Source organism: Mugil cephalus, chromosome 1 (assembly GCF_022458985.1).
Source record: "Mugil cephalus isolate CIBA_MC_2020 chromosome 1, CIBA_Mcephalus_1.1, whole genome shotgun sequence".
Taxonomy (NCBI): Eukaryota; Metazoa; Chordata; class Actinopteri; order Mugiliformes; family Mugilidae; genus Mugil; species Mugil cephalus.
Window position 1 is genome coordinate 1429149 of NC_061770.1, and position 142977 is coordinate 1572125.

General features: G+C 40.3%; 3 protein-coding genes across 19 annotated transcripts; all 3 read right to left on the reverse strand.

Moving 5' to 3' along the window:
• Nucleotides 1-3175: 3175 nt before the first annotated feature.
• Nucleotides 3176-39863, reverse strand: LOC124997354 (potassium voltage-gated channel subfamily KQT member 2-like). Of its 5 annotated transcripts, XM_047571010.1 has the most exons (18): nt 39396-39863; nt 26416-26506; nt 26202-26328; nt 25773-25948; nt 22960-23085; nt 22551-22661; nt 21242-21337; nt 21054-21148; nt 20405-20464; nt 12173-12202; nt 11430-11483; nt 10382-10587; nt 9186-9233; nt 8898-8915; nt 7997-8102; nt 7285-7416; nt 5774-5867; nt 3176-5636 (listed from the first exon to the last, which is right to left on the reverse strand). In XM_047571010.1, exons 1-18 carry the CDS (start codon nt 39692-39694, stop codon nt 4779-4781), a joined length of 2727 nt encoding a protein of 908 aa, XP_047426966.1. In that variant the 5' UTR covers nt 39695-39863; the 3' UTR covers nt 3176-4778. The 5 variants fall into 5 exon arrangements, with proteins under 5 accessions (XP_047426966.1, XP_047426981.1, XP_047426974.1 ...); XM_047571025.1 differs by lacking the exon at nt 11430-11483; XM_047571018.1 differs by lacking the exon at nt 9186-9233.
• An 879-nt stretch (nt 39864-40742) lies between these two features.
• On the reverse strand, nt 40743-116346 carry prex1 (phosphatidylinositol-3,4,5-trisphosphate-dependent Rac exchange factor 1). 2 transcript variants are annotated; one of them, XM_047584988.1, is made up of 41 exons: nt 115940-116346; nt 99247-99312; nt 98734-98856; nt 91802-91906; nt 88670-88771; nt 88323-88484; nt 84936-85069; nt 84280-84395; nt 82327-82476; nt 79146-79293; nt 75225-75325; nt 73311-73414; nt 72861-72910; nt 70846-70921; nt 70331-70403; nt 67905-68050; nt 65580-65672; nt 63587-63735; nt 63408-63493; nt 61940-62079; nt 60020-60161; nt 59070-59245; nt 58584-58745; nt 57811-58021; nt 56198-56471; nt 55261-55479; nt 52066-52154; nt 51476-51558; nt 50735-50825; nt 50501-50629; nt 50372-50413; nt 49462-49679; nt 49145-49247; nt 46603-46746; nt 45751-45865; nt 44809-44875; nt 44600-44644; nt 43724-43899; nt 43404-43506; nt 42944-43011; nt 40743-42820 (listed from the first exon to the last, which is right to left on the reverse strand). In XM_047584988.1, the coding sequence occupies exons 1-41, from the start codon at nt 116081-116083 to the stop codon at nt 42778-42780; spliced, it is 4968 nt and encodes a 1655-aa protein (XP_047440944.1). In that variant the 5' UTR covers nt 116084-116346; the 3' UTR covers nt 40743-42777. The 2 variants fall into 2 exon arrangements, with proteins under 2 accessions (XP_047440944.1, XP_047440951.1); XM_047584995.1 differs by lacking the exon at nt 44600-44644.
• A 2245-nt stretch (nt 116347-118591) lies between these two features.
• On the reverse strand, nt 118592-141991 carry LOC125011965 (ral GTPase-activating protein subunit beta-like). Of its 12 annotated transcripts, none has more exons than XM_047591548.1 (32): nt 141831-141991; nt 140748-140968; nt 137095-137306; nt 136768-136934; nt 136477-136663; nt 136192-136323; nt 135764-135942; nt 134904-134972; nt 134266-134417; nt 133753-133987; nt 133147-133182; nt 132104-132305; nt 131539-131706; nt 131259-131373; nt 130839-130986; nt 130605-130669; nt 130365-130509; nt 129398-129519; nt 128311-128493; nt 128081-128229; nt 126052-126239; nt 125869-125972; nt 125543-125695; nt 124675-124884; nt 124334-124492; nt 123961-124129; nt 123525-123647; nt 123296-123432; nt 123101-123209; nt 122830-122908; nt 121681-121829; nt 118592-120764 (listed from the first exon to the last, which is right to left on the reverse strand). In XM_047591548.1, exons 2-32 carry the CDS (start codon nt 140922-140924, stop codon nt 120571-120573), a joined length of 4617 nt encoding a protein of 1538 aa, XP_047447504.1. In that variant the 5' UTR covers nt 140925-140968; nt 141831-141991; the 3' UTR covers nt 118592-120570. The 12 variants fall into 12 exon arrangements, with proteins under 12 accessions (XP_047447504.1, XP_047447495.1, XP_047447487.1 ...); XM_047591539.1 differs by having other exon boundaries at nt 125543-125698; XM_047591531.1 differs by having other exon boundaries at nt 129398-129528.
• Between the last annotated feature and the right edge of the window lie 986 nt (nt 141992-142977).

Sequence of the window (142977 nt, forward strand, 5' to 3'; positions counted from 1 at the left end):
AAGCTTCTACAATGATACAGTCTGTCAGGCCTCTAGTCAGAATGTAACAGGTAGATATACAGCATCAGAGAGAAACACCCGGGTCGACCCGGTCCAACCAATGACGGCTCGCAGCTTTTCCTCCACATTCGGCACTGCTGCCGCTTACCTCTGCTAGTTTGGTGCGGGTGTGATTTGTGTACTGAAACTGAACACTGCCTGAGATTGGCTTATCGTGAAAGCCTACTGCACCTTAGCCAATCACCATCACCTATGCGGTTGTTTCGCCCCTCCCTCCTCTCCTCGCCAAAAAAAAAGAAGCTTCGTGGCTCCCGTGGCTGAGAACCAAGTAACGCGTAATTTTCAGTAACGGAAATGGCATTATAATGATGGAAACAGTACTTTGTTAGATTACCCCGTTACTGAAAAAAGTAACGCCGTTAGTAATGCCGTTTATTTTAACGCCGTTATTCCCATCACTGATTATTAATCATATTGTTTACTATTCACTATTCACCATTGTAAATAAACCACATATTTCACTTAAGTCATTGTCAGAAGGTCCTTGTGAGCTAGAAAAAGATGATCCCTGTACTGAGAGCTGACACATCAGGTATGATGAGATTGATTATTTACTAATTATTAACATTGATCCAATATTAATTGATTTATTCTCACAGTGTATTCTAAATGTGTGGGTGGTGCCCCCTTTCGACGAGTGAAGTTATTACACTTAATTGTGTACAATTACACATGTATGTTGCATGAAAACACCATCTGTGTTAATTCAGTTATTGCCTTGAATAAATTTGAGAAGTTGAACATTTTCTTACATTTGGGTCTTGTCATTAAGGCATCCCGCCTTAATGACAAGACCCAAATGTATGGGTCCCGCAGCCAGACTGAGAACCACTGAAGTAGAGCACTACAAAAGTATGTATACTTGGAATTGATGTAACTATGTGTATTGTAGATGATGTTTCTTTTGCTGCTGTGTTAACTGTTAAATCGCTTTCATGCATTTGTTAGCCCACCCACCAAATTTCACCACCAGCTGCCACTGGTTTCAATTCATGATCACCTGCTCCACAGCAATATTGTTTCTATTTCACATGCAAGTAAAGTGACAAACACTTGTGACTTTGTAGTCCAAAGTAGTCCATCAGGCTAATTAGTCAATTGATATATATATATATATATATATCAATAAAATTGCCATATCCTTCCATAATGTTTATCACTGATGAATGGAGGACTAGCTTTAGGAAAATGTCTCAAGGGAATTAAGATCAATTCAATCAGTTAATATTCTCATGATTAATGATACGCACTATGCACTCAATTAGGTTAAGCCCAAGTTATTATTCAACTGTAGGAACCATTATCTGGATTTCTTCATTTTTTTTAATAAAGATAATGAAATAGAATATCATTTTAAAAGAACCTGTCTCAGTTTACACACTGGACCTCAACACTTGATAATTACACACATGACTTATCTCACATGTACAGTATACATTTACCTTGGTTATGAATCTTTCAATATTACACGTGTGTCTGATATGTTCTTCACATAGATGCATTTATACTTTAGTAACACATTTTTAGCTTGATGTAAGAACCATGTTCATGATAATTTGAATGACTATCCACTGCATTCATGAAGCACTAAAGCAATACAGATTGCCTTTTACAGAGTCTTTGTCTGAAATGCAGCCACTGTGCAAGGATTGTAAATTGTGACATATGTTGGCCAATATTATTTACACAACTAGTAATCCCCTCCCCCATGGTTGTTATGGCCCCACATCTCTTTCTGTGTGTTAATGTGTGTTACACAGAGAGAAAGGAAGGTCACCTGTGTCTGCCCTTGGTGGACATCTATGGCATATGGCTGATGTTACTGAACCTTATACATAAATGAAATGTTTACATGGAGACCGCCAGGCCTGACATGTACACAAACACAGTCAAGGAGTCAAGGACACCTGGCAAATGAATGCATTATATTTGATCTGGGCCCATATGTGAATCAATTCTGAGGGTATGAGTGTCATTTGTTTTCATGAAGACTGTTAAAGGAAATGGTTAAAGTATACAAGGCTACTGTAAGAGCTACATTTGCATCACTCTGCTGTGGCTGCACTCAGTGGGGAGACATGTCAGCACACATACTATTACCAAAATGCATATAGCTCATCTGTTTTTGGCCCCTCATAGGACGGGACTCTCATAAGAGTAGGATCACTAATGGTTTCATTGATTGTTGGTTCTTATCATCCATCACCAAAGGGTCAATGTCCCACCTCTGTCTAATGACACTTTGAATCGTTGAATGAATGTTCTGCATGGATAGGATCCAGCAAACTAAATAGAAAAAACTTAAATCATGTTTTCCATTTCTGTGATTCACACTAAATCTTTGGGTTTCTTCTTGTTGCATTGTTGTGCCAAACCTGCATTTTCCATTCCAGTCATTGAAATTAATGGTAATGTGCACTGCAAGATAGATACAATTTCAAATGCTTGTGGCTGCTTGTTGTTTGTCCTTTGGTTTGCGCTTTAGGTGGTCAACCCGCCTGCAAATCCCAAGATGCTGCTGAGAGTAAATAAGCCTTCGGTGCTGCTTAGGCATTTTGTGACTTTTATTAATGGAGCAATCAATTCCTATTTGTATCACCCTTTCAACAAATATCCTGGCCTCACAACACTTAACAAATTGGCTGACCTAGGGTTAAGCTGGATGCATGGTAATGCCCCTTTACGTTTTCACTGACAAGAGACATTGGCTGTTAAATAGGTTGTTAAATAAAATCTGTCAGGCAATAGCAATAAATAAATCTGCAGAGTCATGAGTTGAGAGGTGCGTGGTTAAAGCTGTACTATTAAACCAAAGGCACGTAGATGTGTCCATTTAGCTTGCTTTTTTTTTTTTTAGTTCATTGCATTTTATGCAGTTTAGTTGTGATTTTGTTTCTGAGGTCATTCTTGTGTTTATATCATTACCATTATTTTTACTATCTATCTATCTATCTATCTATCTATCTATCTATCTATCTATCTATCTATCTATCTATCTATCTATCTATCTATCTATGTACAAAGGTCTTGGCTGCCATCTAGTGACACATTCCTTCTATTACACAACCCTGCTCACTATCACTTCATTGACACAGAACCACCAAAGAGATCATTTTCAACTGATGTACAAAGTTTTATTATGGAAGAAGGCGAAGGTGCAGTTACACAATGGTGTTGAACTACAATCTACTGTATCATGTAAAACCCTACAGGTCCTTTCAGTGGGTTGTACAAAACATGCCAGCAGTTTTTTTCTTCTTTTCTGAAAAATATGAATAGTGAGTGAACAGTTTCTTTTTCTCTCTAATATCATTTCCTTGGTTATCATGTCAGTATTAATGATAAAATGTGGAGTTGGTATGATACCAGGTTAGCTTTATTAAGAACTCTTCATGCCTTGAATGTTAGCATTATCAATGGCACTATGTACTTATAAAATGGCTTTTGGTGTGAAAATAAGGCAATGTTTGTAAAGGATGGTTCTTGTACGCCTTGCTTCTTTTTTTATTTTTTTGCATTTCTTCATTTAGTGCAGAGCTGACGGAATGATCACAAACTCTAAATGAATGTTCAATGCATTTCAGGCTAAATACCATCTGAGAATGTCTGAGTGCTCCAAATCTAATTTTATTCAGTCAAACTTCAACTCTGCATGTTGTCTGATAATTGTTCATTTCAGCCCATGTCATCTACTCTTATATTTGATGTGTACATATTTGCTCCAGAGAAGAAGAGCATTTAAAACTAGCAAGCTCAGGCCGCATTTACATGATTGGAATTCAAGCAAAGCCCCTTAGAAAAATGTATATGTAGCTTGAAACCAGTCATGCATGTGCGATATTATGTTTTATTCACCACTCCCATTGTCTGTATAGAAGAAAAACATAATTTTACAGCTGACTTTTTGCAGCTGTGTGCCTGCTTAACACAGTCCTTAAATCAACCATTTAACATGCCATGCAGGAGGTTCATTGGTTTATTGACGGGCAATTATCTGTATTACTTTGAGGGGAGTTTTTCTGTAGTATTCAATAAACACTGGGCTAAATTAATAATATGGAAAGCAAGCGTTTTCTTTTATAACTCTACAAGAATCTAACTGATTATCATAGCTAAGGTTTTGGCATCATAACACCTCAAGTCATTCAAAGGTATAGAAGTTATCAAGACACTATGTTAACCTTGTGATAAGATTTAAACAATCTTGCATTACAAACTCCAATTATCATTTTATCTCACGTTAAAGTGGTCAGTGATTAACAGATTAAGTGCTCAAATGCACCCATACAAATGACTGAAAACAAAATTACATTCTCTTATTTGTTTGATACAAATACTGCCAAGTAGAGTATATGTTTAGTGCAAAAGTACTGCACATTTCATATCAAATAAATACAAATAAATATCTCCAGTTGAGTTAAAGAAATGTTCCAGAACGTCTATTTTTTGTATTAATCAAGATATTCATGGAGGTGCAACTGTTACTAAGCATTGGTTGTTAAGTGTTAGATCGCAAACATAAAAAGTAATAAAGTATGACCCCTTTGTTTTTATGAGGACATATTTCTACCATCATTAGCAATGAACAGTTACTTATAACTACCCAACTAATGTAAATTTGTCTGTAACAGCATTAACAGTGAGTCAGCTGGCTACAAAGACAAATGAAGGGTCACATATTTCTGTCTGAAACATGAACTGGAGCAGGTCTCCCTCACCTACTTCATCCCTGGCCACCCCTTCTCTCCACATGAGACCTCTCCAGTGAAGGACAGAGGTGAGGGGGCATAGAGGTCAGAGTCTGTGTCTGATTCTCCCTCTGCTATGAAGGGTCTAACCCTGGCACAGAGTGCAGTTTGTCCAGCTGCAGCTTCAGTCCCTGCTCCACCTCCGCATGCTGAGCCTGTAAAGAATGAAGGCCCAAAGAAGTCCTCCTTGGCCTGGGAGATGCTGAAGCCACTGAAGGAGCGCTCCAGCTCTTCATGATCAACCGATGGGATAGAAAGAGAGGTGTCGCTCTCTACGGCAGTGGCATCCTGCTGACATTGATGCCTCCTGTGGCGCCTCCTGCTTTGGGAGCCTCTCTCTCTGCCACTGCCCTGACAGGAGGAAGACCGATCATGAACTGGAGCAGGGGGAGGTGGAAGGCGGAACAAGGAGGGTGAATGGTCTCCGTTGCCACCGACTGGTGAAGGGGTGTTAGCCACACTGCTGTTCCAGGCAGGCTGGCTGAGGGGGTGCTGCAGCTGGTGCTGCCAGGAGGTAGAGGGACGGCTGTTGCTGCCAGAGGGTGTACCTGCTGATCTAGCCACCGACAGACCGAGTAAAGGATCTTTCCTTTCCAAGGATCCATCAGAGCATGGAATATCTGCCGGTGAGCATGTCTTCACCTCTTTTTCCTCCTTCACCTTCTCTTCCCCCTGTTTCTCCTCCTTGCTCTCCTCTGGGCTGTGGTAAGGCGGGGCTGGATACGGCTCTTTGGAATTAAAAAAGGCCTCTGTTTCAGAACGAGGGATGCCCATGCGCTGAACATACACGTTGACCAGGAAATCAAGTTTCCTGTCCATACAGACCACCTGCAAAGATGAAATTGTGTTCCATCACAAATGCTAAAAATATGTAAAGCATTAGAAAATCACAAGTCATGGTTGTGACCTCAGTGGATAAGGCCTACTGCATATGGCTTGTGAAGACCTGGGTGAAACATTCTTACCTGTTTTTCCACTTTGACCAGACGTCCCATCATGCTCTGATCATCTGCTGCCTCTCCATCAGCTTTAGGACTTTTACCAACTATCTGGTCAACTCTAGTATTTGAGAAAGGTAATATCTTATATTAAAAAAAAAAGACTTAACTTCTACCACAGGGTTTCAACTCAGTTTTTTATGATGCCAAAACATGGATTGTTTGTACATTAAAGAAAGAAAAAATTCATGTTGATTATTTTTGTGAAGCTACAAATTCATTTGAATTAATAAATGATGGACGAATAAATAAGTGATGGCCTCACACTTACAGACAAGAAAGCAACCATATCCTGAGAAGGTACTGATTTTAAGTGGATGGTGTGGCTACATGCATTATGAGATGAAGCATATCTTTAACAACTCAGAGTTTGAAATGAAGGTCATGTTCTGTCGGGCCAAGATGCATCACTCAGCATGCTTTTGTGGTGCTTCATGCTTCATTTCCATTGCATCCTTACTGGGGGAGCTCCCCCTCTCTCTCTCCACCAAGAGAGCAAGCATATAGCACTTTGAGCCCCTGTTGAGTGAGGCCATGTGATGTGGCTCATTGGCATTTAAGAGCGAAATAAGGGAAGGTCTTTTTGTTGCCATCCCTTGACAGCATCTGACATAAAATTTGACATAAGAACTAATGAACTGTTCTGCATAAAGCAATTCATCATATTATTTTCTTGATGCTATAATACGTCTTTATCTCTGCTTTAGTGTATTACGATTTTTAAATAAGGAGACATGTCAAGCGGCCTGAACTCAAAAGGGGTTCCGTTAGTGAGACTATCAAGGAAGCATCTATCTGCTTCAATATCTGGACTGTGATATAAAGAGAATAATGCTGATAAAATGGTCATTCTAAAGGTGCAGTCTATTAACCTAACCTAGGACCTTCAGTGGACTTCTTATGGCGAGGTGTTGTTGGGGGAGGAGGCCCCACAATCATATCTATCCTGGCAAGGCACACAGAGACGATATGAGTGCAATGCAAAATGAAGCAACGAGGGAATCACATCAGCTATGGATAACAACTTTCAATATATTCCATACACACAAGGCATACAGTGAGTCTGACTTGCTTCGTGGATGATAAGTGAATGTATTTCACAGTTGGAATATATTTCTTCTACATGTTAGACCTACAGGAAATCAAATGTGAGGAGCTTTTTTGCAATAGGGAAAACAATATGAATTATACATCAATGTTAAACCTTAAATGAATATGTGGCACATTCAGATCTCGAGGAGTGAACCTTTCTACATAAAAGTTACTGATATAAAACAGAACTGAATACAACACATGTAATTTGGACAAATGAAACAGGCAAATTAATGACTTGTGTATCACATGTGTGTATCCAGTGACACCAAAAACATTAACTGTGTTAGTGGAGGACATCTCTACTGAACCCTACTGAACTAAAACTAACATTTCCCTAAAAAGATTTTCTTCAAGGCTGGCTCAAACAGTGAAGGTGTACTTGCCTGGACTGCAGGTTCTTAATACGAGACAGCATGTCCAGGTGACCTGCAGAGTACTGTTCGATCACATCCATGACATCATAGGGCCGCAAGCTCTCTTTGAATCTCCTCTTTGACACGAGAAACTTCATGATGCTGATGGGGAGGACACAGCATTATGGCTTTATTTATTGCACAGGTGCTCTGTGACATTTCAAGGCCTATGACCACAAGTTGGCATACTGTAGATGTAAAAAAGAGTAATTCGTTAAAATTGTGTTGTTGTTGTCCTTTGTGTAAATAGGCTCAACTCAAGGTCCACTTCATAGCTTTTTCCATTCTATCATATGTCAGGCTCTTTGTTAACAGACAACAGTTGTTATCACAGAGTTGCTCTCACACATGCGCTAGGAAGTTTGGTCAGCAGCTCAGAAAAAAAATAGCAGTTCATTTCCCCATGAAATAAATTTGTTGTACTACATTGTCGTATCATGGATCATTTTTTGTACCACTACTGTTTCCTTATTTTTGCCATTCTGGTTATCATTTCAGTTCCAATTCAGTTTCAGTTCACTATAACATTTCAGACAGTCATTAGACCAAAGCACTTTGTTTGAAGGTAAAACTGAAAAACATGTGCTCCTAAAACTTGAATGAGAAGTCTGAAAAGTGTGGTAGATTGCAGCACATAGACGGTGCAAAATTAAAAAAATAAAGAAATTAAAATGCTCCTTACCAGATGGCTCGTATAGTAACCTTCAATCCTGGCGGTAGTTCCTGGGTGAGAAAGTCACAGTGGCAGCTCTTATCATCACCAATTTCCTCTCCTGGGAGGCTAGCCTCTGGAATGCAAAGACAAGGACACCCATAAGGAATATTTCATCTGCTTCTGCACAATGAGTGTCAAAAGCAGAAGCAAGGGAGAGCTGTTGTTTTTAGCTTTAAAAGGTGCAAAAATTTGGTTATCAAGTTGGTTTCAAGCCAGGTAGCCAGTTTGTGAACGTGGTGAGCGAGCTTTGTGTAACAACAGAAAAAGGACTTGGTGCAGAATTGAAGGATAGTGCTCATGTGCTTTATTAAAACCTTTAATGACAAGTACTCTCTTCCCACCACCAATTACAAATAAGCATTGTAGCTAGCATGTTTAGATTAGCCAGACGGCTGGTCTATGGATTTTGTAGCATTTTGCAAATAGGCCTAATTACAGTTGATCAGGAATGGTATGACAATCTGGTAGGGAAAGTGAGGTCTCTTCATGCAACGTAAAGCAGGATTTGAGGACATTATGTCGCTGGGTCAGTTTTGTATTACATGGGCCCCACTTGACTTGAACCCAGGGTTAGCTTAGCCGACTGCTAGTCAAATAATACTGAAGGCATCATCTCTGTGTTAAGATTCCTAATGAATAAAAATAAATTGAATGGCTCCATGCTTGTTCTCTGCTCATGCTTTAGAGCATTCAGTCATGACAAGGAGAAAAAAATAATGTCATTTGAGAAAAAACAGAAGGGGTTCATGTCAAGTGAACATATCTCAGCAGTTTTCAGCATGCAGGTTTTTCAGACCGGTTAAAGCTGACTCGTCTTTTGATAATTTCCACTATAGAAGCCAACCAACAAAACATCCCAATGTCTTACTTATTAAACCTTCAATTGCTGCAAAAGAGAGAGAGGAGAGACATGGATAAAGATTTGTTATGGATTCTAGAATGATGACAATGGCAGACAAATCACTTCCAAACATGGACACTTGGGAGTCCGCTGAATGGTTTCTGGTTCATGTTTGAAAGGCCTGGTCTCTCTTCTCTTACATTTATACTTTCCAACTGAATATACTATACAGTTTCATATAACATACGTATTCGCTTAACTAAACATGGCATATCATATTAGAATCTAAAGTGAAGTCATGATTACTTGTCTAACCTGGAGAACTCTTCAGTCCAAAGTCTTCGTCTTGCATTTCAATCAGCACTTTAACATGCCATGAAGTGAAAGAAGAAAAACAGCTAATGAGAATTGGTTCATATTGTTTAACTAAAAGGCAAAGAAATGGTGAAGGAGAGAAATATAATTGTTGATAGTGACACAGTGGCCAGGATGACATATGGATGCAGTTAGGCTGTCTAATAATAAATGATGACTGGACACCACAACACCCAAACCAACACTCCTCTGTCTCCTCAGGTCAGTGTTGAAATACTGGCTTGAGTTTGTCAGCAGCATGTTCCTGTTTTCCTCTTCAGTCGGACTGCATGCAGGAGACACTACATGCATGACCATCACCGTAGAGTCTGCGCAATGACTGCATTGTGTCTGATTGCAATTAATTTAATCCACACTTTCCCTCTAAAAACACGTCGAGCCCTATAGTATGTTCTACCGCATCAGCCAAATTCATGACTATTAACCATTGAACCTCAAATTAATTTAATTCAGATTCATGAAAACCGGATTAGGAAACTCTGCTAGTAATTACTTTACTTCTATGGTGTCATGAAACCAATACAGCAGGGTAAAATACTGCTTCTTACTTATAGTTACATTAAACTGACTGATTTATTCTTCTTTTGAGACATAATATTCTCCAGTTTCCCATCATACTTGCATTATTCCTGAGAGATAGAGGTAAAAGCTTGTTGTTTATTCTTGTTTCAAAGTTCTATTATAAACCAGTCGGTTGAAACACACACGCGTTTTTCACATTATGGGAATCGGAAAAAGTGTATATGTTCCCCAGCTCTGTAGTCACTTCATATGACATGAGCTATTGTGGAAAGGTTTGTTCGTCTCTCTCACATTGTTGGACAGTTCTCAATATAACAGATCTACACTTGAGGGAAGTTTCTCAAATGGTTGGAGTTGCGGAATCATCAAATGACATTAAGAGACAAATTCACAAATTGAGTCTAGTGTCCATAGTGTACATGTTTTTGAAACCACTTTTTAATGTGTGCAAACAAAATATTGAACTGGATTACAGTGGAACCTGGGAACAGAGATACACTCTCAGAGAGACTTTCTGCTACAATCATGGAGCTGGTTTTAATATTAATAACTTTTTTTTTTTTAATCTTATCTACAATATGTTATCCTACTGTGTGCAATGACTGTTTCCTTACCCTCTGAGTTTTGACGTGAGGTGCTACCCCGGACTTTGAAGGCGCTCTTTGGTCCTCGGTTCTTCTCTGTGAAGCTCCAGCTCTTGTTGACCTTGCTGGGGCTCGCCTCAGCCCCATCCTCTGCCCCTGGTGACTGGGTCTTCCCCTTTGCCACTGGAGCCTTGGAAGGACTGGGAAACACCTTGTCCTTCAGACTGGCCTTCCGACTACATAGAGTAACCACAAGAAGTTGAAACTGAACAGCTTTATTTTAACTGTATGATTAAATTACATATCTATGATCAGTGACTAAATATCTTTATCTTGATGGCACTACATGTTTGATGCTTTACGTGTAATCCTAGGAATTTGTAAAATTCAGCACTGACTTGATGACAAATCTTACCTTAGCAGAAACTCAAAATTCGCAATGTCCTACAGCAGAAGGAGCCATGTCCACATACGAACATAGTGGAACATTCAGTGGTCAGGCAAGAAGCAGGAAGCTACAAGCAAGCATGCATGGGAAGCAAAGTGACACTGCATTTCTCAAAAGGAACCGCTGTGGTCTCACTCTTGAAAAAAAAAAAAAAAAAAAGAAAAAAATAATGATAATAGAAGTGAACAAATCATGCAAAATCACCATCATACCACCTCATACATAGGAATTGTTAGGTGCTCTGGAATGCAGTTTGCCTGCTGAACACATTTTATTAGGGCTGATTTGGCAAAAAAAGGCAGCAAGCAAATCAACTGCATAAAGACATCACTAAACAGAAACCATAAATTAGCTGTGACAGGGCAGTAAACAAGGATGTATAAGCGTCTTCTCTGAGTAAACAATAAAATGTCTGGTTCATTTTAAGCGTAAAGCTTTTTATTTAGAAAGCACTGACAGAGCTGCAGTATACTATATTCAGTTGTCAGACGTTATAGTTCACCGAGTGAAATATTACCTAAAAATGTCCTCTACCTTTGTGATTAAAGAGGGGAAGAAACAGAGGTAGAGGAATGGAAGGAGACACACAGACTTGCAGTGCAGTAGTTAGTATCTGTGCAGCAACTATACCTAATAGTTCTTGGACAGCACCCGCAAAGTCTGTCTTTGTGTGCATTTTCATTACTGGAGTGGTGGGCAGTAGAGGAGACACAAAAAGATAAAATAGCTGTGGAGACAGTCACATAAACAGCAGTGTGTGCCAAACTGTGACGTGAGTAACACTTTATTTAACTATAATTTATAGTCGATTTACAATTTATTTGTCAGCCATACTTAAATATTGTTCTTTTTTTTATTCAATTTCAAAGCAACGCTGTGTATGTTTAATTGATCAGTGTTAAACATAAATACATAAATGGATTATAAAATACTCAGTCATTATAAAGTGTTACTGATTAGTCAACAATTCCACTTGTTTTCTTTGTCAAAAACAGTGTGAGAACAATCAAGCAAGGCTGTTCTAGTGTACAAAATCCTTGTCAAAAGCTAGAGTATCAAAGAACAGCTTATTGGTGAACTTTTGACAAAGCTGCCAGTTGGTATTGAGCCAAAGTGAGCTGATCTTTGAGCACCGTGTGAGCAAACGCAGCATGACCGTTCTTGAAGGAGGCACTTGACACACAGTCACGTCCATGTCTCTCTCTCTCTCACACACACACACACACACACACACACACACACACACACACACACACACAAATGCACTGTATACACACTCCCCCAAGAAGAGTGCATCAGCAGCAGCTGAGAACAGAATTGAACAGAAGCCAAAAGAAGGTGAAGAGAGATAAAAAACTAATTAGATCACAGACCTGGGAGAGGTTTCTGTCTGAGATTCCTTCCTGTGAGCAGAAAAGATGCAAACTATTACTTAATACACTCATTCATTCGTTTTCTGTAAACGCTTGTCCTCCAAAGGGTCGTGGGGGGTCTGGAGCATATACCAGCTGTCACTGCGTGGAGGCAGGCTACAGTCTATCACAGGGCTAACACAGAGAGACAGACAATCATTCACACTCACACCTATAGCCAATTTAGAATCACATATGTCCATATCACAAGATATGGCCATGTAATAGCAGCAATAGCAGTATATGTAAATTAGCACTTGGGGCAGCAGAAACAAGTTCAAAATTTACTCCTGAGCAACATTCATTTAAAGGTTGCTTTGCATGTCTAATGAATGTCCAATATTCTCTCTTAACTTTTGTGGTCTCTGCTAGGAAATAGCAAAATGTTCTTAATGTAAACATGTTTGAACACAGACACATTTTTTTGTAATTCAAAACAAACGGAAGTTACAGTTGTGAATGTAAGTGCAGAGTTCAATTTGGCATTACATTAACTTATATACACATTTTTTTATTAGCTCAAATGTAACTAAGCATATTGAACTTCCCATTAATAAAATGTTTCATTTATTATTATTTTAGTATTTTTCATACTTTGTCCAGAGACAATGACTGCCTGAGGTTTGAAACTCATTGCAGAAGAATAGATTTCCTCCTTTGTGCTGCTTTGCCAGACTGTCTTCAGTTATTGTTTCATGAAGTTATTGATCGTGGATCCAAGTGCCTTTAGTTTTGAATAAATGCATGTTGTCAAGTGTTATGACCCAGGGTCATTGTGTAATATTTGTTTTTGGATGTATGACTTGTCTGTGCTGTTTTTTTTTTTTTTTCCCTTTTCCATGTGCTGTTCCTCCCTGCCTGAGGGTGGTGCCACCTCTGTTGGTCTCCAGGTGCTGGCTGGCAATTGGTGAATGGGCGGGAGGAAACCCTATAAAATGGCCGTCGTTTTGGAGTTCTTCCTCTCCTCTTGACCCTCCTCCCAACTGAACCAGGCATTTGTGTGTGATTTGGCAATTTGTATTTGTTAGCAGACCAGGTAGTGGTAAGGGTGAGTAGCTCTTTTTGTTGGGACCTTTTTCTCCTGTTTATTTTTATAGGGAGTCAGGTTAGAAACCTGTATTTTGATTTCCTTTATTTTTGATTAGGTAAGTCAGCTTGGGGGCACAGTGTTTTTTTGTTTGTTGTTTTGGGCCATGCTCACCCTGAAGCCTATCACTACCATTGTTGATTAAATAAATAATTATTTGTTGGTCTGCAGCTCTGTTGTATGGTCTTCCTTGGGAGTGGGAGAGAGAGGGGGCATCCTTTCCATGTTACATTCGGTTCCCCTAGGTCGGACGTAACATGAATGGGGGCTCGTCGTTCTTTCTCTGTTTCGTTGTGTAAAGTGAATTGACCTTCTCTCTCTCGTGGTCTCTGCTTGTCTGTTTGGCAGTTTTCTTTTGTGGTGGGGGCAGATGTGTAAGTGGAATGGAGTTCAAATTGGAGGAGTTTGTGGCTAATCCAACCGCAGAGGTTTTAAGAAGGTGTAAAAAGGCTGATTTGGGCCTTATTGCCAGTTCGTTTGAGGTGCATGTGCCAACTGGTGCAAAGAAAGAGGAGATACATGATCTACTCTATGTGAAGCTGAGTGAGAGGGGATTAATCGGCGGGCCAGCTCCCATGGTCGGAGCTGAGCCAGGTGATCTTGCAGGTGTTTCTGCCCCACTCCCAACCGCCCAGGCCCAAGCTGGCATGAATGCAGAGGAGCTGAGGCTCACCCTGCGTATAAAGGAGGTTGAGTTGAGACAGCGGGAGCTGGAGGTGGAGACTATGCACCTGAGAGTAAGGGCTCTGGAGTTAGAGCGGGGAACTGCTGTAACTGCCAGCCCTGTACCCACGCAGACAACCACGCCTAGTCCCCATGACAGCTTTGATGTGAGCAGGCACATTGCACTAGTTCCTCCATTCAGGGAATCTGAAGTCGATTCATATTTTAGTGCATTTGAACGCATCGCTGCTACACTACATTGGCCAAAGAGTGTGTGGCCTCTGCTACTTCAGTGTAAGCTAGTTGGGAAAGCACAGGAAGTGTGCAACTCCTTGTCTATTGAAGACAGCCTCAATTATGACTCAGTGAAAGCCACTGTCCTTAGAGCCTATGAATTGGTACCAGAGGCATATAGACAAAAATTCAGGAACTGTGGAAAAACTGCCAACCAGACACATGTTGAGTTTGCGAGGGAGAAGAGTGCTCTGTTCGACAAGTGGTGTCAGGCCAGTAAGGTAAATACTTTTGATCATTTGAGGGAGCTCATTTTGCTGGAGGAATTTAAAAACCGGTTACCTGAGAAAATTGTCATTTATCTGAATGAGCAAAAAGTCACCTCACTCACTGATGCTGCTGTGCTTGCTGATGAATTTTTGTTAACACACAAAAGTGTTTTTTCTCCCCCAGTGCGCCGTGAACCAGTCCCCAGTGGCCGGAGCCCTAGACCACTCAAAAACTCCCGTCGTAACTCCACTGCTGCTTCTGGTGACACTGAGAGCCGAGAGTGTTTCTACTGCCATGAGCAGGGTCACCTCATTGCGGTCTGTCCCACTCTTCGAAGAAAAGACCAATCTAAGAATGTCAAATCACCATCCCCTATCAGTTTCATACACACCAAGCCACATCACCAGCAACAATTGGATGTAGTAGATGGAATTGATGAGGATTTCAAACCATTTGTAACTCAAGGGTCTGTTTCTCTTGAGGGAGTAGATAAACCAGTTCCTATCACTATCCTTCGGGACACCGGTGCAAAACAGTCCCTTATGTGTGAAGGCATTCTTCCCTTTTCAGCTCAGTCATACTGTGGTTCTGACATCATAGCATGGGGGGTTAAGCTAAGTGCTGTGCGGGCCCCATTGCATTTCATTCAGCTCACCTCCAAGATTGTGTCAGGCAAATTCAAAGTCGCTGTGAGACCCCAGCTGCCAATAGTTGGTATTGATCTGATCCTTGGCAATGATTTGGCAGGTGGTAAGGTTTTTCCATCCCCAGAGGTAACTGAAAACCCAGTAACAGATTTGAGCGTTTCCAGCTCTGCTGCACCCGGTTCACCTCCTTTATTTCCTGTGTGTGCTGTAACCCGTGCTCAGGCCCGGAAACTTGGAGACTTGGTGGATCTCAGTGACTCTTTTATGTCCTCTGACCCCACAGATTCTCTCTCAGATGCTAAAGAGAATGTTGTTGTTGAGCTCCAGCCAGATGTTGAAACCCTCACACTTTCAATAGACAGAGAACAACTAATCAAAGCACAGAAAACTGATCCCACTTTGTCTCCATGTTTCTCTCCTGCAACAGATCCAAAATGTGATAAGTCTGGGTCCTACCTGATAGCTGATGGAGTTCTGATGCGCCGCTGGTCCCCTCATCCTGGTCCAGCATATGAGTCTGTGACTCAGGTTGTAGTGCCACAGCAGTTTCGTTCCCAGGTGCTAGGTTTGGCTCATGACCATAGCATGTCCGGTCATTTAGGTATCAGAAAAACCTACAACCGTATCCTCCGTTATTTCTTCTGGCCAGGGCTTAAGTCAGATGTTGCGAAGTTTTGCCGTTCATGCCACACATGTCAGGTCTCAGGAAAACCCAATCAAGTAATCCCTGTAGCTCCATTAAAGCCAATCCCTATTGTTGGAGAGCCATTCGAACATGTCATCGTGGACTGCGTGGGTCCTCTGCCAAAAACAAAGTCTGGAAATCAGTACATCCTCACTGTGATGTGTGCCGCGACCCGTTACCCTGAGGGTGTCCCGTTGCGCTCCTTAAAAGCGCGCGCCATTGTAAAAGCGCTCGTCAAGTTTTTTTCCACATTCGGCCTTCCAAGGCGCATCCAAAGTGACCAGGGATCGAATTTCATGTCAAAAATTTTCGCCCAGGTCATGTCAGAGCTAAACGTGAAACACCACACTTCCAGCGCCTATCATCCTGAAAGTCAGGGTGCGTTAGAGCGTTTTCATCAAACTCTGAAAGCTATGCTCCGCAAATATTGTACCGAGAACAATCGTGAGTGGGATGAGGGACTGCCCCTGTTGTTGTTCGCTGTGAGGGAAACGTTGCAGGAAGCGTTAGGTTTTAGCCCAGCCGATTTGGTGTTTGGCCACACCGTGCGCGGCCCTCTCCGTCTGTTGCGAGAGAAATTTCTCTCAAATAAAACTAGTTCAAGTGAAAACATCCTTGACTACGTTAGTTCCTTTAGGGAGAGATTGCATCACGCTTGTGATTTGGCCCGTGATTCACTCTCCACTGCTCAGTCCAAAATGAAAACGCGTTTTGACCAAAAGTCTGTTGCGCGGACCTTCGCCCCTGGTGAGCGCGTACTAGTTCTCCTACCTCTTGCTGGTTCTGGTCTACAGGCAAAGTTCTGTGGTCCATATGTGGTTGACCGGAAGCTCAGCGAGACCGATTATGTAATCCACACTCCCGATCGCAGAAAGAAGACTCGCGTGTGTCACATTAACATGCTGAAGTCTTATGTTGACCGTGAGAAGAGTGTTCCACCTCCCATGGTTGCGCCTGTTGTCGCAGTGTCGGTTGCACAGCCTCCATACGATCCCTGTGATGACGGGCTGAGTGACAGACACAGCTCCTTTGCCTGCGCGCGCGCCTGAGAAACTCCGAAATCCTGTCAAATCTAGAGACCCATTTGGCGCACCTGTCTGACTCTGCCAGATCTGATATTGGCAAACTGGTAAAAAGTTACCCAACCCTATTTGGCGACATCCCCACTCAAACTTCGGTGTTATGTCATGATATTGATGTGGGAGATCACCCCCCGATAAAACAGCACGCCTACAGGGTGCCTCCAACAAAACGTGCCATCATGCGACAAGAAGCATCATACCTTGTTGAAAATGGTTTTGCTGTGCCGAGTACTAGTCCATGGAGCTCTCCCTCGCTCCTGGTTCCTAAATCTGACCAGACTCCCCGTTTCTGTAATGATTACCGTAAGGTAAATGCCGTGACTAAACCAGACTCCTTTCCACTTCCTCGCATGGAGGACTGCGTCGATCGGGTGGGTTCAGCTAAATATGTCAGTAAGTTAGATCTTCTAAAAGGATATTGGCGGGTCCCCCTGAGCCCACGCGCCTCTGAGATAAGTGCGTTTGTCACCCCCGACCATTTCTTACAGTACACTGTTATGCCCTTTGGTCTGAGAAACGCCCCAGCCACTTTCCAGAGGCTCATGAGCACAGTTCTTTGCGGGGTGAGAAACTGTGAGGTTTATTTGGATGACATTGTGGCCTATTCATCCAACTGGACTGAACATGTGAAAACCCTTTCGGAGATTTTTGAACGTTTGTGTAAAGCTTCCTTAACTCTCAATCTGGCCAAATGTGAGTTTGGGAAGGCTGTTGTTACCTATCTAGGTAAGATAGTCGGACAAGGACGTGTCTGTCCCGTGACTGCCAAGGTGCAGGCCATCGTAGATTTTCCAGCCCCCCGAACGCGCCGTGAGCTCCGGCGTTTTCTGGGTATGGCTGGATATTACCGTGGGTTTTGTAAAAACTTCTCAGATGTAGTGGCTCCACTGACAAGTTTAGCAAGCCCCAAAGTTCCCTTCCAGTGGTCAGAGGAATGTCAGTTTTCTTTTGAGGCCGCTAAAGCTCTCCTCTGTAGTGCGCCTGTACTTGCCGCCCCAGATTTCGGGCATCCCTTTAAACTGGAGGTGGATGCCAGTGCACTTGGCGTCGGTGCAGTGCTTCTCCAGGAAGATGGGCGTGGCATTGACCATCCCATATCCTACTTTTCCAAAAAGCTCAAAAAGCACCAACTGCACTACAGCACGATCGAAAAAGAGGCTTTAGCCTTACTGTTAGCGTTGCAACACTTTGAAGTGTACCTTGGGTCTAATGCTGAGCCAACCGTTGTTTTCTCTGACCACAATCCGCTCGTGTTCCTGAATAGGATGCAGAATAGCAATCAGCGCCTCATGCGCTGGTCCTTGTTGCTCCAGGACTTTAATGTAAACATTCGGTATAAAAAGGGGTTAGACAATGTCATGGCCGATGCGCTGTCCAGAAGTTAGTGCATCAAACATGTCCTGTGGAGAGGAAATGTTTGTTCTTAGATGGGGGGGTGTTATGACCCAGGGTCATTGTGTAATATTTGTTTTTGGATGTATGACTTGTCTGTGCTGTTTTTTTTTTTTTTTTCCCTTTTCCATGTGCTGTTCCTCCCTGCCTGAGGGTGGTGCCACCTCTGTTGGTCTCCAGGTGCTGGCTGGCAATTGGTGAATGGGCGGGAGGAAACCCTATAAAATGGCCGTCGTTTTGGAGTTCTTCCTCTCCTCTTGACCCTCCTCCCAACTGAACCAGGCATTTGTGTGTGATTTGGCAATTTGTATTTGTTAGCAGACCAGGTAGTGGTAAGGGTGAGTAGCTCTTTTTGTTGGGACCTTTTTCTCCTGTTTATTTTTATAGGGAGTCAGGTTAGAAACCTGTATTTTGATTTCCTTTATTTTTGATTAGGTAAGTCAGCTTGGGGGCACAGTGTTTTTTTGTTTGTTGTTTTGGGCCATGCTCACCCTGAAGCCTATCACTACCATTGTTGATTAAATAAATAATTATTTGTTGGTCTGCAGCTCTGTTGTATGGTCTTCCTTGGGAGTGGGAGAGAGAGGGGGGCATCCTTTCCATGTTACATTCGGTTCCCCTAGGTCGGACGTAACACAAGTGTTTTTAAAATTATTATTCTCTTGTGATCATCCACCACGGTTGTCTTCCATGGATGTCTAAACCTCTTCATGTTTCTCACCAGTGGCTTCTTGTTTTCTCCAAATATATCAAACTGTTGATTTAGTCACTCCCAATGTTCCTGCTACCTTGCTGTGCTTTGCTTTTCCAGGATGCAAGGATGGCCTTGCACTGGGAATTCATTTGAATAATGTAAATAACACAGTTGTAAATAACTCCAGACCTTTTAATTGACCAATTTGTGTAGAAATATTGAAGGGATGTCCCATCTGTCCATGAAAAAGCTTTTTACTCAATTGCCAAATTCCTTATGAGGCCCTGAAAATACATACAATTAATTCAATTAACTTTCATCCACTGCATCAGATCATTATCATGTGAAAGCAAACCAAAACAGTGACAGATTACTTGAGCTGGAACTCCACAAGTTAACATTTTTGATAGAACTTGGTGCCATAAAATTGGTATGGCAGACACAAAAGCATGAATCTGGATGTATAGTTCCTTGCAACTGGGCAAACATTTTTAATGTTTAGTCTATGCATACATGTTTCAGGTTTTTATTTTGTTCATCGCTCAAACAGGTTTACATTTATATCTTAATGGAATGCTTGTCTCAACAATGTGGATCTCATGAAAAGTCTAATTGAAGGCTCTGTTTGTTACTTAAATGAATCGAGTCCAATAATGAGCTAAGTGCATGGCTAGTAATACAAGAAGAAGAGTGAATAAGCCCAACCACGAGGCAGTTATTAGTGTTACAAACAGGCTGAACTCACATGAGTTGAGATAAGGTCAGCATCTTTATCTCCATCAAGGCTTCACTGTATGTCATGGCCCCAAAGTAACTGATATAATCAAAATGCTTGATAATCCAATTATTCTGTCAGCACTTACTCAAAAAGCAGTTATTTACTTAGAGATAATCACTGAAAAGGAACATCAAGTCCCAGGAACTCTCTTCCGGGAACTAAATGGTTCCCTCAAAGATTGTCTGTATTTCCACTGTAATCTAGAGACCAACTAAAGTTAGTCAGCAGTTTATCCCCATCATTTTCATCATAACCTTTTTCACTCCAGTCCAGAAGGTGACGGTGATGCAGAATACTTTACAATAACAGTAACACTAATGTTTGTGTGACACTGCAACAGCGTGGAGGAGATTCAGTGCTGATAAACAGTAGCAGCAAAGCAGATTCAAAATATCAAAATTTTTAAGCTAGGCAAAGTGATTGTATGGTGCAGAGACTGACCATAAAATAAAATCACAGGGACCAAGGTTTGTTACCACAACTGAATCCTTTCACACTGCACAAATTCCTTGTCAAGCTTTATTGATATAAGAATTTTGTTCTTAATATAGATCAAAGATAGATCAAATTTCTCAATCACTCATCCTTGTTATTGTTTCAGCATCTTGACATTATAATCATTCTGAGATTATGCCCCTACATCATCAGCTTTGCCTTATACCTGAATGTCTTGCCCTTCAGATTCCTCAGCAGGTCCAACTGATTCAGAGGAGGAATAAGTCTAGGAAAAGACAAAGAGCATATTGTCAGTCTGTCAAGATGATTTCTACAATTAAGGTTAAAGCTCGCCTTTGGGCCCATTAAAGCTAATTCCATTTACCTTGGCAGTTGTCTATTCTAGAACGAAACTGAACATGAAGTGATCCAAATAGAACAGACAAATACTGATCTTTTACTCCCAGACACATAAAATCCAAAAATCTGTGAAAATTGTGAAAATGAAGCACAGCGCTTTATATGCTGATTCATACAGTTGGACTGCAAAGTAAGTGGTTAAATCTTCAAAGAGGCCACAGAAAGAATTTGTCTTTTCAACAGCATTTTAGGTTCTAGTGTCACTGCCAAAACTACGCCCTCTGTAAAATAGCCCCATTAAAGCAGAATGTGAAATGCCACACCAGCGTCTGATTGTTAATCTGATCCAACAAAGAAGCTTGGAATACAATAAGATGAAGATATTCTGCGGGATCAGTTTTCCACTTTGCTTTCAAGCTTGGCTAAGATGGCAGAATGTGATATGATAAATACCACTGTATCTCCTAAAATTGCTGAATAATATGTCACATTATTCAGCTAATTTGATTATTTACCTGTACATTGGAACAGCTACAGTCTGCTCATAAAAATCCCAAGTGGACAGCAGATCTGTGCGGGAAAGGTTGGTAGCATAAAACCTCCAAGCACCCTGGATAAAGACATACAAAGAAATGTTTTTAATGGAAATTAAGTGAATTTAATAGGTTCATTGGGTTGTTATATCAGTTTCTTAGAGGCATACCTGGATAAGGCCTGCCGCAGGGTTTCGTCTCTTCTCAAAATGTTTCTGCCTGTGCTGCTCTTGGACTTTGAGGGCAAAACCAGAGCCCAGGATACCCTGTAGAGACATGGAAATAAAGTGATCAGTGACCTTTATTGACCCTAAGTAGAGAGGAGAGGGACTGCAACAACATCAGGTGAACTCCTCCAACGCTGTGTAATAACCCAATCACAACACAGCAAACCAGTCCAACAAAAACATCTAGTGAAGACGTCATTTCACAGATCCACATGTCTGCAAAGCCTCAGGGTTCTAGAAATGTCAGAGGAAATGCTGCATGTCAAACGCTGAGGCAAAAAGTGGAGAGTTTTTCCTTTTAACTGAGAGCTGATCCAGCAATCCACATTTTGTATTTGTGACAGACTGAACATGTTAGCTGCTTAAGCAGAGCTTACTGTTCAGTCTGAACAAGCCACTGATGTATCTAACGAGAATTCACGAGAATCACTTTGTATGTTGACATAAGAAGAATGAAAGGCTACATGTATTTTTTTGTCTGTTTTCACATCTTCGCTTTGCCTCCCACATTGCAGACTTTACTTCATTTACTAAGCAGTACAGTGTTTGCCCTAAGTATAAAATGTGTTCACGGAATAACTTTATAACTGAGCCATTTTCATTCTTTACTCATTTATTAAGTACTTTTTTTGTTTAAAGTAGCATCTTTCTTTTCTTTTGCCAGTGCAGAAAACTGTGAACACACCACTGAGTTTCAGGTGATCTGACGAATGCAAGTAAAATATTTATTCTGTTAGTCAGTCCTGTTATTATAGATCCCCTTAGGAGCTCTGTACTTATAGCAGCTCTGTATTTTAGCTTTGTTTGGGGTCTCTAGCATTTCACTCTCTTTATGTTTATCTTTATCATGCCCTCCATCTGGTTGTGCCTACCAGCTGGACCTAGACCTGGATGATGAAAACTGTCAAGATCAATGAGAGCAGCAAGAGTGACCCGAAAAACTGAAACAATGAAAAACATAAACTGAAGTTCTATTACATTAAATATAGCATCAAATAATTAAATTAATTTAAGAGTACTGATTAGGAATGTTTTAATTTAATAAATTCATCCCGTAGCATCTCTAAATATTGTCAAACAAGAGTTAGTAATTCATTAAAAGAAATTAGGAGGTAGAGTGCATAATAGAACAGGATGTATATAAACAATAAAATAAAAAAAAAACACAAATGAGAGCCACAGATCAACTATTTGTATCCTGTCACTAACAACACTGTGATGTTCAAAGCGCTGCTGACATACTTATACTTACAGCAGGAAGTGCAAAAAATGCCACTCCTATCATGCTGAATGTGGCTGCCAGCAAGCGTCCATTCCAGGTCTTGGGAACCTTATCACCATACCCAATAGTAGTGAGAGTGATCTGTTAAAGTATAAAAAGATTAATGTTGCCGTTTGGTTTGATTGCTATTTACATCAAGGAAAACTTAGTATGGGGATTGTGGGATAAATTAAAATTAAATATGTATCTTATCTTATCTTATCTTATCTTATCTTATCTTATCTTATCTTATCTTATCTTATCTTATCCTATCTTAACTTATCTTATCTTATCTTATCTTATCTTATCTTATCTTATCTTATCTTATCTTATCTTATCTTATCTTATCTTGTTATTCCTCAAAATTTTAAACCATATTGTTTTTTCTATTTAGTCTTACCAGTCCCCACCAAAGAGCATCAGCATATGTCTCAAACTCTGCATTTGACTCCTTTTCCACAGAGTAGACCAAGAATGAAGCCAGGATGAGGCACAGGAAGCCAATGTACCACGCTGTGATGAGCTCCTATAGAGAAAACCAATTTAGTGTGCATCAGGGAGTCTACAGCAATAAAGTTTCATCTCAGAAGCCTTACAAAGGTGGCAATGTTACTACTGTCAACTGGTAAAAATATCCATTCCATAACAATATTGGACATGATAAAATGAGTCCCATGTCCTGTGTGACAAACCAAGTATTTCATAAATGTCTTTATTTCCCTCTGCTCCACACAAGCTGCAGACCTGCTGTCTATACTTCTCACATCAACTCAAACATGCACATAGCAGCACATTTCCACGGCTTAGTAGTGTAAGCAAATATTTCACGTCTCACTAAAGTGAAACTGAGAGAAATTTGTTTTCCCACCCATGACAGGAATACTTGAAAGAGACACAGCAAAAAATAACGTTTCACTGAAAAAGCACAAAAGAGAACAAAAGGCTGCTCCAGTTCAATTCAAACTCCAATGGTTCAAATCCCACGTGAGACTGTCATCAACTAGTTTAATAAGCAGTCTTTTATTTACACTTTCAGTTGTAGATTTTACCTCAATTGTAGTTGACATATTAATTAACAAACACCATTGGAATCTATCCAGCATCACCAAAATGAAGAAGCATTACATGATGTGCCTTTGTAGACTCCTACCCACATGAATGCAGTTACCAAACTTCATGAGACTTAAAGCTGAAATAAACATTTCATTTATCTAATATCAGAGTCTGGTTTGCTGAGCTGGTTGTTCAGAACGTTTTCATGAGGCCTCAGTGGCTTACAATTGCATTGATTAACTCCCTAAAAATCTAATCTGTGTTGATAAAAATTACATATTCAAATTATGCTTCATGCTTTCAAAGGACTTAGGCATGACTCTACACCAATGTATATGCAAATTATCTTTCCAGACATCCCTCTGCAGCTTAAGCTCAGCTGATTACCTTCAAAACTGCTCAAACACTGTAAAACAAAGCTACGCGACACAATGGTAAGTTGCTATCTTGGAGTGATTTGGCCACACACAGACCAGAAATTGATACCAACAAGGAGCAAACAGAACAGACAGAAAAAAGAGAATCAAATCAAAGAAGCAGTAAAAGAAGCAGAAAAACAGGAAGGAATGATTTGAAGACCACAAAAAGTCCTGTAGTTCATCATAACCAGTGTTGGGGAGTAATGGAATACATGTGCCTCATTACATATTTAGAATACAAAAAATGAGCAACTGACAGCTGGGATAGGCTCCAGCAACCCCTGCGACTCTAGTGAGGATTAAGTGGTAGTAGAAGATGAGATGAAGATGAAGATGAGATGAGATGAGATGAGATGAGATGAGATGAGATGAGATGAGATGAGATGAGATGAGATGAGATGAGATGAGATGAGATGTTTTCAGTTACATTTACATTTTAAACAGGTGGTAATTAGAATACAGCTAAATTGTTAAAATCAACAGATTACATGACAGTACTTTTATGTTTCACATGTTTATTCACTCTCTAAGTAAATAGGAAACTCCGTGCAATTCCCAGAAACTGTGGTGTATAACTTGCTGCCAAAGGCTCTACCGCGATAATATTCACTTGAGCTAATTACGTGATTAGTCAAGATAATGGAGTAGGAGCAGGAGCCAGCACAACAGAGCCAGCACTTCACTTTAAGGAAAGAGAAGGGAGAAGGCAACATTATTGTGAAGTGCAACCTCTGCTTGCATAACATAACATCCAATATTGCACCTGAAAAAAGCATCTTAAAGTTAGTTCTGTTTTTTAACTAGTAGTAGTCATCTGCAGTTTTACTGGTTGCCTTGATATCTTAACTTGGGTGCGATTGCTGCATTCACGCAGTTGACAGTTCAGTGTGGAAGTAATCCAGGTATTTAAAATAGGTTACTCTGGCTAATATAACAGAATGTCTCAAATGACATTTTAGGGCATGTATTTTGTATTGTGTTATGGTTACATTTCTACATTTTAAAAGTATCCTTCTCTACACTGATCATAACCCAACGTGCAAATTGATGGGATTGTTTCCTTAGATCCTTTTCACTTGTGAAACCCAAGACGTCTGAATCTGTGTTTTTAAAACTGCAACTGTAGCAATACAGTTTCAAAATCGAAATGCATATGGACGTGATATGGTAAACCATCTAAAAGTGTAATAATACCCAGCTCACACAGATGAGCCACAACATGAAAACCACTGACAGGAAAAGTAAATAACATTGACCATTTTGTGACAATACTGTGTTCTGTGGGAAACATCTGGACCTGGCATTCATGTGGATGTTACTTAGACATGTAGCACCCACCTAGACCAGACCAGGCAGCCCCAACCTATAGCCATGACACTCCTTGATGGCAGTAGCCATCCCCAGCAGGATGCAGCCTGACACACATGCACATACAAAAGCGCTTCAGGAACAACTAAAAAAAACAAGATCCCAAGTTGATCAAGTACCTGTGGGATGATCCACTGAGGCCCCGCCCATCAACCCATAAGACCCAAAGGCCCCCACTAACAACATCCTGTTACCAGACACCACAGTACACCCTCAGAAGACCCATGTCCATTCTCTGATGAGTCACAACTGTTTTGGAGGCACAAGGGAGACCTACACAATATTAAGAAGGTGGTCATAATGTTATGCCTGTTCTGCGCATAATAACATATTTAAGTTAACTAAAGACAAAAATAAACAATGCCTAAATCACCTTGCTGTGGGCGTAAACTACTGATCCAAGCAGCTTCCAGGTGCCTCCACGACGGTCCATACGCAGCATGCGCAGGATCTGCAGGAATCTCAGACTCCTGATGGCCGAGGTGGCAAAAACATTGCCCTGAGATCCAGCTGCTAACACCGACACTGAGGCGATCAGCACCATAATGTCTGGAGAGAGAAGCAGAACACACTAACAGTATATATGTGAAAGCAAGGGAAAGCAATATAGAGATTAGATCAGGCTGAGTTAACAACAATTACTATAGTTATAAATTTTTAAGATTTCTCGTTCTTGCTTAGAGATTCCTGCTCTTGTATATGAACAGAAAACACAACATGTTTTGGTGTTGTGTTTCTTCTCAAGGAGGAAGGTGTGGCAACTGACAGTCAGCTAAACACAAGTGACACACTGTTTTCTCACCTATGACACAGAAAGGCTTTCTGGCAAATTTTAGCCTCCCTCTCCATCCTCTGTATCGACAGCAGCAGCCAGCAGCCCATATCCTCACGATGTACTCCACTCCAAATACCACAATAGTAACAATTTCCTGTGTGGCATACCATAAAGGTGGAGTTAACCTTGTGGCACAAATGTGTAAGCAGTGGAGGATTAAAAAAAATTAAATTATACCTACCAAGATGTACAAGGCACTCTCTGAGCTGTTTTTGAACTCTTTAATGGTGGCGAAGACAGAGAGTATGAGACAAGAGAAGACCAAGAGGAAGCTGGAGGAGATAAGAAAGGGAAAAACATTCATTGCTCTTTCATTCTGCTGTGTGTCACTGTAAAACTTCGAATCCTGGTTAGGACACAGATAGTAAGCTCTTGGCGGTAACACTTTCTATGAAGGTTGTATTTATAATGCCCTATGAATGCACTCATAATGTTTTATAAGGTGTCTATAAAGCATTATAATGGTCATTATTACCATCTATACATATTCACAAGTCGTCATAACCAACTTCATGATGCACTATGACAACTGATTATGAATGATTATAATTTTAATCTGAATAGTGTATCATAAATATGTCAATATCTGCCTAGTCATTTGTTATTTTATGATGCATCATAACTACTTTGCTTTGCTAAATGTGTATAGTGATGCATAATGAGTTTTGACTTCGCCTATAGTGCTTTATATTTGTAGTTATAAGTATATGTAATAAAGTTATAATAATGTATACATCTCCCTACAGCACACAGTTATAAACAACTATGCAATATCATAAGTGCTATTTGTCAGCGCTAAGTAAAGTGACAAGAATATGACACTATTATTAACAGATATAAGTTACTATGAGTAATTAAAAGGTGCAATGAACTAAGTCCTGAGTCTGGCATCTTTACCCCATATGCACAGTGTTAATATCATAGATGTTATTTGTCAGCTTTAGGTAAATTAGTGCAAATGAGGTGTTGTGGATATAAGACTATTATAAACAAATATGAAGCACAATGAAATGAGAGCCTGGACAGTAAAGACAAAAGGAATGTATTTATTTCACTTTATTTTCATTTAAACCAACACACATAATCAGAATGATTATCAATGTTCTGAGCACATTAAACAAACACATGAAACAGGCCACAAAAGTGGCACGACGTGGTCCTAGAGATGTGGATCTTAAAAGTGCCTTTGGGTTGGTGAGGTGATTCAGGGTCAGAGGTCAGGAGATGGTTTGACAGCAACTACAAGAAGAACAGAGGGAAATCTTTAGTGCTCTAGCTGGGTTTGTTTTTTATGCAGAAAGGTTTGATTGAAAACACATAAGCAGATCACGTGTTTTTGTTTAAAGCAGCGTAATGAGACATTATATTACCGCATATCATGCAGGCACCGCAGATTACCCGTAGGTGGCTTAAACTAGCTACACGAAAGTTACCAGACACGGCTAGTTTTTAATTCACAAATTAGATCGTTTTCATATTCTTGCGTTTAATGATTGAAACCATTCGAAATCATTGCTTTAATACGTAAACCATGTGCTTCATGTAAGCAAAGTAAGGCATTAGCTCACAAAACACTAGCTGGACAGAGAGACAACACACCTATCCTGGAGAGGACTCAGCGAAGAAAGAGCGGAAAACCCGCAGTCAATGCTTTACGACAGTGGGAGGAGCTGAGGAGGGAGGTGGGTGGGTGGGGTCAGGGGCCATGGACTAAAGAATGACATTTCTACAATAATAGTAATATTAATAAAAATGATATTAAAATAATATCTGACGGCATTCAATAAATGCGGACATTTCAAACGATCCTGTATAGAGAAGCGGTTAAATACCAACCCGGTCTCACAGTGGATGTGAAACTGTCACGAAAATTAATCTATTGTTTGGTGCCTGCCGATTTTTCTCAAATTTTCATGCCGCTCGAAACGGATTTCAAACTGATGTATTTCAATTGGAAGTTATTTCGTACTATGAGGACGACTGTCAATGTGACACTGCGCAATGAAGAGGTTTGATTTAATTTCATTTAGACTAGATTTGTAATGGTCTTATTTCGATTTTTAATGTAACGTCAATTTTGCTGCAGGATTCGGCACTTTGAGATTCGAAAAAAATTAATGGTTATTTGTTATATCGGTCTCTTATACGTCGCTAGATGTAGATCGCTAGAAATGTTCGCATTTATTGAATGCCGTCAGAAATTATTCTAATATCGTTTTTATTTATATTATTATTATTGTAGAAACGTCATTCCTTAGTCCATGACCCCTGACCTCTGACCCCACCCACCTCCGTCCACAGCTCCACCCACTGTCGTAAAGCATTGACTATATGTACTAGTCGTAAAGCGGCTTTTCTTCCCTTTCTTCGCTGAGTCCTCTCCAGGACAGGTATGTTGTCTCTCTGTCCAGCTAGTGTTTTGTGAGCTAATGCCTTACTTTGCTGACATGAAGCACATGGTTTACGTATTAAAGCAATGATTTCAAAGGGTTTCAATCATTAAACGCAAGAATATGAAAACGATCTAATTTGTGAATTAAAACTAGCCGTGTCTGGTAACTTTCGTGTAGCTAGCTTAAGCCACCTACGGGTAATCTGCGGTGTCTGCATGATATGCGGTAATATAATGTCTCATTACGCTGCTTTAAACAAAAAAACGTGATCTGCTTATGTGTTTTCAATCAAAACTTTCTGCATAAAAACAAACCCAGCTAGAGCACTAAAGATTTGCCTCTGTTCTTCTTGTAGCTGCTGTCAAACCATCTCCTGACCTCTGACCCTGAATCACCTCACCAACCCAAAGGCACTTTTAAGATCTTATATATATATATATATATATTTAAGAAAATATAAAGCACTATAGGCGAAGTCAAAACTCATTATGCATCACTATACACATTTAGCAAAGCAAAGTAGTTATGATGCATCATAAAATTAACAAGTGACTAGGCAGATATTGACATATTTATAATGAACTATTCAGATTAAAATTATAATCATTCATAACCAGTTGTCATAGTTCATCATGAAGTTGGTTATTACGACTTGTGAATATGTATAGATGGTAATAATGACCATTATAATGCTTTATAGACATCTTATAAAACATTATGAGTGCATTCATAGGGCATTATAAATACAACCTTCATAGAAAGTGTTACCATCTATAGTATAAGAAACATACAGATATACTAGTAGTATCTGTGATGTGTGTCAAAGGTGACTAAGGGGCTGCACTGCTTAGCCAGTCTGTTCTCCATTCATCAGCTTTCTGCTGAAATCATAAGAAATATTGCTTGTCATTTTTATGAGTTAATGCCATTAATTATGGCAGAAAAAACAGTAAAAATCTTAGGTAAAATGTGATGATCTGATGGGTTTAAGCAGACTGTGTATATGCACTAAAAAGGCACTAAATAGGGTTTGGAAGAAAATCAATTTTGCTCCACACACGCAGAAGATGGGTTGAGAACATCAGCTGAGCACCTCATTGGATGGAGGATAACACGTGATTAGCAGAGGAAGAAGCCTGGAAGGGCCTGACCTCAGGGGCTTTCTTTAGAAAAGATCTTCTGGAAGAAATCCAAAGGAGGGCTAATGGATAGTGCCCAATGAAACCCAATACAGTGGGAATGCAGGGTTTTAAAAGACGCATCATTGATCAAAGTTGAAATACTATGGACTGACTTAAGTTATTTCCTGAGTGCAAGATCATGTATTACAGTTGAAGTTCACAAACAATGATGTAATATACAAATGTATAATAGGAGTTACACTTATAATTTTTGGTATAAAAAAATAATTAAGTAACTGGCATGGTAATTAAGTTAAAATAAATCTCAAAATGTTGCATTTCTTCACACATTCAGGAAATGGCAACTTTTATTTTTTTTTTCTTTTAATAAATGTACACTATGTTCACCTGCTAGTTACTGCATTTCTGTATGCTGGACAGGTATTGTCACACAGTTGTGCTACACAGAGAAGAAACAACAAGATAGAAGGAGAAAAACTAGTCCAGTAGAGCAGAAGGAATTGCAAACTCAAGTGATAATGGCTTTTGGGTGACACCTTGCTTTTATGCTTCATCATTTAATCCATAATTAATGTCAAAATATTGACTTGTGCAGCTTTTAACATGCTGAAGATGGTCATCATGGCAATATTTCAGCAGTGAAGGAAAGCCCTGACATGCAAACTATGTGAAATTCTACAGTCTCAAAACAGATCACTCTCAACAGTAATTAAAACCCCTGAACCACATCTCACACATATTCACTTACCTACTGTGAACATCTTAACACAAAAAGAGGAATTTCAATGACTGCATCTGAACATTTCCTTCAAGTACACTTAACCACACACATCTTCCTGAATTTACTCTGTGAAACATCAATACAATCTGACTGATCTATTTCTGACATGACATGACATGCAAGTTTGTGTTTAATTTCTAGTAGGTTTCATCCAACCTTTGGTCACTTGACATAAAGCATGCTCACCAATCCTTGCTGAATAATGGCATTATAAAAAAAAATAAAAGAATCTATTTGATTAAATTGTCAGGTGTAGCTCCTTTTTGCTGCTGCAGTCTATTATCTCATCACACTCTTTTCAGTAGCGCTGGCTGTCAGCCAATCAGAATGAACCATCAGAGATCAACTTAGCTCAACAACTGTAGTGTCATTGGATAACCTTCTCTTGTTATTCCTAACCAGAGGCGTAAACACAAGGAAATAAAAAAGTAAGCTGAGTCGCAGTATGAAGTGAAGACCAGATAACAGTGGTAAAAAATGTAAAGTTTATTTCAATAAAATTTTAAAAAGCGAAACAGGCAATAAATGAGATGTGGTGAGCTACTGCAGCCAAAGAGCCGTGTCTTCTGAGGCTTCTCTTGCCTTTTATCCGTGTCTTGTCAGACATGACTAGTTATTCCCCCATGCACCTCCCAAAGGTCGGTGGGGGTGCAGAAGGACATACCAATAAGCTTGTAGCACTTTGTCTTCTAGCTGCATCAGTTGACCCTTTGTGGGCCTTCTGACTGATCCGCTGACCTCCAACTATGACTTGTCTGAACTAGCAACACTAACATAGGAAGCTGGCATGGTGCAAAAGGTTGAAGCTCTCTGGTTGGTGGTCAGCAAACCACTCAGGCCAATGCAGGGTCAGTTCTGTTCATTTCACTTTGTGAAGTCAGACTGATATCATACATCTATGGTAAATGTGTGGTTACGGAATCTTATACACCACGGATGACTACATGGGATTCAATGCTTGCTTGGTTTCAATGTTATATATATATTCTGATTCATATTGATAATACTGTATTATTTTTAATTTTCTTGTATTAAATTCCAATCTTGTTATTTGACAGGTTGCACTTGTACTCATGGTTGTTAATGTATATCATCCAGGAATGGTAAAACAAGTTCCTTCCTTTTCACAGTCATTTGATGCCCTGATGATCAGCACCAAAGTGAAGGTGTGAATTATGTGCACACACTTGTCACAGTATTAGATTTCACACTCACTCTCGCTCTCATAGATTTTCCTTGTCTAAGGAAAATATTACCCTCCTTTGAATACCTGCTCCAAGCATATATACAGAAACAGCACTGATGTGTTTTCTGGTTGAATTCACTGCTTTTGTACTATGATTCCGTCAAGGTGTCTGTTATTCTGGTGGTGTAGCCATGAGGCATATTATGATCAGGCACTCAAGATGTCACATATTTACAGAAACTTGACTTGTCACTTTGACCCATTATTTTACCATCTGAAGACCAATGTTTCTTTCTACAGAGGAAATAAGAAAATAATAATACAACATTTGCTGGTCTGCATTCGATTTCAGACAAACATCAAGCACATAAACCAAGGTAAAAGTGCACATCACTGACAGTGAGAGGCAAACAGATTCCTTCTGCTTCCAGCCTGTATGCTAAGCTGAGCCAGCTATCGCATAGCTGTACGCTCATATTTAAAAGGAAAGTAACATCAGTTGTTTCAACAAACGATTCAAAAGAATATTTATTTAATGGCAAACTTTTCCAACTCTCTTTATTGATTTAAATAAAAAACAAACATAAAACTAAACAAGTACATACACCTTTACATTTCAGTTATATTAACTAATGTATCTTAAAACACATGGGGATGGGGATAAAACAATAAAAATAAATACAACAACAATAACAATAATGAAGAAAAAAAGAAAAAGGAGTTCTATTGAGGGTTAAGTGCACTACTAAGACTTGCCATCGGACTATGTGGTGAGGTTAAAACAATCAACAGTTGCCAGATTCTATAAAACTTTCTTTCCATTTTTTTTCTGTAAAAACCTGACTTTCTGCAGCTCTAAATGTCTCATAACATCTGTCATAAGATTTGAATAAGTTGGTGCTGGCTTTTGTTTCCAATTAAGTAGCATCAGTCTTTGTGCAAGTTGGCTGACGAATGAAACCAAACTATGTTCCATGTTATTTTTCATTGTACTTGAATCAATAATTTCTAGAACCGCCACCAATGGATCTGCATTAATAGGTCAGTTAGTAGTTGTAAAATAGACTCTGAACAATATTGTCCCAGTAAATCAATAACTTTGGGCAACTCCAAAATATATGGCCCAGTGTTGCTGGTCCAAGTCCGTATCTGACACATGAAGGATCTACTGAGGGATATATTTTATGGAGATTTGCTTTGACCAATGTATGCGGTGTATTATTTTAAACTGCAGTAGTGCATGTCTGGCACATATTGAAGAATCATGAGTTTGTGCCAGGGCTATCTGCCATTGTTCCTCTGTAATCTCCCTTCCTAGGTTGTCCTGCCAGGCTGACCTCAGATGATCCATAGAAGTTTTACCAGTGAGGCTTGAGAGATTTTCGTATAGTTCGGATATTCCTCCCTTTTTGGAAGGATCTCGCATAAGCATCGATTCCATTGAGGATCGGGTGGGAGACTTTGGATATGATGTATTGTTTTGAAAAACAAAACTTCTTATCTGTAAATATTTATTAAACTCAATATATCACCTTGGAATATTGTATTTTTCCTGAATTTGTTCAAATGTTGGGAATACTTGATCTATAAATATATCCAGGAAGCTATGAATCCCTTTATTGAACTATTCCTTAAACAATGTATTAGTAAATGAAGGTGCGAAGGTGTGGTTTTCGATAAGAGGGCTTTGAAGCGAACAAGACTGCCAACCATAAAATTTGGGGACCAAATCTTGAGTGAATGGGAGACGACTGGATTAGTTAATGAGTCAGGGTCTACAGTGCAACATGGCTGGGAGAGAGGACGGGGGACAACAGTCGTTTTCTATACTTATTTTTTTTTGTAACCAATAGGTCATAATTTTAATGTTACACGCCCAATAATATAAATTTAAATTTGGCAACCCCATACCTCCTACTGATTTTGGTCTCTGTAAGAAGACTGTCCTTAATCTGGGTTTTTTCTTGTTCTACATGAATTCTGAGATTATTTTATCTAAAATTAGATTTTTTTGATGGGAATATACTGATATAAAAAAGAGAAATTTAGGGAGGATGGTCATCTTAATTATGTTGATTCGGCCTGCTTAATGGCAAACTTTTAACTAGTTTGATGAAGCTTGTAAATTGACAACAATATTATTGCACAAAATCAGTTTGACAGGTTATGTTTGTGTCATATTTTCAACAACAGCCCAATCAGAACAGAAATGCTGTAAACAACTCAACCAGGACAGGCTGGCCTGATTAAAGGGGAATTTCAAATGGTTAAGAGGGGTGTTGTAAACCTTTCAAAATCTGCTCTAGGAAAAACAGAGTTTTTCACAGAATTTCTGTTTGGAGGTCCTTTTATGCATCTTTCCTGATTCAACCTTGCCAGGTTCATCATTACCTACTAATGAGGACACTTGCTGATTAAGGAGATGCCAAGAACCTGCTTCCTGAGGCAGTCACCAGCAGTCTCCAGGATACATTTCTTTACCATCAGCAAAGTGAGGCTTTCCTTTATACCTCTGTGTCGTACTGCATGTGGATTTAGACCCATCTCAAAAAGGGAGACATGGTGAAATATATGAGGCCAGGACAGTTCAACTTGTTTTGTTATGGTGCGAACCATCAGAAAATATACACTTGTCACTTGAGGCCAACTCCAAAAGAATGCTGAATTTTTGTACAACTCTTCCATTTAAATTCTACCAAGGGCTAGATTTAAGTCTAATTAAAGACTCCACTCACACTCATCCTCTTTGTTCATGTTTGAACCACCCGAGACTGAGGTGGAGTCAGGCACTGAAAAAAGTCTAGAGCCACTGTAATGAGATTCAAAACTACTCTTCAGGGATTCGACAGATGACATGATGTAGTATTTATCAATTGTTATATACACACTGCAAACCCTCTGAAATCATAACTGGTTGGTTTACACTTCATCTTTATGTGAATTAAACAAACAATATGAAAATGTTTCTGAAAGTGTTCTGAGGCCTTGCCACTAATCAACTGCCAGCTGTAACTTCTTAAATTATTACTATTATTCAAACTGTAAATATATACCACACTGTAAGGAGCCATGAGTAGTCCCTGTTTCAGTATTGGGAAGTATTTGTTTAAGCAAAAACAAAATATTTTTCCTTCGTCTGGCAAAAGGACTGATCCACTGATTTTAATCCATGCCATTAAGACAAAGATGTTTCATTTAGTCACACAATAACTCTCTGAAACTGTATCCTGTGCAGCACATATACACATAACCACACACCCACAAACATATTCTATTATTACAGCCTCTTCTCTGGCACTTAAGTCCTCAGATAAAGAAAACCACGGAGAGTAAAAATCACATTCCACAAACAGCAACAAGCAGCAACACACACTCACACACAGACTTGTTGCCAAAAGTCCAGACGACATCAATAAGAATTTGACTGTCTATCAGTCAAGTTGAGGGGGCTGTTGTTGGAAGCAGAAAGGCCCGCATTTCCTCCTGAGCTGCAGATAAAGAAACATTGATTTGCCCGGCTCAGCATAACATTGCCTACCCAGACATCCTCATCACGCTAAATTTAGACTGCAACCAACCAAAGGAGAGCAAATGAGGAGGAAAGGATTTCTCGCTAAGCAAATAGTGCCTGTGAAGACCATGTGCCAGCACTGCGGTGGCCACTCTGTGGACTCGTCAGGGGATGTTTGAGAGGATTTTCTGTGGCGCTCATGTTGTGTATATCCTGCTACCTGATTTCATTGTATTATATCATGAGATGAAGTTTTCAACATTTGCTGTAAACTTATTTTTTTCTTGTGTTTCCTGTTTTTAGTTTCATCCATGGTGTTTTGTTTATTTCTGTACTTCCTACACGTGTTTTCCCTCCTTTGGGATTATGTGATTAGTTTCTCCTCATCTTCTCCTCCCTCAGTAGTGCCCCCCGGCCTCCTTAGCCTTGGATACAGTTCTGTGTCTGCTTTGTCAGTTCCTCTCTTGCGCCTACCTACATGATATAGTTTGGTTCTTTTCCCGAATGTCTTCTCAAGTTATTCTCTTTTGTCTCCATAGACTTCTGTTGGATAGGATTACTTGTGGTTTGAACTTTGTTTGGATTTTTTTTTTTTTTACAGATTACCCTGCATTATCATCTCTTTCACTTTCTTAAGTGAGCATTTTCCTATTGTTTTTATATGGTAGCAAAATAAGATTTTCTTTTCTTTAAATTAACTGAAAAATAGAAAGAATCTAAAATAAATGTTCCTAGTAGAGTAGAGTAGGTTTTAGAGTTGTTTGCCAACTACATCAGAATAATAATGTGATATGTACAATGTCACTGAAACCAGTCCTTTACAGAGAATGCAAATGTGTTCAACTGTGAAGCAAAATTCTTTTTAGTATTTTTAAATCCTCTGCAGCATGACAGAAACAGTCATTTGGGTAGCTCTGCCGTATGTACTGGATTACTAAGCCATTGACCTTTTGTGCAGTGAATGATTTGGTTTGTACTAACAGCAACGGACTGAAAATTCATGCGTGGTTGCTTTCAACTGAAGAGAGGGCAGTTAGATGGAGACATGAGCACTTACACTGATTAAACTACACAAAAGAAATCTCAAAATGTTAAACTGGACTGAGTGTAGTAATACAAATGATTCAAGTAGCCCTCCATGGTCAATGGTGACTCTAAAATATGGTTTTCTAAAGACAGATTTTCATAATGTGTTGAATTGTTTGTTTTATTGTGGCCTAACATGTTTAAGAACAAGAACAATATTAAATGTAACTTGCTAAACTGTTGGTCTCACTGGCTTCAAGAGTTGCCTAAATCAGTTTTTGATAAATTTCAGATGAATGATGTTACCATTTAAATGGCAAACATTTGTTTACATTGCTTTCCCCATGGTAAACATAAGCCCACAAGTTCCATTTGAAGGCAGGGGTTAACGTCTATATGAATATACTGTATATTAAGAGCTTATTGGGAGTCTATTTCAGAATAACAGGACACATTTCATTGTAAACACCAGCGCAAATCCAGGCCTCAGATTCCTACTTCCTCACAGCAGACTCACTCCTCTGGAAACAGACCACTCCATCACACCCCAGCAGCTTGGCAGCCAGCATCTGTCTGCTAGCGTCCTTGCCTTATTTCTTCCCAGCTTCGTCTTCAGCTGGGCCAGCTCAGCAGCGAATAACTGGACCATGTCCTCGATCTGTCCCATTGAAACCTCTTAACAGAGCACTTATCTTCATTGGCTGATCAACTTCTAAACTCTCCTTCTCTCTCCATTTCCTCCTCTTTTTGCAGTGTTCCTCAGATGCACTCCGATGCAAAACTGACATATTGTGTCATTTCATGGCTCCAGACACTTTTCAATACCCTCACACAGCTGGCGCTTTCTGCAAAGAGGACGCTCAGTAATCAGATTCCTGTTGAAGACAAATTAGGGACAATATCAGAGCTCTGAGTTCTTCATGAGAGCAGGAATGTAGCTTTGTAACGATCAAAGTGGGATGCAGTCTTTTTTTCCAAAAGCTGTCAGAAAGGAACAGGGTTTGCATTAAAGAAGAGGGCGCATTTTACAAGATACTTAAGATTTAGATCTATGGGAACATTCTTGATTTTGGAGCACCATGTCTCCTTTATCTAATATTGGCCCAGCAACAGAACTGAAGGGGGAGGGCGGCCTTGGTCAGTCTCAGGCAGCTACTACATAAACACAGGGAGAAAGGAAGAGAGTACCAAGGCAACAAGACAGAGAGTACTCTGGATATGCAGTAGGTACTCATGTTCCACATATTGATCATTCACATGCATTACAAACGATACCACGGAACAAAACACCTGCCCAACAGATGCAGACAACCCCCCACCAAACAGCCGTTAAGCACATTTTGCAGTGCTGCCTTCCTCAGTTCAAGGCAATAGTTTTACTGCTAAAATCTTCCTCAGGAAAAGAAGAAGAGAGAGATTTTACTGGTATGAACACATGATCCTTTTATATATTAGCAGGCTGGAAGCAAAGGGCTGGGAGATTAAACGAAGAGTGGTGACTATGAATAATGTATAGAAGAGACAAATGGAATACAGGAAAAGCTGCTCTACACAGGATGAACAGAACAGTGTGCACACTGTATGAAGTTATTTGAGTACAAGTGTGTCAGGGTCAATGATCACTCTCACCTTTCTCCTATAACTATCAATATTTTGTGTTAGGACGGAGTTGTACACAAATTTATAACTTCCAGCTTTTAGACAGCACACATGACGCTGTTCTATTCAGGCTGCTTTGTGTAGTTTGTCTCCAAATGCTGTATTATAACTTCTACATGCACTAGATTCCACCGTCCTCTTCAGATTGCAAACCTCCCAAAAAGCAAAAAGGAAAAGGTAAGAAAGGATTTTTAGTTGACTGCTATATGATTCATTTAAGTTATTTCTGTTAATATTTCAAAAGAAGCCAGAGGGCTTGGGTGAGTGTGTGTGGTTTCACTTTAAAGTGCAGGCTTACTTCTGGGCATCGTGCCGTCTCAGGGGAGTCGATATGCTGTGCACAGTGAATTCCTTAACACCGTGGCCATTTCAACTCATCACTACCAACCATGCAGCAACACTGAACCACGTTTCACCGTTTTACAAAATGGAATAAACCCACATTTTGATTTGGAGAACTTGTGCAAAGCAAGGCTGTCTTCTTGATTGGATGAACATAACACAGCAAGTAACATGCAATAAAAGACACCTGCACTCATTTCACACAAACCTTTACAACTAGTGATAAGTACCTTGTGCAAACAGTTGAGTAATTAGTGGTTTCTTAAAGGGAAAGTGTGCATTACAGATGTGGAGTACTGTCATTTAGGATGATTTAAATTAATGGGAAATGTAGGATCAGAACCTGGATATCCTGGACACAAAATATGTTTTTGTGAATACTCATGACTAAATTCCTGCACAATTGCTTTAATATGAAGGCAATATGCAAGCATTTCCCCTATAGGATGGTTGTTATCTTTGGTGGCTGCTCGGTCTTGGTGCTAACCACTCACCAGAGATCACAGATCATCAACCTACATATTTATGATGGCACCACTGGGTGTGACATTAACTCTTTGGCAGGCAATGTTCTGCATTCAACTCAGTGACCTGACATAGAAAGGAAACAAAAGGAAGGCATCATGTTCCAGTTGTATCTTTCTCTCTATCTCTCTCTCTCTCTCTCTCTCACACACACACACACACACACACACACACACACACACACACACACACACACACACACACACACACACACACACAGTGTACTGTATATGCAGCTTGCAGAGCTTGCGACGTTAATCAGAGAAAATACCGGCCCAGCCCGGAGCTGTCCACAGACCACTGTGCTGAAACCTGCCGCAACATGTAAGTTGCAAAAGCCACAAATAAGAGTTACAGCATGACTTATGCATGTGAAGTTGCAGCTCTTTCTGTAATACGGAAAGAAGCTTGCCAGCTTTTAACCATTTAATGCGTCATTTTAACGTAATCATCAGCGCAGAATGTGATACCTGCAAAACTCAATGGCAGCTGTCCTAGACCATGACACAGGAACAGCGGCGTGTTCCCCGAGTAAGAGAAAAGGCAGACAGGCTGACAGAATTAACATGCTCTGCTGAAACCCGACCAGTACTTACACATAAGCGTGGTAGATGAACGCCCATCCCCGAGGTCTTTCCAGAGCATTATAGAGGAAATTCTGTAGTTTCCGATAGCTGGCATTTTTCTTCGACGGTCTGGGTCTCCCGGCAGAGATGCTGGATCTCGGTCTGCAGAGGATGCCGCTCCGTTTGGTGCTTTCCGAGCCCGCAATGAGCAGCGCCCCATCCCTGCTGGATTCGGGAGCCCCAGGGTCCAAACCGACAAACCCGACTTTGTGCTTCTTCTCTCCGGCTTGAGTTGGGTAAACCCCGCCGTTGAGAGATTTCTGCACCATTCTAAAGTCGAGACGACTCTGAGAAGGAGTTGTACGTGCCCTTGCCGCGGGGATGCATCACCGGTGCTGAGGGGTGTGTGCTGGTGGTGGATGCAGTCAGTGTCGGTCCCCACTAGAAAACCAATTGCAAGAACCACGCGAAACTGCACAGTGGATGATTTTTTTCCTTATCCCCTTCCGGCCACCTGACACACACAGCAAGGAGAGCAATGTACATGATTTTCACTCCCTTGTCTAATCTTGTGAGTCATCTGCAATAAGCTGGGGAAGCTATGTGCAATCACCTAATGGTTCGGAATGAAACCAATCACATTAAGTTCAAGAATCTTCCAGTAAACATACATCTGGTTGGACACTGTCGAAAGCAAAAGTTGCAGCGGGAGGAGAGGATCATTACTGTGCTTTAACCTGAGATAACCTTCCATTCTCTCGCTCAACTCCAGCCCAAGAGAGAACGTGCAAGGCCTTCATTGGACGACGCATGTCCTTGCAATATTTATGTGTGCAGTTTTCTCCAGTCAGGGTAATGGAAAACAAAAACTGTGTCAAGCTACACTTTAAAGTTCTCATGAAACACACAGTACCTCTGGCAAGATCTGAAATGGTTTACTGTCAGCATCAGCAAGACGTAAATAAACAAAAGAAAATGAAGAATCTTTTCCATTCTGTTCAGAGTTTAGTTAGCTCCCTCATAAGACAGATTTCACACAATAAAATTGTACACCTTAGGTAAAGTGAATTATGATTAAGTGAAAAAAGAAACCACTTCCAAGTCAGAGGCCCTGTTCATTTCCCACAGCTCTTAGTCACAGTGTGATGGTATGGTGTGTGCAGGAAAACAGATGATGTGCAGTAATCTTCTGTGCTCCCTCCTCTTGAGTCGTAAATTGCAGAAATGTGCAGTAGATCAAATGCAACACACATGGGTAGGACACAATGTGAAGTAGTTAATGAAGAAAGAATAAAGTGCAGATAAGCAAAATGGTTTTCACTGCCAGACACCATGTCCTCCTGTTAGATACCAACAATACCACTTCACTGAAATACATTGACATAATGAGAAGATTTTATTCACTAGCTTGTTAAGATTCCATCCAAAATTATGATTTTAGAAAGATTGAACAAAAAAAACTTTGTACAGTTATTTTCACTTGAAGATCAAATATATACAGCAATAAAACATTAGAATAATGTTAATAAATGTGTAATCAGTTTGTCCAGCTACATGCTGCAGTCATTAGCTGAATTACACTGGTAACACACACACTTAAGACCAGGATGTGGAAACTAATGCTGCATTTGGAGAGGATATTATTTACACTGCTCGTGTTAAGAGCACGTTTGATATGGGAAATCGAGATAATGCAAATAACCATGAGTTCTATGTATGAAGTGAGGGGTGGAACTTTGCAGTGCATGCTACTCAATTTGTCATGGTTGTTCCAACATGTTCATTTGGAACCAGCCTGATTTTAAATAAATAAAAAGGAGAGAGAGGCCTGCTTAATGAATGCAGCATGTCCAGAGACGTTCTTCAAATGCTTGACTGACATTTATAGCAATAAAAAAAATAAAACAAAAAAAAAAATCCCAAATTGTCAGTGAAGTTACACTTAGAAAAGAGAAGCAGCTTCTCTTCAAATGCACGAATACAAAAAGTTTCATATACTATATTATTTCCATAAAAATAATCCAATTTAATTTATAGCATTGCTCTGCTGCCTCGATACATATCCTATCTTTCACTGACATTGTTACAGTCTGTATGTACAAGAAAATAAAATCTTCAGTAACTTAATATCACTGCATTTCAGTCATCGAACAATCCCTTTGTTTACATCAAACTGCTTACAGTACATTGTGCTAACACTGGATGGACCAATCATTGTGCTTCTTTTAATACCTACAGTAAATACAACAGATTAAGACAACATAAAAGCCAATTTAAAAATCAAATGGTGACTTTCGTTAACTGAGGAAACCCTTCCAATACATTTGAATTAATATATTAACAATTTAACAGAGATTCAATATTAAAACCTGTTGACTTGGCTGCTTGTTGACAACCAGCTTTGTGTAGTTTGTTTTCGCATCCTCTGTCCTGATTGTGATTACCTAGCTAGGCTTGCACTCCCTGAACATTAATGTAACACTTCCTGACGGAATGGAATTCCATACACATAAATAAATTGAAATACACACGCAATTATATCTAAAATGGCATGCCATTGGTCCTTTAAATACTGTTCAATACGCAGGCTGGAATGCTTTTAGATTCTGTAATACCTGATAAAGTATAAGTAAGCGCTAAGAACGCTCCTTCTGGACACAATAAATAGCTATCCTTCATATAGTGCAGTAATACAGTACTTACACTAAACCTACAGTAATTGCACAATAAGCACATGCAACAGGCTGAAGAAAAAAACAACCCCTCCCGCAAACCATCTTTTCATCTGTCCCTCAAACCCTACCTTCATCTATCTGTCTATTACTTGACTTTCTGCATCTAGTCTTTCAGCTATCATACATGAACTCTACTTCAACCAACACTGAGCCCTGGGGACCACCAGCCCAGACACAGAAAGAGCCAGGTGTCTGATGTTTGCAGTCCAAGGCAAAATGGATCACATCTGCATTTAGGGTGACAGTCAGCTACAGGTAGTTTGGTTAATCCAGTTAATAATACAAGCCCATTTAAGAGCATAATCACTGCAGACATCATCTTTATGAGGTCTCGTCCCTTTTGCTTATGAACATTTTGCAGCAGTCATTCATGTCAGCTTTGTGAAAGGCAGTCAACACAGCAATGCTTGTATCTAGGTGGTACAGTACATGACTAGTCCTGAGCCTCAGGTTGCATCAGTCTGCATTTTGTCTGTATGTTGCACAAAGAGCTCTTGTGATATCCATGCTGGAATGAGCCCTGTGTGATGGGAGCAGTGGTGAGGGGGTAAGAGTCATTCCATTGGTGTCTCTAGGAATGAGAGACCTATGACTCATTTGTTACTGTCATCTTTCATCATATCTTCCACTTCTGCATTCATGGTCTCTCTAATGAGTCCTCTGAAGTGGCAGTCTTCTTAGAGGTCTCCATCTGTAGGTGGCAAACACAGCCTGAAGAGCCTGTTGGGGAAAAATAATAAAATACTTCGGATGAAGAGAATCCACTTTGTGCGTGTCTATAAATGGTGTAATATACTGTTTGCATTAGTAGAGGCAGCACCTAGACATGGTTTCAAACAGTACCTTGGAGCTGATGGAGGCATCTGGTCCATTACTTTGAGATTTTTTGCAGAGAGTTCAACTCTTGCCCCCTGGTAGAACATAAAGTATACAGCAATGAGCTCAACACAGACCATATAACAAAAGGGCTCAAATGACTTGCATGTTTAAACATACAAAAAACAGCGTTTTTTTAATTTTATTTTTATAATGTTAGTTTTGGTTGTTTTGTTGTGTTTTGTTGATGTTTACATGTTGCAAAAGAAAAAACAACAAAACAATAAAAAGAGAGCAAATAAAAACTGAAACCATTACACAAAACATTTGGTCCAAATAAATCCTTCCACAAAATGTCATATTCCTTTGTGTATCATCATGACACAATTTTGATCCATATTCTCTAATTAATATTGAAATATTTAATGATAATTAACCACCCTGATTCTTTGACTTCAGTCTGAGATCCAGTGCTTTTGAGGTTTACCTGTTTGCGCATGATGTCCATGGTCTGCATGATGCAGCGTGGCATGAGTCCGTGGTTCCTGGCTAAGATCATAGCCTGCTCCAGTGTTACACTGAGGGTACACCTACACAGAACAGAAAGACTTAACTTTATAAAACATAGACACATGTACACACATATTCCCCTGCAGGACACCTTGAAATGAATTCAGACAGTGAGGTTGAGCTGAACCTCTGAGGTTCAGTGGTGTGTGTCATCAACTATGCACGGCGTTAATCTTCATTTTAGTTGACAGTCCAGTGATACTGAACAAGCAGTATATTAATTCTGGTGTGACTGACCTCTGCAGGCCTGTGCCACACATGGTGATGTGGCAGGCTCCCAGGCGGTTACACAGCTCAGAGGACACACACAGCACGCTCACACCTGATGGGTGGCCTTGGGGACTGGGGCGCACGTTGACATAAGACTGCATTAGTCGACAGAGGTCGTCCAATGTGTTGAGCGGTCGCAGCAGCTGTGACAGGGAAAGGTGAAGGACAGAGAGTGTCAGTGACTAAATGAACTCCTAACACGATGATTAAATTCCATCACAAAAGAAGCCATCTTAGCAAGTCACTTAGACTACTACTGAGTGGAGCGCGTGGAGGACAAGTCGCTTTTTAGAAATTGTATACAGTTTTTTTTGATTTCTGGTCATTTCTGGCAAGATAGTCTCAAGAAAGTCAAATCGAGTTGATGAGATGAGACTTGTTTAGTAAGTAAATAAGCAGAACACTCTGAAATAACTATGACATATATAGTCATATAATAAAACCAATTGTAAAATTCAAAATAAAAGTCACATCTATACTTAACATCATTACATAATTCACACCACAGTAGGGTAACTGACTTACATAAGATGGAGAAGCATCAGAAACAGGAAGAAAACCATCAAATATAACACACAGAGGATGAATTCTTTGCTGTCCTTCTACTGAGCACAGGCCAACCTGAGAATAATCCTCTGTAATGACGCTATGATCTATTCAGTTTTAATCACAGGAGTCTATTTCAGCTACAGTCAGTTCGGGTCACTAGAACTGAAATTCAAATGGAAGCAAGAAAAGGTTGCTGTTGAGGTTAGTTGGAGTTAATGGGGAGGGGTGGGGGTCTTGTGGGAGTCTTGATGAGCTAGAGGGGTTTTCCAGTGCAGGGAACTGGCACCATCTTACTTTTGAAATGCTTGGTCGAAGGTCTCTAACTTCAAGGCCCAGTATCTGTGCTTGCATTTATATTCAGTCACAACATTATATAAAAAAATTGTCTTATGTTACAAGAACAAGATATAAGTTACGTGATAAAACACAACTGTGATATACACATTCATTGATTGACAGTAACAACAGTTAATGGTAAATTAATCAGAATAGAGTATATTTACCTGGTCTATCTTCATTGCTGTGGAGTTTGAGTCTGTGGGAAGATTAGACTTCTCCAAATAGAAAGCTCTGTTAGGACAAAAGCATTTCTATTTCAAAAATACTTTATGATTTGGAAATGTACAGATTTGGTTTCTATGACGGACTTTATCTGAAAGCTTAGTCATCTACCATCTAGAGTGCTACAGTACGTGCTTCATCATTTATTGATGTTAGGTTGTTGAGTCATTTTCAGGAAATTCGCACACAAATATCAAAAACTGTCACTATATATAGGAGTAACTGAAAAATACTAAAATGTTACAGGAAGAATTAAAGTCTGGAAAAAACACATGTACACTCATTTGCCATTTCATCAAGTACACTTGTGAAAACTAATGCATTGAAATATAACAGTTCTGAAAATTGAATTGTCCCTATTATTTTGACAATCTTAGCCAGTTTCTTACATTCTTTCAACATAAACCGAACATTAGAAGAGTAATAAAGGGAGATTTAGCCCTGCTTCCTGACCAATGGAAAGCTTATACAAAGAAATAAAGAAATCCACATCCATAGCTATTATATGAAATATTATAAACATTCTTTAAATATTCAGATTCTTTCACAACCTTTTCCGGGAGTTATTTGGTACATCAAATATTCTAATGTATGGGAAACAACAGATCAGAAGGAGTTTTTTTGCTTTACTAAACAAACAAAAATCCTGTTAGTTGATGTGGGATTTCATTGAGGAAATATCTGGATAAATGACGCAGTTCTCACTTTGAAAAATGCAACTTGTGCATAAAAAAAGGAAGGTAAAAAGCAAAGCGTTTTTTTTTTTTTTTTTTTTTTTGCTTACTTATGCAATATCACAGAGTGAACTCTCCCTTTAAGGTGAAACTTATCCTGAGTGTTGGTGAAGCCAATGAAAAGCTGTGATGCTGTGTAGCACAATGTACCTGAGTCTGCGGTAGTAGGCCTTGACCTTCTCTAGTGAGACAGCATTGGTGCGCTGCTGGAAGTCCTCCATTTCGGCGTAGTCCTGCTGGGATACTCCCTCGGGACGCTCCAGAGCTGAAAACAAAAAGGCAGGAGGTATTTAGATCAACACACAATGAAACACAGTTATATAAACTGCTTCAAAACAGATATTTACCCCTTATGTTTACATTTTAAATGAATCCACATCTATTCCATGCCTTAAAATTTATAATCTTTACATTGAAATACTTTAAAAGGATAGGTATTAGACAAAAAGGTTATATATGTATGTATCATTAAAAAAATCCAAATCTGCATTATCATAAAGTGTGTCTACTTTCCCCGAATCTGCAGCCTGACTATTTTCCAGCAGGTGGCGATATTCATCCACAGATTTGCACCACTGAAGTGCTCTGATCACTGGCAATTGCAAAAAATAAATGGCTATGTGGCAGACTGACATGATGCATAATGAACTTGAATCATGCAGGGTGATGGACAACTATAGAATGGCGGTAGAGGGAGAGAGTAAAGCTGAAGTGTTTTAAATGGGCAGTAAAAGCTTTCTGTCTAACATAATAAAGCTATCAGGAAATGTGTGAGACTGAAAGGTTGCATGACGCATTAAGTGATTTTATATGATTCAAGTGTGCATGGCAACGTATATAGATATATGGTTTATTTGATTAAAAAAAAGTTTTGTGGAAGACAATGTTAATACTCTTCTACTTGTAGTCTTAACAACAACCTTCTCTACCTACTGATCTACATCCTGAACATATTCCCCTTCAGGTTCTCCAATTCCGCTGTCACAATCAGCCCAGTCTTACCCCTGGTGAAGAAGACGGTGTGAAGCTTGAGGCTGCCTCCATTTTTCAGCCGACTAGGCAGCTCACTGAAGTGACAGCTGTCCAGGTACAGGGTGACCCTTAGGGCCTGTCGGCTGCCCTCCACCTGGTAAGACACTGGTGTGTCTACAACACACACAGATAGAGGAGAGATTAAAATGAATGTAGCATACTCACTTGGGGCTGTTTGGGCGACTCAACATAGGAAAAAGTGAAAGTTGTAAAAATATATATTAAACTACACTTTTACCATACACCGATCAGGCATAATATTATGACAACTGACAGGAGAAGTAAATAACATTGACCATATCGTGACAATACAATGTTCTGCTGTGAAACCTTTGGGCCTGGATGTTACTTAGACATGTAGCACATGTAGCACAACATTCTGTTGCCAGACACCATAGCCACACCCTGAGAAGACCCATGTCTATTCTTTGATGAGTCACAACTGTTTTAGAGGCACTGTTTCTAAAGCACATAATATTAGGAAGGTGATAATGTTATGCCTGGTTATCTCAAGAGCTCTGTTATCCCTCAGGTCACCACAAGACTGCTCAAAGGTCCCAATAAGTGTTGATTGAATGATCCTTCAATTAATGTGCAGTGTTAATAAAAAAATATAACAGTAGTACTAAACTTATTAAAAAATGTTCAGTACAGTAATGGCTGTGTCCATATATAGCTGCTGTGTCTGTATATAGCAGAGTGATCTTTAATTGAATTGGAATGAAACATTTTTCATTTTGTGAAAATCAATTACGTAGTGTCCAAACCACTGTAGGACAAATGGACAAAGGTTAAGTCCTATTTTCATCATGTGTGGCCATGGCATATAGAATCTTGAATCTTAGTAGCTGTGTTAATGTCTGCAGCAGTAAAAATTCTCATGTGCAACAAAAAATAATTTGTCAGCAGAGCAGCAACATATGTGAAACGTGTTAAACGTGACTGATAATAATTTATTTAAAATGTTTTTCTAACAATGACGCATGCAGTTGAGCGAGTGAAAAAGGTGACCTTTACTGAGCAACCTCTAGGGTCAGCTCCCTTTCCTGGAGAACTCATCAAGCTGTAATCCTGAGGAATTGTCTTTGATGCTTTTGGCTGAACTCTAAGGCCTTAGACTCTGAGGTGCTTACAAGACTGTCCCCTACCTACGGCTCCCAGCTCACTAAAGATTCCATTAGTCAATCAATATAGTCCAATACATTCTTGACGCCACAGTCCATCTACCTCCACTGCAGCAGTCTGAGCTGATTTGCAATTTCAGCACAGAAGTTTGTTTAAAAAAAGAGTCCATCCAAGTGTAGGAGATTGGCCCTGTGCAGTGTATTCTTCTTGTCATATATAATGAAGTCCATTATGAATGAGAAATAGCATTGGGTGTTTGTGCACTAGTTTGTATGTTTGTACACAAAATACTTCCTGCAGCACAGTGCAAATCTAGAAGACCAAATTCCTGCCTCATCCATAGCTTTAAAAATGGGAAGTGCATGCTGTGCTTTTCCTTTGAGCAGCAATCTCTGCTGGCCATATTGAGGTGGCTGAAAAGAGTACTGATTCAGGATGAAGTCATCCTTTGTATTTGTATCTGAGGCACCTGGTAACCCGGAGCACCATCAGCGGATGCAGATAGTGAGGTTATTAAAGGTACAAGTATGCACAGGGCTTAAACTTTGTATATATGCTTATGCAAGGAGGCAAACAATGGTTACCCGAAGAACCTAGGTGCATCCTCATGTAATATAATATTTACTTTGAAAAAAGTGGTCTGACCTTGAGTGGTTTGGCAGGATGGAACAATGCACAAAATCAATTAACAATTTTTGCCATGATACTGGATTTTGATGGTGGAATAGTACACACAAGTATTTAGAAGTACTATCTCTGTATTTCGGGGCGGCTATGGCTCAGTAGGTAGAGCGGATTGTCCATGAACCGAAGGGTTAGCGGTTCGATCCCCCGAGTGTGCCATATGCCGAAGTGTCCTTGAGCAAGACACTGAACCCCCAGTTGCTCCCAGTGCAACTGGCGCTGGTGTGTGAATGTGTGTGTGCTTGTGTGAGTGAATGGGTGGATGTGTCTCTGACTGTAAAAGCGCTTTGAGTACCTTTGAGTAGGTAGAAAAGCGCTATATAAGAGCAAGACCATTTACTGTTTCAACAGTATGTATGTATCCATATGACACAGTGTAGCACTAAGTATATAGTATATATATAGCCTGACAGGAGTGATGATGTTATTCTTTGACAAAGAGGACTTTAAGATACTGCATGCTTAGCTCTTGTTTAAGTTGATTTATAGAACCACTATACTGTTTTTTAGCTCTCTATTTAGAGGCTCTCAACTTAAAGGAAAATGAAATCTGCAACAACAGAATGGCAGATCTCATCCTTAATAGCTACCATACATCCACATAACAGAACTTTGTTCAGGGCTGGTTAAATCATACAGCTGCTCATTAGCCGTAGGGTGGCTTGAATGGACCAAGTCAGTCTTTGTTGATGGAGTCTCTTACTTGCGACTAGACACTCATCCTCCAGTTGCCTGAAGAACACAGTGACTTTGTCCAAGTCCAACAGGGCTGCCTTGGTGTCCTCCAGCATGGTCCGCTCTTCTTTCTGCCAGAGGAGAGAAAGAAAGCTCAGACACCAGGAGGAGAGTTTTGACAGTTCTGGAGACAGCTGCATGGAAATAAAGTCATATACACCGGAGCATTGGATATAACAGAATATATGAGGTCATAACAGAAAAATAACTATTAAATATTCATTGTATGAATCTATACAGTCATTAACAGTTCTTATTTAATGAAAATATAAAATATGTCCTCACTACGTGCGGAGCTAATGTGGACTGGAAGTGCAGCAAAACACCGATGACAGATATTTGCTCCAGCCACTTGCGGCTTGTCTCCTTGCTGTCTTCCTGGTACTCTCCGGCATTGTTGAACCGTGACCGCAACGCCGTCAACAGCTGCTCAGCCAACGTGCACAGAGCACCCGTTGCCGCCTGGCAGAAGATCACATCCCGTCGCAGCTGCAGTGATGTGTCTGGTGTTGCAGAGTGGGAGAGGAAGAAATTATACTGAGAGTGGGATTGATGTAGTTTGGTGGGTCAGTGGGCACGAGAGGGTGAGGCAGCCAAAACTCTCCGTGTAACCTTCTTCAGTGTTCATGACCTGAACTTGCTCCAACCCATATACTGTATTTGATTAGTGTGAAACCTTCGAAAAGGCCCATTAACTAGTGCCATATGCCAGTGGGCACAGTTCAAACAAACTAGAGCATCATGTGTTTAGATGCCAACATTCATTCCAGCACAAACACCCAGAACGACTGGTCTGAATGTGATATTTCTTTGGAAAATGAAATATAAACAATTTGATTATAGTGGGTAGAATGTTCCTGTGCAACAAAGAAGCTGTGGTCAGAAAGAAACAGAAAAGTCATTTTTGAAGTAAATGTCTTTTCATGAGATTTAATATTTTTTAAAGATGTATTGCGGATGTGCAGATGACTTGATGCAATTTCATATGATGGATGATTTATTTGCAGAGTGCTGGAATCCTTTAAAATGAGACCCGTCCCGCTGGTTGAGATCGAGTTCCTCTGAGTGATTGCACATCCTGTCTTGACATCTCTTGTGGTAATTTTACGGAAAATAAGGGCTGGGCTGTTTAGTTTGATTATCTGCCACTACCTTGCTCTGAGTATGAACTGGTTTCAGTATCGTGTTACGCTACCTGTGCACTTGAGTAGAGCCAAGAGAAGCTGGTTCTTTCCATCTGTAGAGGTAGAAGAAAACAAGTCAGAATGACTGGTTGTAACTGTATATGATCACATGACAGAGTGGGTGCACATGTTCAACTAACCGTCCACAAATCTCTGCAGACTCTCCACCAGGGTCTTGATAGAGTTGGGTAGGTTCCAAGGGTCCTCCTGGATGTTCTTGTGAATGACGCAACGACAACGAGCTGTCCAATCTTCTGTTTGACGAAACTCTGTTTACAGAAAAAATGTGAGAATGTGTGCCTGCGGTCTAACAGGAGCACAATGACAAACTCTTCCACCTTTCAAGTAGTAAAAGCATTGAAACAAATGTGTACCTGGCTGGTTGTGGTCAGAGTAAAAGTGCTTTGTCTCCTCACAAGCCTTGGTCATGACCAATCCTTTAAGTAGGTTGTTGATAGAGTCAACCTGTGTGCAGAAATAAAAGCACATTATCAGTAAATCTTTTTTTCTGTACATCACCAATTATATTGTACTTTTCACCCTTTCCACTTCAAAAGACCTCTTTTCTTCCTGTGTCATTTAAATATGCACACATGCTCACACACGACTCCGCAATAATATCTCCTGGCAGACATCTTTAAGCATTGAAACAACATGGCTTGTGTTAGCAGGCCCCCCTGTTTACATGTGCAAAGAACTGCAGCAACTAAAGTCGGCGCACCCCATAGAGAGTCAAGGAACATCAAATGCTGGTAAGAAGAGATGAAAAGATATATGAAAGTCATTGATTTAGCAAAACTTGGCATATGTGAGGAAAATGAGAAAAAGAAGGGGAGAAGATAGAGGAATAAGGTCAAGTAAAAGATGAGAGAATACCAGAATCTAGACCAGAGGACAGAGAGCTGCATGAGGTAACTCAGCCCAGATGTTGACTGATTACTATCACAGCGATCTGTTCCGAATGGTTAATGTTTAAATGTGTGCTTTTTCTTTCTTCTCAGTTTCAATTCTATTTTATTCTATTTTTTATCTAGTTTTTGCTTTGGGAAGACAAATGATCAACATGCCGCCACAATGAATTCAGCTTCTATTCCAAAATGAATGGCAGAACTAACCTGGTTGAAAAGATGCTCGAGGCAGCCATGCAGCTTGTCCTGTTTGTCAGAGGGAATCCTCATGTCGCACGGCAGCTCATCCCCTGGCAGCCAAACAAAATGTTGAGGAGAGGAAAGAACGCACATTTGGATACCAGAGTTCATTTTTATTAGACCATCTGCCAGTCCTAAACACATTTTTGTCCATCTGTTAATGTAAACTCTGATCAAAGCATCAAATTAGAGAGAATGATGGCTAAGAACTCCTTTCTGTACAGGGTTGTTTAAAACTAACTGATGACAAAAACAAAGCAATAAATAGCAGTGGACAGATACTTGGCTCCCTACAAAGAAAATGTGTCTGTGGTGGTTGTGAAATGTTGTCATTAAAATATCTGACCACAGTCACCTCCATGAAAAATCTACAGTATTTCTTGGATTTGATCAACATCGTCACAAAGTTAATACCTATCCCAAGTAAGCTGACAACTAATGATTTGTTGTTGTGCAAGAGTCCATTATTTTTTGTGTCTTTCTTTGAAACTCAACATGATTATTGTTTCTTAAAAACTATTATTACTATTCACAGATGGACAGAAACATAGAATTACCTGATCCCATCTCATCACTGCCCAGGTAAGAGCTGTTACTTCGCACGCTGGTGTAGGACAGGACTGAATCTCTGTTGCTGTTGCATTCACTGCAACACACACAAATGCATCATAAAGCAAACGATTCATTACTCAAACCGCACAAAGGATTTTGTCAGCATCTTGTAATTATGCAGTCAAATAATCCTTCAGATTGTAAATGCCTTCTCTGATTTACAGTATACGAGGCCGCAGCTAATTAAATGTTTCTCACAACAACAACTGCTGCAAGTTTGCAAAGAAGGGCATTCAGTAAACTGTAGCTGCATTAAATTCACAAATATTTAAGCTAATAAACCAATGTGAGCAGTAAGCACTGAAAATTGAGCTCTACATTGACAGGGATTTTATAAACATGCTCTATTCAGTGCCTCAGTTTTTACTGTAATCCGTCATGCCACTGTGTGCAGACAACTTTGCCTCTCTGAGACAGTTTTGTAAAATGACTTTAGCCCGGTATTTATAGTCCTTCATCTACGTGATTCAACATGATTACCGGGAGCATGTGGAAGATTTATGTGGCTCAAATTATACATGGCTTCAAGTGAGCACGCTTGCAATCCCCTCAGAGGAGCTCTGAATGATTCACAAGCAGAATTACCATGACAAATGGCCTGCGAGCAACTACGAGCTGCAAAGCGACAACACTCGCTTTGTCTTCCTTTACTATTATCTGGTTTGGCTGTATGACAAAGTGGAGGAGTCTGGGTTGGATATCACCTGGGTTATTCAGTGGTGTTCAGTGTGTGTATATATGTGTGTTTGTGCTGGGGTGGGTGGGGGTGTTGACCACAGAGCTGCCACAATTACGCGGAGAAAGTTAAAAACTTAGCCCAAATTCTCCACTGGTTTATACTCACACACACTTACATCATACATTTGTAGTAGTGTGTGTGTATGCACAAGTAAATACAGACAAGTTTTTGCTTTTGCATTCCTTTCATATTATTTATCACAATAACTGGAAGCCCCCCCCAATCCACCCCCCCACCCACTCACACACTCGCCGTCTGTCTCTATTTCACACACACACAAACACACAAGAAAGTGACTTCCAAATTTAGCTACACACGTCTTGCCAAAATTGTGCGCACCGCTGTGATAATACTACTGCCTGTAGTATTGGATTTGGTTTGGCAGGTCAGGTGTTCACACTAACAAAAGGATACAAAGAGAGTGATATATTCGCAGCTCTTTAAGTCAGACTGCCTTGTAAATTTACCTATTTGCATACGGTATATTGTGATATGTAGTACTGATAAAAATGTCAGCCCACTGATGAAGACCACCTGTATGTTGAGAGCAGTAATAATAATGCGGTTTGTAGTGAAGTGTATATTTAAACGATTTATTCTAAGGAAAGGTTGGGATTAAATTAATTGTAAGTGGCCTCCTGTCTGATGAAGAAGGTGGATTTCGCATGGTAAATATATTAACACAATCAATCACTTGAGTTACATTTTGACATTGAGCTGCATCTGTCTAAACTGGATCTGGAAACATTCTAGATATGTCTAGATGCAAGACAAAAGGTCTTAACAAGGTCATACACTCACACATGAGAGAGAGTGAGAGAGAGAGAGAGAGAGAGAGAGAGAGAGAGAGAGAGAGAGAGAGAGAGAGAGATTTATGATGGACACAATTTTCCAGAGTTTGGAACAAACACTATTTTCTTCACACACTCTTCATCTGTGTGTGTGCTTGTATTTAAGCTCCACCTTGCACCTCTGAAACACAACCGCACATCTCATCACACCTCAAGTTGGGATGAGTCCTCCCCACTGAGCAGCAGCCTTATGCTTCTACCTTTAAACAAGTATTCTTTCCACAGGTCTCCAGGAACAACTCACTGTCTGTATGCGTGTGTGTCACATAGTACAGCCTACATTTTCCATTACATTTTATTGCAATGAGGTAGTTACATTCACATGGCGTGTCCGGGTCGTAATGACAGAGCGGGTGCGGAGGCCGCACCCCAAACATTTGACTCTATTATACACCAGCCCACCACACCAACAACCAATAACTATATCTTAGTGGGTGGTGGTGGGTGGGGCTCAGTGGAGCTCTGCCCAGTGAACCGTGCACACACATACGCAGACAGACACACACACGCATGCGCGCGCGCGCGCACACACACACACACACACACACACACACACACACACACACACACACACACACACACACACACACACTTACTCACACTATTTCTCTCTCTCTCGCTCTCTCTCTCTCGAGTGTGCGAGAGAGAGAGAGATCTGAATGAACTCTCAACAAGCAAATGACATAACCAGATCTGACCAAAACATTTTGAAGTCATTTTTAGCCTCCAATTTCAGTTAAAATGCCAACATCTGGAAAGAATTGTCATCTCCAAGGAGGGGAAGTGAGGGGCATCATAGTGCTGTGCAGTCAAGCGCTAGTATCACTGTTGTTTATGTCTTACAGAGTCCAGTCAGAAATAAAGCTGTCCTGAGTCTACTTTCTCATGTTTTATGAAGATTTTGCTTCATCAGGTGCGTACTGAGAAAAAACATTTAAACATCATCTCAGGTCACTTCAAAGTAGTCTTTCTGTTTAACTGTGGTCCATGTGTCCTGGCTGATCTGATCGCAAGGGGACAGCTGTAAGTACAGCTGGAAGTGAGAATGCACCCTAGATATTAATCCAATCACTCGGACCACATTTAGCAGAGTACGCAGGAATGGATCCTGGCCCACAACAGCATACTGCATACTCAGTTGACATCCTGTGTATAAAGTTCAACACTTTCTCATCTACTTCAGTGTTGTAATGTCCATACAGTACAACTTTTCTGTGTTAAAATGTAAGAGCAGTGAACAGCTGAAGTTGCTTAAATTAGTCTCACTTGATTGATTACACTGTGCACTCCTATATATGGGGAGATTTTTATTTTAGGCAAAGGTCAGCAAATGTCTTAACTGTTTACTAAAGAAGAAAGTTGTCTAACACAGACACATTTTGTCATCACAGTGTCACAGCGCAGTATTTATTTGCATATGGTGCACAAGCACAAGTGGTTACTCAATATAAATTGTAATGCTATGTGTCATACTGAGAGCTGTGCACCCAGAATGTATGATCACCTCTGGTGAGAACAGGGCCACAGTAACAGAATCTTTAACAACCTACCTGTAGGAATCCCTGTAGCTCATTGTGTCATGGCCAGAGTCCTCCTGGTCCTCCTCGTTCACCTTAAAGCAGACTTTTTTAATGCCACCTTGCTCCACTTTGTCCTGGTCACAGCCATCCTCACAGGGAGCCAGAGAAGGTGGCTGATTTGGCTCATAGACCGGAGGTTCCCTACCCTCCCCTTGAAGCTGTGTGGGCTCAGTGATGGATGACAAGAGGCTAGGAGGGGGAAAAAAAATATGATTATAAAAAATTGTTTTATTAACACAATATGGAAAATTATAACGTAATCATTGAGTGTGTTCATAAATATGGGTATGATGCATATTGGAAGGAAATTCTTAATGTCATGATTTGATTATGCACCTATTTATATTCAAATAAACACACTCCAAATCAAACATACACATCCATTCATTCACAATGTCACACCCCTTCCTCGGCAGACACACAATAAGCGCCTCTTTTTCTCTTGGCGTTATCCTGGCCTCACTCCCTGTTCCTGTACTGGGCCTGGCCCATAAATATTTTGGGACCGAAGAATGTTCCTTTTGTAAATCCTCAGCTTTAAACAAGGCAAAGGGCAGACAGACAAAGAGAGGCTGACGAACAGCCTTGGGAGACTGGCATGGGGATAACAGCTCGTGGCTTTTTACGCGGAGATCTCTAAATGTCACTGTGAAGGCTACCAAAATAGTCACGCATACACAGCAGTGGGTTGACAGTATTTGATAACAGCACCCAGCTGTTGGAGTGGAAAATATTTTCAGAAAGAAAATAAAACATTTTCTTATTATCATCTTGTATCAAATATTTGACAGATACTTGTACTGGGGGATAGATTTGCATAGAATAGACTGAGTGAGCTGAAAGGTAGAACAATAATATTCATAGTTATATTGAATTATGCCAGATCAGTATGCGCTATGACACTTACACATCTATTTGAGCAACATACTGCTTCATTTCCCTCACAGCAAAGTCCAAGCGGTTGTACAAGTAAATGTAGGAGTCCTGTGTCTCTGTGTCTTCCTGTTTGAGCAGGAAACTCAGGCCGCCTTCTCCACTTCGTCGAGTGTCTGTCAAGCCCTCGCCTCCATGCAGAGTCACCTCCCCGTCCACCTCATTCTCGTCCAGACCGGAGCTGCTCCAGGAAGGAGCTCCCATGCTGGTCATGCAGTGCTGAGTGTGGGACATGGGATTCAGTTGTGCTACAAGTGAGGAGGAGAGGAGAGGAGAGGAGAGGAGAGGAGAGGAGAGGAGAGGAGAGGAGAGGAGAGGAGAGGAGAGGAGAGGAGAGGAGAGGAGAGGAGAGGAGAGGAGAGGAGAGGAGAGGAGACAAGCAGTGAGAATAATATTAAGTTGGTGGTGGTTGAATGAAAGGCACTTCACTCTGACAATTTTATCTAACCCAGATGTTGAAAATCTATGAAATAGCCACTGTTGTCTGTTGTTTATTAAGTCTTAATGAAAAACAACTTATTTAAGGGCGCTTTATGCAACTGATATGCACAGAAAACATATGCAAAACTGTTTACTTATGAGAGCCTTAGTCTGGCGTTCAACCAGAAGCATCCAATAACTGCTGACAGATTAAATTCCTTTGACACACGCAGAGTTTACAACACCTAATATTAAACACAGAATCTTTATTTATTTACTGTATATTAAAGAAATGCTTTAAAACTCAGGATATGACATTCTTCTTATCCCCTTCTTATTCTTTTATCCCCTCAAGTAATAAGCTTCAATCTTAACTGTACAACTTAATACTTGTCAACTCCATGGCTATAGTCTGGTTGAACTTGCAGAATACATGCTTCAAAGAAGCAAAGCTGAACATCACACTAAAGCAACTGTTAGGCAGATGTGTGACTGGCAGCTCATGCCGAGAGATGAAATGCGGATGAGGCGTCTTGGAACATTGCAAGTGTCTTGTGTCTAGACAGCTGTATTATATTTTGAGATTGCTGAGAGTAGAGGGAGTGCAGGAGTTAACCCTAAAGAGTCTTAAATCATATCAAGAAGTGCCTTAAGAAATGCACATAGACAGATCACAGGATACAAAACTTGGTCTATTCTATGGCAGCAATACATTCCACTTCAATTTCTCACTCTCATTTGCTTTCCTCTTTGACCTCTGCAGCAGCAGCAGCAGGAGCACTGAGTGAATGGCACACATTCCTACACTGCTTTGAGGCACCATTGTTGCTGACATCAGTCATTCACATCTCAAGTCAATAACTTGAGTGTGGTCCGGGGCTAATGGAGTCTTAATGGCAAACCACTCATCTAATTTACTGTGGGAATCTTTGTTGAGGCCGTATGGCAGCTGAGGGCTTGGTGTTCCTTGTCTGTGCTCCAAAATTTGAATGAGCACAGGGTAATTATTAGTCAAAAATTATCACTGAGCTAGTGTTAAGTAGGTTAAGCCATATTATCAAGAGGGAGACTGATCTCGGAGAACTTTAGTTTAAGCGGTGAATATGACTGAGATATTTAAATCCTCTTGTATAAAGGTGTTTGTGTGTACATGTGCGCTGTAAATACCCTGGTCAGGGTCCAGGCCAAAGAAGGAGTTCTTGCGACCAAAACGGATGCTGAAAGTCCTGCCAGCAGTGGTAGTACTTTTGGGGTAGGAGACCTGCATCACATTGACGTGGCAGTTGGTGGGAACAAAGTCCATGCAGCCCAAAGGGTGAGGGCGGACACCAGCCTGCCTGAAGGAGGGCCACACCTTGTTTCTCAGTTCCAGGGCAAACTGAGAGAAGACACAAAGTACAAGGAAACAACATGAGGACAAGATTGGTGAAAAGCATAAGTGACATGACTGCAAATTGGTGTGTTCATAATAAGAAACTGTCACTGTAGCAGAAAACAGAGTATGATAAAGACACTGGATATGAAGGCAGACATAATAAAGGCTAACAATGGCATGTAATCTTCTTAAGTTTATCACAGACTTACCATACGCCGAAGAGATATGAGTGTGAGTAAAAGTCATGCACGTATGAGGGCAAGTATGAATGTACTGACTGCTTTTTGTTTTGACACAAAGCTCACAAAAAGATAGCGTTCAACACATTGTCACATCCCACCAAAAGGTTTCTCTCAGTTGTTTAAGCATTAAGAGGGAAGAAATAGTAAGAAATACATCGGCAAGAAACAATATAAGTCATCTTATATAGTCTAAATGGGAGCATACAGGTGTGTTGATGTATTTGAAGGAACTGTCACAGGAGAATAGTAACGGTGTCAATGTGAATGAACTGAGGACATTCCTGAGCTCATATCTGTGTTGTAGAGAAGGTATGCCTCAGTACCTGCTGATAACTGCTGATACGCCGTTTGATACTCTCCAGCTTGGTGTCACAGATCTGTCTGAACTCGTACTGTGGCATGGTAACTACTCGGTCGCTCTGGGATATGAGCTGGCTGCAGTTACGAACAAAGAGGCTGTCATCACCAGAAAATGCCTCCAGGATCTGAAAGAGACAAGAATTATTGGTACAGGATGAAGAAACTAATTTAATTATAATATTACACTTTCATTATTAACCTAGACCAGCAGTTAGGCCACAAAATATTTTTTTCCTGAGTTAATCCTATCATAATAATGCAACAGTGTCCCACAAACTGGTGACAATATTAACAACTTAAAGACAACCATAAGTATCCAACATCTGGTAAATCAAAGAAAGACTTGTATTAGCTCCTCTATATTATATCTCAACATAATAATTAGGACGTCAGCAAATGCAAAGGCTTCAGCTAATCAAACTTCACCACATCTTCACGTGACAACCAACCTTAGCAGTGAGGCTGAAGCAGCCTTTGGGCTCCACCATCTTCTCCAGGACATGGCTCTTGATGCCAGCAGTGCTCACGTATTCATAGACAACGCCGTGCTCCAGGTGGACATTATCGACCGTCAGACTTACCAAAGGCAAATCGTCGGAGAGGGAAAGTCTGCCCAGCCTGTAGTCTGTGGATCACAGTTTTCACTTCCAGTATATACTTGGCAACTTTTCAGAAATAAATCTGTTCATTTAAGAAAAGTATTGTCAAAATGTCAAATTAATCAGATCATATTCAAGTATAGATACAGAACTTAAATGTTCTTAGAATTCAATTAACACTAAAGACACACATGTGCATAATAAGTTGTCCTCAGTTTTGGACAAAAATAATATAAATAAAAGGATAAATACCTTTAGTAATGATACATGTAAAGGTACACAGTGTGCTGTACAAGTGCCTAGCATGCTTTACTCTGTCAGCACTGTTTGGTTATCATGTATACACACAATGCTACTAGATAATGTCCTAAAACTGTAGCGTGAGGACGTGTCATTTTCAGAAAGAGAATTTTATATATCGAGAGCAAATTACCTACTGCCGAAACCACTCTTTTTACCAACAGTGACTATGACCCAATTCAGAGGCCATCTGAGAATAGCAATCTAGGTGGAACATAATGTTTTGATGTAATGTTGTTGGCAGTGAGGGATTTGTTTTTAACTTTGAGCCTGCAATCAATCTGGAAATACACACAAAAAAACAACTGCAGTTTACAATACAAAGCCTCACAAATAACACGCCTGACTGATGAGCCCCAAGTAAAGTTGCCATGGATAGGAAAGCTTAAACAGAACTGTGTTTCTTTTTTATATTCAATGTTTACAGTTTCAATGACAAATCTTTATTAGTAAAACTTTGAATTTAAGCAATGATGCTACTACGAAATGTCATAATCTACCTGTTTCGTTGGTGCCGTTCTCCTCGTGGTCAGAGCCGTTCTCCACTGGGTAAGGCTTGAAAGGGCTCTCCTCCTTCTCGCCTGTTCCCCTTTGTCTTTGTAGCTCCTCCACATCCTCAAATGCTCGATACACCCAGTGACACTGTGGCAAAAAGATTAAAGCTCAGGAGTGATACTGAGTATGGTTGTAATGTTCAACATATCTTTATTGGAAGTTAAATGAAACAAGAAATACAGTAAGATGTAAATGTGAGCTAACTAATGGCAATATCAAAAAGAAAGATTGAGGACACAGGCTACATTTAACTATGCAGATGCGAGGGTACAAGTCCTTATAGGTACATCTGGCCACCTGGCAGCCATCTTGGGCAGTTATTTCAAGTTAACAAGACGAAACCCTTATTTAAATAAATGAGTAGAGACCCAAAGCTCCAATTTAAAACAGTCATATAAAACTACATGTATAGAATCTGCTGTTTAGTGACTTTGCCCCAAAATAAAGCTAAGACACTTTTTGCAGGTCTCTCAGCTATACTTATATACAAATTAAGTTTCACAACACTAGCTCATGTCACAACCAAATGAAAGTTCATTGAAGATGATTTGCACCCACGACTAAATCTGTCTTGATTCCATGACGGTGGAATCCTTGTTGTGACATTTTTGAGTGACATCTATGTGCTCCACTACCACCAGCATCTAAAATACTGAGGGCCCTTGTCCCCATCTACTGCCTTCATCTGGGACTGTGTGTCATTACATGCTTTTCCCATAGATTTCTGTTTAAGCTTTTTCCAGTGGGTGGTCTCAGCCTTATAAAGATTCTGGTGCATTTTATACACAGAAAACAAATGAAGGAAGTATGCCCTGTGGAGAGACATCTTTCACCTGACAGGCCAGCCAGGGCACCTTCCTGAGCCTGACATTACAGTCAACCACATCATCTTGGTAATTTAGGCTGTTGTTAAATGATCCAGCGAACATTTACTTAAGTTTGAAATAGGGGGGCTGGGTTTAGGTAAAGGGGATTTGTCAGAAAAATGGGCCAGGCTAAATGAAACTAAACAGAGCAAAACATTGTACTCACACACAGAAAGACACCACACTGTTTCTGCAATCTTGTGAAATACTGCCTGGAGACATGAATTGCTGCTATAGGAATGTCAAAACAACCAGAGAACAGTTTGCAGTTTTTTGTTTTGCATTAGCCCATGTGGTGCCGAGTATATTACTGTACTTGTCTTGACTCCGTTTGGAATAAGAAAACTGAATATGGTAATTCATTAATAATTTAAATCAAGAAACCACAAGAAACCTCCACCTCCACAAGAAAGGAGGAAAATTCAGTGTAAGAAAGTCAAGTTGTTAATTTGGTGCTTACAGCTACATTTTCACTCATTTGTACATTTTCACTCATGTCGTGTATCTCGCTGCAAGTGGCCTGCAACAACTAAGTGACCGCTAGTAATTTATGCTGGAGATCACTAGACAACACACTGATGAAGCCAAGAATGTAGACGAGATGAAGAAACCATTTTGTGTTTCCTCTAGCTCTAAGTCTAACTAATGCTGTTTTATGTACCATCTCAGGAATGTCTGGGTCACCAGGTTTCTCTGGAATGTTTACTGTCAAATGGGAATTTAGTGAGCTATCCCACATTGTTGAATTATCTGGTAAATTAAAGCTAGTACTGATACTAATGAGGCTTTCTTGTGCCATTACTTAGTTTGCTGTATAAATAAGGCACTCAGGCATTCATAGGTCTTCTTCCTTGGTCTTAACACATAACTGTAAAACCTGACTTTACGTCATGTATTGAGCAGGATGAGGATCGATGGAACTGCATTTTATTCTTCTACTTCTTCAGAAAGGTTGCTCTGATTTAGAAAAATGTTAAGTGTTTGCTTGAGTTCTCTCACCGCTTGGGGAGGCTCCAGGTGAGAATGGTGGGCGCTGAAGTGCTCCAGGACCTCTTGGTAGTCACTGCGGTTGACGTTGTTGCCGTTGACCTTCAGGATGACTTGGCCAGGTTGAAGACCTGCCCCTGCCGCCTCCCAGCCTGTAGTGTGTCAAAAGAGGATCATAGGTCAAACATCACAGGGTGGCATAAATACAGTGGAGCTATGCACAACACATTGGGTTCTTCTGAAAACATGAAACTTTGTCAGAGAAAATGAGGAGTTCTTTAATTTTCATCTGCTATAGATTTTTTTTTTTATTCAATTCCCACATATGTGCACAAATTGCTCTTTTGGTCCCAACAGGAAAATAGAAAATTACCAGGCTCAGTGTTGTAACACGCTGTCTTGATCTACTAATGGCTTTACAGCCTGGATGTCCAATCAACACCTCCAACATCTTCCTCTCCGATCTAAAAATACTAGCACGGGCATCACTTCCACCCAGGGTGCCAGCAATTACCTAACTCTGGGACAACTTGACCCATGCATGAAAAGCACCTACAGAGACTGATTTAAGAACACTGAACGTACTGCAATCTAATTCAAAAAGAGATTCCTCCACATAGAGCCAGATGTAATAGGGGACACTGTAAAAGACAGGAATAAAGATGAGAGACCATGGAGTGGGGAGGGGGAGTTGAGAGGGAGAGAAAGTGGAGAGGCAGTAATAAGAAGAGTAAAACCAAGGAATCATATTCCTGGCTTTAGCCAATTGGTGACTCCTTTCTGTGTGTCCTCTCCAACCCTGTCTGGTTTATACACTAGGATCCATCCCTCATTCAAAGTCATAAATTTTTCTATTTTGAGTCACTGTAGGCGGGACAAACATCTGGTCAGAAGGTTGTCAGTACAGGAATGAGAAGGTAGAAGAAAAAATGTTTTTTAGTTACCTAATACACTTTACACTCTGATCACAGAGCTTTGTCTGTTTTCAAAGTGGGGTTTGGTCTGTTAGGGGTTTGAACCCCGACCGCTGGCTTTCTGGCTGACAGGTGGCCATAAAAGCCTAACAGGGGCTCACTAAAAGCAGAATGTAACAGGTGGCTAGAGGCTAGAGTTACCTCATCTTTCCCTTGAATTCCCTAATAATTATTTGTCTTTTTGACACCATAAACACTTTGAACAGATTTTGACTTTGTTATGCCAGCAAGGTTGCTGTTAAAGGCATTCAAAGGCCTCCAGTAAGGGAAATATTTGTCACTTGGAACTTCAAGGAATTTCAAGGAATATTCATTAAACTAAAAACCTAAGAGCTTATTTTACTCTATGTGCCATATCATGTGTAACCATATATGTAAAACCATTCTCTTATCCCACTTATCCCAACTATCTGACTGCTCATAGCTGAGGTGGCAATACTAAATAAATGCAACAACCCTCTTTTAACAAGATCTGGTTCCATAAGACAATTAAATCTGTCACTCACCTTTCCTGACAGCGTGGACATGAGGAGGAGCAGAGCCACAGAGTCTGAAGGAGAGGCTGTCTGGGTAGTCAGGGATCTTCACAATCCTTGAAGGTAAAAAAACTGACCATTCAGACCACTGTGTCCAATGTGTGTCTAATGTATGTATATGTGTTAAGTGTCTGTGATTTTTCCCTCACTCTTTAGCCTTGGTTGCGACTAGCAGTCGGAGCGAGCGTCGTATGCAGAAGGCCTGGCCTATCATGGTTTCAACCTCTGAGAATGGCCGGAGGAACAGCAGGTCCTCATTGATGGTGTAGATCTTCCTGCCCACCTGCAAGCCAGCCATCTGCATGGCCAGACGGACAGACAGGAGGCAGAATGCTGTTATTTATAGTTAGTTTAAGGGGGATTCAAGTTTTCACCTGACTAGTGTGAAATACACAGAATCAAGTGGCTGTTCGGTATGTTGTGCCTCCAAGGAGCACAGCAGAAACAGACAAACAAAAACGTGACAGGAAATCAGTGAGCCCTGCTCAAACCTTTCTCAGCCTGCTCAGTCTTGTCATGCGTTTTGGAGAGAATGAACTGATTTGTTATGGAAGTGCACATCAAGATCAGCTTCTGGATATGACTAAGTTGCCTATTATTTACACCAGAGTCTACCTTCTGCCTCCTTTTGGATTTGCACGCATTTCCAGACTGAAAGTTTACTTTTAGTTTCCAGAGTTAAACAAATCCACCTTTATTTACATTTTTCACTTAATGAGTCAAAGTGATTCTGCCATTGACCTTCGGAGGATCTAGTTATCAGATCTTGCCTTGGTCTTTAACCAAATACAATCTCATCAGTCACAGTGCAGGTTAAGTATGTTGCACTTGCAATTGCACATTTTAACATACTCTACATCAAACATCCTCAGCTTTGCACAGTCAAGTATCAGCATCTAGAAATCCTTTATAAACATCAAATGCATAGCACCACAGCCAGTTGCATGCCATTAAATGCAGTCATCTTTCACATCTTCAGTCACGTTGAGAGAATAATGCCGCCTCTGTGTGTTCACTGTGTGAGTCCAGTGTCCTGGGCAAAGATCCGGAGGGGTGGCCTTGGCTGAGCCAGGCCCAACTCTGGATAACAGCCCAGGATGGATGTAGGAATGACAGGGAGGAACCACAGCCCTTTGAATGTGGAGCGATGTATGCATGTGTGTGTATGTGTATGTGTGTGTGTGATTACACAGCATTGGGTTCTGGTCTACACGTGACTTTCTATAATAGTATCATATAGTGAAAGAGCTCAGTGTGTGTGTCTCTCAGCCCTTTTCAGAGCCCCATGGGAATCAGCTGAGCTTCATTCACTTTCCTGGCACACGGGCTGTGTCACAACTAGCAATCCTGTTATTGTGGGGAATGGAGGACAAGGGGAATGAATAAACGAGAGGGAGAGAGGAATGGAGAGAAAGGAGCGAGATGGAGCAGGGGAGCGAGGGTTTACTGTGTTGGAAGCAGGTAAAGCAGAAAGAGAAAGACTACACCGAGGGTTACTGGGAAGAAGAGGATTGTAGGAAAGAACTGCACATGAGTAAAATAACAGACACGATGAGGAAATCTGAGCCACAGGGACAAGAGAGAAATGAGGGTAAAATGAAATGGCGCAGAGCAAGACAGTTAAACTGAAGATGTGGAGGAAAGGGATTTCCATCTGTGGACCAGGGAAAATTAGGACTCAACAAACAACCAATGTATCACCCTGAATTTTCATGTAGGAAGAGAAGGGAAAGACTATAGAACAACCATTAATGTGTCACAGTGACTTTTTTTTGTCAGGTTGACAAACACATCTGATGACACATGTATGACAAATATCATTTTCTCAAAAAGATAAACATAAAACAGAGCGTTGACATTTAAAATAATTTTTGGAGACATAGCAGCTTTCAAAACACGGGGTGACTGAAGTGGGTGACTTTTTCTGGAGGTGACGTGCGCGTTAAATGGCTCTGCAGCCAATCAGAGCAAAGTCCGTCCAAGGGGAAGAGAGGGAGAGTGACAGCAGCCATCCAAACAACAGACAGCCATTACCTGCTGGAACTAATGCCCTGAGGCAGGAAGAAGCTACAGTGTGTGTGTGTGTGCGTGTGTGTGTGTGTGTGTGTGTGTGTGTGGGTGTGTGTGTGTGTTGACCATTACCTCAGCATGTGAGCCCCGGGTGATAGATTTCACCACAATGGCCTTGTTTTTCTCCTCAATCTCGAAGCCGTAGTCTTCCTCCTCAGGGTGAATCTGGCACAGAGAAAAACAGATAATTGTGCTCACATTTACACTGGTGAGTGATTGTCAGACTTGAATGTCGTTCACTGATTTAGCACCATGAGTAAGCAAGTAGCTAAAAGCATTTCAGCAGCACACATGCATTCCATTTCCTCCTTTTTAAGGCCTTCAGAAACTGCAGCTTTGTAAGGGCAGCATTTCTTTTCTGAACAATCATTTAATTTGATATATGTTCTCTCTGTGTGGTCTGGTGTACAAACTATTCACACATCATTATAGTTTGGTTGCAATTTGTGATTTTCCACATGTGTCAGATGTCTTTTGTTTGATGATGTCCCCTGCTACCCGTATTGTATTCCCCTGTGAGCCAAGCCTTGGTCAAACGCTGCCATCAACAAACACATTAGCAGCTTCCATTAGCTAAGCTGCTGAGGACATCTTCCTGCTGTACAGTCCTGATAAGATGGGAATCTTTGCTGTTATATCAGAGGAGATGACTGCTGTAAATAAAGAGTTCCTGCATTTCACTTCAATAATGAGCAAGAGGGAGGATTAGTTCCGCTAATCAAGGAGAAAAGCCGCTTCCACTTCTTGTGGAAGCCCAGATACCGTGCCTGCTTCCCACTCTGATATGGCCGGGGATGCTTGTAGGTTTCCCTAAGGATAATGGACTTAACGGTTCACTTTCTGTTTCAGCTTCTGGAAACCACAGAATCAGAACAACATACACTGACCTTATTTCACGCATAGTTGTATAAAACGGGCTATATGAAATACTGCAAAAGAGAAGCCCATATGAAAATAACCACGAAACAAATCACTATATGCTGCCGGTCTGGTTGTGACCTATTTGGATTAAAATGTTGCCTTTTTCATGTTTTTTCAAAGTCCTTACTGAAAATATTAAGGGTCGGCAAGGCAGGAAGTTTTCTGTGTTTGAACTTTCTGTGTAGGGTTTGTTCGCCCTGCGTATGGCTTTTCTCTTCCACAGCCCTGAGACATGCATATCCTCTGTAAACAGGACATAGGTGTGAATGTTTGTATGTCTCTGTGCTCACGCTCAATGTCAGCTGGGATAAGCTTGACCTGTCTGTTACCCTCTACAGGATAAAGGGGATATAGCTAATGCTAACCAAACCTAAATACATGGATGAGGTGTGTACACCACCTTTGTTCGTGTATGTATGTATTATGTACCAGTAGTTTGGTTCAGCATATTCAGTGTTTTTAAAGAATCCTAAAATTGTATAAACCTATATTCTCAAATTGTTTCAGTTTTATTTACAAAAAGAACATCCAGTTACAGCAGATTCACTGAAGATAAGATAGGTATAAGATAGGTTGTCTCGTGTCATGGACAAAGATTGCCGTGTCTGTGAAAAGGGGGAAACAAATGCAAATATGTGTTGAGTGAAAGAGAAGCTTTTAGAACAGTAAAAAAATAAAAAATACTGTTCCATTTGTATATAGGCAGTTTGTTAAATCTGAAGGCTTAAATAACAATGTCCACCTAAATCCAATCAAACAAACACAAATATATATATATAGTTAGTGTCATTACCATTTTGTCGCTCGTGTTTCAATTTTGCGCACAACCATCGGTATCATCAAATAATGATTTTATGTTTATTTCTAGTTTATTCATTGGACTGAAACAATTGGTTTCAGTCAGCTCTCGTAGTTATCTGTCTTGCCTCAGTGCCAGCACAGCAGGGACTTTATCCCAACAAGTACAGTTGATTATATTGTGATTACGTTCCCAACAAAACACTCATTAGGACGCCTACTGATCACAGTGAATTCAAAGAACTTTATTGCCATTAAAGCCAGCCCCAATCTCATGAGGACTCTGTGTATAGTGATGTTAATTACATCTAGCTGTGCAGAACACACACACACGCACACACACACGCGCACACACACGCGCACACACACGCGCACACACACGCGCGCACACACACACATACTGGTGTAAACAAACTGAAATGAATGATACAGTATAGTCCTCAGTGTCAGTTCAATTAGCTCTATTATAAGGTCCTGTTTTACGCTTACTGTGAACACACAGAGTATTCTGCCCTAGGTATCTTAGTGACGTATCTTGTCTGTTTGAAGCACTTTCACATAATTATTTGCATCTTTCTCTCTGAAGGAGACAAACGTGAGAGTGAGGTGGCATCTGGCAATCGGTGTAATCATGTGTGAAAGTATGTGGAAACACATAAACTGTGTGTTCCAGCTCACCACAAGGGACTTGGCCAACACGTTTTCAATAAGTTTGAAGTCATTTCGCTGGAGCTGCTTGTTCTTGGAGCTGGTTCCCTCTGTTTCTTCATCCGCATAGAAACGGAAGAACTGGGACTCGTCTTTAAACTCGCTCTTTTCCAAGACTAGAGAAGGGAAAAAACACAAGGTGAGCAGAAAGAAGCTGTGTTTTTGTTTTTTTGTTTTTTTTTTAACAGGTCATTTGAAACTTCGAAGACCTGTGGATATATACAAGTACAGAATCAAAGGAAGCTTAATGTGCAGGCATCTTCACACAAATAAGCTTACGGTTAATTAGCTCATTAGCTCGTGATGCAAGTGAGAACATCTGGAGAGAAAACCACATCTGGGCTGTAGCCAGCATAGAACAGGGTTAGGAAGAATCTCTCGAGGACAAAAGAAACACTCTTGTTATGTGTTTCTGTTTGGAAATCCTACTGTTGATCTGAACCTCAGTTTTACACATGGGGTGCATCAAACAGCTGAGGAGCACGTCATGGATCCCTCTCCAGTCATAGCATTCTTAGAGCCTGAACCAAAATATGCAACGTTAATCTTTTAATATCTAATGCATATGTGGTTTAATTTATGACACAAATGTGTGGCACAACCATTCACAGACACAAGATATCAACTGAGATGGTTTCCTAGTCCTGGATTTGCATATGGGGGTCTGTCCAAGGCCACAGTAAAGCAGGGCTTGTGTGAGCAACACCAAGGTCCCCAGCTGTTCAGAGATTTGAAGAGCATCTGGCACCCACAGCTGAACAAAAGCCTTCACAAACACACCACACCTACAAATGTTGGATTTATGCCAAATGAAGCCCAAACATGAGTTACTTCCTCTGAGTCATGGAGGTTGTGGACATATGAAATCTTAACACCACCTATTTATGGAGGGCGTGCTGGTCCGGAAACTGTCCTACACTTATAACACTCACAGTTACTCACACATCTCTTGGACTTTAAACAGAGAGGCAGAATATACGTGTATTTCTTCCCCGGTGATGGCTGGGATGGGCTCCATTGTGACTTTCAAGACGAGCCAGATGTCAGCTCATACAGTTGTGTCTTTTCAGTAACAAAGTAGTATTCCCTGTTTCATCCATCCTTTTAAACTAAATGAGTATCATGCTGTATTGCATAAACTTGAAGGTAGCAACTGAGGCCATAAACGGATTGAAAAAAAAAAAAAAACATTTACAGAGGTAATACTGTAACTCAAATGAGTAGGTGGGATTTTTCACATTACTGTTTTTAGACTTATTTTTAGAGTCAGTGGAGTTCAGGTCCTTCAAAGTGATGCAGGTTTAATCAATTTATATTTGCTTTTTTTATATACAATCTGTAGTCAATTTTGAAGCAAAAACAAAGAATTTTAGTTTTCTGAAGGCCATAACACAATAGGTGTTTAGGGCAAACAGCATGTAAATGAATTATATAAGCAGGCATGGACAGGTAAAGGGAACATTAACTTTGCTTTTTATTATCAGTCGTCATCCAACTACTGTGGCGCCTTAAAACATCATAACATAAAACCAGAAAGTACGTCAAAAAGAGAGAGGGCCTGTAGAGATAAGGAGAGAAAAAAAAGAAAAAAGAAGGGTTCAAAAGGAACCAGGTGAACAGCAGCAGATGCGCTGACTAAGAGCTAAAGAGAGCGAGGAGAGGCAAGGAGAGCAGACAGGCTGAGGAGAGGTCATCACCCCAAAGAGAAGAAGGAGAACAAGTGACACCTGCAAACAGATGGTAGTGGGGAAAAGGTGTAGGTGTATGTGAAAGTCCATGCAAGGCAAGTAAATTAAATACTGTGAAATGATGATCTTCTTGTATCTCAGCCATTTTGCATTGTCAACTACGTACATCATGTTACTTCTTCAGTACTGCAGCACTAACTACTTCTTCTGAGTGCGTCTCACTTTACACATAATATACTTGGACAATGAAGATGGACGAATCAATTTTAGGCCTTAACCGATGGTCATGGTTCAGTGCCCTGATCCAGACAGCCAAGTAGCAAGGCCAAACAGCGATGGTTAGGGTACACTGCTAAGGCTGTTTACATTCAACATGCTGGGCTGGATCCAAAGCCGCTCAGCTAAAATGTGGTCAATGGGGCCAAAAAATGCAGGCCCCACATGTAAATTTACTGTTTCTCAACCTATCCTGGCGTGAATGAAAACAAAGGCAGAAGTGACACAACAACAGGAATAATGAAATTTAATCCAGAAATATTGCAAATGAAAACACTGTAAATGACTATATTGTATACTTGTTGTAACAAAGTGTTGGATTGAACAAAAAATGACTCTAAAATGACTGTGTGTGTGTGTATGTATGTGTGTGTGCATTTATCCATCCAATCCAATCAGGTGTGTATGTGTGTGAGAGAGAATTGAACTGACCATGGTGCATGAAGCCATTGTTACAGAGGCCCACACCCAGCGTCACAGCATCCTCTCGGTTCGAGCAGTCTCCCTGGGAAACCAAAATCAATGACGCACACAGCCGGTCAGTTACAATGTCTGTTTACACCTTCTTATACACACTACACTGTTGCACCACTGGAGTTAACATGGCGATCACTGACCAACACATGTTAATAACTATGTGTCTGATAAAGAGATTAGGGCATTGATTCTAACACATTTGAGTGAATAGTACCTTACATTGAAAGCTACTGTTACTGTTACTCTTATAAATGTACTGCTTTCCCTTAAGACACCAAAGATGAAAATCAAATAATTCATTTATGATAGTGGAAAAAGTATAAGACCTGCAATGATTCATTACGTAGTAACCTTGTGAAAGTCCAGTCAATTCAAATAGCAGAATGATATAAAACAGATAATAAAGGACATGGGTGAAGATCTGAAACACCCTTGATGACTTGTTTAAGTGTAACAGATGATGATATTACCTGTGAGAGTAGCCAGTCCACCAGTTTGCTGGCAGGCACCACGGATTTAAAGGTTTTCAGATGGTGGTCTCTGTCCCTGAAGGAGAATCAAAGGGTTTCATGAAATTAACTTTCACTGTTCAGAAGAGGTTGTATGAAAAAGAAAAAAAATGTTCACACCCTAAAAAATATAACACACATAAGTGCTTGAACACACAACTGTGTAACCGAGCCTCCTTAAAAGGCAGATTCTCTTTGTTTAAACGACAGCCACTCTGTAGTAGATTTACTTTGATGTTTGGGGTTATTGCCCTGATGCATCACCCAACTTTTACAGAGCTTCAGCTGGTAGTCAGCCGTCCTGACTTTATCCTCTAAGGTACCTTGACAAATAAACAAATACATATCCCTTCTTTATAAGTTTTGTTTCTATACAACCTGCCAGAAGAACACATCATAATCAATGTCACTTTCTGATTCTTTGCGGTTTTGAGAGCGGACGTGCCGATCAGGTCGGTAGATGCGCAGTGGACTCGAAGTGTAGACATATAAAACAGGAAACGCTACAAAGGACGTGTGGTTGGCTGTCACTTCAAGACATAGGCTGCTTCTGGACCACACATTCAGAACAAATGCAAAGTGCAGTATCTCCTGAGTTCAGATGAAGACAAATGCCCGCTGATGATATTGCAGACAATGCAGCGACACGACATGAAGCCATGTGCTGATCAATGATTTCCCGGATCAGGGAGGACATCCCTTTTGGCAGGATCTACAGCACTCCATATTCATCGTATTTGATTTATATGTATTTTATCATGCATTGTTATTCTTATCCGAGGCATTTAACATTATAAAATCCAGCTCTGCTTTTGTCACTTGATGAAGTTTAATACGACAAAGGCACAGTTTGTGATTATTTATGATTCGTAAATGCAATTCATCCATCACTCAAACATTATAATTAATGGTTACCACTTACAATGCCAATTTAGTGATGGATTTAAAACAGCATGACTGTATTACACAATAACTGTCTGGCAGGGAAAGGGATTGCCTTTGTATGTTAATGGGATTTGTCCTCAGACCAAAAGCCCTTTGTTTGCACCCACAGCAACCCTGGGCACTTCAATCAGCAGCTGAATGATGGGGGGAAAGATAGAGAAATGAAGGTGGAAGAGTTTGACAGACTGTGCGTGCGTGTGTCCAAGTGATCATAGATAGAAACGCGTATCTTCTTTGCATATTTATATTTAGACCTTCAGATGGAAAACATTTCTTCAAGATAAATTATTCTATATCACTAGACTACATGATTTAAGACTTTAAGTTTAAGGTGTTTAAGCTTTAGGATCAATATTAAGATTAAATTTAAATGAAGTTTAAATGAATAATTTAGGAATAACAGAGTGCTGTATTTATATATCACTATCCAGTGGAGTTTAACATTCAGGGACTGTTAATATATATGCATGGACTATAAACTGTAGAATTAATATTTCTGTAGAGGTGGACTGCAGCAAGGAACTGCTTGTGTGTGCATTTGTGTGTGTGTTAAAGAGAGACGTTTGAAGAGGAAACAAAAAGTGATTGAAGAGTTTGCAGTCCTCATCTGAACTCCCATTTAATCCCCTTACATGCAATATTCACTAATATATAATCAACAAAGCCACAACACATTACAGATTAACAGACAAATGCTCACAAAAACTGTCTTTCCTGTATCCTCTGAGAGCATTCTCATATAAACCTCTGCTCATGGAAACCTTCTTCATCCTGTGCTGAATCATGCTGGAGCATGAGCCTACAGCAGCGCATGCCTGGCTGGTAGTCCATGTTAGAGAGGAAAGAGGTTTGAGGGCTGTCATTCGTGCCCGTGTTACTGTTTGTTGAGTCATTAAGGGGTGGGGGAGGGGCAAATGTGAACCCTTCATGAATATGCATGCTTGCACCTGGAGTGCAGGGACATTAACATATGGGGGAGAAGGAGGAAAGGACGAGGAGAGCGAGAGGAGGAGAGAAGGGCAGGCACTTACTTGATGACGGGCGTGTGGAGGCTGTGAAGGCGGCAGTACAGTCTGACACCCTGAAAGAGAGGAAAAAGCATATCTGAGTCATAGATCAGAACACACCTTGGGTAAGCAAAGACAACCGTATCTTCAGAATAACGGTTGTAACTGTTGAGTGTGAAAAGAGTTAGCCTGGGGCTATCTAGTTAGGAGTGAAATTTTAAAAGCATGAAACTCTGAAACTCTGAACTCTGAGAACAAAGGTAAGCTAACAAATTATTTTAACCAAACGTCCTTTTTTTTGGTGATACCTCATGCTACATAAAACTTCACAATGAATAAACTTGTTCTGACGTGTTTATGATTTGAAAGTGTATAACTGAGACATCCCATCTCTAATTCACATTTACAACACAGCCATTAATTATTGCCCTTGCCCCCTGTTTTCATATGTCTGATGGGTTAGTAATGAGTTACCTTTGACATGATGTCCTCCATCTCACTGCGGGCCTTGTAGGTGCCATCGTCATAGCGGAAGCGGTACAGCACCTGCTCGTTCTTGAACTGGTGCTTGTCGGATACTGAAATACCACCAGAATGACAGAATGTCACCTCAAGCTGATTTCCAGTTTGGTAGCTGGGTGATTCAGGGATTATGACACAACACAATGTCCCACTGCTCTTGCAACTGTGGAAGAGCTAAGCCATGTTCTCCTGGAGATAGTTTTTGAAAACTGTCTGCATTTAGTAAAGACTGAGTGTCATTAAAATCTCTGTCACATATTGCCACTTGCCACATCTTTTGTGCACATGTGAGATAAACATCAGGTCAAGTGATGCATTTCTGAAAGGGACAGAAACATGGCATCAAGGGCTGACAGCTACAATCAAAGCTTTGCTGAAATCAGTTTTGTTTTCCGCTTTCTAGTTCACTTAGCTGAGAATAGCATATTTTTTAAAAAAAAATCCAAATACAGCAGCACATTTGTAACCTGTCCAACTACGCAAAAAACAAAAACAAAAACAAACAAACAAAAAAAAAGCAACGCAAAATGAGGCTAAGCTCAGGCTGCCATTCATTTGTCTGCAACATCCAAGTTTTGCACTGAATGGAGTATAGAGTTTTAGGTTGTTAATGCACTCTGCTTTAATCTCCTGGGGGTATGAGGGAAAGTACAGAAAAGAAGTACCAACCAAAATAATAAGGGGAAAACTGCAGTTGTAAATTTAAGTCTCTATAAGCCATGACATTCAAATATTTAGCAAGTAGCTGCCAATTTCCATAAAATCCCCCAACTCTCATTAATGAACACAAAACTTCTCATTTATAATGAATCCAACACAGAAAATGGAAACTGACTAATACACATAAACAGATGACGGTCACAGAGGCTAACAGTGAAATCTGCCAAACGGAGGCAGTTCAGTTCCACCACAACAAGCTGGCATGGACTCAAACAAGCCGCTGGTTTTCTCAGTCTAGACTTAAAATGCCCTCATAAAACCAACGGAATGCACCAACGAATCAGTCACTGTAAAGTGTCAAATGTGGGATTTAAAGTAAACAAAATGATACCTGATTTTCTTGTGAGCGCAAGTGGTGGGACAATTACTGAGATTCAAGTGTGAACTGGTGTGTTCAGGTGCCTCAAACATGTTCACCTGATGGATAAAATGTACTCTATTTTCCATCCTGTCACGTACCTTTCACATTACCTCATTTAACAGACTACCTGGTGACATCTATATATTGCTTGCAGGGCCACAACCTACCCAGTTTGCCCACAAAGCCTTATTGCTGTCCCACAGAGCACTGCATGTTGCAACATTGTCCCTCTGTGGTTACAGGATTTTTGGGGAATTTCCACATTTATTAAAAAATATGAGGTTTAGGTTTATGTCTCAGCAAGTTTCCCAGGAAGTGTAGTGTGTACAAACCTTGAGGGCAGTTTGCACTTAGTATGTACAAGAGCCCCTTCAGCAACATCCTGGACAACTGCCTTCATACATTATTAATAGTTGTTTGTGTACGTGTGTGATGGTTTAATTTCTCAATGCATAATTTAGGTTTATAAGCCTGTGAGTGTCTGACTTAAGACAAAATTAGTAAAGGGGATATAATGAGAACTTTTATTACCAGACAATAAGTTTGGATCATGGTGACTTCTAGTGTTAGACTCATGCACATTACAATTTTTAAAAAAAGAGAGTGAGAGAAAGGGAGTTATTAAAATACAGAGAAATATTAAATACATTTATATAAATAATAAAAATTAAAAGAGCTCCACAGAGCATAACATGTGAGAAAACTATAAAGGAATACAAGATGAAAGGTATAAACCAAACAGACGGAAATGGAGAGAGAATGATGGAAATTAAGATTTGTCTCACCATGGTGAATGATGCCATTTTCCAGTAAGGCTTGTCCCAGGTTGACCCCTTCGTCGAAATTAGAGATCTCTCCACTCGCCATCAGCCATGACACAAACTCACTGAGGATGCAAGACATGGAAGCAGAGATGAGGCCATGTCTTTTAAAGTAATATTTCATTCACTCTTGAATTTTTCTCAGTCTTTGTCACATGAGTGATTGTTTTTGCATGTAATTTCACACAGTCTGGCAGATAATCAGTGCGGGCACCATCATGGCCACCATGTTTGTTTCTCGGAATTCTGTTCATAAAATTGGCATTAGTGAAAGTAGCCAATTTTTTCCGGTTCATCTGTGAATCCAATCATGCTCTTGTCTCAAGCTACATACTTGGACTATGACACACAGAAAAGAAATCTGCAGATGAAAGCAAGAACGCGAGAAACTTTTAGCTTATTTTCAACATATTCAATTTTTACCAGGGGGTTATATACGTAGAAGTGAGATGTTTGCATATTCCCCTGCAGATGACTTCACTACAACTGCAGTTAAATTCACACTTTTGTACTTTTGTTTGTAGGCAGAATTAACCTAGAGTATAACTGAAACTTTGTTGGCCTTCAGACAGGTCTTCTGACCACCAACTAGAAGGCTCCTACCATTTATCAAGTCTTGACTTCATATGTTACTGTTGCTATGTTAGACAAACAATAACAATGGGGTGGTCAATTCTGACAGAAATAAGTTGGAAAAACTGGTAATTTTTCCAATGACTGCCAATGTCTGGTATTAGCTGCCTTGCGTCTACATTGTCAGTTGTTACATGCTGATCAGACATAAAGATTAAGGCCAAAAGGTCATAATCACTGGTCAAGTGAATAACTACCTCGTTACCAAGGCACCTGTGGGTCAGATATATTTGGCAGAAAGCGATGAAAGTAAAGAGCAGCACAGAAGGGTTGATGGGAGGATTAAAGTGTTAAGTCTGATGTTAAGTCTGTGATTGTCTTTGACACCACGTGACTGACCATGTGTGTCTGGGGAACATTATGGCAGGACACAAGAAATATTTGCTCTGCAACCAAGAGCTGCACAAAGTGTGCTTGGTCTGCAACAATGTTCAGCATTTGTTACATATCAAAGTAAGATCCACATAAATGCCAGAACCCATGTGATCTAGAAGAACATTGTAATATGATCATCAATGTTTCTCATTTCACCAGTTTTTTTTTTCCAGTTTTTCCATGTGAGTCCATTTCCACCAGAGTTTTTCCTTGCCACCGTCGCTCCTAGGCTTGCTCTGGAGGTTGCAGGCTGGTTTTTGTGAAGCATCTTGAGACAATTTGTATTGTTATTGGCACTATGTAAATAAAACTGAATTGAATTAAAATTGAAATTGAACCAGTTGGGGGTTTTAGCAGAGCTAATTTGAAGATGCTAATTTCTTCCACCATACTATCTGCAACTGCAACAGAAGTAGCATATACACATATACACATACATATATACACATACATACATACACACACACACACACACATATATATATATATATATGAACATGTTAACTATCCAAATTTAAGCACTTCAGCTCTGTTTGCTTGTCTTCACACCCAGTGTGCACTGAACAAATGTTTGAAGGAGAAAATTACATTCTCCCCATCTTCGCGTTTCACACTGCTGAGTGAAATCACTTCCCCAGATAATGATGAACAGAGAGTTGGAGAGAGTTGGAGTGTGGTTGTATGTGTGTGTATGTACATTAATTGTCGGACTGAGCACGCCAGCTTGGGAATAAGTCTGAAGCATGTGTGTGAGAAATCTATCCTTGCGTGTGGATTTGCAATCAAGCTGTCAGGCAGGGAATGTAGTGTAAAATAGGTGTACGCAGAGTAAATGTCAAGTGTACAAGGTATTCAAGTGTGTGTTTGTCTGTGTACAAAGTCAGTCCACAAGACACTGCAATGTTAGCGTGTCAAATCATGTAAAATTGTGGACAACTTGAGCCATGTGCCTGCATGCTCTAGTTTATATACATGGACAGTCTCAAAGCTTTTAAAAATATTTTCTGGAATGAAAACCAGTTTCCATTCCTGCAATAGGTCTAATTGTGTGTTCATCATCTCTCTTTATGTTCATGTCTGAGCCAGTAGCTGTTAATTGACATTGACAGGGGACTCGAGTGAACGTGAGGGGATGATGGGTGTGAGCGTGTGGAGGTTATGTAAGAGTCGGGTTAATTTTGGACCACCGAGTTGTAATGGGAAAGAATACGGTGATCAAGAATAGTGAACAGAGTAAAAGAGTGAGAATCACACACAAATGTGGAAGACAAGAATAATACATTTGTGGGAATATCAGCACATGATATGCTAAGCTCTTGCTTATTTTGCTGACTGAATCTGCAGCAAGTTTAGCAATCATAGTAGGACTGTCTTTGGATTAATTTACAAAAGTATTTTTAATACCCTCATTCTAGCTTTAAAATTTTGTCGACAATTGCTTCATCCCATTCTGTGCTGCCTGTCAATCGTGGTCGGGACTTGACACAAAACATTGTTATAGTAACAACGTCATCATCTGTGAAATAGGATTTTGCATCTTGCCTGTTACACAATAACATGTGTCCAGCTTAAGTTTGTAGGTTCATGTAACCAACTTCCATTGATTGAAATTCTCTAAACATACCATTAGAATTAGAATTAACTGTTAATTGCAACAGAAATGACACAATGTTGAGACTTAACTGTTTCTCTTCCTAGCCCAAGATTTTGTTTTAATGTGAAAAAGTATGGACAAAACAATGAAAAAAATATGAGGACATACTTAAAGTGATAATACTATCACTTTAAATTCTCTTCATAATGACTGGTGAACAAGGACACAACCAAACATGATCCAGTAAGATAATAAAAAGTTTTTAAACACAGGCCATTTTCCAATTTGGATGGCAGACAATTGATGCAATTTAGTTATAAACAGAGTGCTATCAAACCAGCAGTCAGGATCTCTGTTTAATGCAATAAGCCCTCAAACTATGCCTGTGCTAATTTAATCAGAAAGACAAATGCGGGGCTAATGCAGGTTGCACTCATTGGCAGGAAATGACAGAGTGATAAAGAGGGGAAAGTGGAAGATGATAGAATGCTAAATCAGAGAGTGGAAAAGGCACACACAATTTGAAGTAGCTCCACAACTTTAACTTTGATTCTGAAGTATAGTGAAGAGCAGCATTACATTTTTGAGAAGCTCATTAAATACATGTCTTGGTTGCATGGCTGGCATGATTGCAGTCAACACAATGCTATTGTCTACTACCTCAAGAAATTATTTTTACAGGAGAGCCGCATTTAACGATGCGTAATATTCAGAGAGGCAACACTGGCAGTATTGCAGATGTTAACAGTTACTCCCTGGTTTCTCTTTACTAGTCATTAGTCCCCATTGTACGCTTATTTTCTGCTTCCCTGAAATGGTGTCAGGGAGACTTTTAATTGCTCCTTGGGATCTACTAAACACTCCTGTGCATGTAGAGCAACTGAGTGAAACTTAAGCGGGTCCCTCATTGTCTATTCACTGCACCTGCGCTGAAACATCAAGGGGACAGAAAAGAGAACTGTCTGTTGAACAGAGTCAGTTAAGGTTCCTCTGCTGAAAAGTCTTGGCGTGTCAGCTTGTGCTAGATGATATTAGAGTGTGGGGAGAAACTTGGCCAATCCTATAGCGACAAGACTGTGAGGGGGGCCTCATTACAAACAAGAGGATGTAAGGATAAAACAGTTTGGGCACTTTGCCAGGACTTGCAGAGACTGGATACCAGCTCTTTTGAAAGCCTGCTGATCTTACGCAACAGCAATTTGTAAGGATCTCCATGTGAACAGCATACCGCTGCATTCACATTCTTGGAAAAAAACAGTCACATAGAGGGCAAGGAAACTCACTTCCCCATGAAGCACTTGGGTACAATGCTGAGCTTCCGGCGCCTATCCTTAATCAGGTGTCGACTCTTGGTCATCATCATGTGGTAGAGCTTCTCCCCCTTCTCTGCAATCATCACATAAGCATCTCGTTCCATTCCCAGTTTGAGACCTAAAAGCAAAAGAGGAAAAACAAGACAGATCCAAGAGGATTTGTCACATTTGTTAGAGTGAGAGTTCATAAAAAAGAAATGTGGAAATGAATGAACAAACAAAACATCAGCCAAGAATAATAACAGCCCTCCAAGAAATTTGAAATTGCTTTCCAGTTATCTACAATACATGTACCAAAGCCAAAAGGCATGTCATGGTGCAGTTGCAAGAGACAAACAGGCCTTTGCCTGGATGGCCTGGCTGTGTTCTGGTATTGTGCAGATGGAATATAGCCATGAGCGGTGCATGGCGGCTCAAGTCTGCCAAAACTTCTGAAACAATCCAAGATGTTAATCTCTTCTAGACGGAGTTGTTTCTGGAGTAAGTCAAGTTCAGTGGGGGCAATGTGATCTTCATCTCGTTTCTGTGTCAATGTGTTACCCATTTTTGTCCACTGTGATGCAGAAGGTGTGAGGGCCTACCAAGTATACGGTTAGCTTAACTCAATTGTGGGGTTTGATGAACTTCTGAAATGCACTATGAGACTTTCTGACGCAGGCAACCCAGCTATGCTGCACTGACTCCCTAGTATGCTTAACACTATAAAGAGGCGACGACAAAGTACTGACTTTCAGCAGTGTGATTGATAATGAAATAGTATATACCAATGACACAAAATAATAGACAAAAAGATTACAGACCCCATGGTACACTTTAAGTAGCCCCCTTTTTTGTGCATAAAGAAATGCAAAATAAACAGAAATATTTAAGTTTGAAGGGTAAGATCAACCAAATTATTTATAGAATGACAATAGAAAAATCTATCTATCTATCTATCTATCTATCTATCTATCTATCTATCTATCTATCTATCTATCTATCTATCTATCTATCTAGATAGATAGATAGATAGATAGATAGATAGATAGATAGATAGATATCTAGATAGATAGATAGATAGATAGATAGATAGATAGATAGATAGATAGATAGATAGATAGATCTAGATGACACTGAGAACTAAACACTTTGAAACTCATTGTGCAACTTAAACCATGTGAAGGCTTAACGTTGAGTGATGGTGTGAAATCTTAACCAAATGAATGGGAGGGGGATGTGGCAAACAATGTAAAAAGTTTCACAGATCATTCAACCAATCCAATTTTTCCTTTAAATCTTTGGGGATCTCCACTGGCAGCGTGTGATGGAGGTGGGGTTATATTACATTTGGCAGCAGCTGGAGTAGACTTAAACAATGAGTGTCATTGAACAACAGACAGGGTCTGCCCAGCAAAGAGCCCCCACGGCTTCTGGTCCAGCTGTCAGAGTTTGTCTTGTGATATTCCTCGTCTTCCTGCACTCACTGGCACTAGATAAATCACACTATCTTATCCAAGCATTTTCCTTACATTACTTTCAATGTACATGAAAACAGTCATAAGACACAACACGTCGAGCAGGCAGTTATTTTACAGTGAAACACTTCTGGAACGGGTGACATGAGCCACATGTTTAGCGTAGGGAAAAACTGCAGTAGTACATAGAAAATGGTCACATTAAATAAGGCATGTCAGAGAAAGTAATAATGCATGCAAGGCAAGAAGTGAAAAGAATTACTTCCAAGATTTATTACAGAAAATTGTTGTGTCTAGACGGCAGTAAAGAGACTGAGAGAAAGGTAAGCACATTGAAAGTAGAGTATACTGTAGAGAGGGTAGTAGAAGGGGAGCGAGTGGGGAAATTGGGCACTGTGACTGATCTGGCATCTGTTCGCCTCAGGTCGATTTCCGCCGGGTTGAAACTCAACACCACAAGCTGCAGCGCACTCCTTCGTACTCATCTGTACTCTGAAACCCTTTCATCACAGGATTGGATCCTGATAACATCAAACTCTGCTGACAATACTTTTTGTTGTTTTGTTTTTAAACTTCGACAAAAGTAACTGGCTAGTCCGCTACTTTTAACCATTCAGCCAAATCATGTTGCAGTAGCTTTTTAAGATCCGATTTGGATTTTTAATCATCAGTGCTATCAGGTGGCTTGTTATGCACCAACACCCCAAATTTGGTCAAAGCCTTTCACACTGTCAAATGCACAGAACTTAACAAAGACAGATGGCCAGGGCTGAACAGGTGGGAGCACATTTTGAGACAAAAGAGGAAAGTCACAGGTTAAAAGGAAAACAAGTTAAGGGGCAAAAAAAAATATCAGTTTACACCCTTAATCTGAAATTAGCAGCAGTGGTGTTGGGGATTCCGCTAACTATTAATGAATGAAGTTAATTTTTCAGTGGACTTCAGTGGGTGACATGTGATAAGCTTTTGATTCTCTGCATGTCAATTTAAATATAATTCCACTACATGCCCCTTGAGTAAGTGACTGTTTCCCTTTTGTTTGACATGTGTCCTTTTCCATTTAAATCATTTGACCAAGTTGTTGCTAGCACGTTTTAAATTTAGCATTTGCTACTGAACAAGTGCTTTGATTAGCCACATTTCTGCTTCTGAATGTAAAAAACATTCACAGATGAACTGGCAAACCACAACTGTCATGTCACCTAAGCCTCTGTTTCATAAACAAAAGGAGGCAGCTTGTTCAAGGTGGGACGTTGCTGTAGGACACAGGCTCTGTAACCAGGTTATAGCTACATCTGCAATCATTATGGTTTGCTAGCTAAAGTAGCTTGATAGTTTCTGAACCTAAGGTGACACCAATATGGAGGACAACATACAAGAACAATAGCAGAAGTGTCCAACTGCACAACTAGAGAAGAATATCTCACAATAATTGGCACCATGTGTGACACTGAGACAGAGGCATTAAAGTACTGGCTGTACTGTTTACACTGACAACTGAAGTAGAGCTCAACACAGAAACAGACAGACAGAGGGAATAATTGGCTCCATTTAAAGTAGAGAGGGTATTTGCAGCTTTCTTGAGCATGATAATAGGTTTATCAGTGATCAGTTTCAATCCTCAGGATATAAAAACTTCGACAGTAAAGGGAACTTGTTTTGGGTTACTTTCTTAACTGAACTGAAGTGTTACTTACTCTCTCTCTGTTCTCGTTCCCTTAAGATGGCATCCAGCCACTTCTGCTTGTCCTCTGCATGTTTGGCCATGCAGACAAACCACTTGTTTTTAGCTGTGTTGTGGATCTTCCAGCCATTAGTCACTGTGTAATTGTTGCTGTGATAATCCGCTATAAGGCAAAAGAATGAAATTCATATTAAAAGGTGGAGGTCAGCATCAGAGAAAGACATTAAAGACATTCAGAGCCAGATTAAGGTTATTTATCTTGATCATTTTTAGGCTTATCTGTAGCTTATACTGGAATGGCCATTAGGTTTTAGAGATAAACAAAACAAATGATTTCATTTAAATAAAATGCATAACTACAGGTTTTTCTGGGCCCTTTGCGCATTACTGTGTTTTCATTTTGAGAACAGAAGACACAAAAACACACACTGTATAAACACTGACCTTGGTGGAGAGTAAAGGAAGAATACAAGAAGAATATAGTGAGTTTAATTTAATCATGCTTTTAAAGATGGTGAATAAGTTGACATCAATCTCTGAACAGAATTTATGACTCGAGGAATGATTAACAAGCCTGCTTAAAAAGATAAATAAACGATGCACCATAGGAGCAGTAGCAGACCATCATTTCACTGACTCAACAAAATCCCTCATTGTATCCCTTTCTAATTTTATCATCCATTTAGCTGCAGGTGAGCAGCTTCTGAATAATGAATGTCCACTGGTAATGGGGTGCATTAGTCTCACGCTCAAAGGTCGTATAAATAGATGTGATACTTCAGGCCCCACAGGGAGCAGCTCCTGCTGTTCAGGGAGAACAGGGAAGTGTGTTGAGACTGCTGTATACAGTATATTTACTGAGCTGAGTCTCCTCTTAGCGACTCGGGAGGGGATGATGGGTTTTAGTAAAATTTTGTTAAGTGCAAGATGAAATCTGCTCTCACAGATGTGTCAGTGAAGATGAGGCATGTTTAATTTTTACCAAAGCAGCACATAACCCTGCTCTAGTTACATGTACACAGTTTTTAATATTCTCTGTTATCAGTTTCATATTTTTACATTCATGTTTCCATTCAGGGTTTCTGCAGACACCCTACATTCGAGCTTTCACGCTTAGTAATCTGATCATCTTCATTCTGAGGGTTCACATATGTATGCAATGTGGGACCCCTTAGTTCTGAGAATGTTTTTCTTTGTGGTTTCCCTTTCAGCAGCTTAAATGTGACAGCCAGCAGCCAACATGCACAGAAAAAGGGTCATGTGAGTTTGCAAAATATTCTGCCAGCATAGAAGAGAGAGAGAGAGAGATAGAGAGAGAGAGAGAGAGAGAGAGAGAGAGAGAAAAGAGGAAACATGAGAGAGAGGAAGACCACGCATTTCTACACCAGCGGACAATAGGTACCGAGCCGAGTGCGGAGCCTCGCAACAAACCACAAAGCAAAACGAGTCGAGTGTCGCTACCACCCCGTAGATGAGTGGTTTATCGTTGCTATAATGACTCAAATTGAACAAGAGCATATCAAACTTATCACCTAACCCGGGGAAGGATTTTGCACTTCAGATTTGTATCAACACCTTAACCCATTACTGAAGACATCAAAGGTGGTACGTGAGGTAGCAAGCTACATCCTGTTTGAAACTCATGACACTCCACCCAAACTGTCAACAAGTACCTGATTCATATCCAACCAACAGCCTCTGAAAGGCACGGTTTCATGATCTGAGATATGAAATGTTGCCCTACAAACTCAAAGTATTAATCGTGCTATTGCACAATTTAATCATCTGTATTAACTGAGTTATCACAGTTAATAAATCAAGCGAGTATGATATATACAGTATTACGCCAGCAACAATCAGAGTTTTATGACAAAATGGTTAAACAAATGCCCTGCGTGAAATAGAAAGTTGAATTAATGGACATATAGACAGTTTCCAAAGGTAACATTGCTGGGTAAACACAAACCTGTTCCATCTTCCACATTTTCCACCTCCATCACCTCTGTGTTGATTCGCCCCCTGAACACATAGAGAGGCCCGTTGATAGACTTGGTCCTCTTGGTAGACTTCTTTCCAGAAACCCTATGAAAAGGGACAACACTGCGGTTACAGGGAAGCAGGGAAAACATCCGCTGATGCCAGTGAAGGAAAGAACATGTGTTCATCATTCATTCATACAGCGTGCAGGCATGGGAGCAGCACACACATGTAGGTTTTTTTTTTTTTTTGCTTGCATACTAATTATGTGTCTGCAGTACACTCAAAGAAATTAGGACATTTGCTCTAATGTTCCATGTCCTTCTACTAGCCAGTCAAAAAATACACTCATTTGCCAGTTTGCACAGTTGTTAAACTGGATTGAATTAAACACTAAAGTGATTAATTAAAGACTAAAATTAGATTGTCAAATAATAGAAACACATTTTGGTACCACACAATACAGTTCAACAACACTACAGGCCACAGCCTCCAAAATGAATACACAATTGAATCAACAGCTTCCTCAGTTATTTTAAACACATACTGAATATACTAGAAGAAGAAGACAAGATTAAATGTAGGACTGATTTATTAGAATGTATTCTTTGTATTGCATGGTTGTCCACATATGTCACACCTCACCTGGACTTCCTTTTACAGTAAACCAAAAGGTTATCAAACAGGAAGAAAACACGTTCCTGGATGTTGCCTGCTGAGATTTTGAGAAGATTTCCATGAAGCAGGAGCTCTGTGCAGATATCTGTCAGGTTTGTTCCCTGAAGAAAAAAGAAAAGTTTGATAATCATTCGCCTTGGGATTGTGTGCAGCAGCTATGGTTTATTTTATTTGAGGCATGGAACATCACTTCACACTGTCAGTACAAGTTGAAGTGGTGCAAAGACAACACTGTCATCTGTATCAAAACTTTAAGAGTTCACAGCCTCAGTGAGACAATATAAAATTCAACTTTGACACAGCGAACAATTTGTTTTCATTTCATCATCAGTGATAAGAAAGAGTGAATACAGCTGACCCTGAGCCAAAACTGCCCAAATATGAAGTGTTATTGTACTGTTCTCTGTCGGGGCGGTTAGCACCCAGAACTCTGCATTCATGCAGTGGTAACAAACAATAGCAGGTTTCAGGTTATACAGTTGCCTGTGGAACATGCATAGTAGCTTCATTCACCTCTCTGGATGTCAATACATGTACATACAAGTCACAGATACATGTCTATATCCAGACAAATAACATGTATTCATGGAAGAGATAAATGATGGGTCATGACAGAGATTGCAGATGGAGGTACTTAAGCTTTATTATTAAATTTCTATATTATTAAAAAAAAAGTCAAGTCAGGCGCAGTGTACTTATTCAGAAAGCTATATTATCTTTCTCTGCTTCCTTCTACCTTGACAGGGTGTGATCAGGTCTCACATTAAAGCAGTTTCTTGGCTGCTAACGAATCCACCGCAGCCCATTGAGACTGAAACACCCTTTTCTCTTTTTAAAACAGTGCAAAGACCAGTGACACAAATAACATTCATAGTCATCACTGCTGCAAACTGTTCCTAACAGTTACTCATTGTCTCGTCTTCATGAATTGCCTGAATTATACTCAGGACTTTCTTAATTATTTTATGTATTATTACCATTTGGGAGATGAACGTTAAGAATAGTAATCTAATAAAGCTTTGACTTTTTATTCATGGCGTTTTTCCCACCAGCCTGGAATTATTAAGAAAACAAATGTGGCTGAGCTTCAGGAGGAATTACATGATTTAGGCTTCATTATTTTTAGAAAATCATTTTATTATTTTTTATTTTATTTTTTTCCCCACATTTTCAACATGGGAACAGAAACTGAACAACAACATGTTCACATGTTTCTGCCCCATGTATGAATGACACACAAAAACACTTCCCCATATAAAACCACCAAGAAAATATTTAAGAATTTAACCTGCATAACTTTCTAGAGTTCAAGAGCAGGCACGAGTAAACAAACTTAAGAGCAAAAGCTGTCAAAAAGGCAACATAGAAATAAAATAATCAAGTTGAAAGGCAACTCATTCATTGTTAAACAGATCACTCCTTCCAGTCATGTGGAACTAAATACACACATGTGTGGACTTAAGACAACTGCCCCCTTTAACTTGAAGGAAACCCATCATCCCCTGCCACACTCCCACAGATCAGATTTGGACTTCATTGTTGTCTTTGATGTTTCTGACACAGGTCCACCAGAGACATGTGGAAACCCCCATGGTCAGCCACACCCAGTCTCAGGCGTCGATAATTGATTCTCTTGAGTATATCTTTATGATGGATGTTCATTGCTCCAAGGTTCATGGAGAGAAAAGTGATTCTTCAAGTTTTTCTTAATGTGCATACCTACTGGGCAGGGGGAGGAGATTAAGTGTCAGACAATCAATTCAACCTCATGTAAACTGCACTAAACTGAGGTAAGGGTGAGAATATGGTATGTGGTTCACATGTGCCTTCAGACATGCATCCATGTCCTGCAGTGTGTGTCTGCAGACATGTCGACGGTTATGGATATGCAATGCACATGCAAAATATACAAAGTATACAAGTCCAGAATTTTGGTAACTGTGTATGTGTACGTGCATGGTGTATCCGGGTAGCAGTAATGCTGTCTGGGCCTGATTCGGCACTACTAGCAGCCTCTTCCATTAGAGCTGGAGGTGATTAGCCTTTGAGAGTGGCTGGAGAGTGGAAAGAGGAGCAAGACTAATGCTGTTAGGTTGAAGGCTCAATGGGGGGCAGGGTTGGAGGAAAGTGCTTTTCCAAGCTTTCAGAGGAAGAGAATGGAGTAAAATCTGAAAAATGACACTCTGTTTGGAGCTTTCTCCTGAGTTAATCAGAAATGTATTACAGTTAAATTAGAGTTTGAATTGAAGTAATGTAGACTATCAGTGCAAAAATGTACCTAATCACAATCTGAAAGTGGTGCTTCTTAAAATATTTATTTTCATCACCTTCTTACAAATACATCGATCAGCCATAACATTAGGACCAATGACAGGAGAAATAAATAACATTGACCATCTCGTGATGATACAATGTTCTGCTGAGAAATTTTTGGACATGGCATTCATGTAGATGTTCATGAACATGTTCCACCCACCTAGACCAGACCAGGCACTCCCACCCTATAGCAATAACACTCCTTGATGGCAGCAGCCATCCCCAGCAGGATATAACCCAACATAGACACAATTGTTTTGAAGGCATAGGGGAGACCTACACAATATTAGGAAGGTGGTCATGATTTTATGCTTGACAGTTATAACTGTCCTCTGAAGAAAATCTCAGAAAATTGTTGAATATTGTTATGTTATATGTTATAACAAATATTACGGAATATTCTAAGATGCCAAAGTAACAACTACACATTTATCTTAAGATATTTAACTAAATAAATCCAAAAAAACATATTTTTGTTTGGCAAGCAGATAGTGGGATATCCGTATGGGGCCCACTTTGTGGTTCCATCCTTCAGTCCCTATCCCCTCAAAAGTCTCACCATGTAAAGACTAGAACTACTGGAGCTCTGCTTCTTAGGTCCCTTCTGATTTGGCTGTGAGCCCGTTGGCATCCCCCTCGGTACCCTGTGTGGGTGGATTGTCCCATTGGTGCCAATTAAGACAAGGCCTCTGTTGTGGTGGGTGAGGGAGGCGTGAAAAATGCACTGGACCCTTCACTCGGCTCCCAAGCCCTGTCCGTGGCCCCTGTACTCAGAGCAGTGATTTGGCTGCAAAAGAGCTCAACTGTTAAGGACTGCGGTTGTTGGGGTCTCCTGAAACAGGCCCAGTTGATTTTGTTGTGATTAGGTTTCTTTTTATTTCTCTTCTGATCTGCTTATGTTGCATTTCGGGATGCTCTAATAAAAGTATTTTGATCAAGATTTCCCTCCTGTCCTTCTCTCTGCTTGAATTCTCCCATGACTACCTCCACCTTTCTACCACCTTCATTCCTTTTCATTCCTGTCCCTCTTGCTCTCACCTCCCAGCCCTCGATGTGGGACTGTAGCTGCTCTAGAGCCTCCAGCTTCTCCATCTGTCTCTTGGCCTCATTGATGTTGGAGCAGACAGCCTTCATGACCTGCAGAGCCTCCTCCACCGCTGGATAATCTGTGTGCTTCTTAGGAGTCCTCTTCAGCAGTTCCTACAATGTGGAAAGAGAGGGTGTGCTGAGGTTTAAAACTGTACAATTACCAGAAGCAGGTGTTTAGAAAAGTTCTGTCTTAGAGGAAGTCAAGTAATGAGACCTTTAGTACTACCATTTCCCCCAATTTCTCCCTAGTTTTCAGATTGTATTAGTAGGCTGGTATTATTGTTTGATAACAGTACCTTCAGCAGCAGAGGGTACTTGCAAATCCTCTGAATGGGAGTAAGAAGGTATCCCTCCAGGGGAATGTCTGTGCTTTTCTTCCCTCCAAGTAGCATACAGTGCTTAAAAAGAAAGAACAAAATTATTACAAAACCGTGTACAGACATATAAATATATGAACACACATAAAGCCAAGGGGCGCCAGTGCAGACAGACAGACAGAGGCCGGCATGTTTAAAAATTCTTCTGGACAGCGCTGAAAATACAAATAAGTTAGAGAAGAAAAAGTGCTGGTGTGTCGAGTTTTGTTTTTAATGTGCTTAACTTCCTGATAGCAAGCAAGTTTCCAAAGTAAGCAAATCTCTGCGGTGCTGGGTCACATTACCAGCGGAAACTGAATTAATGTGCAACTTGGTTCAGACACAAAGTAGAAGGGTATATTTAATTGTTTCCTATAATCTTTATGAAGACAACTTTTAGCATTATTGCCATTCAGTGGTAGTTTGGTGAACCTGAAGTTGGTTTGTACGAGTGTCCAGGTGCAGTAGAATAAACCATTTCTCCGTTTCAGAGTCTCAGAGTAAAGTTTCAAGTGTGGTATTTTTCCAGTATATCTACCATTTCAACTCATGTATATGGACACAGACAACCTCTACATGAAAAAAGAAACTGTGGCTTGAATATTTTCCTGCCTTTAGTTTTAACAAGATGAAGCCATGATGATGAAGAAGAAACAGTGCAAGGCATGCCTTTACTGCACGCCAATGTTCTAGTTGCAATATTTGTAAAAATTATTTCAAGTAAGGGTGGAAATACAGAAATATGCTGAAGCATCTTTCTACGCAACATGGGCTTGAATTCCAGGAATGTCATATACTTGACACTCTATGCTGCACAAGCACCTCTGATTCTCATCCAAGCTGCATGGGTCACTGAGGGATCCTATGTTATATAACATTAGCAACATGCAGCCAGACTTGGCAGGTGGTTGCTTCAACAAAGAAAATCTACAAAGAAACGAACATTGTATAAATATTCTCTCTTTTCATCCATTATAAATGAAAACAGACAAACTGTTGTTACAACTAGTTACAACCAGAGCCCGGCATACAGAAATACTGATCAGGAATCTATAAGGGAACTAGTAAAATAAATAAAAAACAAAACATTCAGAACCATAAGCAGAATGGATAACGGCTCTGGTAAAAATGAAATCTTATTGTCACGATTCCAATGATTTTGGGCAAGTCCAAGCCATTACATCTGTAATTGGCTAAAATGCACTGATCACATACGTTTGTATATAGTGTTTATAGTGAATAATAATAGCTCTGTTTAGGCCACATTTAGATATTAAGTATGGTACCATTTTTACAAACAAAGTATATTTCACTGCTTGCTGGCCATAATTTGATGTGAATATTTAAATTTACAGAAATTCAGAAGGAATCGTGGTGCTTGGTGGTGAAAACCCAGAGCAGCAGCCATGAAATTTAAGCCCTCCAAAGAAAAAAAGATGATTTTAGAAAGGTTTTGACTAGAGATGAAATTCTATGTTTGTAAATTATACTATATTACTTCAAGTGGGCCACTGAGAAGCCCTTAAAATATCTTGTCTTTTAACAAAAACAAAAAACAAATAAAACAAAAAAACTGAGAAACTTCTGAAATGTGTCCCCATTCCCCAAAAGACTTGGGCTTTAAGAACTGCCCCAAGAACCAGTTGAAAGGAGGAGTTTTCTCAGAAGTGGAGAGGAGTTACAGTTACAGTCATGGTTTGTCTATGCCTTATATTATGCTAAAACGTAGCCTGTCAGTTTACTGTGAGCTCATGGGATGGGATGAAAGATCAAAAGCAGCCATGCAGATAAACCACTTGAGTGTTCTCCAGTGGGAAGGAAGACAGCAGATCAGTTTAGAACATTGGAATTGTACGGCAACTCATTTCAAGAGGCTGGTGGGGGTCGTGCAGCATTTTAAAAAAAAAAAAAAAAAAGCAAAAACGGAAACTCTGGAGCTCCACATTCCATGCGTATTCATCTTGTCTTGATTTCTTACTTTCATCCCACTATTCTTTATAGCCAAATTTTTTCAAGCTTCCTTTCCCTCTCATCTTCTGCTTATTTGTAATCTGCCATCCTTAAGCCAGAATTCCCACTGCTCCTCACTCTGACCTCCTTTTGCTTTAACTTCTTTTCTGTCATCTTTCAATGCAATTAACACTTCATTTCTAAGTACTATTTCAGAAGCTCCCCCGATTGTGTGATTCAATTAATGTGAAAATTGTTTAATCCAGAAAAAAACATCCTGTGATAAGAAGCCAGCGGCAATACATTTACACTGCCGTTAATTACCAAGATTTGCCATGTCTCCACTTTTTTCCTGCTCTCCTCTGCTGGTTCAACATATACCAAATGAGCACTTTAAAATCCTGATGTGTCAGTTTCTATTTTGCTGGTTGTTGCTACACAACACAAGACCTCGTCCAGTATTTGAGATTACACTGAGCAGGTCTGTCAACTGTTTTAATACATAACCAGATGTTGTGCAGTGATTTTATTTTGGAAGGATCAGTGTCACGTAAGACCTAACCTATTAACCGCTGCATGACTGGGCCAGGGGGAGCGGAAAGCCAAAGCTCACAACAACACTCTGATCCCTCTATTTCCAGTCCTGTGGGTCAGAATAATGCCATGGAAGCAAACCATCAGGCAGTGACAAACGTGCAGCCTTAGATCTCTTGGCCAGTCCCAGAAAAGGCTGCCAACACTCCACAGCTGGCTGGCCCAGAATCTGCAGATGATTTCATTGGCTGGGCCCCCGCTCAAAGGCCCCGTCACCATTCTGAGTTCATTGTCTGGGGCCCAAAGGTTTGGGTGTCAAAACACGGAAACAGCTGGCAGCGGAAACACTACGAGCGCAACAATACACAAAAGTGACCTTGATGGTGGCTGCATCCTGTACAAGCAGGAAGAACCTTCTGACCTTGTTAGGGTTTCTGCCTTTTATTCAAGTGTTAACATGGAAAAGGAGGTGATATGTTGGAAGGAAATAGGAGGATGAGGATGAAAGAATTAAGGCCCACAGGAGGAAAGCAATGTAGGGCATAAGTAAGGAGTCAGAAAAAGATACCAAGAAGAAAATAATCTCACCAGTAGGAAGGTCCTGGTGGTGGGGTTCTTGTTCAGCTCCATCAGTAGCCGCAAAGCCTTCTCGTGGTTACTGCAGTACTCACCGTATACAGAAAATCTCTCCCTCTGCAAAAAAAAAAAAAAAAAACTCAAGTCAGGACTGCACTCCAGGGACTTGATGGCATTTTTAGTAGCTACTTTTATGCTTGAATGATGCACTGAGACAGCTGATAGGAGAAAGTTTGACAACACAGAAAAGAAACTGAGGAGACAGTCCCAGATTAGTTTGGCAGTCTAACATGATTCTGTTGTATTATCAGAGAGCAGAGTGGAGGATAACCTCCCTGTCTTGGCTGTCCAGATCAGAATAGTGGCTGCAGCTACACAGGGGGATCCGAACTAGTCATTTTTGTTCCATTGTCACTTTCAAACTGTGCAGTTCTGAATGCAGGACTGGGCCGTATCATCAGAAAACTGCACCAACACTCTGAGAAAGCTGCATGTGTATTTTTTTTTGTGATAATGAGTTTTATACTGTATGCAGTGCAGCATCCCTCAATGCCACTCTTTCTCTTTTCTGTCATAATGTAAATACTGTAGCTAAAGGTGTGGCTGTAATAACTGTAACATCTTTTAGGTGGCCAGAAGAGAAGTAACTGAAAAATAATGAGCAAATTAATCAAGGAAAAGGGAGCCTTTGTGGACATGTCTGACATGACGTCTCGACTACGTGTGATCTTTCTCATGTGTACACACCTGGTTTTAAACCACCAAATCTCCCAATGAGAATATCTGATGTTAGACACAACTCAGTTATATGTATTGACATGATACTGTATGAACGCAGTTGAATAGAACTTTCATTGAACTGGACTGCATTCAGCTGAAATACGTGAGTGACCAAAAACTGATGTGATCCATTCAAGAGCTCCTCGAATGGTCTTGTTTAAAGACATTTCCCACTTCATGTGCTTAAGTTAGTAAAAAAAGTTCAGTTTATGATGGTTACGTCCGCAAAGTTTCTGATCACACTTAAGAGATACAAACTGGACTACTGTCTTGTACTATGTACGTATAGTGTATGTAGCAGATTGTCTAATCAGGGGATGATGAAATGACTCCTAAACCATAAATACACATGAACAGTATGTTCACTTCTTTACCAGAGGAGGAACCTTTGTGTTATTTGAGAAGTCTTAGATACGGCTGTACGACTTGAACAAATATACTATAGCTATTTGGAAGACTACTTATTTGTGCCTGTTTTTAAAAAGAAACAGTACTTTTACGTCCACCCCCCTCTGATCATGCGACAGTGTAACTACAACGACTTCTGTCTCTCAGAGAACATTTCAAATCCCTACTTGTACATATGTACCAACAGCCATCAACATCCTTTGTCACACTTCTCTTTTTCAAAGCAGTCAACGTCATAGTGGAAATAAATAAACTGCGTGCCGAGATACAACACTTCCTTTTTTTCTTAGGTGATAGCATGACACTGTGCAGCAAGACAAAACAGCCCTGATGCATAAATATCTATTCTCTGCAATGTGTAACACAACACCTGGCCCTGTATATACAGTGTGCATTAACATGCATTATTGATGCAGAATATTAAATAGAACAATGTACACACAGTATCACAGTTGCAGTTAACTTTAGTAGGTTGTTAAAGCCTATTGTGTATTCTTAACTGTGCTACAGTAATTGGGATGTGAAACCCTGAGCCTGGTGGGGCCTAATCTTGAGGTCTAGAAACTGAAACGGTCATTTGAAACAGCCTAGTAAGTGAAATCCAAAACTGCAGGTGCTTGGACGTCACTTTCAACTTGAAGTGAAAAGTTGTTGCCTGAAGGCTTTGCATTTGAAGGTGGTCTCTTCATAATACTACAAAAGCAACAAACAATATTGAGTCACTGAGATGAAAGAGGATCGTTGAATACATTTATGGGTTCTACAAGGTAAAACAACATCTTTAAAATAACAAACTGGTGCCAGCATCCTGTGCAGGCACGGATGTGCAAAAGAAGTGTGCAAGTGGTTTGACTCCCACACGATCTTCACAAAGTACAATATGTCACTGCTTAGTGCATGTGTGTTTTACATGGTAACCCAGTGGTGGTGACAGAAAAAGCCAAAGAGCTCTTTTTATAGAGCTCTGCCTCTACTCGGCCCTCTCCTTTGACCAGAAGGAGCTGAAAATCTTTTGTGGATGTGAGCAGCACGGTGTAAACGGTGGGCAGTTTCTACCACATGGGCTGAAACACAAACACACCCAAAACCACATTTGGCAGCAGATTCCAATCCAAAGCACCACTGGGAGCAGCAGCTGGGCCAGCATATGGCGTGAAACCCCAGAATCTGTCAAACTGACTTAATACAACACACAGTCAGAGGAATCATTTTGCTCTATTTGTTAATACACAGATGAGTCTGATAGTGGCAACAGATTGTGGATACATGTGTAGAGGATTAACCTGTTGTTCTGCCTGTTTGTTCACTCTAATTCATGTATATTTAACACAGCTATTCATCACCGTCTGCACTATTCATTAAATCAACTAAACAAGCTGTGGTTCCTATTCATTCCTATCAATAAGGTTTTGTTTACAAGGTAAGTGGCCTTTACCCTTGCAGTACCATATGATAAAAAAGCAGGCTCCCTCATCCATCGCAAAGAAACCACTGTGTTAATAAAAATTCACTAAACCATAATAGCAAACGCAGTGTGTGACAGTCATGCTGGCTGTGTCTCTCCTCGGAACCGTGCCAAATGTTACAAATATTAAATATGTGTGTGGGTGCATAACTTGCAGTACATCAGACCAACACATCCGAGAACTCTGCTAACACACCCCCACCCTTTTCTGGTTGAAAACACGCTTGTCATAGATTTCAAAGTAAAATAGTCAAAGTAACCAGAAATGAGGCAAAGATATCATGTCAAGAAAATATCTGTCTATGTATCTGTCACAAGACAGAGGTTTATTTATCCATCTTAAGTCATGTCACCTTTGTCTTCAGTGACAAGCCGGTTCAATAACTCCAATTAAAGCCCAGAGGTGTCCTACACTGACATCTATTTTATCTTATACAGTCCGGTAAACAAATGGCCAGTCAAATATTTTTTTCCTTTAAGTCCTGCCGCAGAAATATGCTACCTAGCAGAAACACTATGCCGTGATGACCTACCTACAATTAAAGTTTTAAGTGTATCTTAAGCTGTAGCCATTAATGGTTTGTGGCTTAAGTCTGGTTTATACTCCCACAAAGGGTCTACTGATGAGGACTACAGGGTTGTTAAAGTTAGTCCGCAGCCAGTCACTTGTGTTTCTCTGTGTACTTTGACTGTGTCTAATATCATTTGACTGGAATGGTGAATTTGCATCAGCAGTTACTTTTTCTGAAATCCCTGCTACACAGAAAAGTGGAAAGAAGTCTGAGTAGATGGTGTGTAGAAGGCAGAAGGAGGGAGACATTTCTGTGCTTCTCCGACAACTGAGAGACACCCGTAAATCTGGCTTTACAGAGAAGACAACCGTTGAATGCAAACAGGCTCACTACCACTGTGCAGATACCGCAAGCATCGGTGCTGCTGATATTATGCTACAGTAGTGAAAATTAAATTAAATTCACAGTAAAAACAGGTCATCTTGTTTCATACAATAATATCACCCCAACTGTTTCTGAAGACAAAGACTCATGATGAGTATTACAATGCACTACAGAGTATTTGTATTCCCTGCCAAAGGGTTTGGATAACGTTGTGGAAAACATATTCGACACTTTGTACTTTGTATTCTTCAGAAAGTAATTGATGAAAATGACAATAGCCCACAGTTTGAACAGGCTACATTATGAGCAAAAAAGTTCAGCACAGTGGCTTTAAAGCAGCGTGGAACTGGGGGTTGACTTTTCATTAAACAATGGGTTGCTACTCATTAAACCAGAAAACCAATTTCTTCCTGTCTGCTTTCTTCAATTATTTAGCAAAGAATGACAACTTGCTACAACTACACTGGACATCCCCAGGTGCAGCAAACACAGTGACATGATTCTCTTCCAGAAAGACAGTGTCCCACACAACCTTCTGAATTAAACTGTTCCTAGTGTAAACTTGAGCATGACTCTGACTCTGAACAAGTAAATGTAGCCACTGTGCACACTTCCAATCCTCCTGGATATATTCAGCAGCGGAACCTGAAATAACCCCTTCAGCTCTCAATCATCATCTACATTTGAACCATTCTGTTCACAAAAACAGTATGCCTATTTGGAGCTATGTTTACAACTAAAGGCCACTGCAAGGTATTTCCTTTCCTCGGGTGACAACAACTACACAGTCGATGCATCCGGTCCGAAATTAGCTTATAAATGTAACTGGGGCCTAATTGCGAAGCCTTCATTTCTACTGAGCCAATTTAAAACATCAGGGTTACTATGATAGACTGAAAGACATTAGTTGTACCCAGAATAGCTCAATGACTTTGGTTGTTCCTTTGATAAACATAAGTCTTTATTTGAATTCTTCATCACTGGAATGTTATTCCTGAGGCTATATGAGAGGGTAGTATCACACGCTGAGGAATCACATCAAATCAAAGCATAATGGCTGCAGTTCAGAGAGTTCACAAAACGCATAATGACACGACTGTTGCTTATTGCACAGAGCTCACATATACATTCCCAGAAAGAGAGCAAATATTGATGTCTCTGATTTCTCCTCTAACACTTTTTCACCTCTGCAGAGTTTGAATAATTCTAAGCCTACCGTGATTTTTAAACAAGGGCTTAACATCTGCGTGTGCATGTGTGTGTGCGTGTGTAGACTAATGCACTTTAGTTTTTTTTTTACATCTGCGGCCTCCCAAGCCATCTTGGCAACATCTGACTTTGAATAGCAATGAATCTTCCCACTTTTCTTCACTAAATGTGAGTGGCAGACAGTCTTATGGAACAATGCAGGAGGTTAATCAAATCCCAGTCATGGTGTTGACCTCTGTTCGCGGTCAAGGGCTACGGCTGGAGGGCACCAGACGGAGCCAAGCGATTGGCTGAGAGGTGTCAGTGCTGAAGGAGACAAAGGTCATGGGTTGGTGAGGGAAGTGTAATTGATACGCAGTAACAAAAGATGGTGTGTGGGAAGCTCAATGCTTCAACCAAAAGACACACAAACAGTGGCACAATTTTCAGACTAGTCTGCAATGTAAGAAATGCAGTGAAAAGACGAAACCAAAAATAAAAACTATGTGCACAAAGTTTTTTCCCTTTCGTTTTTTGCAGGTTCAGCACATGGTTTGTTGGTTTGAGTCTGTTTCTGGAATTTCCAGTCAACAAATATTTAAAATCATTAGTAAGATAAACAATAATTTAGCATACCACAGCAATGACAAACCAAGAGAGGGACTGTGTTTCAGTTAATAAGTAATTATTATTCTGATTATAATGGCTCACAGGCTGTAGTTTTTATCACATGAAATGGTCTTGAACACAAATGCTCAAATTTTTATATCTTTTAAATTTAATTTAATTTATACAGTTAACAATGTCAGTGTAACGTGAATATTTTTTGTTTTGGACTGTGACTTGTGTTTGTTTTTCAGTATTTTCTGAAAATGTATAGACTGACGAGTCAATTAATTCCATAGACATATATAATAAATAGTTTAATTAAAATGAAGCTTAACTGTATGGATTTCTGTTTATATCATGCAATTATAATCGAGAACCCTATTAAGACATTACTTTACAAAGCATAGAACTCGTGATGATAGTCGTTCTTACTTTTGTTTTATCAGTATGACTCATCATCACACCAGTACCCAACGCTGGCTACTTCTATATTCATATAGAAATCAAAGCACTTGCCACCTCCCTACTACCATCCATTGTGCTCTCAATATTTGTCAGTCTGACCACAGAGCGATGGAAAGAAAAACATGCTGAGCTCCTCTAATCAATTCTCCGCACTGACAGCCTGAATGACCGTGACAGTTCGCACATGTGTGAAGATACATTTTGATGAGCCAATTCAGCCGCTATCTACAGTCGTGATTAAATGTCATTCACGCCACACCATTGTAGAGGACAGATAGTGACTGACTGTGTAATGACTTCTCAACAAAAAGTGGACGTCTTTCATAAGAGGTCTGCGTGGTTTCAGGTATAGAGACATTTAAAATCTGCTGTGAAAACTGAAACAGAGTCAGTACTAATATTTAAAAAGAATTGCTTCTCAGAAACTAAAACTCCAGTCTGCAACACTATTCTCTAGCTGTTGGAGCAGACTGATACCTGATTGATGTATTTTGTGCCTTAGTGAAAGTGAACTAAGGATTGTTTATCAGAGAGAGACAAGCAGAGAGCGAGAGAAGGAGCTTGAGATTGAGTACTACCAGCAGCAGTATTGTCCCCTCGCTGAGTGACACACCATCTCTTCCTCCCCGGACACAGAACCCTCTTTGTTTGTTCCTCAGGGGCCAAACGAGTTCAAACAGAGGGGAGAGGGGTGGCTGGGGTGATGTGGTGTGCATTTGGTGTGGAGTTGCAGAACGGAGAGGAATCACTGTTTAGAGGGATGGAGCATCTAAAGAAAGCGATGGTAGCTCAGACCCATGAAGAGCGCTGGAAGGAAGTGAGAGTCTTTTGCCTGACAGGATGCAGGAAAGTAAAGGGGGTGGTCTGTAAGGGGAGTGTGTTGGTGAATGGAGCGACCAGGAGATGGGAGGGGTGTTTCATGTGAGAGAATGAAGGGGTATTTTCACAGCAGGCTTTGCACACTTTCCCTGCATCTGTGGTTACGGGTAGCCCATGAAAAGAGTATGTGTTTCTGCATGGAAGGAGAATCCATGCATGCCAGCACATGTGTGCCCATGTGCGTTTATGTGAATGTCTGCTGTTTTGTTTTTTTTTGTTGTGTGTGTGTGCGTGTATGTGTGTCATGCACTTACAAACTGGAGAAACACATGTCCCAATGCATGCTGAGGCTGGGGTTCAGGCTGCAGACTGGCCTCCACGGCAGACAACACCTCCTTGTGCAGCTCCAGGATGTCCTCAATATTTGAAAACAGAATCTATACACAAGAGGATGATGTAAAGGGACACAAAGGAAGGAAAAGGTCATGAGGATGGGTGGGAAGAAGAGGTCGAAAAGAACAAGGAAGTGACCCATAGAGGGACACAGGTGGAAATGAACAGAAACAAGTGTTTGAATATTTGATATGAGCATGAGTGTACAGAAAATGTTTTTTAATTATCTTATTTGCAGGGTGATATTTCATTCCCACTACAGGCCATAAAGTCAGCAACAAGTTCTTTTAAATGGAAGACGGTGATGTGACGCCATAAACTGGCATTATAGTTATTCTGGTCTCAACTTTTTCCTGTGAATTGCTGACAATTTAGGTCACCACTTTTGGCCATTTAGTGACTTATTTCACTTGTAGAGTGCAAAATTAGCATACCTTCACATGTTCAGGTGAGAGACACTGTTGGTCATCTGCAGTTTGTCTGATTCTGTGCAAAAAGGCCTGAGGAGGAAACAGAAACAAGTGAGATTTTAAAATAAGCACTTTTATTGGTTGGTGATATAGAAGAGCACTGAAGACTTTTCATCAGTGAGGACATAGTTTTAAGCCTCCTCTATGTCTGGTTTGCTAAGTTTGCGCAATTGCATACCATCTCTTGTGCATACATGAATGGTCTGGAATCTGAAGTAGGTTGCATGTACTTTTGGTTTTGAGGAAACAAATACCGCATGTGCTATATTGATTTTACATGATATGTAAAGATATGTATAAACACATGCCTTTGACAGTCACATGTACACTGAACAAAATGACCTTTTATGATGTGAGACAGACATGTCCCTGTTGTTTTGCTGTCCCCTACATACCGCAGTACTTTGGACTACAGGACAACACATGAAAGTTTTCCCATTGTTGAGGCATTTAAAGCTAACTGTATGGATCTTCTGTAGAGAAATCTAATGCGCTTGAACATTTAGCAGCTATAAGACATCAGCCAAACTAAGCGCTTCACTGTTGCAGCGTTCTCACACACTGCTTTACCAAAGACGGTCATAATGGGTTCAAGTTGAGCTTTGCTTAAATTGTGGAGTTCAGTTAGTGTGTGTGTGTGTGTGTGTGTGTGTGTGTGTGTGTGTGTGTGTGTGTGTGTGTGTGAGTGTGTGTGTGTGTGTGTGTGTGTGTGTGTGTGTGCGCGTGTTCATGCCTGCCAATCAGAATCCTAACTTGGAAAAAAAGAAGAGAAGGGAAGTGAATCTGCAAACAGCTTCTTTTATTCTCTCTTCCCCATTTCTCTGTCTATCACACTGTGTCTGGCAAGCTTAACCTGCTTCAGTATGTCTGCCTCATCTCCAGACGCCAGTGCTCTCTTGAAAAGAGAGGAATAGAGGAAAGGAGATCTGTATCCCCAAAGCGACGAATAAAATTCTACTCCTGAAACCTCCTTCATCTGGCAGACTCCTTCTGTTGTGTCTGCCTGCATTTCAGTCTGAAAATTGATAGCTTGCCATGTGGATCAGTGGTGTTACAAAGGAAAGAAACACTGCATTCAATGATTTATCACCAGTAACTGTGAAAAGTGTTACTAACTACCGACTTGTGCTAACCTCTAAGCTCTCACCTGTGACTTCAAAGCTAGTGGTTCTAGTTAGGGGTGTCCTACTTTCAGCACTAGTACTATCATTGGGTAAGATATCGGATTGTCCTCACATGATAGTGCTTTACAGCAACATACTGAGTGCCTGTCATCCTAGAAACTGGGTTTACAATATGTAACAAACTTTAGCATTGCAGTTAGATGCCAGTAATGCACCTCCAAGATGGTCTGCCCAGAGCCTACAATCATCAAAGAAAAAGAAGAAGAAGAAAAGAAGATGACACTTGGCTCTGATAAGTGCTGCAGGTTGGCTGTGTAAAGTTAGACCGAGTTATTTTTTACAGAAACAGATAGAGAAGTGGTTATAGACAGGAAATGTGCTTAAACAGCGAGTGAGTGGCATGCAAAAAGGTCAAATGCGAGACTTTTAGCCCATGTGGTATACACCATTTGAAAATTAGGTTTTCCTTATTTATGAAGATTAGTCATATTGCTACATGCGTTTGTTTATTGCATTTGTGTCCCTTTTTAGTGCAGCAAATGGATTAACTCAACAACCAGTAAAAACATGACCAAACATTGATGCCAAATGTTGGGTCTGTATTGACCAGTATTAGAGTACTGAGGTTCATTATCAGGTGCAAACAAATTTACTTCCAAGTAACTGACAGTGGTATCAGTAGATTTAAGGAGGAAGAATAGATCTAATTTGTAATTTGGGTCAAGTTCTGTAATTTATACACAGTCACACATAACACCAGCCTGCTAGTTTACTTACAGTAAGTCACTGCACTGTAATGAAAGACTGACACTTGTAATCACACGTTTGCTCCAAAGATAGAACTCAGCAGACCAGGAAGCAAGCAGCAAGTTTATAATTTCCTCAGAGACTGAAGAGTCTTAAGGCAGATTGTCCAGATTATTTTAATCTTTACAGCTTTTACTGGCTTATTTTGTACTGAAATAAAAAGTAAAGGTAGTTAGCAATAGACTGTGACCTAGTTAATTAAAACCAATATCAAAGGGAAGCAGTAGTCATCATGTTCTCGAATGGTTTTGGGAGGGAGCTGATTGTGCTTGAGGCGTATACTAATTAAATCTCCCATATGGCAACTTGTACCGTGGCCACACTGGAGGAGTCACTCATGTGAGAGATTGATCCCCGGCAGGAGAGACGAGAAGAGGAAGGAAACAGGGCTTTTCCTTGGTGGCTTTCAGACAGGGGAAAGTAGAGGGAGTGCGGGAGGGAGGGATGCAGACATGAGCAAAGACGGCAAAGGACGAAAACATTATTGACACCTTAGACAGCTACCATCGAGGCAGGATTCACTTCTTACACAAATGTGACACACAGATGTGGTGATAGGAGGATCAGCGGGGAGGATGTTGGGAAGACGCAACAAAGAGCTCCTTTCATTTCAGGTCTCCCCCCACAAAGCGGCCGGACTGGGCCAGGGTTGTATTGGCTGTCTTCATTGTTCCATCACAAAGCACACAGGTTTATTTGGAAAGAAAACTGGAAGCTTTCACTGTCTGTCCTCCATCATGACAGAAACGTGAACTTCAGAAGAGCCAGAGTCGAAAACAGCACAGAGAATAAACAGAGCATGCACACCAAACATGTCTGAGTTTACTCAAATTCTAAATCTTAGCAGTCCGTACTGTTCTGAGTCCATGCTAAAGGCCAGTCACAGAAACCTGCAGCACAACTATGGGTAGAACTGGAAAGATGTTGACATTTGATGGACAGCAGTTCATTGTTCTTGGAAAGTCAAGCACCATAATTACGTAATCTACAACCCAGGTTGATTTTCGTATTTTTTCTTTAACATTGTACGGTAACTTCTTGCCAAGAGAACTTACAAGTCAGTGACTTCTAACTTTGCAGAAGTCAGAGCAACCAGACTTGTTTTGACTTCCTCAACAATCTAAATTTGTAACTTGGTATGTGACAGGTTACCAGTGCTCACAAACTATGTGTGTCTTTTGTTAACATGTTGCAATTGGTTATTTACCAGTGTGAAAAACAAACAAACAAAAAAAAAAAAAAAAAAAAAAACAGCCAATTATTTGTAATGGTTTACTAACACAAAAGAAGCAGCTGCCCTTGGTTGTTGATATAGAACAACCTTCAGGTAACCCTCAGCATATTAAAAGTCACACATCATTTGTGCAGAAAGGACAATAGCTCTGAGCACCTGACGTTAAGTTATTCAGACATGCATAATAAAGAGCCATATTTCTACAGTGTGTTCTTAGCTAGTTGTTATTGGAAAGAAAATCAATTATGAGAAACACAGTAGTCATGACAAACACTCTAACTCTGCTCCACCCACTGGATGCAGTTGTTAAGCTAATTACTTCTCAGTCGACATGCTGAGAGGCAGCAGGATGCGGCTGAAGGTCCTTGTTTACTTTCATATGTCCATCTCAGGTGACCATTTCTGGCTCTTCTCTGACCTCAGCACGTTGTCATCAGTGAGTCGAGTGTGCATGAATAACAACAGCTCCGTCTACATTAGTTCAAAGGGACACACTTATCTGACATCTGAATCAGTTACAGGCTGTTCTTGACCACAATTGAGTATGGATTTGATGTAGATGAAATAGGAGATGATTATGTTTGAAAACAAACTGCCTTGTGCAAACTGTGGTGATTGAAATGAAGGATCATAGAGCTCAATAGATAAAATGGAGCAATGTATTTGTATATTGTATTTTTTGGCCTTTCTTGTGCAGGTTTTCCCTCACAGCAGACTATGTGCGTAAGGTGCCTTGATACTCTACAGCAGCTAAAAATAGAGATGACATCAATCAGTGCGGTAACAACAGTTGGTCAGATGGGACACAAATTCAGTTTTTGATACTCTTGGACTCATAATAATGACTCAGATAGGGCCTCAGCTGTAGAACGGAGCACAACAAAGATATTGCACATGATGGTCTCTTGCCACAGGGGCGATGGGCTGTTAGGGGAAACTGCTCATGATGCAATCCCACAAGAGACTAGCAGCAAGACCATGAGGCTCCTTGACAAACCACAAAGTAGCTGTCAAGTACAGCACTAATGCAATATTATACCACTATTAAATTATTGATATTTCAATATGGTAAACCCAGGAAACTCTAACATCCTGCCCAAAGGAAGTAGCTGAAAGTTTCTACACTTTTACACTTACCATATGCTTTTATTTCCTGAGTGCATTTAACGCAAGAAAGAATAGATAAGGCCATCTTCATTTCTCTAGTGATATTGGGCGGTGCACACATACTGTTTATTCTTCCATATCCTCAGCCTTTAGTCAGGTTCCATTCATAACAGAAATACCTTCTGAAGGTCACTCTTAAGTGCTGACAGCAATAAGAAGGTATTAGCAAAATGTCACCGGTTATTAAAATGTCTTGGCTTGGTCTTTTTCCATGTACCTGACAGAGCTACAGCAAGAAAGCATAACAGTTGTATTTATATTCTGTGATTTAAATGTTAAAGACTAAAGCTACATTTGTTTAAATCAGCTGTTTATTACAGTAGCCAATGGAATGTAGGTCCTAGGTTTTAGATATGCAGACTCAATGATCTCACTTAAACCGTAAGAAGCAGTTCTAAATTACCCAGAGTTCCCAGAAACAAGGCTGTCAGCTTTGTATAGCACAGTAGCTTTTTGTTGGCATTTTCACAGTTCCACACCCCTTCCTTTGCACTCACTTACCGCTATACAAGGGTGTTTTTACACTTGAACCAACAAAAGGTTTTTCTGCACCTAAGGCAGAGTGTTCCGTTCTATTTATATATTTTGTTTTGTCCAAATTTCTGTACGTATGTTAATGCCTATTGTACAGGCCACAACAACGAATTCATTGCATTTGGAAACAAAAAAATGCTTTCACGTCCACAGGAAATGTAGACAACAGTGATCATAGTTCATATGATCACAGAATGCAAATACCACAGCCCACAAAAGGTGGGTAAGTTTGGTATAAGTATGCATTGTTGTGAGCTCATCTGAAGGGGCTTCCGCATTATGACTGACTGGTGTCAAAAACGTCCACATGAACCAATACACCACTGTTCTTACAACAAAAATGCCACGTCTGTGTTACAAAAGCAGCACATCAAATGTGGCACAGACGGCGAATAGATTTGTCAAATATGCATGTTTCAAAATCTAGTTTCTGTCCACAAAGAATTCTCGTGACATCACTTCTCCTCCCCCAAAAAACATGAAGACATTCTTGTTTCAATATAATGTAACTAGGATGAAGTAAGGTCAGGGGATCCCACCAAGCCGACTCAGTGTCCTTTCTTATGCAACAATTTATGTGCAAGAAAAGCTGAAGACAAGTTAAAAAGCCCCAAACTGCAACAGAAGAATTGTGCACGCACATCCGTGTTTGTGTGGCATGCAAACAGGAAGTGAAAACAGAGCAATCGCACAGAACAAAAGACAATGTTTTTTTAAGACACCGAAATCATGACAAAAATGTTGTTTCTTTTCAAGGAGATAGGTAGAGGTCCAACTCAGCAGGTCAAAAAAATAAACAGTCAGCAGATTGAAGCAGTGCCTCTAAACACAAAAGCGGCAGATGTCCTTTCTGGACAGGAAGTGCGGCTTTTGTGAAAAGGAAGTACATGACATGGGCACTAATTTAGCGGTGTTCTAAGTAATGTTTCACAGTTTAGTGCTAGCGTGCAAACCAAAATGTAACAAACAAATAAATCTCACTGTGCTCTGAACACTGGAAATTATTTGTAATGGCAGTTATGATTGCAAAATAAAAAGTTGAAGCTACTGTTATTATTTGGTGTGAACTGCAAGGAACAAATAGAAATTCAAAATCACAATTTAGTGTTTAGCCATTATTTTGCTTCGCATCTTAATACATAGCAGATAGAAAAATCCTGTCGCATTCTGAACATCCTGATTTGTATGAGGCATATGAGGAATAGTCTCGTACTCAACAGCAGAAGTCTCAGTGTCAGTTGGACGGATGACTAAATGCTGAGGTCTATCAGAGCGACGAGGGGCCAGACAGGAAGGTGTGAAGATGAAGATGGACCATATGCTGGTGTGGGCTCAGTATTTGCTCCACTGGACAGTGAGTAAGAGGCCTGCTGCCTTCACGTCTGCCCTATCTGTTTCTGAGAAGAAGCCAAGCTATTTAGCATGATGTAACATTAGCTTTTTTGGAGAGAAAGTTCATTACTGTGAAACGAGATGATTACATGTCTGTTTACATGGTGGAAATCCTAAATATTCAAAACGGTTTCTTATCACAAGAAATTCAACACTGTCATAAGCACAATAATGGAAACCAACAGAAACATAACTAGAGAGAAGTAAGAAAACTTCATAAATTGACAAACAGAGTGGAGTTTCAAAAGCTGCGTTTTATTGGTAGCAGGGGATGTTCTCTTAAGCATCACTCAGAGTCAGGACTCAGAGTCAAAATTCATGTTTATCATTTTATTTAACACAGACTAACGGGAAGAGGGATCCCGCTGCATGTTGACTGTCAACTCTGAAGCTGTAGTTATGATGTGTTAGACTGAAAGTTGTTTCTTGTGTCTCATACAGATAAACAAGCAAAGTGACAGTCATTTGTAGCTGTAGCAGTCTTCTAAAATAGACAAACTAAATAAAGAAGCAGCGTTCAATAAAAGGAGGGTATATTCCTGGACTGGAAATGAAGATAAGTGATGTGTGTGGTGGCTTTGGCTGCCACTGTGCTGACAGTGAACCCAAGTGAAGCCAAAATGAAATTATTTTGATTTTTTATTAATTATTAATTATATTTGCATGTGGGAAATCAATAACAAGATGGTGTCACTGTCACACGTGTCGACTCTGTCCTTGATCATTTTTTTGATGGAACAAGTCCTTTAAAGAGCAGTCTTCAAACTGCGTTAGTCTTGCTATTAGCAGACCAATCAGATTGCACCACCCTATGCACATCATTACTTTTTAAATACTAAATTTGATTATTTCCATTAGGAACACAGCTTTTCCGCAATGTGAGTAAAGATCATGTCAATGAAAGGAAAGCTGGGACATTTTTCCGTTCATGTAGCCCATGGCTACATCAGCATTCAGTAACAATGCTGGGCCATCTTACTCAATTCAGATATTTCACAAGAGACCCTGTATATCAAGAACAAGCTAAAACACTTGTCAAGTTTTTTTCCAGCAGTCCCTGAGAGCCCCTTTTCAATTTGCTGTGGTTCCCACAACTACTAAAACCCTCAAACGGAATCACAGATCCCTAGATTCAGGACATTTCTATGCCAGTTCTCAGGTCACCAGCCTCAAACTCTCTACCCCTCCTTACCCAAGAGAAAACAACAACAAGCTAAAAACAATGCATCCATTAAGCATCTCTCTTTTTGGAAAGAGAATTGGGATGGCGAGCCACAAAGGGAGACAGGGCAGTTTTGGAGAGGGAGCGGGCCATTCTGGGGTCGACATGGCATGAAATTGAATAAATAAATGAAGAAATCCCCTCTTTGTGGCCTGAGTGCAGCAGAGCCAGAGAATGACCCGTGGCGTTGCCACAATGAGGAACCCCAGCAAACCTTAGCAGACTTCTTTCTCTCTCAAGCCGTAATTCACATCTTTCCCCAACCCTCCAAAAGTTTCCTCAGCTCCCCCTTCACCCACCAACCAGTCCCTTGCTGTCTTCCAAGAGAAACCCTTTTTGGCAGAGCCAATCACCAAAACACAAAGTCTTCTTTGAGCCTTGTCCAATTTTTTTTTCTCCCCATCTCACTCACTTCCGCTCTGAAGGACTTTAAACTTCAGGGTTCTTTGAGCTGCTCACATGGGCGGAATCTAAACCCTACAGGGGATGAGACACTATCTCAACGGCACAAGACAGACAGACAACGCTGGACCAGAGACTTCCTGACTAACTTGTTTCATTAATGAATGAATTACACATGGTGGGCATTTATAATAGCAATAGAGGTGCCAAATCTCACAGCCTGAATCTGGAGGAGCATTATACTTTATACATTATACTTTTAACTATGTACGCCTCACATATGTGTACATTTAGAATATTGGTTGTGCGCCATAGGAAATTATTGTTATACACGAGTGATATCAAAATCAAACATCAACAGTAATGGTAGGGCAGTATGGGGATGTGTAAGTTTTGTAAGCATACATGCATGTACAACATGTGATTGCTGCAGCACAGTGAAGAATACCCTGGTGAGAGATCAGTGTCATTAAAAAAAAAGTAAAAAATTTATTGTACCAATAGTGTATGTGGTCCGCCCGTCATCAGACCTGCAAGCTGCCAATCGTGTGTAACATAAATTTCCACAAAATATATCTCCAAATTTAAAGACTTTTTTTCACAACCCTGTTGATAGTCAGCACAGACATTTATAGCCACACATTTGTACTTTAATTATATTTCACCAGTGCTAGGATTCAGTCCTCTTTCTGAGCTTTTTTAGTGTGGTGGTCATGTCGACATGGTGTATGTCATAGGTCACTTTCATTATCTCCAATATTACTATTATTATTATTATTATACCTTATATTATACACACAAAGAAAATCAGTTTAAATGCACTATATATGATAAAACGATTCAAACTTCCACACCAGCTGGTGGTGCTGGTCTTTTAGTACCGTTTATGTTCAACGCAGCTGACATGACATACTGTCAGCACGGGACATTGATCAGCACAGGTTTATCTATGAAACCTTTTTTCTAAATGGCTTTCCTGTTGAGGGTTGACATGTGGTGATCTGTAGAGAACATCTTGGACCAGATTGCAGAGGCCATCTGGACGCTTGGACGCATGTTTTTTGGTGTCAACAGACGTCGGGATCACAAACTGGATCAGAGTGGTGAGTGTGGTGCAGAGTGAGCCATCAGATACGCGTGAAGCTTCCAAGCACAGACCAAAGGCCAGCTACAGAAAAAAGATGTCACGCATCATTTTAGCTAAAACTCCATGATACCTGTGCACTTGTTTGCTGTCATGTTTATGGCATAACCAACCAAAACCATACTCAGAATGCCACATCTGACATTCAGCTGGGCAGACATAAACCGTCTGCACAGACAGGAGGAGGAGATGAAATGGTGGCTGAGAACCAAATGAATGCCTTACACTGAACAATAATGGTCATTTTGCAAGGTATGGAGGGAAATCAGAGATATCACCCTGCCTCAAACTTTACCAAACTGACAGAGAACATCACCTAACAGAACTGTTTCTGTCTGAAACTTTCTTTTCTCTGGAAACAGTAGGCAGCTGACCTATATGATCTCTCAGCTTCGCATTACAGCTGTCACAACTGCAACTCACTTCCAGAAGTGGATACTAACATTTAGTTTCCACTTCTGAAAGTGATGCTTCCAGGTTCATTTTGATTCACAACATTCCCTTTAGTGTGAATAGAAAGTTCAGAAGACTGAGAGTGAAAGTCAAATTATGAGTCACACATAAGCATATGAGAACAGCGGCAGTGGCAAAATCCACGTTAAAACAAGGAGTAAATTCTCTTTTTGTTTTTTAGTCACTTCACTATCACGTAAAGAATCTGGTAAATCACAGCTGGAAGAAAACATAAACGGACTGTGATAACTTGTCGAAGTGTGATACAATTTTCCAAAAGGTTTCCTGTCAGCAAGTAGGAACAACGTCATCACAGTAATTGCTCATGAATGTATGACTCAACCTTTCATAATGCCATGTTCACTGGCAAAAATGTCACCACAAAGAACAAAACGCCAAAATAAATGCCCTCCAGCAACCAAGCCCAAGAATTTGTCTGCTGCTGTCATAAACAGTTAAGACAACACAGTCAGGCTCTTCATTGCTCAGTCGGGTTAAACTACATAAACAGCCAAAGATCTCCACTAATTTGTTTGCAATTGAAATTGTTTACCTTAAAACTAATAAAGCCTTAAAGCTAACGTTATGCCAACACCCTTTCACCATGTTTACATTACCACACCACTCTATCAAGCCACCACATCTGCATTTTTATATATAGCAAAGCTTCTTCTGGCAAAATGTACAGACTGCATAGTCTTTGAGAGGAAGTCTGAATAGTTGGCCAATACTGAGAGTAGAGTCAAGTATGAAATCTAAAGTGATGAATTATGTTCAAACATTGTACTTTTAGTTTATGGCCGCTGTCACACCTAGGCTGCCGAAATGGGCCCCCTCCCCCATGTTAGTCCATTTGGACTGAGGTGAACAGAGGATTTCTCTTCATGATGGAACTAATCAACAGAGCTGAGTCTGGTTACAGAGGGTGGCCTTGCAGTGAGAACTCACATAATCCACTGGTCAATACGACTACTCTTAATTGGTTCTCTAGGAGAGAAACTTTCAGGTGAATAGGTCGTTGGATGCCTCCAGGACCCGTCATCTCATTTGTAGGTGGCTGGCAGCAACAGTGCATTCTCTTAACATTTATAATAGATGCTTGAGCTTGTTCACATACAAAACACAAGTACATGAGACACTGAACTGTAACAAAGGCTAGTCACACTGGGCCGCTGCTGATGCTCCATTTTTGATTGATGATTCTAGCCTGATTTCCTGGAATCCAGCCTTCCCACAAAACCAGTAACAAAACTTTTTTGCAATTGCATAGTATTAAGGGCATGTCAGAACTTTGACTTACTTGCTCTGAACAGAGCGCAAGTTAAATACATTGTAAAAACATTATATCAGTTACTCCCTAAATGACAATGAAATATAGGTGTGAAAGCTCCCTGACATACCTGTTTCTGTAGCACGAAAAATGACAGACAACCTTCTGTGTTGTGTGTGTGTGACATGTGTCATATATATTGAATGGCTGGCAAATATAATAAAGGCGAGGCATTTAATCTGACCCAACAAGACATCAAAAGACCCCGTAAGACAAATTTGTCTTGTGGTATTTGGCTAAATAAATATATTTGACTTGGCTTGTAATCTAATCCAGTCTCTACCAAACATCTTTGACATATTCTGTATCCTCAGTAAGCTTTGCGATACGTTTTTTGTATAGTCTTTCTGCAGTTTGGCATTGGGCATGACCTTTGACCCCTGGAAGAAGCCACACATCTGGTTATACTTGCGAAAACAAACAAACATCATAAGCCTGCTTCCCTGGTTCGTAAACCAAATAGGAAGCTCTCTTGGGAGAGCTTGTGCCAAGTCATTCTGCAGACAAGCATCCACCGTAGCACTTCACTGTGCATTCAGAAACATGCAGGACTGCTACAGCACCCAGTCTGCTGCCTGAGAAAGTGCATGTCTCAACTTTGTCCAGGCCATGATCTCCGAGGGGACATTACAGATCTCATGTTGCCTGGCTTTTACAATTCAGACCAGGTCACTGGCTGTATCATGTGTCAGTCAGTTGAAAAGAGCAACGTGGAACTTTTCACATTCTCACTTTTAGTGTTTGCACCAGTCGGAGTCCCACAGAGTCCCAAACAGTCTCTCCGGTCTGCATTCCATGATTTAATATTTGACACAGAGAAAGATACGGAAGCTGACGGAAGTTGAGATTTGGGTCTCTTCAACAGCATAACCACTGAGGAGAACTTGAGGAAAAATGTTTGATTCATTGAACATTTACTTTAACCAAAAATTGGTCATGTTCAAATTCCTTTCTACTGCTGTACAGAATCTGCTTCCTTGTTTTTATTCGGTTCAGGCAGCTTATTCTTCATGGAATACTAACATTGTGAGGACAGCCAAAAGGGCAACAACTTGTTGGGGGTTAAAATCTGTTAAGACTTGATTTTCGTGTAAAGGGGATAGTGGGGTTATGGTTAGTTTATACGATTAGGCAGGTAGGACCTAAAGGGCTAGGGAATGTATAATGCCAATGGAAAATCCTTGGCATTATACATTCCCTAGTGTGTATGTGTTAACATCATGCCTGTGGGTGTAACAGTGGTTTAGACTTGTTAACTTGAATTCTTAAAATTCCTGCTGCAGTATTATGCTTCAAAGAAAAAAATAGCTTATCAACACACATGTGACTACAAAAACCATCCGGATTAAGAAACTGACATTTATTCCTATTACACTGTGTCTTAGTCTGGCAGACTACAAGCCACTAACTGTCCAGAGTAAGATGGAAGGGTGCACACTGGCAACTTAAGGCATTCATTTACATCATAACACTAACGTGGTTATGGTGCATAAACTACAGTTATCAAAGCACAATTGATTTAACACTAGGTTAGCATATTTATTTCACTGACTTATAATAAAAACCCTCACAAAGTCTCAGCAGGTTGTCACAGTAACTCTTCTACCTGCTGTTAAAACTCCACAGGCCGTCCCCCACTCCTTCAACCCTGCTATATGTGAAGTGTGCCTGTCTTCTTATGACTTCAGCGTGGCTGCAATGAGTTGAAACCACCAGCGTTGTGGCCAAGATGAGAGTTAGAGTCTTAAGCTATTTATAAGCTCTAGCCCAGAGAAATTCAATGCCAGTCTTTCCCACCGAGTGGGGAGAGGCTGGAGAGATAGGACGTACCAAAAAAAAAAAGGAAAGAGGTAGACACAAGCTTGAGCTTGTAGAGGAAGCTCAAAGCTTGCTTCCTGCATGTGTGTTTTCTTGGGCTTGTACGCATGTCATCCTGTTAGCCAGTCTTGTCAACCTTATTAGTGAACGTGCAGAAAAATCAGCTGAAATACTGTATGTGCAGTAACATATCAAAACACAATTTCATTTAGCCACACAAACAAACAATATCATTAGAGGAGTAATCTCACATGTGTGTGGCCCAAAGCTAAGGTCAAAGAAGGCAGGACTTCCAGATGTTTCCTATTATCGAGACCTTCCTGGTCAACCTACCCGTTTCTGGCTTCTCAGAATCAAGAAGGAAGGTCAACAAAAAGCTGAGTAACTTATTGGCCATACATTTCCACTGTTGTGTTTATTGGACAGGATTCATCAGGACATGGGTCAGTGTGGTCAAAATATAAATCCAAACTGCTATTTTTTTTTTTTTTTTTTGGTTTTGATGGAAATTCCCTACCAGGTATGACTCCACTGACCATAACCCAGTGGATTAACAGGGAAAACCCAGTTTCCTGGAGGAAATCAACAAAGCAGTGCCCTGAAGAAAATCCCCACAAATCTGTGGCACTACGAAATGAACAACTGACACACAAACAAGAGAGTGTGTTGCGCCAAAAGCTTGAAGAGAGCAGCTAGCACCACACACTTGCAAATGAAAAGAGATCAGCCTGTTCAAATGAGACTCCTACTCCAAAAGTTAATAGACAGAGAATTGCAATGATAACACTGAGCAAAATGAATCCTGTAATCCCTCTTTTCACACTCCCAACCCCCTTCTCACCTCTAGTCCCCCCACCATCCCGACATGCTTCCCTCTAGCACACTGGATGAGCTCGTTGGCACTGGTAATTGCCAGGGGATGAGTGACATGCATAATAGCTTGAATAGCCAAAGCCGGATAACCATCTCTTTTGTGTGTCAGTGCAATTGCAGAGATTGAGGCACGATGCTGCGCAGGGGTTTAAGATCTAGAAGGTAGAGGAAGAGCACAAAGGGAGGTGGAAAATAAATCAGCGATAAGGCAGCAGAGAGTCATGTGGGTGAGCTGCCATTCAATCAGCTACTGTTCAGTTTCTTTCATGGATATGATTAAAAGAAAATGAGACTGACGAAAACAAAGCCATTAGGTGGCCACAGACAAGAGAGAAGTCGAGAGACAGCACTTATGAACAAATCTAAATACTGGAAAACCTGACCGAGAGTTCAGTGTGATGTTTTCATCGCAGCTTCTGTTTCAGCCATTCAAAACTTCTTAACCATACTTCATACTTCATAAACATACCACACATGCACAGTTAGCTCTCAACAAGCATCACGTCACAGAGAAATAGTGGAAAAAAACCTTATGATAACTTATGATAACAAAACAGCTGATAAAATAATTAGAAGATCGTACAATATATATAGCGGGTGCAGACTACATATTCCCAACCTGTCGACCCCCATGCTAAACCATTTTATATCTTTACTGAAACCATATGTCCTGAGCTCACACAGCCTGAGTTCCCTTATCAACACCACAGTGAGCTGCATGGTGACAAAACCCTGGCCCCTGCTGAGGGAAGGGGAGCAGGATCGGCTGGACTCTAGACAGAGAACGTGGGGGGTGGGGGGTTGGCAGCGGTGGTGGAGACTGATGTTTCTTTGCTCTTTATGCTTTGTTCGATGTAAGCCCCTATGCCACAACACAACAGCCACAGATGGAGATTCATTGGACACCTGTTTACACAGTGTATGTTAAGTATACATTAACTTGACAATGAATACATTCAAATAAATCTTCCCTGAACTAAGTCTTAGCTTCGGTATGGTTATGGTATTTGTTTAAAATAACTGAGAGCTGTTAAGTGAACTGTGTTTTCATTTAAGAGGCTGTAGTTTGCAGTACTATTGAACAGTATTGTATTGTACTGACACATGTTTTTATTATTTTGACGACCCCATTGTAGACAGTGGGCAAGGGTAAATAAAAGAAACACTTTAGCGTTTAATGCAGTCATCACTCTACACAGCACAACAAACTAAATCCTCCAAAACGACCAATCGGTGGAATTAATTCAACACTGAGTGAATGTGCTTATATGTGACAATGAATTAGGTCAAATGCATGTATTCAGCCTAAAGTCATGGCTGATGACACAAAAACAGTCAGTTCTACAGTAGAGATTTGCCATATCCTTTCTTACTATGCAAAATAGAAATGTTGTGTTTGTTATTGAGTGAAGGTCCATGTGTTGACTTTGAAAATGTGTGAAAAATCTTGATATCCATTTGAAATGAAGGGGATTCTGGAAAACTGATAACAGAAGATCCCTCAAGCCTGGCCACATTACTCGCCCGTTACCATACGCCCTGCTGTGTAAATCAAAAGACGCTGGTTCATGTGCACTGGCAGTGACAGCTTTCAGATGGTCACAGGAGAAAGCTCACAGAATTCTCTGATAAATCTGCAGGACTTCCTCATTATCACTACTCCCGGAACTGGGTTTGAGGGGGAGGAGGAGGTCAATGCATGTCCCTCTGCAGCCTGGACGGTCTTGCAACAGTAGATAAGGTTGAACTGGCTGTTGTGTAACTGAGAGGAAGAATTAGTGTAAATTTAAATCCATTCAATCAGACCAGGATTTGGCTGGTCACGTCATAGTAAACGTACAATATATGAGTATAACATCTAGCAACGCCAACTGACACGGTTAATGTTTGTGACACTTTTGCTGCAGCAAATCATCCTCCACACATGAAAACTATTCTTTCAAGCTCTTTGAGGAAGTCCCTTGGCATGTGACGGTGCAGAGGAAAGAGGGAACCAAGACCATGTTTGACAAATATTTGTCAAACATTGAAATCATCCTACTGTTCATAAGAAATGTAGAGAAAGTTTAAATAAAAAACAATCCGTGCTTGTCTTTGAGTCAGCAGGGTGCCAAAGCAAGTAAAAATGTTTAGTTTGGTTGCTGACATTTGACCTTGTTGTGGTGGGGAGGGGTGTCAAAAGAGAGGAGTAATATAAAAATAACCACAGTCACATTAAATGCAGTGAGGTTGGAGCTGAACACAGACTGATCACAACATCAGCTGGAGGCAGGGGCCACCTGCACTGCACAAGCACTAGAGACGACAAGGCAGGGGAAGAGGGGAGGAAAAGGACAATGAAACATGACAAGGGGAAGTGACAAACCAAACAGTCTCTTGCAGGTGGAAGCCATCTACAATGGCACGGTGTTGATGGCTGAAAGGAGTGTGAAAAATTATCAGGACATTCATTTATCAGGCAGCTGATGTTCAAAGAGCGACTAAGCAACAGTGCTGAGATGGTTTCTTAACTGTCAGGGAGGAAAAGGAGGCGTGGTGTCTGTGAATGCTCATATGCCTGAGGTGAGCTGTAACACACAATGAAGAGGTGCGAAAGAACGATGTCCCCAGCATCTCTGGCCATGTGGAAAAAACACTTGAATCACAAATAAAGGTGATGTAGGAGAATCCTTGACATAATTTGAATGTTTTCATTGATGACACCAGCGTTGCTGAGAGGCAGCAAGTTAGGCGCAGGTATCTCGGAGGAAAGCTGTCAAAAAACACTGAAGAAAGCCACGCTGTAGCATACAGCAAACAACTCTCTAGCCTGTAGACTGTTTTCGATTTATGTATAACAACATGGCATTTAGGATACGAGCAAACGAGCTTCCCGCGTGGACGCAAACCTAATACAAATTGATCATGGTTTATCCTTATTATTATTTCCCATTTATGCCATATGTATGTGGAATTAAAAAGCCAACTATTCAATTTGGGGGAAAAAACAAACAAAACTAGTTGTCTAATACAACGCTTTTGAGATGGATGAGCAAATTAAAAGGCAACGTTAAATTGAACGATTTATGTATGGAGTTTGGTGCGCAACGCTCAGCTCCTGTCCAACCCGAGAGCGGAGAGCGAGCGTGATCAGCGTGAGGGGTAATGTCAAACTTACCGACTGAAGGAAAAGCAGCGTCCGGACATAATCCCTCTCGGTGTTCAGAATTTCGTTTAAAACGCACAGTCTGAGGCGCTGCTGCCGGTCCGAGTCCTTGGCGGTGTGGATACCGTTTTCGTGATGCCCGTCGTCCTCTTCCATGGTGGTAAAACTCACCCCTCAGAAAGGTTGCTCACTACAGAAACACTCTTCTCCCTAGTATCCACTCTGTGTGTTGGCTTTTGGTCGCTTTTAGTCCATTTTGCAGCACGGCAAGTTTGCCCAAAACCTCGCCGAAGCGCTGATGCGCAAAAACGCACCACACGCTGGAATAAAGTTGACTGAAAGTAGCGAACAATAAGCAAGAGAGACTGAATGTGTGGTCGCTGCACCAGCTGAGAGGGAGCGAGGCATCAGAGAGTACAGAGACTGAGGGAGGAGGGACCCACTGACACACGAACGCGCGCGCGCGCGCACACACACACCGGGGCCACAGCTCACCACAGCTCTGACAGAGAGGACACAAACAAACAACATCTGTACCACACGATTTACACTATGATATGCCAGGATCCTGAATGCACCTCAATCTGGCTCATTATTAAATGGGTCCAACAACACAAAACAAGACGGATTAACAGCTATAGGGGATACCTAAAACATCTAGAAAAAAAAATAATCAAATTAAACACTGTCAAAGTTGAGTGGAGATAGAAACAAACAATCAGAAAAAAACATAAATATAGGGCAGTATTCTTATTCATGCTGCAAACTATAAACAATTAAAGTATCAATAGATCAAAATAAAAACAACACAACAGAAACAACAATGCAAGCTAGCTTTTCCTTCTGTCAGCGAGCCACAAACATGTGTACAATTCGTCAGAAAAAAAGTTTTAGGGGATTTTAAACAATGATTTTTGTATATTTGAATTAATACGTTCAGCAATTGTTTAATGTTTAAAATACTGTACACACAGTACATTTAGTTCAATTTATCGTCATAACCAGTGCCGTTTCACATGCGACTCGTTAAAATTTAAGAGAAAGGCGCCCTCTGGTGGTTGTAGGCATAAGTTCTGCAGCACTCATTCAGAACTTGTATACACCGAGTAACATTATTACCACCTTCCTAATATTGTGAAGGTCTCCCTTGTGCCTCCAAAACTATTATTTGTTTTTGTTTGGTGTTGTTATTACTCATTAGAGAATGGACATGGGCATTCTGAGGATGTCCTGTGGTAATCCAGTTTGCATGCCAGGAGGAGGTGGAGAACACCATCCTCTAACTGCTCCATCGGACTCACTTGGATGGGGAATGCTGCCGGCTGCTGTGAAGATAATGATTTTTTACTTTTCCAGTGCATTCAATGTCATCTCACTGGGAGACCTTAGTATGTCAGGTTGGAGAACTTCACGTCCGGGACTTTTGTTGGCAGCACTGGAGCACCACAGGGGACCTCTCTTACACACCTCAGACTTCAACACAGAGTCATATGCAGAAATTCTCAGATGACACTGCAATTGTGTGGTGTATCAGGGATGGACAAGAACAGGAGTACAAGAATCCTCTCTTGCACCTGCAGCCTGTAACTATCAATGGGGAGTGTGTGAAAGTGGTTCAGGCCTGTAGGTACCTGGGTCTACATCTGGATCACAAACTGGACTGGTCGGCATAGACCCAGTATACAAAAAAGGTCAGAGCCGTCTCTTTCCTTAAGAGGCTAAGTTCATTTATTATCTGTCAGAAGCTGCTAGACGTTCTACCAGACTATCAATGGCAGTGGCCTCTTCTACACTGTGGTGTGCTGGGTAGGCAGCACTAAGAATAAGGACACTTCATGGCTGTACAAACAGACACGAAAGGTAGGCTTTATAGTAGGGGTAGAGCCACCACAGTCAGGCAGAGAAACTCATTCAGTAACAGTCTGCTGTCTCTGTCCTCCTCCACAGACCGGTTGAGGAGGACATCTGTCCACACACAGTATCTTTCCATGTATCACAGTATCTTTCTGTCTCTATGTGATGAAGCTACTGGACACCAAAATTCCCTTGGAGTCGAGAACATGTTTTTCCGAATGTGTCATTTTGGAGGATGTAGTTTGTGGCATTCTTAAGCAGAATTAAACAATAAGTGACTACAATGTGGTTTCCAAAAAATAATAAGACACTTCCTTTAAGCATGTTCTCACAGAATAGATTATCCATCTATATGCTGAATATCATAAACTTCACGAAGATAAGATTCAGTGCATGACATTAGAATGTGCTTGTTTTCACGAGTTTACCTAGTGACATGGTTTAAGAAGATGAGCAGCTTCTAACATTAGGACCCATGGAATAAACCCTAATATTTCCAGTTACAGCACGTCAATATTTCATCACAGCTTCAGGGCATGGAGGCACAGTTGCTGTCACTCGTCTCACCCCGGAGCCGTCATATTATGTGTTGAATTATCTGGCTTGTTTCACTGCATTCATACTCAACCAGACCGCAGTTAAGAGCCACAGGCCACTTCCATTCTGTTAGTGGTGCAAATATTCTGAGCACGTTAACCGATGTGTTTGCACAATTCTGTCTCTAATGAGGAAAAATCAGATCTTAAAAGATAACAGATAGCTAACTATTCATTCTCCATCGTGTGAAAAATAAAATAAAATATTAGGAAGTAAAATGTCAATAATAGTTTTAATTGATGCATGTTACATTCAATACCCATTGCGTTCCTCCCACACATAATTGCTTACATACATAACTTTTCTGCCATCTCTGACAAGGAATGCAAAGGACAACTTGTAAATGCCTTACACTATCATATATTTACATATTATCTTCCGCTTCTGTACATGGCAAATCCTTAAATATGATCAGACATCAGAGGAGTAACAAGATACAATGCGTTGAGTGATTGTATGTATTTTCTTTTAAGCATATTTAATGTAATTTCCTTCCCAAAAAAGGCATGTGCATACAGCACGGTCATAAAAAGTGAGTCACAATTAGACATGATAGGTTAAAAACTCCACAACGGCTCTTCTTCATTCGTATTTCACAAGATAAAACTCTTCCTTCAGCAGGGGTTTTCTTCCAAAATGCACAAAAGTACAAAAGGACATGTAAGGTAACCAAAGAGAATAGAAAATAAACATAAAATGTGCTCAGTGCATTAAGACTTTTTGATATAACAAAGAAACGTAGAGGTGGTTGCCCTGTTCCATCGCTGTGATAAATAAATTCACATTGTTACAGGCAAACAGTGAGAGGGCCTGAATCAAATCAAAAGTACAGTGAGTAAACAATAGTAAAATAATTTGTAAAGCAAAAATAATAAGTAAGTCAAACTGAATATAAAGGACAAGTTGAATATTCTCTTCCTGGGGTTACAATTTTAAAAATGACAACTTTGATCAGCCAATATGAAAGCTATACAATTCGCTAGTTAGCTTCATTGAGTATTTTGGCATTTGAATCTATGGTAAAGGGTTTGTTTGAAGACTTAAAACTGTGCTATGGTTCTGTTTGGTGTTGGCAGAGACTTCAAACCTAAAATGTTAAATTCGCCCCAAAAACTTCAAGCGCAAATTCCAGGAGCGGTAACGGCGCTCACCATTAGTAAACTCAAGGATTACCAAGCACCAAGCAAGCAAAACCAGCCAATCTAGCCATTTTGAACAGTTCAAACCTGTGTCGTGTTGAATTCATCTTTCAATGCCCTATATGTGGGTTTTAGGCGTCTGTGACTCCTTGTAGTGTCAAGTGACTGGCTTAACAAGCATGTGGCCATACACACACACGCGCACACGCACACAGTGTAGTGGCGGTTGTGCAATGGGATGGCCTGGCACAGAGAACTGGTGTCAAAAACTATATCCATACATTAAAACAACTCAGGAATTCCAAACAAATGTGTGGGGAAAAAAACATAAACAATATGTGTGTGCTATGGCTGAATGTGTGTTAATGTGTGTTCACACTAGGAAGACTAAAGCAGGTATCTGGATGTAGATGACAATTTGTTATAAAACAAGACCACGTGACAACAATGTTTTCTTGAAGCCGCCAGCCCTGAAGCCGTTAGAAAACCTTTGTGTGATGTTTATCTCCTTGGCAAAAAAATTCAACCATTCAATCTGTCCGATTGAAACAAAAACAGATATGCAGATCTGGAGTTGAACTCTGTATTTCCAAAGTTCATGAAATTCATTCATATCACAAGATTTAAACAACAAACCTTTTTTTTTTTTTTTTTTTTTTTACATGTTCAGAAAGGCCAACAGTGTAACTATTGTATTGCAGTTAAAGACAAGCAGAGACTCTTTTGCCACAAAGCGTGAACCTAAACAAGGAGAGATGGTCACTGTTGAACTTCAGCCATTCAGATCTTCAGTGAGAGGCTGCAACACACAAATGTAGTTTTTTTCCACCTTGGCATGGTTTTTGACACTTTGATCTCGGAGTCAAAGGCAAACAGTGTTGATATACGTGTTCATATAAATAACAAAATAGTACAGTATAAATATAAAGATTCTGTGTAGATGTATGAGTGTGTGTACGCACATTTTTAAATGGTATATAGAAGGGTGTGTGTGTGTGTGTGTGTGTGTGTGTAGTGTGCGCTTGTGAGCCAGTGTTAGGACAGGACAGGGGGTTAGAGGTGAGGCCTTCCCTCCCCCACCTCATGGAAGAGTGAGGTGTAAAACTCAGGCTCCAGCTGCTTGTTGCGGTAACGCTGGACGATCTCAGTGATTTTCTGCTTCCGCCTCACATGAGGAGGGTTGTACAAGTCACTTTCCAGGCGCTTCCGTCGGCACAGGCTGATGACTGTTTGACGCACAAGGAACCCTGGAAGGTAAAGGCAGAGACCCAAAGATCCGCATTTAAATGAACGACGTACAAAAGAATTCATGAAAAGCATGAATTCTGTTCGGCATGAATATGTATAACCAAAGACGAATATGCTTGGAGTTCAAAACACTATATTTGCTGCCTTGAATAAGCGACAACTTATATGTAATCAAGTCAAAACACATTTTTACTGTGCCCCCTGCTGGCCAACAGTTCCGTTACATGCAGAGTGAGTTTTTTTCACTTTATTTTTTCCCTACATTTGCACCAGCATGGGAAAGATAACCTTAAATGAGTTCTGTTGTGATCTGGCAAAATTTAGAAAATAAAATTAAACAAAATCAATTTGACCTTCATGATGAGGCAGAGAGCCCCTTAAATAAAATGCTAGGGGAAACACTGAGGTCTGTATGTGCAAATACAACCTTGTTACAACCTATAAATTGCCTGGTATTCACTGTTACAATCCTAGCCAACAGTATCTGCTCTAGAGAGTCTTTGTTGAGTTCTTGAGAACACAAGAACCTCCCAGCTCTGGCCACCTGGCTACTTTTTAGGTCAGAGGTCAGAAAGCCGATGGATCTTCTGTGGTGAGATGCTTATGCACAGTGGCTATGCTACAGAGTTTTGAGGTTGAATTTTTTCAACGTTTGTCTTGTTGGGTCTCTGATTTACCATACTTCTGACGACCAGGCATAGACTTGTCATTTTCAGAATGACTGGCAGCAGGACTGACTAACTGTTAATGAACTGAATCAATTACTTAGTTTAAGCTATTAAAACATGCAGATTTTTATAAGTGAACTGATTTTGCCTGTGATTCATTAGGACTCATTGACTCAGTTATTTCCGGCAAGGCTGACAGAAGGTGTAGTCACAAAACAGGAACATGTTCAGTTCAGAAAGGCTTTACCTAGAGCTCTGCGGCTGACCACCATGCCATCCACCAGGGGAATCACCATGCCAAATTTGCCCACAGCTCCATGCAGCCGGATCCTGAAGAGTCCTGTCTTCAGAGGGTGGATGAAGATCAGAGGAACATCCTTCTCTAATAACCCTGACCTGCAACCAGGAATGAGGGAGGAAAGAAAGGCAATACTGTAAGTAGTTGGCTACAGACTATAATATCAAAACAGAGGTTATAGTGTGAAATCTCTGGGAATAAATCTGATAATATTTGAGAGAGAGTTTTAATACTTGAAATCCACCCATCCTAACAAAATGTAATGCTGTAGCAGAAGGACCAATGCAATTACTGTAAGACTACAATACATGGCTCATTGGAACTTTAGAAATATCAAGGCTAAAAAGAAAATTTTTCATGTAAGCATGCACTTATATGACTGTTTAGAATGCTTGTCACTAATAATATAAATTGCTATGTTCTTTTGAATCACACATCCTCAGACAAAAAGTGGCTCTCATATTTGCAATTAAATGTGTTTGAGAAACAATTTCCTGAACTTAGAAAACTAATTACTGATTCAACAATAGATTTTTCCTTTTTTTGAAATTTTACTTGTAAATGTCATATTATATATATTATATTAAATATGAGCAGTTTTCATAAAAGGAATCTGATTAAGTTCACAATTCTTGTTTCATTTTGTTGACATACTGGAGTCACGTTATTTGTCTTTTTATCACTCCATGAATTCAAAAATAGTAAAACGGTATATAATTCAGGATGTTCTATAAACCACTCAGGAAAAAACAAAGTATAGATAACGGAAAGTGGTGTATGAAAAAAAAAACTGAAGACCTAAATGAGTGTCTTGAACCGTTTCTTTCTTTTTGTCTGAAAGAAGGAATAGACCCACATCTAATAAATATAATTACATTTATGTCTCTCCCCTTAAGACATAACATATACCTAACCATTGTTACCACATTTCTTTTTTTTTCTGCCAGCCTTGGCACACGCTGAATGTAGTACTTCCTGTTTTGAACTACATGTTGATGCACAATCGGTCTTTGAAAACTTCTTCCTTTTTGCACCTGAGCAACACCAACTCATGAACCTTCACTCTCGAAGTGCATTTGAGTGTTAACTTCTAAATACCTGCAGGAAGTGCTGTTGCTCATGCTAGCTTCCAAGCCCGTGCTGGTTTCCGCCAAGAGATCAGTCAATGGGAAGTTCTCTATAAAACACGAAAACAATGACATTCAGCCACCTCAGTCACAAACACAGCTTAGTATTTTACACTCAAAGACTTTGCATGGAGAAACATACTGACTCAATATAATCTACAAATGAAGACAATATAATTTTCCCTTCCACTGGCAGTCTTAAATTAAAGGACAGGATGGCATTATAAAGAGCATGTGCCTACCAATATCATCAAAGCGCTCAACCCACACCACAAAAACCTTTGTCTCAGGCCCTAGTTGTGGGAAAGACTTTCCAGTCGATGATCTCTTTGTCTTCACCAGAGGACTCAGCTACAAAAACAGGATATTTCACATTGGGTTTAAACAAACAAGATGAATGCTGAACTCAGAATCAGTGCTGTCACCAAATGGTTCACCTTTTTGGCAGATTCCAGGTTTTCAGAATGGTTGGGGAACAGTTCCAGTGTGAGATTAGGCTGTTTGAGTATACCAGGCATGAGCTCTGTGTTGGTATCAGCCTCCACTGTAGAGTCACTGTGCACTGAAGACTCCTCTGCCAAACACCAAAGACCAAATTTCAAGTCAGTCAATTCTTATTGGGCATTTGATATCTATCAATGAATATTTAAGGTAGCAAATACTGACCAGAATTTTCTGTAAGTGACGGGACAACAAAAGCTATCTCTGTAAGGGCATCAGCATAGTACAATACTTTCTTCTCCCCATTGAACGTGGAACCTCCTGTGTCCTCAGGAGAAGCTGCTTCCTCTACACACACACACACACACACACACACACACACACACACACACACACACACACACAAACAGATAAGACAAACAAATTAACAGTTTCAAGGCTGCAAATTTACCAAATCATAACAACTTTACTGGGTGTGAGTAGCACCAGAGCCACTATACAGAGGTTTGCATTTACAAACCTCCCTTCAGAATTTCTGAGTATCATCAAGAATGTACATTTGTATATACATTTGAGGTTTGCCACTCATATCAGTCTGATAAGTACCAGTTGCCACGATACACCTTCCTACAAAGCCTCTCTCATATCTAATGCTGCTTACCTGCTTGTTGTATATCATTGCTGTCAGAGCAGGAATTCAGGGACCAGCTGGTGTCCAGGTGTCCTGTCCACCCTGGGTGACGTCCCACGTCCACAGGCCAGCCCAAGGACAACAGGAACTCCAAAAAGTGGGGCTGGACGCTAGCTGATGACTCAACATTCCTCAGGATCTGATGGCCAAGAACGAGGACAGATCCATTAATATTCATTAAGATTTCTATTCACATATTGTAAAGAAGAAATTGTAGTCAACTGTAGGAAACTACAGTGAACAGAATGCATTTAAGTTAAATTCAGGCCATTTAATTCCACTTGAAATGAATCACAAACCAGAAACTAGATCAACACTAAACAATCAGTCTGTATTTCCTCACCTCAGGGCTGCTTTTCTGTCCAGCCCTCACATAGAAAATAAAAACAGTGTCAAACGGCCGGCAGGGAAGCAGGTCCAGGTAGCTGATGTCATCAAAAAATCCTGGTAACGATGACTCCAGGCCAATCAGATGAGGAGGTAGACGACTGTTGTTGGGTTCCTATTGATCATGAATGAGAATGTATACATATACCATGTCAAATACACTTAATGCTGTATGTGTTTTTACATTGTAATATCTAAATCTACAGATTTAATCTAAGTTTAAGTAGATACTAGCAAAAAAATACTCTTTCTTAGCACACGGTTTGTATACACAGTCGTAAAACTATTTTTACCAACCTTCAGCGCCTCCAGAGACAGAAAGCCAAAGTGGGAGAGGAAGAGTCGTGCTGTCTGGAACTCCTGCGAGGGTGCAGGGGGTTTGCAGTCTGTCTGTGGGTCAGGGAAAGGCTTGGACTTCCAGATTTCTTCACTGTGACGCTCCAAGGTGTTCTCATACTCTATCTGCTTGGTCATCAGAACACGAAGCTTGTCGTGCTGCACCTCAAGCTAAAAAAAAAAAAAGCAGATGAGACGATTTTGAAATGGAGACAAACAGATAAAATGAAGATAAACAGATGTTACCTCTCAAAATGGATGTGAAAACTGATCACTGGAGTAATTTGTGATTTTAAACACCATCATTGATCAGGAAAGTGTTCCCATGTTGAATCTGTGCTATCTGATCCAGTATATCTGCCTTTCAATAACCCAGTAGAATATCACATTTTTAGTGGTTTCTTGGAGTTTTTTTGATTGAGGTGAGTTGTGGATGTGCATTTTATGTATCAAAAACAACAAATTACTGAAAGGCAGTGCACTGGGTTAAGAAACTGTACACAACCATCATCAACAGACCAGATAACTTGACCCTTTTTTTTTTTTTTTTTTAAAAAAGAAACACCCAAGTGAAATTTCTTCTCTCTAACAACTCACGTGGGGGCAATAATTACTCGCCAATGAATTTGTCGTTCTCCAATCATCCTGCCAGTCCATACAACCAACCTGAGTTTGCACAGTAATAAATAACACCAATAATTATTTTACTTGAAAGCTCTATTTCAGCCTTACAGAACAAACACTCTTGATTGATGGATCACCTGCAGGAGAACTATTAAATTAAAATGTAATTAGCAATAATGTGGATAAAAACTCAATATCCCCTCACCTCCTTACTGACAATGTCATCCAAGTCAGGAATACTGACATCAGCTTTGACAAGAGGGATCTTATCCACCTCTTCTGGGAAAGGCCTCTGCTTGACGCTGTACTTGATCCCTACGCCATTGTTAGGGGTTGGACGACCCTCTGGAACAAACACCTGCTGTGGAGAGAGACAAGCAGACAGATACAGAGCAGAGTTGTCTTATCAGAGCCACTGATGTGAAGAAATTTTTCAAAAGCATTGCCCAACGATTCAAGTATTTTTCATCAGATGATTCTGGTTTCACATTTTTGCGTTTTAATACAAAGTGATCTCCAGCATGACCTCACCCTCTGATTGGCACGAGCTCCTCTTGGCTGATGGAAAAGCTGCATGGTCCAAGCATGTCTGCCTGCTGTCCCCCGAATCAAAACTGTCACTGATGGACTGGGGTCTGTGATGAAAGAGATACTCTTTATTTAGAGAAAAATAACACTAATGACTAGACAAAGGACATATTATAAGCTACTGACTCTGCTCATTCCCAAGAGGTTGCTCAAGCATCGCAAGGATGACAGAGTTGTCCAGCACAAAGTAACGAAAGTTACTGGCTCCTGTGGCACTGAGTCGGGCATAGCGGATCAGGGTGTCTTCATTCAGCAGGCTGCATGTGGAGGCAGGCCCACTGGGAGATGGGAAAGCCCCTAACACCTGCATGATACTGGGGAACACCACAAGGACACAAGAACAGAAATATGAGGAAAGCAGGTCAATGGCTACAACATTTTCTTTTTTACTAGACATCTGTGTTAGGGTCAGCAGAAAAAAAACTGGAAACTAGGATACTGAAGCAGTAGAAAAACAAAACACTTGGGATGTCATTTATTACAACTACGATTTAAAAGGTGATATTTAGATCTTAACATATTATTGTTTAAAAAAAGCACACTTTTAAAAATAAACAGACTCCTAGATATTATCATCATATTTTCCTTTATATTCTGTGGTGCCTGTTAGACTGTTATAGTATCCAGTTCAACTGCAAATATGTAATCAACCAAACACAGAGCAGCAACTCAGTGTATTTAGATATGTAGATCTAAACGTGTGGTCAAGGCAAACTGCTTGCACCCCAAAAACATACACATTAAACCCCCAAAGAACAAGGGCTACGTGTAGCAACACGACCACACCAAGGGTCACTCCCACCAACTAAGAACAGGAATCTGAGGTAACAATATACAGGGCTCACCAAAATTGGACATTAAAATACTGGAAAAGTGTTTCCTGTTTGTCTCAATTTCTGCCATGACATTTGGAGAGAGTCAAAATTTGGCATTGAAAGCGTAGATCCATCCTTCCTTATATCAATGATAGAGGTGCATGATAATTATTGGCCCGATATCAGGAAATTATGACATCATTCTGATAAGTCTGATATCCTTACATATCGGCCAGATAACATATAATATATATTTTTGTCAGCACTGTACATTGGCGGTTGTACACAAGGTCAACAGGGGCCAGTGCCCCTGAAAAATTGCTCCTGGCTTCTGTTGTGGCCCTTGTGCTGAACGGATAATAGATTTATTAATTTCTTACGGCGACATGTGGCGGCTCGAATATCGGAACTAACGTGGTAGAGTGTTCTACACGGACTCCTCGAAGTGCTACACACACAGTGTACCCTAGAAGTGGGTAACACTTCTAGGGTTGGGCATCGTTTGGATTTTAACGATTCCAATTCCGATTCTCAATTTCGATTCCTGTTGTAAACGATTCTTTATTGCGGTTCTTTGAGGTGTAGGTCAACAGGTCACAAATATTTCACAAAATATTTTATAAAGCCTTTACACAGGCCATTTTTATTTATTCACACTGCCAGTTAACTTGATACAGTTTAATTTGGTTGCTGTACTGTAACTAGGGTATTCAATTACACGAGAGGGTCCCTAACTGTAACTGTAAAACTGAAACTTGCTGAAATAACATTACAAGTTGGCATCAGTCTAAAAAAACAAAAAGCTGCAGCCCAGATGGGTGTATAGCTCCTTTCACATTAACCCGTGACGACCCGGGTTTTTCGCTTCATCAGGTCAAACGACCCAAGTCAACAACTCAGCAATTTTGACCGGTCCATTCTACAGGTCATCAACAAAGGGCAATGTACGCGATGAGTATGAGGGAGAAAAAAACAGGCACGCAGCTCTCACAGCGGGTCGACCCGGCATTTTCAGACCCGGCTTGACTCATCTTTGGTGCGCTTTCACATCGACAAAAGTCCGGGGTCGGACCTCCCGCAAAGTAGTAGTAATAAGGCACCAGCAGCCAGCATCTTGCTTGTCAACAAGCAATATTCAATCAACATAGATGATGAAAAGATAATGAAAAATTAGAAAGATTTTTGATTGAGTTTACACAAAGGAGTTATTTTCACATACAAAATAAATACGCAACAGAATTCCTTTATCATATTCAGAAACAAGACAAACTAGTTAATATGGAGATTTTGGGTGAAAAATTGTTGGTCATTCATTCTCTATAAAGCCCAAAGAGTCTTACCAGGATAAAGTTGCCTCAGCAGCATCCTTCACCCTCATTGAAGCGGGGTTGTGCTCCTTCTCCCCTTTATGTCGTACTTCCTGATCCTGTCGGGACTTGCTGCCAGAGATTCCCAGCTCCACAATCTCCAACACCTCTACCAAGCAATCCTGGGACGAAAAAACAAAACATTTATTTTACAAAATCCTAATGCAATAATCAACATATCTGAAAGAACTTTTTAAAGGTACCTTCTCATCCAGCATGTCAGGATGCTCTGTGAGCCACACACACAGAAACTGGAAGGCAGCTACAATCATGGAGTGGAGGTCTCTGGACTGGAGAGGAGCTGGGCGGCTACACTGGTACACGATGTAGCCACATATAGAGCTGACTGCACGTTTCCGGTCTGCAGAGTCTACTCCCACTTTTACCTAATTAAGACAAATGCAAGGAAACATTATGCATTTTAAAAATATTTTGTTACATTATTGGAAACAATTTTTAAAAGGTGATAATGGTAGGTGATAGCACATCTCACACAATCCTGTTAAAGCTGTTTTTTGTAATAGGAAAAATGAAATAAAGGCAGATGTGTCACATATCAGTGGAAACAACATGTAAGTGTATAAACCCCCCTTTATATTCTGGTTTATTATGTTGTGTTCAGAATTAACCACTCACTAAGATGATGTGAAACAGTACACACCATCATTAACTTAAGTGAGTCTTAACACCAAACAAATCTTAGCTGGGCGTGTAGTCCCAGCATGTAGATATGTTGTATGGACTGTTTGCCATTTTTACTGTGATGTTGATGTGAAGTACTGCTGCTGTAACACTACAATTTCCTTTTAAAGGATTAACAAAGGATCTTAATCTAGTAATTTTTTAACCACTGTAGGATAAAATAACCTTACGCAACCTAAGTGCTGCTTTGGCCTCTCCTCTCTGATCTTCAGCACTCTTACCTGGTGTTATATCAGGGTTACCTCAGGGTGAACACAGGAATGTTTTACTGACAAGCTGACATGAACCACACAAATACATTATATTATATTTGTATGTTCTCAGTGAGGCCATTTAAGTCAGTTTCAGGACATGGGTCACCACAGAATCTGGCTCAGACTTTGAGTAGCTGGTTTATTCAAAAAAAGTTCTTTTGCAGGATTTCCCCTCGACGCTTGCTTCTATAAAGTTAAACAGCAAGCCACTACACAACAACTTGTGTGGGTACCATGACTAAATAAGAAGACTTTCAATAGTCTCCCCTGAGGTCAACCAAGCTAGTAATGATATCAGAGTTTTAAAACTGAGCCTCTATGGTGTTTACTTTACCTTGGCAAGCCCAGCCAACAGCTCCAGGGCAGCAAGTGAAATGCTCATGTCTTGTCTCCACTGGGAGTTGAGCCTCTGCGTGACCAGGTGAATGCTGCGCACCAGCAGGCCTGCAGCGGTATCTGGAAGAGCTAGACCATATAACACCCCGAAATACCAAACACCGCAAAGAATAGAGCAACGCAGGATTAAGTCAGCAAAGCAATAAAGTTATACAGGATTATTTGACAGGATGCCCAGTTAGTAAATATTTCTTGCTATTGACAACATGCATTATCAGAGTTTGATAGAGCACAGCACATATTATTGAGCAACATATAGGTAGATTTAAAAAGAGTCAGCAGTAAATCAAATGCTGAGGGACAGGGCTGAGCGATGTTAACATTTCCACTGCACAATTTTAACAACAATTTTGAGTATATTTTTCAAATATACTCAAAATATAAATATTAAAAATATTTTAAATATTTAAAATGTAATTTGAATATAGCAAATTGAAAATAGCTGACACCATATGCTATTTTGAATTTTGTTCACATTTTGTTTTGCAAGTACAGGAGTAACAAAGGGTTAAAAAATAAAATATCTATTTTCTAATTCAAATCAACCTGCCCTCACAATCTTATGACCAACATTAGTCCAACAACGCTCAGCCCTGCAGAGCACAGGACAAAATCTCTCAAATGCTTTTGAAGAAGAGCAACTCCACACATCTCAGTACCAAACTGCAGATTAACAGCATCACAGCAAACAACATTACATCACCTACAAAGACATTTTACCCAACGCTTCTTAACTCTGACTACCACTTTAACCACGTTAGCTAGAAAAACCAAATTAGTTCATTTAATAGGTGACATGTTTTACATTGATCAGCCAGTATGTAGCATCTGACAAAGAGAGCACTCTCCCGTAAACTAACCAAGCACAGGCATATTACTGTAGATAAAGCAGTTTTATGTCTCACCATAGTCTCGGAGCAGAGCCTGAGCAGGGCGCTCAGAGTCTGGGCTTGTGGCCTCCGTGCTGCCTCCACTGGTAAAGCTGATGCCACTATTGGTACGGCTGTGACTCTGACTCTTCACTGTCACGTGGCTCCCATCTAGACTTCCCTGCCACCAGAGGAAAAAAAATCAATCTTGATGTCACGGGCAACTTTTACCGTTATAATCTGTTACTCATAAAATAGCAGTGAGCTGAGCCTTACTGTTTCAGTCTGAGCACCTATGGACTCTAACAATGCCGAGTCCTGAACAATATTTAACATTGCACCTGAAAGTATGGACAAGATTAAAATGAAAACATTATTAAGAACATTACAATTTTTATGCACATATTTTAACACAGTCAAAGGTGGTATCGTATATGTTGACTCAAATACAAGCAATATTGAGAGACCAAAATAAGTGCATAATGAGTATATGAAGATGTCAGCAGATACCCAGGATGAGCTGTGTGTTGGTAGGGTCAGTCTCAGTTTGTAGCGCTCCTATGAGGACATTAACAAGACGTAGTCTCAGCGATAGGAAAGAGACAGGCTGGTCATGAGGCCATCCATCCTCCTCATTGAACTTTCCCTCCAACAGAACCTAAAGATGACAATATAGTATAGTTAACAATCTTGGTTAATAATAGAATAGAAACTTTTTACAGCTCGCATATCTTATGGAGACAAAAATCTAAAGGTACAACAATCCACAATCATTTCTTTGAGAATTAAATTTCAAACAAACAATAATTACATACATGGAAGAGAATATTCTAAATCCTGCAATAAAATGTAAAAAAAATAAGATCAATTACTGTATTGTACCTTTGAAATGTTTGTCAGTTCAAAGATACAAATCACCTCAGCTGTTACCTCTGATTTGATGTTGCCAAAGTGGTGTGGCAGCGGCAGCATGGCGAGCAGGATGTTGATGGAGGCTCTCCTCAGGTCGGTAGGATTTACATACATCTTGAATTTGGACAGTTCCCTAACAATTGTGATAGATACAAACTTAAAACAGTACCCTCAAAATTACTTTAGAAGAGAAACCTGACTAAAATCATACATATTTCCAGTTAAATCTGACATAACACATTCATGAAGATCAAAATATTTTAGTAATTTACTGAAAATGAGAGACTACCAGTCTAACCTGTCTGGCACAATAGTCTCCAGTGCAGCTATGAAGTATGGCACCACCACATTGATGCCCTTCAGGTCAGTGCAGAAGAGTGAGGAAGAGTTCAGAATAATAGAAGCCAGAACTGGCCTACAGATGAAATCAGAAATCTGGAGACCCTGAATCAGGACCATGTAGAACCTGTACAAAGAGAAAGGAAAGCGTAATATTACCAGTCATATTTTTAAGTAGTTTAAGGGCCTAAACGCTCCAAACTGAGATTAAAACAGTGCCACCAAAGAAGGATGAAGATGGTGTCGCCTCACATCATGTTCTGTCTATGTGAGAGGAAATAACTCTCCGTACCAGGAGAGGGCAGTAGCAGTAAATCGTAAAACTGCAAAAGCTAAGACCATGTAGGAAGGTACGAAGAATTACAGACCACTGTACTGAACTAGACTCCCCTCAGTCTCGCTGATCAGTTGGTCAACATTTCCACATTTCCAGACATTTACCAATGACACTGCTTGTACAGCTACAGTTTCCCTCTATTGCATAAGAGTGTGACATAATTAAAAACTTTTGTAAACTATGTTACCTGGACAGGTAAACAGGCAGAATCTCCTCTCCAGTTTTCTTGCTACAAAAGATGCGGCAGAGAGTCCCACAGGCCTCAGCTCGCCCTGCCTCATAGCTCTCTGGGAACTCGTTGGCATCAAACATTGGGTTGGACACCATGGAGTCAGTGGACATTTGGGAACCCTTCCTTCTCAGCTCCAGACCCACTTGTGTAGCTATTGCTGGAGAGAGGGGGAAGAGACAAAGAATGAAAGAACCCTGAATTGTTGTCTGGTCACTAGATTTCATGCATGTATGAGAAACAAGCAAACATATACATGTATATACAATATGCCCACTGTAACAAAGTAAACAAAAACATAAAAGCAACAAAAAGCAAACATTTAATCACTGTCACAACAAGAGAGAGGAAACACTTTAATGACTGCAAACACACGCTCACATCCTTTAAAGCATTCAATAAAGGGAACTCTGACACAAAGAGTTTGCCATAGACGTCCACCATTCACTGGCACAAAGCATGACCAAGTGTAGTGTGCTGGTACTAAAATGTGTCAGTCATTCACTGCTGCAAGACCACAAGGCAAAATCCCTGTGTCAGCTCCCTCGATGTTGCAATTATATGACTGTCACTGAAGGTACAAGACATTCACTTCATGCATTGAGGCACTAAACAAATAAAATCAAAACTTAAGTGAACTGACAACACAAGAAGAAATTACAAGAAACAAAACATTAATGCTGTACTTGAGGGACGGGGTCTCAAACTGAATCGTAAGGATTAGCGTGATTCAAAGGAAACAAAACAGACAACTTAAAATGGGGTGGCATTGTCACAAACTGGCAACGTTATGGTCGAGACAAGTGGTCAGTTGGTGAAACCCATTCCATCACCTTTGGAGAAACGCTGAAAGAACGCTGGTGAACTTTATATATGACAAGGAGTTGGAACAGAAAACAATGGTGATAATGGCGGTGATCATGAGGAACTCAACTGAAAAGCAGGAAGATTTGTCAAGAAACGCAAATCAAGTGAGGAAAAAAACTGCCGTTCCTACTTACAAGATTTATAAGAAAGGAGAATTTGGATAAAAGAGGCTGCAAGATAACAGAAATAGTGGAGAGAGACAAAATCAAAGCAGATCCAATATTTTGGGATCAATTCATATCAAGCATGAATTGTGTTTTTGTTCTCCTCAATACATGACTTTCGACCCACTACAATTCTTTAACATTAATTAGACATGGTAGACACGTGCAGGACACTACACCAAAAAGAGAAAAATAACTAGAGAGCCAATGATGAGCCGAATTTTGTTTCAAATACTAATGACTGCATGTGCTGTCAGTGACCAATCTAGTGTATGAAATCCTTGAGGTAGTGTTCTATATGTCATTCTAAACAGCTGGTAAATGTAAATGGATTAGAATCAGATGGAAATTTCATACGAGGCCACTTCTAACCAAGTACTCCACACACAGAAACGCACAACGACGTTTCAGAGAAAATGGTGAAAAAAGGAAAGGATACTCCAACAACACAGTAAAAAAAAAAACACCAAAAACACACAAATAACTCCACAAAAACGTGTACTAATGGACAGCAACAAAACACCCACCTGCCCATGCATTAATGGAAACGCTATTAGCCATTGAATCACATCTTACCGGTCATGCTGGGGTCTCGGCTGAGGCCGCTGTGGAGCTTACAGTGGACCAGAGCAGCGTCGAAAAGCCACTGGCCAAACAGGTTGAGGATGCTGTTGACCTTTGGCCGTGCCGGGGCAGGCAGGGGCCGAGACTCCCAACTGCTCTGGTTGGGGCTGGACAGCAGGGTTGGGGAGGACGAAGTTTGCTGCTGCTGTTGCTGCTGGGAAGCTTTGGTTGGTTGACTGCCACTGCCCTGCAAGGTGGGATTGGAGTTAGATATCAGATTAATCTGCAATAAAACTTAACATGACTTCTTGAGAATTCTTCACATAATCTGGTTAAAGTGTGTTGTTCCATAAAAAATCTTAGTTAGTGTATCCTTATTGAGGCATCAAATATGCACAAATATGTTGAGGTCTATATTGTTTATATACCAACTGAATATCATACAGCAATAAAAAAAAAGACAGCTGAACTTTTACTTACTCTGCACTTATTCATATAACGGCTTTCTGTTAAAGTGGGACTTACAGTTGAACTCTTGCTTGTAGTCTTGGTGACCACTGCATGCCGCTGCTTGCGGCTGTGAGGGGGCGTGGTGTTGGTGATGGAGGGTGGTGGGGACATGCTCATTCTGTTGACCGGGGTGGGCGGAGCACTGTCAGCTCTGGGCCGTGATATACCTGTTGATTGGACAGTCAAATGAGTTGGAGGATACCGTTTCCCTCAGAACAGTGATGGGAGTTCTGATTAGCCTCAAAAAATAAGGAATAAATTTGTCATCCTCCCACTATACCAGCAGATGTGAACTTGGTTAAATCAAATCATCAGAAGGAATTTCCTCAATGCTAATGTTATGAGACAGCAAAGAAAATATGCTGTCTTTGGAATCTGTGAGTTGATTAAAGATAATATTCATTTGTAGACATGCAAGATAAAGGTTAGATACAAATCACTATTAATCGATATTCACAAATCACGATTGGCTTTTTATGCCTGCAGGATCCCCCTTGTTGATGATCTTGTAGTTTAGTCTGAATATCTGGAATTTATTATTTTTCTACTGTAAAAATAACCAAAGTTGTTAATATCATCACCACCAATAAAAATACCACTCCATCATATGCCCATAGCATCTCATTACACGGCGTTTCAGCTGATGTCTGTACCATGAGAGAGCTGCACTGGACAAAAAGTGAACACCCTCTCCCGTACATCTTTCTTTTCAACAGAGACACCTACAGTGCAAAGAGAAAAATACACACTGATATGTTTCTACTCAAACAGTTATAAGCTACCGATATCTTCCATCTTGATTATTATCAGGGGGCTGGATAACAACTGGAAAGGAGAAAAAAAATGTTGATTTGTCGGTAATAAGTTTAATGAGCTCATGTTTTATTTTTATGTCTTCCTATTTTGTACCTACAGAACCCCTGGCATTCTTTGATTTGAACTTATGAGAACAATAATACGGAAGAAGTGACTAGACCTCACAAGAAAATAAAACATAGTATCCTTAGCCAAAGTAGTCTAAAGAGCAACACAGTTGTTGTGGTTGAATAGGTTAAATATAAGACTTTCACCTAAAAGGTGAAGGTAAGGTATAATGAGATAAATTAACTCTTCAACACAAAAGAATAAACCTGTTAGCTCGTAATAATTCTTTCATGATCTTGAGATCACACTATTTAAAAGAAAATGGCAGTACCTCTGGCTTGAATCCAGTTCAAGAGATTTGATATTTATTTTTATAATAGTAAAAAAATTTTTGGATATAAATTAGTGTGGCCGGTGAAATAAGTCCATGTAACTTTTACTACACTAACAAGTAAGCACAAGCATCGTGCTGCTAGAAGGCAGGAACAACAACGCAAAATGGTTAACACTGAGTTTTAGTACTTTTGTGGGATCATACTGGCTCGAGTTATCATTTAGATCGAACAATTTGTATGCTTTGTTTACTTCTGAATCTCAATCGAAAATATTACGTGACTGAGCTTTCAACTGTAACTCAGTATTTTCTTACCCAAGAAGGCATCCACGAGACAGCTGATGCCCCTCATGGCCCTGAAGAAGATCTGGGGAAGCTGTTTCAAACATGGATGTAATACCACTTCATGGGGGATACTACTGGAGCTGAGAAACTGTTCCTGAAACTTTGGAGTGGTGCTCACTATTGCAGGGTTGCTCAGATCCACCGGGTTACTGGAAACGAACATGAAAGGAAGCACATTTGTGGATTAAGCAAAAAAAAACATATTACAGATGATAGCAAACTTTCTTGGATATACAGTATAAATAAAGAATAATAAATAATAACAATTCATCTAGGTTTTTACAGACAGGAAGTAGAGAACACAGGCAACTTCAACTTCCCCAACAAATAAAAACAAAACAATCTATGTCAGTTAGGATTAGTCTGTTGGCAACAAAGCTTCTAGAGGCATTATGCACCTGAGCATGTGGAGAAAGCGATACCACGTCTGTGCCACACAGTCATTGTCCATCTCTAAAGGAATCAAACTGGCATCCTCATCAGGAACTTTAAAAGGTGGGAAGGATGGTCCATGGGTAAACCGCAAAAGTCTAAATTGGGGGGAAAAAAATAATGAACAGGTTATTTAACTGAACAAAGACACATAAAAAACAAACAAACAAAAATCAGAACAACCACTAATCTGTGTTTATCCTATTTTTGGACACAGAAGTGGATTTTTTTTCAACTGAATTCATTCTAACCTGGAAGTCAGAGCACAGGCCACTCTGCTCCACTGCTCTACAACAGGAGGGTGATGCCTCCAGTTGGCCAGCATCTCTCTTGCAGTCTTCCAATATGGCGGTGTGGGAAAGCAGCGGGCACATGCCAGCAGCCACACCTCAAACAGCACCGCCATTAATTTCTCTGCCAGCTTTTCTGCTACCCCAACTGAAAGAATGGAACATTAAGGGATTACTGTTGTCTACTATCACAACAAATGAGCATGTAGAAAAAAAAAAAAGGAAACTTTAGAATACTGGGGTGTGGCTTACCTCCAACTGTGGGCGGTGCAAGTAATGTGTCATTAATGCGCAGCAGGAAGAGCAGTAGCACCTCCCAGGTTTCTCTCACCATGGAAACAGACTCTCGTGCCAGCTTCTGGACTGCAGTCAGAACCTGCTGGCAAAGCCTGATGTGGTTCAGACTATGTTGTTCAGGCCTACAGGGAGCGAACAGTGTGTTTGAAATGAGGGAACAAGAAACACGAACAAGCAAAGAGAAAAACTAAATGGGAAGAACACCAAGTGATAACAAACAATTAATCTCTAAATACAAGCTAATGGAAAATGGAGGATTATCTATAAACTTTTCTGACATACCTTGGTACAAAGACGTTATAGAGATGTTTCAGAATGGTCTGGACATACATATTGGGCTCCTTGACCACAGGCTGAGGCATCGAGTCCCTGGGTGACACCAGTGCCATCATCCAGTCCGTGTACACATCCACACATAGCTTGGCCGTGTTAACCGTGTCCCCCTCTAGGGGGAGGGTCAGGCCATAACACAGCACCTCCATGGTCCACTTCACCTGGGAATCAAACCATTCATATCAACTTGTGTTAATGATTTTCAGTTATGATTCATGTGTTTATTTTGCATTCTTTCAATAGGTTGTGGAGGACTCGTGTATGCAATTGCACAGGAAACAGAAAAAGTTCTAAAAAAAATAAATAAATAAAACTTTTCAATGGAATTCTTCTTCATGTTAATCCCTTACCTTTATGTCCGTCTGAACTAACTCACATCTAATTTACTGTCTAACAAAGAAGGCCAAAGGGTCAGTGTAACGTGAACCACATGTTTCTCAGTTTCATGCTAAATCAAAACAGGCATTTGAAGAATGAAAACCAAACTATTTTTCTGTAGAGTACATTTGATCAAAGTTTACAGTAAATAATGAGGATTTTTTCTTGTCTGTGGTGTTGATCCAAGTCCTTTAACATTCAGTATCTGCAAATACTCACTTCAACCTATTTAAAGCCTGCTCACCCTTAAAAGTTTCCTGACATATTTTGGATAATTCCCCACAGCGTTTTGTTAATATTCATAAAGAAATCAGTGACTCAGTAGCGTCAGGAAGGTCTATCTGTGCTTTATCCCCTCAGCATGAAGTGAAGTTCAAAGCAACAGCAGCACTTCAGACGCATGGTGAACCTGAGAAATACTGCTGAAATATTTTTACCCAACGCAGCTCCTCTTAAATTACTTTCCTGACACATGCTGTCACATCATTAATTGAAGCTGCTGGCTTACTGTGAGCTCTGCAGTGTACTTGCTCACAGCGGTACATGTTAGCAGATATTTGAGTCTTTCATCACAGCACAAGGGAGTCTGTGTATACAGAGTTTGCAAACAAGAAGAGATTGAGTTTTCTATCAAAAATATCTTGAATCAACTACTGTACACACAATGCAGAAGGACCCTGAAGGGTAATACTGGCTAGTATATCACTGTAATTCTTTGCACAGTACACGTAAAAGAATCACGCATGATTATCATGCAAATCACAGGAGAGGTTTAGGGTGAATTGTATTAACAACACAACATGTCTGTTGAGGTGTCTCTATCTCTGTAGCACTTCATCAAGTTGTTCATATGGTAGAAGCGACAAAAACAACTCCAGAGTAAAGGAGATATGACAGAAAAATATAAATAGAGCTCTCTGAGAGCAAGAGAAAAAAAATATCATCAGTTAACTCTTACTCAACTGTGTCAGAATATACACACAGACTATCATCACTACAGTGAAACATTGTGCTGGTAGTATCATGCAATAAAGCAAACACAAGTACAACTAATCTGGTCAAGCTATAAGGAGGTATGAATGATGTACAGACCAAATCCTCTATCAAATCTTGATTCAAACTGCACGCAACCCCAGAATGACTTGAAGGTGACTACGCCAAAAGGACAAATCTAACCTAATGTCTTTTTCCCCAAAGGACCTAAGTGCAAGTATACACAGGGAAACTATATTTTTGCTTTGTTTTAAATAACACAGTTTCAGTTGTTTCCACTACTTATTGTTAGCACTGTGCTCGATCCTTATGAAGCTGAAACAAACTATGACACTTTACAGTATAGATAGTTTGCATCATACCTACACTGGTTGTCACAGTAATAACATAACATACATATACTTGTGTCTCTTAGTTTAGTTGTACAGAGTACAACTAAATGCAGTGGGCATTAGCCAGAAGCCACCATTATCTAGTTTGCAGTACGCTAAAAGTGTTTATTTTCTGAAGCTTTCATATGGATTTCACTAAATGTGTTTAAATAGCTGAAAATCCTTTGAAAAGTCTAGAGACCTTGAATTGTACTTATCTATCTATTGTGCAACTTTTTTTAAATGGCAAATCAGTATAAACTACAACAGCTTGACACCGTTGACTCGTTAGATTTTTTTAAGTAAATGATTACTAGTAAAAGAAAATGAACCTTACACATTAACAGCACCATCAAACCATAAGATATCAGCAGTGACAGCTGGTGTTGTCTGAAACACATCTTATGATGGATCATTGGTGCCACCTCCTTTAAGCCATATGGAAATATATTATAAAGGCACACTTGGTGATGGAGCAGCAAGTGTGGCAGACTACCAAGGCATTGAAATGTCAAACATTGCTTGGTGCAGTTATTCCCAACCACTGTGCCGTGGCACATTAGTCGTGAGAGATCATCACATATGATGTGGAAAATTATCCAATTTCACCTAATGGGTCAGAAAATTATTATTTATTTACCGCAAACAATCTTCCTAAGTCTATGCCAACGACGTATAGTGACAGGTAGAAGACTTAAATCCTCTTCCACTAGATGGCAGAAGGTAGATAATTAACCTGTCTAATTCTACCTGTTGCTATTCAAACTGAAGTCATGATGCTTGGAATGAGACAGCAGTAAGAGCCATGGATAAATACTGGAAAAGAAAAAGTACTGGTCAGAAAAAGTAGTGGTCAGAAGAAAGCAAAAAAAGCTGAGCTCAAGTCAATACAATGAAAATTGTAACCAACTGAGCTGACTCCATTCTATTTGATCTGTTGGGAAACAACTAGTGTGAGTGAATCCTAACAGTGCCATGGTTCCCAGCAAAATTAAACAGCATCTCCAAACAAAACACCCATAGACAATGGGCAGATGATCATTATTTTATTGCATATCCTTTTTGTGACATTTTTATTTTGATGGTATTCTATGGTATTTTTCTAATGTAAAATATGTGCCATGGCTCAAGAAAGGTTAGGAGATGCTATCTAAAGGGATTAGTTTCACCTGGGGACCTCCGGTAATTTCTAACAATCACGGAAGTCGTCTGTGATCTTAATCCTGTGCAAATTGTCCATGTCTGTGATTTATGAAGTAAAAATTACACAAATTACCTACCATAAATCCTGTAACACAGAGGTTCTCTGATAATACTAATCCAGTGTGAATTGACATTTCTGTGATTTAGGGGTGAGTTTTTACTTTTTCGCAACTTTTATTTGGTTTGTGGCTTTTTTTCTGCCTCTTGTCACCTAAGAATTATCAAGTATGTGCTATAATTCAAAGTTTGGACAGATGTTAGTCGAGTTGTCTTTCACTACTCACCCTTTAAGACAGATGAAACAATTGAATCAATCATTAATGTGTTCATCGGCAAAGATGGAGCTGATTTAAATAATTAATTTCTTCCCCAGGACAAATAGTTTCAAAAATATATTTTTATCATCCATTATAATTTGCAAAGTAATTAAAACTGTCTCTGACATGCAGTGGAGTAAGGCTGAAAGTAGAAGTGACATAACGACGGATCGTGAATTTGAGAAAAACACAAAGTTTGTCTGTTTATCCCATGCAAATGCGCCACATGAAACACAGACGTAGGGGGTAATATCTGAATCACAAGATGTCCTCAGGTAAAACAAAACCCATACCAATACGAGAGTGTTAGTGTATACCCTGGCGCGAACCACTTCCTCACCTCTTTATCCGTTTTGAGGATGTTCTCAGTGGCGACAGGGCTTACAGCTGTGCCTAGTGGCTTGACCACAGCATTTGCCACCTCAGTCCCCACAGTGTTGGGGTAGGTGTGCAAAACACTGAGGTGGCCCTGGTCACTCTGCACCACCAGCTGCAGGGAGCGCCACTCGGAGTACATGCTGATGTCGTCTACTGCACTCTACTCACACCACCTGCCTCCACCTGCACACATAAATCCAGACATGAGCCATTAGTCTGACATTTAGCACATATACAGTTGTGTCTTTTGATATGAGGCTGTCAGTCTGTTACTAAGACAGCAGAGGGATGTGCATACTTCTTCTACTGGTTCTGATAACGTCTTTTTATCTCGATGGCCGCGACAATGTTTCAACTTTAACTTGTTTGACCTGTTTGTTCTCATCTCATCTGAAGATGACGTATGTTTGGTGTTTTGACGTAGAAAACGAAAACATAAAACGTCAGCTACAGCAAAAGGGTTAACTATATAAAAATAAATAATAACAACTGAATAAAGACGCGCAGTAAAACCTCGTTAAGAGCCATTTGTCGTGTTTATTTGGTTTGTGCAGTGACGGTAAACGGAATACATACTTACGTAGCTGATAACGTTACAAAGAAAACTACAAGTATTATGGGTAACAATGCATCAGCCGTCGTTTTGTCCGAAAGAGCAATAAACTAAAAGAAACATATTAAACCATTTGTATCCTTCACCTCGGGTCGGTAACAAACCGAGGAGCCACAACCAGGAAACGGTTCTGAAAACGAGTAGCGTGCTAACGCTGGCTAGCACTGACATCAAAACATCTTCCTCGTCTAGACTATAGCATTATCCGAAGGTAGCAAGTGGCTGAAGTTAGTAAAAAGAGACGGCTCGTTGCGCTAACATGTCAGTTATCTCAAAGTACGTTCCACTTGAGATCCGACGTCGCTAGCTGGCTTGGCTAATGCTAGCCTGTCCGTTGACATTAGCTGGCTCGGCTGTGCTAACTAACTACCTAACTTTGCAAAGACGCTTGTGTTTACTTGCAAGCTAAACAAGCGGGGTTCCCCCATTTACCTGGGCCAGCTGGAAATGTTGTCATAACAGAGCTCCGAAACCCGCAGTCCGTGCTTTTTATGTATCCTGGTCTAAAGCATAACAGCCTCCATCTTTGCAATGTCAAGGCTTGGATATTGCAGCTTGACGGGCTAACGGGAAGCGGAATTCGTAGGTTGACGCCCCCTACTGTTTAGTCCACGAATGTACACTAAGCGCGATGCTGCATTCAGGTGCTGTCGATGAACTCACACTGAAATGTTCGCTACAAAAACAAACAAGCAACAAAAAAAAAAAAAAAAAAAAAAAAACTTGTCAGTGACTTCATCAGGACAAAAATAACTCGACTCGATTCCGTTTTCTTTAACACCACACATCATATTAGCTTCTTTAGTTATTTAAACTGACAGACATGTCAGATTACATGGTCTCAGAATAGTAGATTAAATTTGAAGACAAAGACTCAAAAGTGTAGCTGTCAATAGTCGTGGCATTACAGCGCGTTCAGACAGCTTAAATTAATTAGGACGCAAACGGCTACTACTTACTCTCTATGTAAACGTTTTGGAGAATAATCAGAATCACCTTAAAAAATCAAATAGTCTACTTACCCATAGTTTCATGCAACTCTTACTATCAGACATATTTATCCACATATGCACACTATATATTTCATGTCCATTTATGCTGTGCTATACTATAATGAAAATATTATATATTTACACCTGTACAGAATACTCTGACAGTTATTAATTATTATTAATGATATTATACAAATGTTAACTCACAGCTAAATGATCAGCTGTTGATTTGAAAGTGCGTTCACTGGCCTGCAGAGGGAGGCCTTAATGCAGAAAAGCTTAGTTTTTTTGTTACAGTTATCTCATTACAATCTGATTGGTCAATTAATCTGTCTGCAAAAGTAGCAGTCAACCTCTAATTATGTGTAGCCTTGTATAAGATTGCGGTTTCATTGTGATGCTCGTATTGTTTTTTTTGTTTGTTTGTCTGTTTTCTGCACGAAAATAATAGACGTTTACCTTCATGATTTAATGCTGCATCTCTATACATTTATGTGGGCAGTTTACATGAAAAAGAGTTCATGACACTGCTTAGTCACTACTATTTGTCAAACTCCAAAGGTGGATGCTTCAGGTCCCATAGTGCT

Excerpts from the sequence above, each read along its gene's own strand:
- prex1 (XM_047584988.1), bottom strand. The coding sequence starts at position 116,083 with ATGGAAGAGGACGACGGGCATCACGAAAACGGTATCCACACCGCCAAG. Across the intron at positions 63,736-65,579 it reads CCCGGGGCTCACATGCTGAG|ATGGCTGGCTTGCAGGTGGG; the intron begins GTAATGGTCAAC and ends CTGGCCATGCAG. Across the intron at positions 45,866-46,602 it reads CACCGTCTTCTTCACCAGGG|CTCTGGAGCGTCCCGAGGGA; the intron begins GTAAGACTGGGC and ends TTTTGTTTTCAG.
- LOC125011965 (XM_047591523.1), bottom strand. The coding sequence starts at position 140,924 with ATGTACTCCGAGTGGCGCTCCCTGCAGCTGGTGGTGCAGAGTGACCAG. Across the intron at positions 130,510-130,604 it reads TAGGTGCTCAGACTGAAACA|GGAAGTCTAGATGGGAGCCA; the intron begins GTAAGGCTCAGC and ends CTCTGGTGGCAG. Across the intron at positions 124,885-125,542 it reads ATGACATTGTCAGTAAGGAG|CTTGAGGTGCAGCACGACAA; the intron begins GTGAGGGGATAT and ends TTTTTTTTTTAG.
- LOC124997354 (XM_047571010.1), bottom strand. The coding sequence starts at position 39,694 with ATGGTGCAGAAATCTCTCAACGGCGGGGTTTACCCAACTCAAGCCGGA. Across the intron at positions 25,949-26,201 it reads AAAGCCTTTCTGTGTCATAG|ACATTATGGTGCTGATCGCC; the intron begins GTGAGAAAACAG and ends TTCTCTCTCCAG. Across the intron at positions 7,417-7,996 it reads GTTACTATACGAGCCATCTG|CATCATGAAGTTTCTCGTGT; the intron begins GTAAGGAGCATT and ends CCTCCCCATCAG.